Here is a 144179-nt window from a genome sequence, read left to right on the forward strand (position 1 = left end):
AGTATACACGTAGAAAGTAATGCAGAGTTTTAAAAAGAAAGATCCAAAAGGTGCTCTGCTGCCAACTTGCTTACCCCAGAACATTAGACACATCATTATTGCAAATTAAGTCACTTCTGGACCAGAACCTAGACTGTATACCCCTTTCTATCCATAACTAATGAAGGGCAGGAACAACAGCTTGTTTTGTTTCTAAGATGAGAATTATAGGAAATTGATTCCCAGAAAAATTATACATCAGTAATGCACGGTCTGAGGTAGGGGGGGGTGTTACATCCTTGGCTTGATTTTTTTCTTCTGTTAAGGTCTTAAGAATAATTTCAGTTTTAGAGCTTAACACTGAAACTTAACTTTTGCTGCTGAAAAAATACATGTTTAATCCTTACACCGACAACATTAGTTTTACATATTGAGGCCAACATCATGGGTAGTCAAAGAATATGTTTAATAAAAAATAATTAAACTTCCATTTGCTCTATAGAACATCATAGAAAGTAATTCAATAAATTACAAATGACTTTTTAAGACGCTTGTTCAACTACAGAAAGCAAATCCAGACTACACAGAACACAACTGGCAAATATTGCAAATGTCCAAAAAAACCTGGACTAAGACTTGGGTCATGAAGCTTGAAACAAGGGATAGAAATACAAGGCAATAACAGCTAAGGTTCTTTTAGTAACTACCAACACACACTTTATCATCACCTTGGATATCCTTTTAATTTTAACTTCAGTATTAGTGTAATTCTACTGAGGTTTCCTTATAACCCTTAACTTTATACAACCGTATTTGCATATAGTTTAGCTGACAGTGGGACATTTTTTCCCCTTCTGGTTCAAACTGATTAAAAATAAACCCAATATATTATGTTCAAGTCTACACCAGCCTTCATTACTTGAAACTGTAATTGCCTCATTACATAGAAAGAATCACTAGAATGCTAACCAAGCTCACTTGACCATAATTAGGAAAATACTTTATTTCATAAATCTGATAGAAATTAGGTTTTAGCCACAAGATTTAGGATTTGTTTTGTGGGGTAAGGGTGGGAAATGATGGTATTGTTGACATATTCCATCAGCAAACTAAGTTAATAACTGTTTGTAAAACTTTGGCTATTTCATAGATGCATCCTAGTTAAATAAAAGTGCTATATTACAAAGGGCAAAATATTAAACACTTTTTTTTCCCCCACAATGAAGAACTGCTACCCCCTTCTCTTGGCAGTTTTTAATTTTCACTATTGCTAAGACACTGCATGAAGGGCCAATAACCAGAATACTATTTGGGAAAATATGTAACCAGAACAATCCAAATGGTACGTGTATAATTGCGTAATTACATGTAATACTGCTTCTAATCATGGGGCTAGTTATTTTGCACATAGAAACTTATATTTCATTGGTAAAGTTCTTGATAAAAAACAACACAGTTGTTTTACTGTACAAGCAAGCAACAGAACTATATCAAAATATACAGTTTTTGTTTTTTTGTTTTTAAATTTATCCCTTTGTAAAGCTTTTTCAATTGCTTTTACTAGTACCTGTATCTATTTTCTCTCAACACTTGCCTATTCTTGGACTGCTAATGATCTAACCAAGGTCAACTGAAGTCTCAGTCAGTTCAGAACTTCTGTAAATGTTAATCTGGGCCTCGACTGTGTCAGAGTAATAGCAGCTTAAGAAGAAGGAGGAATCGTATCACACATCAAACATTAGACAGATTTTATATAGTAAAGGGTTCTAAGGATTTGGACTTAAACAGATGCCTTATGCCCTGTTGTTGTGGTTTCTAGGAATAATTTGTCTTCCTTACTATTCAAAGTGCTTTTTCTTTAGTGGGTAACTCAGCATAATATATGAAGTGATATGCCAATAATGATTTTAGGTAATATTTAATATTTAGTCAGATTTAAATCTGCAGAGAAGTCTAAACTCAAAAGGAGTTCAAAACTATATATATTTTATTTACCATTATTAACTGGTAACTCCAGGAGGCTTTATGACATAAAACACAAATAGAAATCTACACAAACAAAGCAAACAAACAATTTTTACATGAAGTATGCAGTGTTGAAAGGTCTTTTCAGTGGCACTTTATGACAGTTTGCCTCTTCTGAGTCTTGGGGAAACTACTCCTCGTTTTGGGACTTTTAATTCTGCAGAGGGAGCCCAAAACTTCGCAAGGTGTAAACTAAATAGATCTACATGGTGCCAAGTAGCATGAGATTAAGACAGTTTTTGCTTTAATTTCCCCTTACTGCTGTCAAAGGGAACAGCTGTAATAAGGGGCAAGAAAAACCCCAACAGTCTTATCCCAAATAACTCAGATTTTAACATGATATACAGGATGTCTTTAGAAAACAAAACAAAACCTGAAAACAAGTAATAGAAACCAATGTAAACTTCCTAAACTAACTCAGCTGAGGTAACAGGTAGCCAGTTTAATTGGCTGATTGGGAAAAATTTATCTTCTTTTAAACACACTTGTACCTGAATTGGAAACAGCAGTGCATCACAACACTAGAGCATTTTCATGTAATTAAAGCAATGGATAGTGATGTAGATTCTACAGCTTTCATGACATTCATTAGCTGCCCAAATTATTGCTGAGTTTTGATCTGTAAATTATAAGTGTCAAGGAGGCTGTAAAACTATATTCAAATTAAATCAATAATATGCATAAAGTATTCTGTGTTCACTGCAAATATATTAAATATACAGCTCTTACTTGAGCATTATTTTCATAAAATTAACCCCCCAACAAAATTATAATGCCTTTTGTTGTAATTTTACACCATTGTGTATTTGATAGTACATACAAGTTCAGAAACTTATGAACTTCCAAGAAATATTACATGCAAAACGTCTCTGAAAGCAGTTTGCACTTCTAAACAAATACTGAAATGTTCGGTCAGTAAATCATTGATGCACTCAACACTGGGTTATTTACAATCAAATAATTAAAGAATAAATTCAAAATCAGTTTATCATTTAAGTGCAGAGTCTGGGATCAGTCTTCATCACTAGAATCTGAATCCTCAGATGAAGACGATGTACTATCAGATCCAGATGAAGCATCTGCTTTCTCTGAACCCTCATCTGTGCTGTTTTCATTGTGAGAGCTTGGCTCTGTTCCCCCTCTTTCTTCCTGATCTCTAACCCTAGAATTTTCCTCCTTTTCTTCTGTGGGCTTGGCTGAGCCTGTGTCATTGCTTTCACTGTTCTGTACATCAAAAATATTAGACTGAGACAAAGCTGGGATATGAAGATTAAGGCCTGGAGTGAGAAGCATCCCTGGGTAAAGTATGTTGGACAGAAGTAATGGGTTAAGAGAGAGAGGATTGGCAGCTGCAGCAGCAGAGGATGTTGAAGGAGAACTTGAAACAGAGTTTTCACCACCAGTGTCTGTGTTTTGGTCTTCTGTCCTTTCTTTCTTTATATCTGCCTCCTTCGAATCGCTTCCCTTTTTTTCCTCTGAAATAGATTCTGTAGACTTTGTTAGAAGTCCTCCCATGCCCAGCAAGTTTGGTAATCCAGCCATCCCTGACAGCAGCATGGGGAACATGGCAGCCATGTTCTTCGCTTCTCCTCCAGCAGTTAAGCCAGCTGGCATTCCCATTAATCCTGCTGTTACTTGCAGTGACTGCAGGTTTTGCAGGTTTTGTTGTAAGGCCTGAAGACTAGGCAGATCGACTCCTGGAAGCAATCCGTTAGCTAGCAGGGGGTTAACTGATACACTTGCAGCGGTGGCAGCTGCTGCAGCTGCTGTTGCCTTTGCAATCTCGCTTTTGGGGCGCCTTCCTCTCCGGCTTACTTCTTCCCGCACAACAGGTCCAGTAAGAATACGGTCAAACATACCTTCTGGAAGAAATCCCTGCAAGAAACACATGGGTCATTTTTAGTATTTTGAGAGCTTAAAGATGGAAAAGTAAAAGCAAACAGAAGACCCAAGTGTACAGTAACAGTGTCAAAGATTATTCTGGTATGTTAGCACAGCAGCTTGATCTCCAGACAACTCACTAGAATTTGTGGTGACTTTGTGCTATCAAGTCTCAAATGTCTAAAGGCCCCATTTCAAGAGTGAGGTCTACACAGGTATTTTCTCAGACCCTCTGCTAACTCAGAGGCTTGTTTACAGATCAAGTCAAATATAGCTAATATACCAGCAATCTCAGTTTAAGATCTAAACCAGCACTGCTTTGCAATATTACATTCCAATCATTTGACAGTTTAATTAACTTTAAATTGAGCAACTAATTTTTTTAAATATAAATGCGTGACTGCACACAGACCAACAATCTCCAAGCCCTTTTTATTACTGCTACTGTCCGTTTAACATCCTCGTATTTCACCTCATCCATAAAACTCAAGAACAAACAAGTAAGTAAAAAGGCTCAAGTTCAATTAAAATGAAATTCAAAGCACTTAGGGCTTGCACAGTACTACTTCACCTCTGTAAGCCCTCCTACCTAATGATGAAGAAAGAATTGCAATGGACACTAATGTTGTTCTCTTTGAAACGCATGGTCTTGAAAATTCTTCTTAGAAATGGCAACCATAAGATCAACCATTACCCAGCCTTTTTTTCCCCAGAAAATCTCTCTGATTTAATCTAGCCTACTACAACTACAGGAAATCAGAACTCATGCTCTGTTGTTTTGTCCTGTGGATCACTACTAAATTCTAGAAGTAATTCTGCTATTATTTATACCTTTATTCAGTCTTTCATACCTTTACGCAGTCCAATCCTGTTCCTAGTTACCTGTTCTTCTACCAGAATGACTCACAGGGGTACTGGCATTTAGAACCTCACAGAAAGATTACCAGTTCTGTTGACAGTGAACTAGAAAAAGATTAACTTGGTAATTTCTTTGCCAGAGGCTGAAGGTGTAGCAGAAATATAATTCTGTCATGTTAGAGTAGGTGAGGAAATAGACTTCATAAGAATATTGACAGAACCGTCTTCACTTCTGTTAGACACATGGAACGGAAGAGTAACTGGGTTACCCAGAAACCATTCTTTATTATACAACACAACTTTCTGAAGTTCAAAATATGTCCTTATCTTCAAGGCAAACGGAATGAACTCAGAACCTTACACCATACTTGAAACAATGACACCTGAAAGGAGAGACCAGCCATATAACAGTTCCCATAATAATGCTTACTGCTGTTCTGTTGGAACTGTGGACAAAGTCTAACCAAACACTTTCTTTTTTTTTTTAAAGTTAACCAAGTACAAAAACCTCAACAAAATGAAACCTCAAACTCACTAAATTAATCTTGTTACTAGTAAGAAGGTGGCTCAGGACTATGAGGGAACGTAGTACTCATTTAACTTTTCTGGTAATCCATACAGAAGGAATACATGGGCAACACTGATGTTCTAGTGCAGACCGACTCCTAAAAATATATATTGATCACGTTCCCTCCACTGGAATCTCAACATTAGCTTTTAGCTAAAACAAAATCTCTAAGAAGTGAAAAAAACAAATTCTAAGTATTCTAAGTATTCTAAAATACCTACATTAATGCTTGATTTACACTCTGATTGAGGATAGTGATCTCTTAAAGGTACATACTGAAAGTAAATTAATTGAAAAATAAAATATTTAAAACTATATTTATCTTCCTAACCGCAACTTTAAGAATAAGAAAGTATTCTGTGGGCTAATACCTTTCCTAAAAGCCTTCAAGGCTACATTTATCAGATAAAAAAGCCACATATTACAGCACCTTCAACCAAAGGTCTAATTTGGGGTTGCCAGCCACTGTTCCTCCCTTCCTCTCACTCACAGCACTCAGCTGTGCCAGCTGTTCCCAGTTTAGGGAACCAAACTGGCAGGAAATAAAAAGCTATTATTGACTCATATTCTGCATTTAATATAATGACAGAAATGAAAAGCATACCTACCTCCCCTCCCCCCCACCCCGTTTGCCTTGTTTAAGATACATTTCATGTCACAGTTATCTCATCCTGCAAATACTCACAGACTGTTTTACAACTTCTCCCCATTCAGGAGCCACTCCATACTCTGGATTTTCTTTCAAGAACCTGCACAATTCCTTCAAAGGGGGAGCAAACGCACCCCCCACCTGAGAAGCAGAAGACAGAAGTCAGGAAATACTTCTCATTTGCTAAGACAAAGCAACATTCATACTGAGACTGTTTCATTTTTGCCTTTTATATAAAACAATACCAATAAAGTCTCACTTTCAATTATCAATGAGTATGATATAGCTTTTGACTGATTCCTGGTGGTATATGAGATACACTTGATTTATTCTGAATCTACTAAACTCAAACTCATCTGTTAAACTCTTACTTTGCAACTTCAATATCTGACATTCCTACTAGTGTTTAATAGCAGAGTTTATTTAGACATGCAACGGATGGAAGAACAACCACATGAATAGAGAATAATAGTGGTCCAAGTATTACCAACAAGGCTGTAACTACAATTTTGTTAAACTTTTCCTTTATCCACTAAATCAGGCCTATCATTTCAGTCAACTTCTAAAAATACTTCCATTAAGATGCTCTGCTCCTCCTATAAAATTATTTCTTGTATTTATTTCTTGTATTTCTTGTATTTTTTTTCATGCAAAAAAGGCCAAGATAAGAATGCTAAACAGCATGTCCTAATAAGATATAAGCAGGAAAATAAGCTTTCAAATTAATCAAAAGTACTATTCATATCCAGAAAGAAAGAAGAAATGGTAGAAAGGAGGAGAACAAATTCTAGTTTCTGCTCAACCTTCTCTACAAACTGCAACTTAAAACTCCTATTTTCTAGGCTACTTTTGGTCCCCCTACCCACTGCTATTAAAATGGGTAACTCAACTGAAAAAGAAAATGAGACAAAATGAGTTTAGTTTGGTGATGCAGAGAAGTTGGGGGCAGGTTATAAATAGGAAAAAACAAGGTTAACAAAGTAACAGAACAGTCTCAACTATGGCGTGGAAATTTATTGGAGAAAAAGGCCATCATGAAAATACAGGCTTTTACAGCAAGCACAGGTCAAATCTCTCACTCCTCAATCATCAACTTTGAAAAGATTCCTACAGTAAGCCGTGCCCTGAGAGCAGCCAACGGTCTGTTTTCAAGAGACTAGCAACCATATAGGTTCCTCTTTAGAGCTGCTGTCTAAATACACTGAAGAGATTAAAGACACTCAAATTCTGCCTCACTCTCCTCTACTGATGGAAAAAGCTTCTGACCTTAATAACGGCAGCCTAAAAAAAACCAAACCAAACCAGAACAAACTCCCCCCACAATCTTCCTTCTTTCCTTGCAGCTGCTCTCTAACAAAAAGAAAAGCTAGCAGTATCACAAGAGAAAATGCTCCATACATGGACGTAATACCTCAAAGACTCCCACCAGACTGCCACTCTGGTACTACACTGATATTCAAAGACACTATCCCACACATCTGTCCAAATTTGTTCAATAAACAACAGCAATGTTCTGCATGCTTTTCTGGAATATTGCCTTTCAGCCTTACCCAAACCCTATTCAAATGCATTATGCCTCTCCCAAACTTCCATTACCTGTCCAAAAACTTGAATTCAACACCTGGTCTCTCATCTTCCACTGTTGGGATTTTATACAAGACTCCCCCTTCTACTTTTGTTCCCCTGTTATGCTACTGTTTAACCTAGCAATGTGATTTACAACGGATATACACTGGTGAGCCACAGATGCTAAATGCCAGAGATAACTGAAAACAGAAAAAACCAAAATAATCCAGTACACAGGATTTAAGCTATTCCAATGGACAAGTTTCTATGGAGGATGCACTACCAATGTAATTGTAATCATGTCAAAAGTAGTAATGAGAAAATATAAACAAAATTTATAACTTGGGAGGAATGTTGCTACTTTGATCAGAACTACATATATTTCAGTGGCCATGCCTCTTTATTAGTCAATGGCATAAATACAGCAATATAGTGTTCAATTCTATTTGAACGTAAACCACAGGGTAAGTTTCTAGCCATATCTTACAGATTTTCATAGTTGCAAAACGTTTACTAGAAGATTGTCATTGACCTTCTTGCTCTGTGACAAATCCTTAAAACAAAAACCTTGCATTTGCACACAGTGTTTTAGCAAGTGTAATATTAGATTTCTTAGTTTCAGGTAACTGTTCATTTGGGGAACATCAGAATGGGAACAGTGATATGAATACCTTTCTTGCGTTTCTTCTATTTATGAGCTGAACGCGTTCTTCACCAGTCAAACTATTAACGTCCAGTTTATTAGGGTTTCGACAACGGTGTCTTTTTTGTTTGGGCCTCCCATCGTGCAGCTGCATCCTCTGTTACAAAGGAATTAAAGGCCAATTATCTTTCTGATATAACCACTTTAAAAATAGTAAGATATCTGTACATTGTGTGAGACATTGAATTAATCTTCCATTTCAGAAATATTTTTGTAACAATCACAATCATATAATAAGCAGCCCAGTAGACAGCACTAAATCCTCTCTCTGATGCCTCTAACCATTGCTTTTTTTTATTCATTGTTCAGTTTTCAACAGTGCCTTAACTGTCAGGAATGTTGTATTATGTATTGTAACATCTTTACGGACAAACAAGGTTGTTATTCCAGATGTCATAAATACGATTTTCTTACATTCTGTTCAACATTAACAAATCTCAAATTCAGAGGTAAAATGAGAACATCATACCCATACAAACATCACTACCATAGCACTGTAATGCGGGTATGAGATACAGCACACAGTAAAGGCTTCAATCCTCTTGCACATCACTAAATATGCTGTTACACATTTTCAGCTCCTATCATAAGTATCACTGTAATATGAGTTTTCTTAGATAATTTTTTTAATCCTACATAAAATGAGAAAGATCAAATGTCTTGTTTAGTATTGGTTTTCTCAGAATTTACATTTCTGAGGGTAAAAGAAGGCTTGTGGAGCTCAAATGACGTAAAAAGAAACAGACATTTTCCTTTTCCTGAACAAAAAAAACCACCAAGAAAGAATAATTCCATGTAAATTTCAAATACAAATTCAAATATGTTTTTGAGAAGTGTTTTACTGTTTAGCTAAAATAGAGCTGAAAATAATACTCACAGGAATACAAGCTCCTGAATCTTCAACATATCCAGGATGTTCTTTAAGCCACCTCTCTAAATCTTTTCTTTTGGGGGCATCATCACCTGCAAGCCTCGTTCCATCTTTTAGGTTAATAACAGGAACTGGACTCTCTGCATCAAGCATGCCTTGGGACTGCGTGTAACTGAGTGCTGCGTTTATTCCTGCAGTAACTTGACAGGAGTTAATACCTGGATTAACCTGGAGAAATTCAAAACACTTTACTAAGTTCTCCATAGAAAACAAACCGTCACAATTATTTCATGTATGATACAATAAACGCAGATCATTATGCACACACTCAAGGACTCAGTGAAATTACTCATGCCATAAAGACAGCTCCCTTTAAGTCACAGTACAATCAGGTTCTGTAACAGATGTTACAGGAAAGGATGCCAGAAAGTGTTGCTAGGTCAAACATCAAGTTTTTAATAAATCACTGTTAATTTCAGTTCATCAAAACTAGAATTAAACTTGCTTTTTAAAAAGTTATTTTGAATTAGTTTAATTTAATCTAATAACATACTGAATATATCTAATAATTAGTAAAACTACCAGTTCCCATTTGCGTAGCCATAAACCATCAGCAAACAATTTCAGAAAAAACCCCAGCCAGTTTTGAGTAATAAAGTTTTTCCTGTATGTTAACAGCTTGTTATGTTCAGTTACAGGATTAACAGTAATTTGGACCTTATTTTTTGATATAAAAATCAAGTTCACTTACATGATTAGGCTGTTTATTTCTATTTATAAAGAGGACATCAACTCCCTCCACATTCTTCCTTCTTCCTCTTCTCTTTTTGACTACAGGCTGACTGTCAATGACGACTCCATTGGCACTGGCTGTTAAATGACTGGAAGTACCTAATTAATGATGCAATAACATTAGCATCAGAAGCTTGAGCTGTTTATAACAAGAAACATGTCTGAATAAAAAAAGGAAATAAAATTACTTGAAATAGTGCAAGGGCATATAATTTCTGTGTGTAATATCTTACAGAAATTGCCTATTGTTTTATGACTGTTCAAAACACTTAATATCACGCTCTGAAAAGCCACTCTACTATGAAAGTTTCCTGTTACTGCCTCCTACCCCCTCCAAAAAAATTGTACAGGGAGGAGACCTGTTAAGAACTGCTGACATCACACACACTCAGAGGAAGACATTCCTAAATAAATGTTTATACAAGACCTTAATAGTATGTTTCAAAAGAACAAGAAACTGCAAAATGCAAGCAAAGGGTAGCATTTTTTAAACAAAACATTCTCATCTGCATCTGTATGCAATATCAATGAATTACAGTCATTTAATCAGAAGCTGGCCTAAATCAAGCACCCAATTCCAATAATTTCAAACATTTTAATCCAAATTCGCTCGCTTTAGGCTCATTTTTATTTGTCAGTGTACACCTACCATTATTTTTTAATGAAAATAAAGCTATACGTTTTTGGCTATAAACCAAGACATTGGTTCTAGACTATTGTCCTCCACCATTTCCTTACATGAGACACAGGAATGAACATGAAGAGTGCAAATTAACACAGGCATAAATCTGGAACACTTCGTCTTTACTTAGAAACTAGCCACAGTAAGTTCTGATTTAAACTGACACACACAGTCAGTGTAGAGTGATGCACTTTTGTAATTATTAAAATCTTCTTGTGGGAGTGTTTATAACTTATAATGGCATCCTTCCAATAAATGAAGGTTACAGTAACTCACCCTGTGAGACAGCTGAATACCGTGGTTCAACGTCATGCCTCAACTAGGTACCCAGTTTCCCTGTCACACTGGAGAGAATTTTTCCAGACTCCAGTTTAGAATAAATAACATCACAAACATCTCTCTCCACTGCCTATATACTGAGATCAACAGAAGAACCCAGAAGACAAGATTTATTACAAACTCTCATGCCCTCTAACATTTTACGTACCTGATTCAGGAAGTGATTTTGGGAAGTTGACAAGGCTGATTTCTGAAGCATTCTGGAGTTCACGTAGCCGAGCCAGGTATTGCTGCTGTCCAAGTGCACCTTCCTCGCTTTCAAATGGCCTTTTCTGAGACAGTCCCTGCTTCTGAAAAGTCAATTTCAAACCACCTTCCTGTTAAATAAATCCCAGGGTTAGAAGAGTCTCTGCTGAAGCAGAAATGACTACTTCATAATCAGGATTCTCAAAGACAAACATTTAGTCCAGAAGAGTTGAGGAAGAATGAAAGCATTGCACTAGACCTTAAAACAAGTCTTGCTTCTCTTCCATGTAACAAAATGTGAACAGAAATTTTATGGAATTGCTTCTTTGAATGTCAATTTTAAATTACTTACTACTTTAACTGAAAAATCCAGACACTGAACAGCTGTCTACCTCCCTAATCTCGTTCTAAAGAAATGCCAAGCCCAATTACAAGAGAAAGTTTTCATACATTTTTATGTGCTGCCAACAGGTCTCGAACTACAGATCAGGAAAATGTTTGAAGCTTCTAGCCTGCATTGAAACTGGGAAATTTACCTGTAACCCTCCAAAAGGCCATGAAATAATAAAGTGCTTGCTGGATAGGACATGCTGAAATGTTAAAAAAAAGCCAAATCACAGAATACCTTCTTTTACTGACCAGATTTCTTAGAAACAGCATAACACAGGCTGTCTGAGGAAGCACCAGAATGGTGAAATTTCAATTCAGAGACAGAAACAACAGTGATTCCTTCCAGTGGTTTATGGAAATTAAACAAACCCACCACTCCCTCCCCAAATCAAACCCAAAAACCAAACACTCCATGCCCAGAAGCAGCAGACCCAAATACCCACAAACAAGTGTGTGAAGAAAGTGAGAGTGAGAGCAGGCAGCCACTTGCAGGTAAAGCATGCCGCACACCGCAATCGCAATCAGGTCCTAGGGCAATAAAAATAAACATACGTCATTGATTTTCACTGTAAACTCCTTTTCTCGTACATGCTTCTTCACCTTTGACATCTGTGGTGATTGATCATATTCTTCTTTAACACCTGCAAGAGGGGGTGTTGGTGCGCTGGGCTCACTGTAATCTGCAGCTGCACCTGGGCTATCCAGAAGTTTGGTTGTGTAGAAAGATGCCACCGTATTGCTGTCATAGCTCCTTCTTGCTGAAGGCCATTTACCTTTCAACACTGTTTGACAAATACTATCAAGTCGATTAATCATAACTCGATCCTAAAAAACAGAGAAAATCGTTTTATAAGAGTAATGCTTACCAACACCGTACACATTACATTTATGTATTACCTTCTAATTCTAAAAAGAAGAGAAATGACAAAATTGTTAATCACTAGACTTGGACCTAAAAGGTTTCTAAGTTCCTAGATTTGTACAGATTTCCTGTAAATCTTTGTGAAAGCCACCTCTGTACTTAATTTCACCACCTGTGAACAAATATGCACTCTCATCTACCAGGGTCTGGGGCCTGCAAATGCCTGGAACACATTATCTCACTAATTTTTAAAGGAAAGATATGGTAGCTACCAAAGCAGTATTTGTGGGTCTGGCTTTGAGGCATTGGTAGCAGTGTCTGAACCTGTGGGCAGTACTATAATGTATCTGGCAAACAGCATTTAGAAATCTAAATCTACATGCTTTTATTCATGTCTCATTTTAGCTTTTGAAACCATATTATTCCTCATTCACATTCTCAGACACCAAACACAGGTTTAACTTCAAGCACCTGCATAATACACAGATATCGAGTCCCAATAAAATCAGCTAACTACCTGTAGACTCCTGAAACTACCAAGTTTTCTGATACTTTCAGAGTGTAGTTATTTGAAAATAAGGAGTGTGAACACTAAAATTACCTGTTCTGTAAGCAAACATTTTTTGCCAAGTTCAAGACCCTCCCCGTATTTAAAATAAGTCTGATTATGTATGCACTCAATGTCATTTTTCACAATATGCCAAGCACCTGTGATGTGAAAGCTATGCTCCTCTTCTCAAAATGAATGTTCAAAAATTATGAAAAGTAGTATTTAGATTTAAATGCATCTTCCAGGAGCAAATGTAACAATAACTAAAAGCTCCTCAAAGGTGAATCCTGTATCTGTTCTTCCTGTTCCATCGCTCTTTGTCTCCTGTGTCACCCTCCTTTCAGACTTTCCTCAACTGTCTCACCTTGAAACTTTTCCTTCATTACAAGCTTGTGATCTGGCTCTGAATTTTCAAGCTGATTTGCAACTCATGCCTGTTGCACAGGAGGAGATTTTGAAATGATGCTTTTTATTAAAACACCAGTGTATTTTTTAAATATAGCATATGTAGCAACACACCAGACATGCTAAAACATGCTAAAATTGCTTTAGAACTATTGAAAAATACAAGCATCAAAAAAATCTCTCACAAAAGCTAACAACACATGGGATTTCGTACACTTCAGAAAAAAGGTGACACTAAAACCTGTAAGTGTAATACTGACTATAAAAGTAAGTCAACTTTTCAAGACCTAGACTATGTCCAAGACAGTATGAATTTCTTTTTATGTCAGGAAAGAAACCTATCCAAAAATATTTCACAGTTAAAGTTTATGCATTTAACAGGCATTCCTGCAATTCACAATTTTTGCTTCATCTTCTTAGTAAGCTAGTAATTGAAAGTTTAAGAAACTTCTCTGCAATCTTCCAAGCTACGTCAGCCATAGAAAATCAGATATGACTGAAGAGCTTAAAAATATTCAGTCCTTATTTCAAACAAGATGAATTTCCAGTCACTTCGTGTTATTATATTTTCAAAGTAAACTTCAAAATTTCATGAATTTCACTAATTCCCATATGGAGTCACAGAGTTAAATTTTAACATAAGAGCTGTATGACACCAGTGCTTCAGCCAGTCTAACATGACTTAGGATTCTGCATCGTAGCTGAAGGAGTCCTACTACTATTGAAGTTATTTAGCTTAACTGATTTTTTGTTCTGTTTCATGTTTTACTTTCTTTTGGACTACTCTAAACAACTCTTACTGACTTAAGATCATCCAAATACCTGATAAATTATCTCATCTCCATCTTAAATATGCTTCCTTTGAAGGTTTGTTTCCTGTGTGAAAATTCTGTCATTTACAGATATAGCTATATAACTGACGTATGAAATGCTTGGTCATAATTTTAATATAATTCACCATGAACAAAAATCTGGGTTTTCTTCCAAGCTCTCCCCACAACTCAGTGCTCTGGTTTTAACATATTTAATTGAATACTAATGTCAGACCCCACCTTCCCCTACAACTCTGGTTTTCAAAGCAGTATTATAAACTTGCCTTTGGCCAGTAGGATGCAGCCAACATGTATCCACCTTGTAGGAGATAACTGGAATTTGGTGTCCCATTGTTCATCTGGAAACTGTCTTGTGTTTCATCTTGTGTTGTACTCAGAGAGGCTACACTCTCTTCATCATATGCTTTTATATGTGGGGTTCCTTCTGCTGAATAAAACCACTAATATCATTTGATGTTGTGAAGTTGAACACTCATTGTAAGAGGTTTAGTGAACAAAACACACAGAACAATGTTCAGAGAAAGTCCAAACACAACGTTAAACTGAAGAATTGACCTGTTAGGTTTTTCAGGATGATTGCTCATCTTTTTCTAGGCACGTAAATTCCACACATATTCCTGTTAATATTTCAAGAGCTTAACATGTCAAACATCAGCTATCTGAAAACAGCCATGCTTTAGAATAATCTGATAGACAGCCCTTACAAAGGAAATACGTTAAAATAAGTAAGCCAACATGCACTGAAATGCAGAATTAAATTGAAATGAAAGGTGTCTATCACGGGACCATGGCAAATCTATTATGATACTACTTAAAAAAACCAACACCATTTCATTTACAGGATGGAATGCTGGATGTTCCACGCCTTGAACGCGTGTGCCCACATAATTTAATTTTTAAAATTTTGATCACAGAGAGTTTTTTCCTAGTATCTTTGCAGTCTGTCCTCCAACCTTCTTATACTACTCTCATTATTATTTTATTTTTGCCTCCATCTAGACAACAATGTGAGATGCTGCCTGAAAAGGTAAATACTACAACACAATGATTAAGAGTATTGAGGGACAATTCTATAGAACTCAAATTTGTCCTTAATAATAGCTATTTAGCGAGACATCTGATACAATGCAGTTGTCCCTTAAAAGATGTTTCAAAATTGAAAAGTATGCCAAAGGTCCATGATCACTGTACAACATATGAAATAAAAACTGGGCTTAAAACTAAAATGCAGATGAAGTTAACAGAATTTTCCAGCATTTACTAATCTCTTCAACACCAATTTACAGCAAAATATCCACAAAAAGAAAGGCTGACTGGTTTACAAGATTTTGCAATCTACAAATCACACAATTACTTGCCTAAACAGACTGAGCCGGCAGAAAGCAGCCCTAGTATCTACACTTGTAGTATATGTTACAGCATGCAAAACCTAGACGTAAATATTTATGTCATTATAAGCATTCCCCTTCTCTGGCTGTTTTCATGGTTGCATACAACTTTTTCCTCTGAAAATATCCTTCCACTGCTACAGGTAGCAACAGCTTAATAATTTTAAGTGGCATGTCACTTGTCCCATAATCATTTTCCCAGTAAATTAACCCTATGATATCCATTTGTCATTTCCACAGACAAGAGGATCCCTCTGATTAACATAATGCCTTCTTCCCTGAGTATTGGAAAAAAAAAAATCTTATCTTCTTATGCTGTAATCCCACTGCCTAACTTCATCCTCTTCTTTTTTCTATTATCATTTGTTATCACGCAGTACAGAAATCTTGTCACATTCTGAGCTTCAATGGGGCAAGAGTAGAGGACATTTCATAGTATCAAAATAAGGAATTTATTAAGTAATGAGTGGCTTATTTATTAAAATTTTTCACTGATCAGAGGTTTTTGCTTCAAAAGTGTCTCTGTTATTTGGTTCCATGCTCTGTAATCACCTCAGTCTTCTCTAAGCATTTGAAAACTTTCAGTGCAAGTACACTGTTTGGCCACCTCTGGTTTACAAGAAAAAGCAGCTAACATTATAGCTTGGACAGAAAGAAGCTTGCAGATTTCACAAAAGCACAATGAGGAAGCTACAAAGACAGGTGAGCAAGAGTGGAAAATACAAATGGGGAAACCAAAAGAACCCCTATATTTAGGAAGAAAAAGAAACAGTAGTAGGAAATCCACACACAATATATATTTCCAGAAAATATCAGCCATTCAGCTCTCCTCCCACACATGAACCACATGCACAGTAAGCTTGGTTAGGGAATCAGTCAACAAATCCTAACTACCTCATCCAAGGCACTGATATGGAGCAAAGAAAATGCTGTATCCGTGAAATTCTTACAACTCACTTGAAGAATTAAACAGATACATTTATTTAAGTTTACTTTTGTGGGATTTAATATCCTTTTTTAGACATTTTTCCATTAAGAATAAACTTGTTCAGTGTAAGAGTTATACTGCAGAAATAAGACTACACACATACCACGTTTTTGTGCCTCCTCTTCATCACTATCACTCTCTTCAGACGATGATGATGATGACGATGATGATGAGGAGGAGGAGGATGATGAGGATGAAGATGCTGAAGAACAAGATGAGGATGATGAAGAGCTAGAACCTGATCGAGAGTGTGAACAAGATGAGGAAGACGAAGAGGATGAAGATGATGACCTGGAAGAACAGGATGATCTATCTGAGTCAGAGTCTGAGTCAGAGCTAGAGTCAGATCCCCTTTTGCTGACTCTCTGTTTTTTGGAAGCTGGGTTTGGAGTTAGAGGCTCTGTCCTTGCTGCCACCATGCGCCTGTCTGTTTCAGTCTTCGCGCTAGGTTTGTGGTCTATATTTTGTATTGGTGTGCCATTTTTTGGACTCAGAGGTTCAGATTTCATTATTGTTTGTGTCTCCTCTGTAGACATAGATTCCTCTTCAGAAGACTGAGGGTCCTCTTTCATATTTTCACTTTTAGCTTTTGCATCCTCAAAAGCATTCACTTTAGGATCTGACAATCTTGACTGAGGTGTAAGAGGAGAAGCAGATAATGCCATCTGGTACTGATGCAAGAGTGGAGTAGAAGTCCTTGAGAGTGCCACTTTATTTTGATTATAGTTCCTCTGGGCAGACATAAATGAGAGTTCAGGATCACGAAGAATATGATAATCTGTCCTGCTGACTCCATGTTTAGCAGCTCCAATAAGTAAATCCCTGTCATGAGTCCCACACTCCCACCAGACAGGTAAGTCTGGGTTTGGCTGGCATAGCTTTAGTCGTTCAAACAACTGTGGGTGTCTAAGAGCCTGTTCTCGCACTTTCCTTAGAAGTTCAATGCGATACAAAGTCCGAGAAGCACGCTCCTCTGTAATTGGTTGGATAAAAATGTTTGGGTCTACGAGTTCTGTATTAAAACAAAACAAAGATGAGAATTTGGCAAAAAAAACCCACAGCAAAGCAATACTAGAAGTTGATTGGTTAATATATGCTTCCCCATTATAAACTTTCAATTTTACACGTAACATGTTTCCTTATTTCCTTCTCCCCCATTTTTGTTTTGGAACATATGAAAGAAAAACCTTTTCAAGATAAGCACTGACAACAGAAATTACAGATAAAACTAAAAGTAAAACCACATACACCCACCTTCTTTTGAGGGGAGACGACAGACTCTCCGGCACATTGACATAAATGCATACAAGTACTTCTCTAAGCTCTCATCAGTTTTCTTATGTAGTCTAGCCATTGCTCTAAATTTGGTCCAATCAAATCGTCCCCTTTCAGGATCAAACACCACTCCAAATGTGGACACAACTCTGTAAAAGTCAGCTTCTTCTCTTCTTGTCCACCTTGATCAGCAAGGAAATAATTGGAAGTCCTATCACTTTCGTCATTGTTTCACGCAGCTAGCAATTATTATTTCCTCAATATTTTTAATGTAAGGATGTATTAAAAATGTGTGCTTGCATGCTGCACATACCTTTGCTGTCTTTCAATCTTAGCAGCCATCTTTGGATTTAGAGCAGCTTCTTCAAATGGAGGCTGCATCATACTAGTTTGTACTGGGAACGCTGGCTGGATCTGCTGGGCCTGCCTATTTTTGCTTGTTCGTTGATAAGCTGTTATTAGGCGGCGAAGACGTGTTGTTAAGGCAGACTGAGTTGGCCAATAGATTTTGTCTCCTTCCATCATTTGTCCATCTGTATTAAAACAAAGCACAGGAAAAATAATCATTGCTAGTGCATATGGTCCTATATTAGGCAATCTAAATATATTTTAGCTATGTCAGGAGAATTAAACAATTCGAAATAGATTGAATTGGCTCAGATTTGGAAGTTCAATGTATTTACCTCCATCTGCTATTACTAGATCACCTGGGGATGAAACATCATCCTGTAGAGAAACAGAAGTAAAGCAAAAATTTAAAAAGTAACCCTCTCCAGAGATTTAGCTTAAACTTATATCTTGCTAACAATTTCTGAATATGACAAAGAACAGGAGTAACATCCATTCTGGACAAATGGCTAACAAGGCGTACAACAGAATTACATGATTCCATCCCATTCCCCCTGCCCATACAACTGCAGGAACACAGAGAATAAGTTCCATCAGTTTAGAGAAATATAGAAAAATGTAGTAATTTACTCAACAAAAAGGTGGAAGTATATACATTCTATGTGCGTTAAGAGGAGCTATTAATAGGTGCCTACTATACCTCTATGTCATCTTTAAACATTGCTGGTGCTGGTTTATATTCTGGATCTTCTACATCCCTGTTAAAATTGCAACACAGAAGAACACATCTTAGTAAAATTTTGGAGGCCCTTACACTCTTTTCAATTAAGCAAAACTTATTTCAGTTAGACATATTGTATTTGATTTTCTATTTGAAGTGAGGAAAATATTTAATGGCTTCAATCCTGCGGCCCCACCCTCCCCCCAAATTCAATATCTCATTCAAAGATGTTCTTTACGACCACAGCTGCTAACCTCACTGATGAAGCAATGAATAAAAGCAGTTCTGCCTTTCAGCAGTTATCAGTGACACTCAAATAGATCTACTGGGGTCACTGGTTAGCTACACAAGACTAATACACCAAGCTGACTGACCTGAAATCAAGTTAAATAGGTCTGTAGTATTCTGCCTCTGAAGGCTTTTGCACTTCAGTGTCTAAGTAACATTTCTGATACAGCAACACAAGGTAGAGTCATTGTTAACAACAAGTTGCTGCATTGTTCCTTTAACTGTGAAATCCCAAACTTCAATGGTTCTGTTACACTGTTCTTAACTCTTTTCCACTCTGTGGGAGTAAAATCAAAGTAGTATTCTTCATAACAATGACATCAAACTAATACAAAACCAGTTAAGAAGAGGATAAAGTACAACATAAAAATTTCGTCTCATTTACTTTAAGGCCCTGAAACATTCATGCCCACTTTTAAGTGCTCATACCCATCAATATAATCATTTGCTCTCTGTTCAGCTGCAACTGCTTTTTCATCTGGCTTGCCAACCCTTTCCAAGAAGCACAGTGCTGGGTCTGCTCTAATAGTGTTGTATTTCTCATAACCTATAAAGAGGGGGGGGGAAAAGGAAGTGGCATAAAGTCACTTTTCAGAGTAAGCCGTAAAAAAAAAAAATTGTGTAGGGTGTTTATATTGAGGGTCAGGGAAGTACATACGTAGTCATCCATATCACTCACCATGTTTAAAAACTCCAATTAGAAGGGATTTATCTGCATCTGCATCCCACCACTCGGCAGGAACTTCAGAGTGATCTGGCTCAGGGACCCAAACATCAATTTCACTAAGGAGAATCACCAAGAGCACAGCAACATAAATAATATTCAGAGGTAGAAATGAATTTTTCTCTTTGTACATTTGTACTTTACGTGGGATTTTTAAACTTCTCTCTTCAAGCACACATATACAACATTCCACATCCAAACTAATTCAAATATTACTTTGAAGGTTGTAAAGAGTCCTAGGATTGAATTTTTTAATGTGCTTTGCTGTTTAACAGTAACAGTTAAAAAGTGGATGGTTACGCTACTAAATTACGTAAGCCACACATACAATATTAATTTATCATTAATAATAATTTGATAACCTAAAAACCTGAGACATACAAATTTGCAATACAAAACACCCAGACAGCTTGGTATTTTATATTTGACAGAGGAAGAATACAAAAGCAGAACGAGCATGCAATAGTGTTACTCTCTCAGTAAACTCTGCTGACTCCTAGCAGTTTGAGCTTGCAAAAACTTAGCAAACCAAGGATTATCTGCTTTTATGTTTAATAGCACGAGATGGACTGCGCTTCCACAAACATTTATAAAAGCTTTCTAGATCAAAATAAAACTTTCTATCCACCACAAGCTCCTGTAGCAGTGAGTTCAAGGGTTTCCAAACAGCAATACTTCTATTAAAAAAAAAAAAAGGGGGAATATGCGGCATATAACCAAAAATGTGCATAAAGAGGCAGGAAAACCTCACAATTGGAGTGTCGAGTATGTAATTCTATCTTTCACTCACTGTTTCAGTCTGACTTAATTTTACTTTATAGAGCTAGCCTCATAAATAGGAATCAGGACTTCCTCATGTCAAGTCAATACAAAGTGTTTCGCAAACAAAGAATAAGCAAAACATTTTCTCACAGCCTCAGGATACAATTATTTGGTTTTAACATTTCTTATTTAGGTCTAAGAAGATGTCTGAACGTTCATTTGATAGTTTACATTTAAAATAAACAAGCAAAAAACCTCTCTATAGTTCACCTGGCATCAATTCCATCAAACACCTTTTGGAATTCATTACCAATGACTTCTTGTTTTAAGTAATACAGCATTCTTACTCGAAGCAAGACCCTAAACAGAGAAAAAAAGTAAAATATTAGCACTCCAAAAGCTTTCCATAGTTGTGAGTGGTTGTTTAGTTTTTTCTGTTGTAATATCACAAAGCTTTCAAGTAATTTTCCTAAAACATACTTCCTTCAGTTTTAAGAGGACATAACCTCCAATTCAGGTCCCCTAACAGTTTTTATTGCAATCACCACTACACATCATTTCATCACAAAAATTCTTTCAAAGCCTAAACAAAGGCCAGGGCCAGCAGAACACTCCTCACTTGCTTCAGAAAATACTGCTAAGAACAAACTGCTGTCTCCCTTTTCCTGCTTAGAAGATTCCCTTCGAAAGAACTGAGCAGGCTGACAATGAACATCTTCCACATAACCTTCTCATTCCTCTCACTTTGAATTTGGTGCATGTCCCCAATGGCTTCTCCACGGTTTCTCTCAATTCTTGACTACAGCTGTATGAAGTTTTCAAGCAGAGTATGGCAAGTTTTGCTACAGAAAAATAATTTATCTAAAACAAGCTCATTCATGGCCACGTATAAGCTTTCCACAAGCTAGAGGCTCAGATTCACAGAAGCCCAGAAAACATGCCAGGTAAACAGCATTAAGATTGAGGGACAACAACTTTAGTGCTTTCTGTTTCATTGCCAAGCACTCTGAAACAGTTCAGTCCTTTGGCTGCTACAAGGCTCCCCAAACATGCTAGCAAGATGTCTCTCTCTTCTGTACAGACACATACAGTTTCTTTAGAAGTAACAGAATTACTTTCAGTGTCAAATACTCAGTTCACCTCCTAATATACTGCAACCTATTTATTTTTATCAAGCTAACACCATTAAAACTTGTTTCTTCATAGTGCCACAAGTATTTTCAAGTCTTCTAAGACAAAGAGGAATTAGGAGAAAAAAGAATCTTTACATAAATATTGGAAGACATTCACACTTCAGCTGCTTACTTGTTGCAGTGGTGTTTTATGTGCTTTTTGTATCCTTCATCTTGCAACAGATGTTCTGGATTGTATTTTCGAAGCCATTCTGCTTTGTGTATATCGAAAGTGCTAGCCTGGGTCTTCACTTTTTTTCCTTTTCTTCCTCTAGGCACAGGGGCTGATAAACCTATGCAATTTAAAATACAATGCAGTAACAGGTACATAGAGACCCTCATGACACTTGGAGTTCCTATATCCTATACCAGTATTGTGACCTGCAGTGCAGGAAAAAATACTAGCATCACAGCCTCTGGATAAGGTTTTTTTATTTTGTCTCTCAGAGCATCTCTGGAGTACATTTCACCAGCTAAGGAAAAAGCAGGGGAGAGGGAAAGAGAGGAGAGTGTGTTGTCACCTGCTATGAAACAGAACAGGCTCTTAGGAACTGAAATGAAAAGAAAGCTTACACAGAGTATACCAATCCATTTGTGTAATCCATCAAATACAAAGCAAAGCAGAAATGACACTTCTTTTCCCATCAATCGAATTGCGTATGTGGAATAAATTCCATTGATTTCAAGTAGGACACATTCAGGTTTTTTCTTTTTGCTGTTTTTATCCCAGTACCACAGGCATACGTATATGAAGCTATTTAACTGCAGGAACACATAAGTCCTTACCAAGGTGATTCTGTAACTCTCTTGTTTGGCCATCCTCTGTTGGGGTAATGAGATCCCATATAAAACTTTTTATTTTCTCATCCCCTCTGTAGTGAACAAGACAATAGGCTAATAGAGCTCGGCAAATTATCTCCACATCCTGTTCATTCAGCTGTCTCTTGAAGCGACCATGTGACAAAATTTCTCTCCATCGACCCCACCTAGTCCAAAGTGAAACACAAATCAGCATTTAAAAGTGAAACACTTGGGTAGCCTGTAGACTCCTGTTACAAAAGGGATTTTCTCTGTAAAGTATTTAGCCTTCCACTTTTTTCCTTCAGCTGAAGTTACTGAGTGGAAATATGAAAGTAACACTTGCAACAAAACTGCATCTGTTAAAACAGCATTTTAAACAAAACTTGCCTGTTTAGAAAAAAATATGGATCATTGTTTTACGCTTCCAAGACACAAAACTGATGGGAACTCATACTGATAAGCAAATACAGTCAACTATCTTACAAGATGGGTGAGAGAAGACCTAAGAGTTTACTTCAAATCAACATATTAAGTGCCTGCAGCACTTAATGTAATCATTTTTAGAGAGAAAACTGTAGTGCCCTTGCTAAATGTCATATTCTCCTTTGAAGAAATATTTTCTCCTCTCTAATGTTTCTTCAATTGCAAATTGTCAGAAAGATTTATACAGGGTGCATGACAAACTCACATAAATTCATATTATAAATAAATTATTTACATACACACCAGGTTACTGTCAATACAGCTGAAAGTTATTCAATAAATACAATTTAGTATATGGAAAAATACTATTTTTTTCAAACTTCCTAGAATGAAGCAAGATATATACAATACCCATAGACCAGCAAGTTTTTTTCCACCCGAAAGCACTCTGTTCTTCCATATCCATTGGAGCGGTCACAAGGCCTGCGGAGTTTTGGTTTATCATCACCCTCGCTCTCCACCTCAGACAACTCAGCCAGCTCATCTTTTGTAGCACTAAAGGGCCGTGTTTGTTTCCTAATTCTTGGGGTATCAATAACCAGGCTGTTCTGCAAAATTTCAAACAAACCTTGTCAGAGAAACAGCTGATAAGTTTTTATTGAGTAGATGGCTTCAGTTCAGAAACAACAATTTCTAATAACGTCATTACTGGTATTTTGTAGACATCACAGTAAACACTCATAAAGTAAAACACTTTCTGGTATTTAAGGCAAGAAAAAATGTGTGTCACACCATGATGCCAGTACAATGGTTATAAACAATACTGAGTACCTCATCTGAGCTGAACACTTACACCGACTATGCTGCAGTTTCTGTGAGTAAAAAAGGGGCACTGAAACCTTTTCAGAACTGACTGCACGGGAATGCCTTCAAGTGTAAGGCATAACTTCCAGTATTATAAAATTGATGTCATTCTTAAGCAGCTGTTTTGCAGATTCCAGCCAGGATTTACAGACCGAGAAACAGGGCAATCAGAATAACTACACACTTTCAACCATTTCCAGGTCTGTGACAAACATCAAAGAGTCCCCCAAGCTCTTTTGGGACAGAAGGAAGCTAGAAAATACTAAAGCTACCAGCAGGCTGATTACCCATGCACAAACCAACCAGGAGAAAAAAAAAAGTCTAATTTGTTGAAATATTAATGAAAAAAGCAGCAGAAATCCTACACCTGCTATTTCAGAATTCAACAGCAAGCACACACCACAAAAAACGTGCATTAAAAAAAAGAAATACTTACTCTACCACTGATAGCATCTATATCTATTTCTGCTTTTTTGGCCCATTTCTGCCAGAAGTTGGGATCATCTAGTGAAATATCAGTCCTGTTTCCAGATGCAACAAAACTAGCCTGCAATGAATAAAACTAAGTCTTACCAACATCACACATGAAAATTCTGTAGAGTTTGAATGTCTCAGTGCTGTGAAGACTGCATAACCTCATTTCATCAAAAGTCTCCCAAGCAAGACTTTAGAAGTCAGAGTGCAAAGCAACTCAAAAGTTCTTCTCCCCCTTAATTTTTTAAAATCAGATCCTTAATATATCAGAAAAATCTAATGAACTTTTATGCACTGTCAGGAGAGAGGAACATTAAGCAGCAAGATTCTTCTGCTTCTAAGTCTGAATCTAATTTACTTGAATAGAAGAAAATAGAATCTTTTTAGGAGGCTTATCAGCATTTGGGGATTTCATCTCATGCAAAAGTACTTGCTTGAGGGAAGTTTCAAAGGAGTGTTTAAACTACCAACAATCAAAGCTTGAGAACACAGAATAAGCTTAATTTCAGAGGTGTTAAAGAAATCCTGATACGCTGCTTTTGGGAAAAGAGTAAATATATATAAAAATTTCTAACTCTTCTGATAAAAAGACAGTGATGATGATGTTTCCCTAATTGGTTTCCTATCTCTTCATTGGAAGTCTTCCTTATTTAACCCACAATCAGCAAAATATAAGAGAGCCTAAATTAACGTGTATTTAGACATAATAAATATACATATATATCCTTAAATTTTCTCCTTTTGCTTTGCCTTTTCTTTTTCCGAATTGTCATAACTACATTGGTGAAGTACGCATGTTACGCACTCACTTATACTGCTTGGTATTTTTTAAAAATTATTTGTCTGTTTTTAATTTACCTGAATTTGTATTTATTCAGAGTCATATTTACATAGGCTTTGGATAATAAGGAGTCCAAATTTAATTTTTGTTCTGTTCATCCAATTTTTCAGCTCAGGCTTTTGGATGCTGTGGTATTACTGTTTTTCTCTTACCAACCAAAAATTAGAATGCATTGGTCCAATTTTTTTCTATACTATTACTCTAGACCTTAGATTCTCAGCCCCTCCCCCCATGTACCTATATATACTCTCCACCCCCTGCTATTTTAGGAGCTTTTATTTTGGTTTTCAAACTCTTATGAAAAAAGCTAAAGGTTCAAACTATATCGTATATGCAGGCATTTTTAGAATAAGCCTATTTTCAATCTTTTTAATTGTCTTATATACATTTCCCCCTGCTCTTAATATATCTGAATCCAAATGGATCTCTAAACAAAACTGGTTTAATATTCTTGGTTAACACAGTCCATTTTATCTCACACAAATCCTAGCCTTTTCTAAAGCAGCGCACATGTATTACTCATCTTTGCTCAAGTATGCTCTTTGCATCTGACATTTACTCAATCTGTATGTGCAAATCAGATTTTGCTATGGGCATGTTAATATAGAACCCCAAAATATACTTAACACACAGACATTAAATACAAGTAAACATTACTTTAAAAAAAACCAAAACCATAAGCTTTACAACATCCAATTACATTTACAGCTCTATACTGTCACAGAACAACTTGCTGCTTCTGCACCTTAGCAAACGTGGAGCCCCTTCCTTCTGATTCAATTGTGATAGTTTTAGTACGACGCTGCAAAATTTGGTCAATGTCTTCCTCACAGAATTTAGAGCCTTCATCTTCCTCATCCATAATGGCACCATATGCACCTCTTCGAAGCAAGTCTTCTATTTCTTTTTTTGAGAGTTGTTGAATCTAAGCAAATAAAATAGGTTGTAGACAGTCAAGGAAAAAAAAAAACACCACACAAAAACACCACCAAAAAACCGCCATCAAACCCTGCAGTCTTCGCAATTTCTCTTTCCCTTTCTGCAACCTAACTGTGCCTTACATTTTATAAACTTAAAATCTATATTACTGAAAGCTAAGAGTAAAGTCTAGCTGACAGCTGAAATAATTTGTTATGTGGGTTCCAGTACACAGTTTTACAAGCATGTGTCTTTTTTGTTTTGGCTATCCTCAACACTGTGATGAATGTAGTTTTAAAAAATTACCTGTTGATACAAGATTTAAATCTCATCTAACACTGAAGTAAAATATTATATTAATATGAAAGATACAGGAGACAAAGGGTAACTTTTCTCCTTGTTTTAACTTTGACATTATCTACCTTAGACCTTAAGAGATAAGAAATAGTGAAAGATTTATCACAGTAACTGACTACATTTAAAATTATGTCAACTATATTGTTAACCCACCTCAGAAAAAGTAAGAGATGGAAATGACAGAAAAATGGCAGCTTCTGTAAAATAGCTCCCACATGATTACAAAAAAAAACAACGTAAGTTACTTCAAGAAATAAGTGTACATACACCACCGACACTGTTTTCTCTTCCACTCATACTCTGTAAGACAGCCTTATCCAGTCCCAGTTTCAGACTTGCTCTGTCAAACATCTCTCTCTCATAGGAGTTACGCGTTATCAGTCTGTAGACCTTCACGGCTTTGTTCTGACCAATCCTGTGACAACGGGCTTGAGCCTTTTGAAGAAAGGGAGAATGGCAATAAGCATTTAGACTTAGCTAGGAATAAAATAAAATTCTTTTAACAAATTGCTTCTGCTGTAGCGCAATCTGAAAAACAATAGCATGAACTCAAAAGGAAGTCAATTCACATTGAAGTAAATAGAAGTGATCAGACATTTTTCACACTGTGAACAGTTTTCTAAAAACAGTGTATTAAGTAAAACGCAGTTGAATGATCTGCGCTGAATGCTACTGAATGGTATTCCTCTTGCAGTAACACTAGATAAAAAGGCATGCTAACTCTTAAGTTATCTGATCTCCATATACAAATCGTAAAAGATTTATGACTTGAGAACGGATCCAATTTCAGCATCCAATTCCTAGACTTGATTAACTCCCTGTTTCTTAATATATATTAATAATTTTCTATATATTATGTTTTAACTGAACAGCTCTATTTCCATAAACTGCATTAGTCAGCTTATGCAAGATCTAAACCCCCGTTCCATGTCATCAAAATCTTAGAGGTTTTATCAACTCACTTAGTTCACCAGTGTTGTGCTTTTGAAGAGCAATCAACTTGAAATAAAGAGTTAGAACCCAGCCAAACCCAGATGACGTCTCCTACCCAAGTAGAAAGTATTAATCAAAAAACATTAAACATATGCCTTAAAAAACCCTGAACATTTTAAGATGATGCAAGTTCAAAACAGAGACAATATTCAAAGTGACCAAATTTATATCAACCAGGTTGACTTCTTAGGCCTATTATGCTCAAAGGAATTTACCTGCAGATCATTTTGAGGATTCCAGTCAGAATCAAAAATTATACAGGTATCTGCTGCTGTCAAATTAATGCCCAAACCACCAGCTCTGGTGCACAGAAGGAAGACAAAGCGATCGGAATCTGGTTTGCTGAACCGGTCAATTGCAGCTTGTCTGAGATTCCCTCGTACTCGCCCATCAATTCGTTCATATAAGTATCTGGAAATTGCCACAGATACACACACACAAATAATTACAAAATTTTTCATAATTTAAAGGGAGATTAGAACATATCTCCTGCTTGTGTATTTATTCTTTACAGTGAAAAAAGTGATATAAACTAACTTTGATCATCAGTGGATAACTTAGACAGGAATCACAGCAGAACTCACATACCTACAATACTAATACACAGTGAGTCCAAACACTGAGCATTTTATAGCAAGTTCTTCTGAACTTTTTCCATTAAAGCAAGTACCTGCTTATACATACCAGGAAACATGTATTACCATGGCACTTCAATGCATTAAAACACACCATAACCTGAAGTCCCATGTGGACACTTACAAGTTTTTCACATGCTGTTATGCTTGGATCCCTGCCTAGGGTCACAGAAGCAGGACAGTTTACTTTTGTACTGTATACGAAATTGTAACATGTTAGGGGTAACTGAGTAATAAGCAAAAAGCAGTACTTGGTGAGCTGTCATTAGATAAACTACATATGGATTCTGTCAAGATTAAGAGAAATGGAACAAAAATGACATGACAGCACCTTTAACAGACTTTTATCAAGGCATCAATGAATCCAGGGCTTCCTAAAGTAAAACCAGCAAATTTAAAAGCCTAAAGTAAAACTGTCATTTCTGTTACCTTTGATAATTACTAAGCATCCTACAAAACTTGCGAAATAAAGTGAAATGCTTAAAAAGAGAGCAAATACTTTTGTACACTGTAAATGGAGTAAGATGCTGAGTGTGTATCTAGTAGTCAAAAAGCTTCACAAACATTTTTGTTCTAATCAACTATAAAATGGCATGGCAGATAATCCACAGGACCACAGGCATTTTGGCAGGCAGCTGTCTCCTGCAGTCATGAACCCTGTTAAGTATTAAATCTAATCACATGCGCACTTTAACATTCCTAATCAAATCGTAGCACAGAGCAAGTTTCAGCTTCTATGGATTTCAGAAGATTCCACTAGATGCACTAGTCTCAATTACTAGTTACTAGTTACATCATTAATAAAAAGCAATATTCTTCCATGCTAGATTTTAAGTACTACTGTGAAGTTAAAATTAGTCTATTAAAATAAAACCGTTGAGTGTACAGTTCGAATTGATAGTTTTATGAAACAAAAACCATAGAAGCATAGCAGTTACACAAAATTATGACAAGAGGAGGTATTAATATAATCAACTAATGATTTTTGATATACATTCCAGTAACCAGGGCAGAAAGGCTTGACATATTTACTTTTAAAAAACAAAACAAAACATTTTAATTCTATATTACTACGTAGTTCACTGACAAACATATACTTCAAAGTGGTATGTACATTCTAACAAATGGACTATTAAACCAAGCAGAACTATGCCTTTTTATAGTTTTTCAGGTTGATATAGCAACTACTGATTGTAACCAAGCTGAAGGTTAGATTTTATGTGCTAAGGCTTTATCCACAGTATTTAGTCACATGCTTAAATAAGCTCTCAGTTTCCGTGGAGTCAACAGTATGATCAAAGGGTGCTATTATAGTGACAGCAAAAGCCAATCTAAGGAGCTCTTTACAGCTGGCAGTTCAGTCCTGCCGCAAAATTCAAAGCAGTAACAATTCACAAAGGACAGGAAGCCTGTTTTTCTTTTTACATTACTAAAAAACAAACCTCCAGTTGTCTACCACTTTGTACTTATAGTCTGTTGGGGATTACCCCTGTCTGGTCCAAGTTCAACATGATGCAAGTAAAACCTGCTTCTGGGGTGTGGATGAGCAGCTCTGAGCTTGAACTGCCTTGGTTTCTGACTGGCAATGTATGAACAGTACATACATACCAGAATGTTTAATAGAAAAAGCAACAAACAGAAGGCCCATCGTTTGCTAACAACCTCTATTCAGTTGTTCTCTGAAGTTTTTCGTTTTCTGGTGAATAAATGATAAGCCATCACAGAACACAGCAAGTTACACAGCGGTTAGCAAAAAAAAATAATTCCTCTCTTTGGTATGCTGTAATTGTTAATCCTGTGCCAACATTCAAAGATATACCCACTGAAAACAATCTACTACAGAAGACAGAATATGCAGTATCTTACCTTTTATGTATAAGGTAATCCTCCAAAATATCAAGGCAGCGCACCATTTGAGAGAAGATAAGGACCTTGTGGCCTCCTGCTTTCATTTTTGGAAGAAGTTTATCAATAAGAACCAATTTACCAGCAGACTGGATCATTGCTTGCAGATGAAAGTCAGGAGCACTTGGGCTATAAGTTTCTTTAAACTCTCCAAGGATTTTCTCTTCAGCACCTATCAAAGAATATTTCTGTGTCTAAAGGTGTATCTGCAAAATCATCTCCCTATACATACAAGACTAAGTTACCAAAATTCGTGCCTGTACTCTAAATAGCCCCCTTTAGCCACTGCTGGAGACAGAACAAAGCTATGGATTGACTAAAGTCTAGCAAGAACATCTATTCCTATGCTCTTTGAAAACAAGTTTTTAAGCAGAACACCACAGAAAGAACACCTTGAATGAGGTGAAGACCCCAAATTGCAAAAACAAAAATACTTGTTCTCAAGTGTTGTGCGAAAAAACCCCAACCCCAATAATTAAAAATGCAAGTCCATTTGTTGCTGTGATATTTTAAATGGGACATGAGCCTTAAAAACAGTATTTTGACGACCTTTTCTGAAGTCCCACTATGACTGAAATAATAGCCAAAACTTTAAGAGCTTAAAGTGTATTTTCTTGCAAGCAGGAAAAACATCCAAGTTAGTTATAAAAGAGAAAAGCAATGAAGACTGACACAGACCGTATCACTTGCAAAAAGCGTTAATTTTAAAAGTTGGCTCTAGAAGTTCTTTTTCATACTGCTTTTGAAGAGATGTAACATTTTTATGAGGTAATTGCTTCTAATTGTTCTGTGAAATCCTACAAAACAACAAGTTCAGGCCTCATATACGCAACTGCCCCACAACTTTGCCTTACATCTATTAAAAAAATGCTTCCACCTAATCCAATCCTTGGCAAGTCTGGTGAAGACATCAAAGAATTACAACAAAAGTTCTTACATATTTTAAATGAAAGAAGAAATTAGTTAAAAAAGAATCTATGTTTATCATGCATTTACCTTTGATGAGATAAGGGTGATTACAACACTTTCTGAGTTCCATCATCGTGTTAACCAGATTGGGTACATTTGCTTGACCTGCGCCTTTGGATAAGAAAGCAAAATTTTTCTCCAAGATTGCTCGGTAATATTTCTTCTGAATATTAGTTAGTTCTACTTCAATTATAGTTTCCTCCTTGGGAGCCAGCTTTTTTTCTACATCTTCCTTTAATCGTCTGAGCATCATGGGTTTCAGGATAGCTTGTAGTTTCTGAACCTAAATGAAACACAACAGTTTGTTGGAACATGGAAAAGTAATAGTGTAGTTTAATTTAAAAATTTTTAATTCCGTATCACCAATTTTCTTTCCTAGACTTACGTAAGATGTTTTCCAGGGGGGACATATCCTTGTTTTTATCCCCAAATTACTGAAGAATTTTTTTAATGTACTCCAACTCCCCAAAAGTACCTTTTAAGCATTTGTCTGCAAAAACTTTGCCTACAAAGCCAGAAAGCCTCAATTTTTATTATTCTCACTATTTACTTGTCAAATTAAAAAACTAACCCCCAAAATTGAAAATACTTCTTTAACATAAAATATCATACTTGACTGATTTCTACTGCCTGCAGTTTAAAACATTTGCATGACAAAAGAACTCAGAGGTGATACGTGGGGAGGGAAGGTGAGGGTGGGGAGCAATAACAGTTACTATATAAAATGAAAGCTTTTCCTTCGAAGAAGTCACTCAAATACTGTAGCTGAAAATGAACTTATTCAACATGCAATACCTGTTCTTCCGTTTTAAGGTCTCCGAATTCTTGCATGAATGTACATTCAGCAGGAAAACGCAATGGTTCAAGAAAATGAAGAAGGCTAAATAATTCTTCTACTGTGTTCTGCAGTGGGGTACCCGTTAACAGTACTTTATGCTCCTAGAAAAGGAAACATAACTCACGTGACCTTAACGTGCACACATTTGCAAAAACTTGTGTTGAGTCAGAGTGTTATAACCTGAAAATACCAGTTCTGCATGTCACTAAGTGCACAGGTAATACAGATAAGCACGTTTATAAAAAAATAAGTATTTTCTACTAGCTTTTCTTTAAATCCTGTCTTCCTGCATCTGTAACAAAGAAATGACCGAACAGTTCAACTTTTGCCTGTAATATTCACAGATGTATAATCCTCTCCGTCTATAGTGCGGTAAGTACGCTCCAAGCATCTATCAGAAAGCAAGTAAGACGACTTCTGAGAACACGTAGCAACAAGTGTATCAAAGTAATAATGAAGTAAAAAATAACCACAATGCAAAACTAGTCATGGTGCATCTTGTAGTAATGGACCAAAAGCCTGAAGACTCATGGTAGTATCTGCTTTTTAAAACCTTACGCTATATGAAGTAAAAGCTTTAATATGGGACTAAACAATATTTCTGTTTTAAATTTTACTACTTGCTTGGTAGCATTATTACTTGCTTGCTTATATAGTTAAATACCTTGTTTAAAATACTTTCTATGTTTTTAAACATTTAATAATGAAACAGTCTTTGTGCAGTAATTAAAAGCCCATTTTGAATTAAATCGTCATAATCAAAACTAACTATAGAATAGTATAATCAGAAATAGATTCCGCTTACAGTTAGAACTTGCCACACTTTATTTAAAAAACATACCAGCATCAGCTATTAAAAATACATACATTTGAAGAGAGTATCAGGAATAGATATCTCCTGAGAAGGACTGCTTGACAAGTCTTTTTTGGCAGGTAAAACAAATTTGTGATGTATTATTGTACTGTACTTAACTAGAATCAAATCCCAGAAGTAAAATCTAGTTACTCACAAGGTTCATTAATTTTAGTCCTTCCAAGAGTTTGCAATTTTTGTTCTTCAGTCTGTGAGCTTCATCGATAATAACACACCGCCATTCAATTGCATTTAACTCTGGACACCCACCAAGAATCATTTCAAAAGTTGTGATAATGGCTTGGAATCTGTAGGTACCTCGAACAATGCGTCCCTAGAGATTCATCAACACATAAAATTTGTTAATTACCTTGAATCTACTTAAAGATTTTGTTGCTGAAATTATCAAGAGCCAGGCATCAGATTTTGCATTATAAATTGTTCTGTCATCCCATACACATTTATTACATCTCTATAACTCGGAATTAATACTAATGAGTAATTATCCATTGCCACAAATCCAGTATTGTCCAATCAATAGTAAAATTTTAACCACTTTTAAATTACAGATATAACCATCTAATAAAAATGTTTCGAAAGGTGCATGTAGATAATATCACATTTTTAACCCTGGGAAAATCTCAAAGAGACTGACAGGAAAAACCCTACAGTTGATCTATCAAAATATATGACGGTAATACATTTAGCACTCATAAAGTAAGAAATAAAAATACCACCTGAGAACTAAATGAACACTTGTTATCCAGCTTACTTTACTCCACTGGTCTGACAAAGAGAATATGTAAGGCAGTGCACAATAACTCACTAGAGAAACAACATGTCATTTCAATATTTAGCACTACTTTAAAAAAAGGTTTCAGCCTTGTCAGTTTTGGAGAAATACCATGATAGTTTTAAAAAAACTGTTTATTTATGCAGAATATACAGCAAAGGCAAAAAAACCCTTTTAAAATAGTCAGACTTCAAGGGTTTTTTTCGCATCAATGTGAAGGATTTCAGACAGAAAAGCAAACTGTACATAGACACATCAGGTTTATACTACAAAAAGGAAATCAACATCTACGTAAAGGTAACATAGAGCTTTATTGGCTCTATTTTTGTTCTCACTGCTCTTCAAATTCAGGACCCAACTACAACCATCTGTGTACACTTTAATCTCCACATGAATATCAATGTCACTGCTATTCAGTTGCAAAATTACTCTGCATACTGAAACAACATATATCCTGCTGCAACCCCTTTTAAAAATTTACTCAGTAAGCATACATTGAAGATTCTGATATGTAAAGAGCTTAAAAAACACATCATGGGATGTGAAACGACTTTCATGAAGACATATGTACAGATAATGTGAAATACACTTTTCATTACTACTACCTGCAACAGATTTTGGTGAAGTTATTGCATACAAGTGACATTACAATACCTGGGAGTCCCTGAAGTACATTTCATACTGCTGAATCATCTGCCTGCTGATCATACTTCCATGATACACTACAACATTAAGGTCAGTCCACGTGCGAAATTCTCTTTCCCAGTTCGTTATGGTGGAAAGCGGAGCTATGATGAGAAAAGGTCCTCTTATACCAGCCAGGAGGATTTCATAGAGGAATGTAATTGACTGAATGGTTTTGCCAAGACCCATTTCATCCGCTAAAATGCAATTTTGCCTAAAGTAAAATATATTTATTTGTTACTAGCATCAAAAGAAGTGCAGACACTGAAGCTATTACTCAAATGGACATTTTATAAAACAAAGCTCAAATATATCAGTTTAAATCAATGGCCAAAACTGAGGCACTGTAAAAGATGCCTACAAGTGTTCCCTGGTTATGATGAAAGAATGAACTCTGTATACAAAACCACAAGCTTTCAATCATGTTTAGCACTGGCAAAACCTGAAAATGGTATGTTCCATGAGGTTCTCCTAGAAAAATATTCCAAAAGTATTCTTTTGGGACTACATCTGCCCTAATTAAAGGAATTCAGATTAATCAGATTTCCTGTATGTACACTTGCCTTGAAAAAACTGCTAGAAATTAATGAAGATTCCCTAAAGGTCACAGATGGAAATCATCCCAGCTACACTCACGTGAAAGAAGTGAAAAATTTCCCCTCATTTCCAAAACTAAGACAGATGCATATAACCAAATTACTACATGAAGTACCACTAGGTGCTCACCCTCAGCCATACATTCCAGCCCTTCACTCTGCACAGATGCTCACACTGTAGTGTTTGACTGCAAATTAAATTTTCTTTTGCAGATCATGAAACTGTATGATAAAATGGTATGCTGGTATGCTCACTGACATAGTATCTATAAAGGACAGGCAACTGATATTTTGGAAATAAAGCAAGCAGGAAGATTCACAAATAGAAATCCAACTTAGATACAGAGAAAATACAACATTCTGGAAAAAATCTTGAAAGTTATTATATTCCCATTAATACATCATAGCATTAATGAACCAAGTTAACTTTAGTTTACAATGTAGAAAACTCAATTATTTACTAGCCTTTTCGAAGAGAGGTAACTTTATTTGAAATACATCCTAATTATAGAAATAATTTTGAAAGATGCAAGCATTTCCCAGTTGTTCCAAAAATTCTGAAAGCTTTCACTTCGGTGGAAGTTGCTTTTTGTTTTAATTTCCTCATAGCCATTGAAAATTTATTTTCAATTAGGTTAGTTTTACTCTTTTAAAATTTGTTATGTGTTGATAAAAACATGCTTGTACACCCAAAAGAAATCTGTTTTTTTTTTCCAGTTACACCCTTTTAGCAATAAGCAGAGAAGATAAATTTAGTTAAGCCAGTATTCATCCCCAGCAACAGTGATTCACTCCATATGGTCTAAAGTTTACATTAAAAAACATTCCATGCATATACCTGTTGTACCAGTTGAATAGGAGCCAGTTAAGTCCTTCCAGTTGATATTCCCTGAGCTGATTGCCATTTTTATATTCCCTGGACTGTTCTATCTTCTTCCAGGAGTTTGGAGGTGGTCGGTCCTTCAAGGGAGAGATTAATACATGTACAAGTTGGTACATACTTTATTTTTCCAAAACATTTTAACCCATTATTTCCTGAATGTAACCATTTAGATTTAGGATGTCATTATTCAACCTTAAATCTGGGAAGGTGTAATTGTTAACATTACTTACTAATTACTAGTCTGCAGAAACATAAAATTTGTATTTATTTGTCTCTAAGTTAATACTTTTAAAAATAATTTAAGAATATATTATTATTATGATATCAAGCAACTGATTTCTAAAACTAAGCATAAAAATAGCTTGGCACTGATAGTTTGAACTACTAATTCATTTATATGAGAAATTTCAGGAATATATGAAGTTTCACTTTGGAAGCTCTAAGAACAGCTGTCCTACAACCAGAGCCAACTAAGTATTTGGGACTATCAAAATCCCCAAAGTCTAAGTAACTCTGGATCCTGAAGCAGTTTGGGCAATCTACACTGAGTTACAGTGATCTTGCCCTTTTCTTTCAGCACCTGCCCTGGTCACTGCTCATCACTTGATCTCACAGACAGTTCAGGAAGCCAACACCAGGAATAAAAAAACTAGACTTTTGAGTGGCACAAAACAGACTGTAATAGTATCAAGGTATATCATCTTAATGTCCTGAGCAAGCTAAAGGAAAGCTAAGAGGCTACGTATAAGTGTGTGTGTGTGTGTGTGTGTGTGTGTGTGTGTGTGTGTGTGTATACATATATATATATATACACACACACACACATACTAGTTCCCAAGCCTGGAGACAAAACAGGCTGGCTATTAGCTTAGCAAGCAACTTAGTAGAGAAATAATGAAGTTTTTGACTGATACTAGGTATGATTCCAGCAGAAAACACTCTCTTTTAATAGCTTCTGGACCTCAAAGTGAACAAGCACACACTGAAGCAAAATATTTTTAGTAGGAGCTTTTCTGATCAGCTGTAAACTTCTTTTTTAATATATTTCTCAGTATTTATAAAAGCTTACATCCACTCGAGTCACGTGGCCTTATCTGGCAGCTCTGAATTTTAGATTTTTATTTTATATCTCTCTATTGCCACCATCAGCATCACCTGACACCAGGTCTCAGTGCAACAGTAGGTGTCCCTCCCCAGCAGCTGTGGCTTTCTCCCCTCACCCACAAGAAACCACCTGTCCGCTCCCCCACACCAGGAGCAGCCATGCTCTTGCTCAGAGAGCTGCAGTCAGGAAGTACTTCCTTGTACTTATTGGAGCCTGGAAGAAAAAAATTCTTGTGCTGATGCTAAGTTGACTGTCAGTTGTACAGCTGCACTTTAATCATCTTTTTCTCTCAAAGCCAAATATGGTAAACAGAGAGGTATAAAAGCCCTTCTACACACATGCCCAAATGGCAGGATTTTACATAAATGCTAAAAAAATGAACTAAATGTAATATGAAGATGTTCATCAGGACTAATGTCATTATCTGTAGATGGGAAAACCATTACAATAAAATCCAAAGCCTACAAATTAGAACACTGCATATCCGGTTATGTAAAATAAGTAAGTTAGAACAAGTGTTGTACTACACCACGCAGGTCACATGCCTTACTCTAACAATGACACACAGGGCTTTAAATAGAACTGTTTTGTTTTCTGCTGTTCTATGAGACAGAAGATTAATAATTTAAAGATAAAACACATTTCCTTATTACACATATTTTTCTTTCTTTCAGCTAGCCCTTTATGACAAGAAGAAAAATAAAATCAGGAAGTAATTACGGAATTAATTTGACAGATGTCATTTGCCAATTTCCTTCAGTGCTGAAGCACAAGACTTAATTCTGTTCCCTATAAAAGGATGTTTATATTTTCTGTTTTCTTCTTGTCTTAATGGTGTTCAGATTCTGTGATAGCCAGTTTCAATGTTTTGCTCATCACTCAGCTGGGAGCTCAGGAAGTCATAGCACTTCATGTTTTTATCCCTAAACAGTTGTGGGTTTTTTTTAAGCAGAGTACCAAATCAGATAAGAATATTTATCTATACCTACCTGAAAACATCATTATTCCTAGGTAACAAGACACACAGATCCTTTACACAGTATTTCAATAAGCCTTGTGTTTTAACATAGAAGTTTAAAGCTGGGAAAATCAAGTCCCATTTGCAAAGACAGAGAAGTAAATTAGGTATGATTTTACCAGTCTCCTTGAGTCAGGCCTGGAAGCTTGCAATTGTTCAAATTCTTCTATTTTTGCTTGATCTACATCTTCTTTCAGTTCCCACGTACTGTCTTCATATGGCAACGAACACCATTTTACTAAATAGTAAATAACAGGCTGCAGAAGAAAATTCTGAATGTTATCAGCTTTTAATTTAGTATACACACCGTTAATATGCCTTACTATTTGAGTAACTAGCTTACATGAGAGCTGGAAACAAAAGCACATTTCTCATACTTTTTAAAACATTTGGTGTTGATTCTTGTTATCTACCTACTTATCCTTGGCTTCTCATATTCTGCCACTTGTTGTAGACCCCTGTAGTACTTCTCAGTCCCATTTGCCACAAGTACATCTTAGTCTTAGGAAAGATAAATTACTACATTTGTGATGTTTGTGGAAACAGAGCGGGGGGGGGGGCATGACACATGCAGAATTAACTACTAAGGTGTTACCCAGAACATTTTCTCCACTCTCTGAATCAGGCTACCTAAGCCTAAAACAAAGAGCTTGAGAAAGTTCCTAAACAGATCTTCTCAACAAAATAGAAAGCTTTACAGGTCTGCTGGGCAACATATCTAAAAATTCAGGAAAAGTCTCAAAAGATGGAACCAAGGAACAGAATTTTATTTAGATTCAGTAAATAAATATTTAAAAACCAAATAAAAAGTAATCTTTCAGGAAGGTGTGGTCAAGTCTTACGACAACACCGTATTTTTTTTACGTGTAAAAAGTGTAAAAATGACATCTGCATACAATGAAAAGTAATTTTTAACCATCAACCCTGCTTTAGGAAGATTAATGCAGAAGTCACTGGGTCTGCTCATTTTGCTGTCTAGAACAGACTAAGTATCATAACTATTCCAACAGCCTTAATCAACAGTTTTGTCAGTCTTTGCTCTCTGCTTGCCTCAGACTTTCTGAATTTTGACAATTTACCTGCTTGATTTGCTTTTCTGTTTTCTTTTTTTTTTGTTTGTTTGTTCTTGTTAATTTTTCTAATCTTATGTTTTGGTTCTGTTACAGCTTTCTAGAAGTAGTACTTCAGGTTAAAAAAAAGAGTTTTGATAAATATAAAGTAAATGCCCACTGGTGGCTATCAGAACACCTCTCTATCACTGGTTGCCTAGGGACAGAGTTAGGAAGAGGGAACCACCACTGACCTGCCTTCTTGTGCTTTTTTCAGCAGTGACCCCTTGTCACTATCAGAGAGACAATGGGATCAGCCCTTTTGTTGGAATGCACACGGCAATTATCAAAGCTCACATTTATGTCAGTAACTACCTAAGCTTTGTTTACCATGAGCTATTAATACTAATAAAAATATAAGCCACTGAACTCCAATTTCTGTTCCAAAATACATGGCTAGCATAGCAAATGACAAGACTGTCATGTCTCATTAAAAATATTATTGACGCTTAAAATCTTTAGGGTGTTACTCTGAAATCTAATAAAATTACGATTATCAAACACGACTTGGAGGTGTATCTTCTTGATTTGCTTTAAGATATATTTACCTCACCAGTGTCCTTATCTTCACAAAGAGATACTTCTAATACCCGATCTACTTCAACATAGTCAGGATTAAAAGGTTCTTCTTCCATCTGCAACATAAGATTAATAAAATCTGTAGAGGGGCAAAAAAAGCTGGTATATGCTAAGACTTGGTCTCATCATACGCAAAATGAATTTGGCAGTTGGAAACTACTGAGGCTTTTGCACACACCTTAAAATTCACACACCCCCACCCTTTTTTTTTTTTCTTGGCAGCTGGCACTGAAAAGGGATCTGACATTAGAGTAAAAAATGCAGTCATTTAGGGATGAAGGGCTGTCTTGGGAAAGTCATATAGTAGAGAAACTAGCCATCCTAACATAATGTTTCCCTCCTTACCACTTTTAAGTAGCTACCCAAACAATTCCAATTTTAAACCATGCAGGTCAGGTTAGTTCAGTGACTCCAGAAAACTTGCTCTTAAAATTACGTTACACAACCCCCTGCTACAACCAAAAACCCAACCAAAGACAAGGCTAATTTTTACTTCTCAACATTCAGCTGTTCCATTTAAAAGCAAGCTATTAATAACAATTTTACAAGAGGGAAAAAAAACCACCTTATTCAATTGTATGTTTCATACTCACATCTGCAAAAAAGTGAGCTCTTTGTGCTTGCCTTAATTTGAATCGTTTTATTTTCTGCTGTATTCTTTTATCCTTTAAAAGCTGTTGTTCTGTGGCCCACTCACAGTGGAGATAAGAGCTAAAATTACAGAGATTAACATGAACTTATTAGTGAAAGCAAAAGCTTACTATTTTTAATATACAGATAAAATGTATTTTATAAACAAGAATTTCACTCAAAAAACATTGTATCATTTAAAACAGAATTCACTGTAAAGATCAAAGATTTATTCTCCTCCAATTAATCGTCTTACAGCATCTAGTTAAGGCAGTGTTTTTGGGCTAGTATCCACAGAACACTATGGATTCACAAATTTCTGTCATGCGTCCTAAGAAGAGAAACAAGTATTTAAAATGAGCTTAAATAAATCAAGTTTAAAATCTGACACCTCTATCAGAAAACACCCAGAGATATAAAGGACTCAATATGTTGGACCTAGCTTTTTCATGTATTCCACGTGAACATCTCTTCACAGCTACTGCTGAACTATATAGCTAAGCCCATTAAAAGGTCATTGAAGAACATAAGAGCCCTTGGCAAAAAGGTACATGCCATCAGATTGGGTTGGGAGAGAAGGATAGAGTAAAAATCAAGGGAAGGAGGAAGCATGAGCACCAATACCTACACCATCTAACTGCACCCCAAGTGAGCCTTTCTGAAGTTAGACTGGTTTGGCAGAGGTACATATACTTCTTCCTCTCCCCCTTTTTAATATATTTTCATCACTCTCTAAGCTTTCTTAAGATATGCTACGAATAAAAAAACAAAGCTATTGCTGGAAATTACTCATTCTTGGATGAAAAGACAGACTTCACCCTTTCAGAAAACAAAAGCTAAATGGTCTCCAGGAACATGTGAATCCAGAGCCTCAAGAAAATTACATTTATTAGCAAGAATCTAATGAAATTACTCACATATGTAAAATTAAAAATGTGCTTGCACTTTCAACGTCAGGAAGTCAGTGCTGACAGGAAGATAGGTATTAAATTTATACTAGGAAAATATGGAAAAAGTTCTTTTTCTTCTTCTATTTCCTGCTTCTGATGTAAAATAATTTCTATTGCTAGTTGTTTTCTTTTTAAAACAGTAAGACCAACTCCTACATCAACCTCTACTAGATGTGTGACACTGAAAACCTAATCTAGGTTCACAAAATAGCTCTGATTTGAATTAATGAAAATAGAATTAGCCTCAGGCATGTAGCCCCTGATGAATTTACTAAATATATATTCTTTAAAAACTCTTTTCTTTTGGCCATAATGGCTGTCAGCTTATTGGTCAGTGCAGGTTTCACAATGCTGGTAATTTTACAATTATTACTAACAATATAATGCAAATTCTTCGCAATTTTAACATTAAATTTGTAAACAAAAATCTCAAAAGGTAATACATCTGATTATAAGTGATCTTCAAACAATACAAAACCTTAGTACGTGAATATGGTACTTATAATTTCAGTCAACACCTCCAGTGAAACAACTTTTTAATACTTACTAGTTCTTGTATTTTACAAAAAACTCTTCTGTTTCTACTGTCATCCCAGAAGATATCTAGAAAAGGAAATTCAAAGGAAATGTAAAATCACAGATACAAAACCCTTTTTCAAATAAGCAACTTTATCCCATGATAATCACTTACTTCTTTCTTTATTAACCTGGAGGATAAGATTTTGTCTACAATTGCTGCATCTTCTTCACTTGGATTTTCCTATAGGTGCAAGAAAACAATGACATAATTTGCAGTAAATGCTCTCTCTTCAAACTGATCAGGCTTAAAACCTTCAAACACAAGTGGCTTGTTAAAAGATCAACAATTAAGGCAAATTTGACCTCTACCAGTAGCATTCTCTTTAACATCCTGGGAGTAAAATTTAAAAACCAGGTCTATCCAGAGAGAAATACATACAAAAGTACAGCACTTCCAAAAAGCATCAGATGCAATGCTCACCTAACCAAACACACTTATAGTGAAAGCAATGGTGATTCTGATGCTTTCCAGACACAGACTATCTGTGAATGCCCTGTTCAGTTGATCTGATGCAGAGGTCATACCCAGAATTTCATTATACAGATATGGAGAAATAACAACTCTGGCAGACACATTAAAAAAAATTAATGAAACAAAACTACCACGTGTCAAACTCAGTTTAATAGATTTACTCTGAACATAGGTAACAAACATGCTATGCCATCAGGCAGACAAGGTCGTGCCTGGGAATTCCAGCAGGGCTTAGGTGTGAGACAGATATGGGATTACTTAGCTCTGCCAAGACTGGGCTGCAGTTCCAGAGATAAGGAGCCAATCTTTACAGGTTGCTTCCAATAAAAAGTCACCTTCCCTTTTGTCTGATTTGTTTCCCATCATATTACCTTTCTCCTTCCCTTAAAACTTTGGCACTCTTTCAAACATCTCACAAATGCTTTTTCCCCCATTTCTTTCCTGCCACTTTATTTATCTAGAATGGCTCAACAGTAGATTTGAGTACCGGAGCTGGCACAAATTAAACAGTGAAGTGTAAACCTGAAAGCACGGGGGGAAGGAAAGATCTTTATAAAACTCTCTGTAAGCAGAAAGCAGAGATCCCCATAGGCTCAGTTAATTTTATATTTAATTTTCTGCTTTTGAAAGTCATGGTAATACCAGCATACAGCTTTTTCATATGCCTACACACCATAATACGCCATTTGAGATATACCTAGCCTTAGTCTTATCCTTAACTTCAGTTAAGTCCATGACTGTTTATAACAGAAAAGAAAAAATTGTAATTAGCCACTTCTTCCAGTTTTCAAGATCTTAGCAAGATGTCACATTAAATAACTTGGAAGGAATACATTATTATTCCTGAGCCATAGTTTATGAGCTTTATTCACTGAACTACTTGAGGCAAATGGAAAGCTCCCATTACAGACCAAGCCAGTTTTTACTTACCACAAATAACTGTAAAGGCTGTTCAGCAGGCAATGGTGCAGAGTTCTTTCTGATTTTCACAGAAACTTTAGCTTCTTCTTCTGATTGTTTTCCTTCTCCTTCTTCAGCATATTTTTTCCTTTTAACTTGACGATTTGATCTTCTCTTCTGCATGCAGGACAATAAAAATAGAGGTTTTACCAAATACTTCCTCTAACGTGAATTGCAAGGTTTGGGACATTCTGAGCAATAGTTCAGATGTAGCTAAAACCAAAGGCCAACATTTGATAGAAAACATGAAGCCTGTGAATCACAGAAGGTCAGAAACAGCCACCTACTACCTTCAGTCAATTAATTCTTTTTTTCATGTTTCATATAAACCTTTGATGTGTTCATTTCTAGAGTTCAAAAGCAAACATGGAACAGTATTTTCAGGGTATGGAAACAAAGCTGATATATAACAGATCTCCCAGAAGAATTAGTATTTCAACAGCAATTTCATAACGCAGTATAACAGCAGTGTGTCACTGTCCAATTCAACAGTCTGAGTGAAAGATACAAAATATGCTCAAGTGTCTCTACTAAACAACAGTGCTATACAAAAAGTTACAAAGATTTTTCATTAGATCATATTGGTCAGATTGCTGATGAAGTCTGATCTGATGGCTAGTAAAGTTCACTGCTTTATTAATGTATTTGTTTTCTCCTCCACCTTAATCAAGCTTGTTTAACAGAAGCATTTGGCTTACTTTGCAATTTATCTCTCTAATCTTCCACTCATTTCAGCAAGAACCTGAGAGCAACAAGTTCCATTTGGAGCAATAATGTTCAGTCTAAGAAAGTAATTCCTTCTCACTAACTGTTTAAGTTTCAAATACTTAGATTATATTGCATATCCTTTCCACCCCTCAGTACCAATACATGAGACACACCACATTCAACCTTAACTCGTAAATGCATTAGATAAAAATAGCAGAATCAAACTACTCGGCTAACATTTGAAAGCATTGCAATCTGCGTTAGAAGACTGATCACCACAAAAATAAAGTCAGCAAAGTAGAACAGCCTCTATAAAATAACTATACTAAGCTATACACCAAAGTGTATTTTTGTTTTGGAAAAGCAATTTCTGTTTGCAATACACTGTAGAAATCAGCTGGGAGAAGAACAAGTTGAGAGTAGCACAAAACCCCAAATCCTGTGGTCATATTGGCTTCTGCAGAGCAGATATTAAAGAACAGTAAGATTACAGCCCAGGAACTTTCTTCCTGACTGTTAAATTCAGCCCTAGGTCTGGCTGGTATCTAGTAAAAGTCCTAGCTATACTTAAATATTTAAACAAAGTATTTTAGTAAGGTAGAGTACTAACACTACATATACAACAGAAATCAAAGAATGGGCATCATCATTCTTCTGGAGAAGCTGAGACAGTGCATGTATGAAACTACTCAATCAGCTTTCCATAATCAAGTAGCCAGATTAGCTATTCTTCAAGAAAAAGTGAATGTGCGTGTGATGTTTGCATAAAAAGAAACTTCAGATTTAAACAGACACATTAACGTGAAATAAAATGTCACGTTATAGCTAAATCAACAGTAGTTTGCTGACAGAAGCAGAAATTTTTTGGGGGGAGGGACGGGGAGGGACAGGACAGGACGGGGGGACGGGACAGGGGGATGGATGACGACACACAACATGGGACGGGACCAACAAAACCAACTCAACCCAACCCCACCACACCAGCTAATAGGAGCAGTGTTAAATGATGTATGAATTAGGAAAAGAAGGATTAAGAACCAGGTTCAAGATTTACTCAGTGTTTGTTGAATTTTTCAAAACCTAATGAGGCATTAACTGACATTTTCAATCCTTCTCACTATGTCTTTTCTTGAAGTATGAAGTGACTAACAAAACATCAATAGACATATGTTCTGCAACATATTAATATATAACCTGAGTTGTTTAAACATAACTTTGTATTTCCGTGAGCTGAGAAGCATGGTCATAAACAAATGCTCTAAGGCACAAAATAAAGTAGCACCACACATTTTTCCAAGAAATAAATCAACATATTTGAGGGAAACACTGTGAAACTAAGCATACAAAATGAATTAAGGAAAAAAGAAGACCTAAAACTGCCCTCCAAGCTTAGAAATAGACAGCTATTTGCTATAGGAAGAGAAAATAATGAATATGTTCAAAAACTACATAGAATGAAGTAACAAAGTAAAGCAAGTTATGTCTTTCCTGTTATGCTTCTCCCCAAACCCTTCAAAGATACCTGGGCCAGTACTGTGACATTCTGCAGTATAATCTTTTTCTATCCCATGCTACCCCTTATTATCTCTACCCTCTTCCTTTCGTGCCAGGCTCATGAGATTTGATGATACTCCCTGTCTATCCACACTAGAATTGAATATGACCATTGTCATGCTAAAAATCAAATATCCAAAAATCCAAGAGCAATGAGAAAAAAGAAATTATCTTCAGTTTTTTGTAGTATACTCTTTAGCCTACAAATTTATATCTGATAACAGAACACTATTGATAAGTTACAGTACTTGAGAACCACCAAACCTGCTTTCACCACCTTCAAAATACCAAATGGGCTTCCTATACCAAGACAAATTCCCTGAGAAATAAGTAATTTCATGTTTCCTTCCAGGTAACCTTTACCTAAGACAAGCTATCACTTAAATTAACAAAAAGTCATTCTGGGAAATGGCTTCTGATCCTGATCCTTCCCCTCCCCCTCCCCAGCATTATCATCTGTGAAATACTGCAGGTCAACTCAGTATCTCATAATTGTTTTCTGACACTGTCATCAAATAATGCAATTAATTTTTACTCACCACCTTATTTTGAATATTGATTTCATTTCTGTGGGTGAAATTGCCACAGGATAAAAGCCTGTGCCTGTCCAGCACATAACCTTACTTTTAATCAGATTCAACACTGCAAGAAACTATTTCAGTTTCTACAGAAGCAGAGCTCAGAAAAAACAGTGAAGTTTGAAACAAGCCTTATAAGAGTTCTCAAACAGCAAGTTTCACTGATAAATGTCCCTTCTATTAGGCAATCTCTGCATCTTCCCCACAAAGTCAGCCAAAGTAAGGATCAGGTCTAACTGCCAGCTCAATAAACGAGTACTTACAGCCTCAAATCTATGGATTTCTGTACTGAAATGAAACAGACATAAGCAGGGCATTGATGTCACATTACAGAAAGGGGACTGTAACCTGTAGAATTTTCAACTGGGAAAAACAGCTGATAATGTAAGGTTCTACCTATGAGAGAGAACAGTGAGAGAGAAACTGTCACTGGGTCAAAAAGGAGTATAACTTTTTGGAGAGAAGGGAAAAAGATCTGTATAAATAACACCACATACAAATTTAAACGGGAAAAATTCTGACTACTCACCTGTGAGTCATCATCTTTCAATGGCCGCTGCGGAGTCTGCTTCGCGTCAGACAATTCATCTGAAGATTCATTTTTTCTTTTCTGCTTCTTCCCTAGTGTGATGATTAGCTTTCTGTTAGGAAAAAGACCCAACATGTAAGTGAATGCCATGTACTAGTCTACTTAACTTCAAGATTTAAAATAACACAACATCCACTAGCAAATCCCATGTTATTCTTAACAGAAAACCCAGGAAGCACCACTGTCTGAAAAATGAAAAATATGTCTCAAAACAAAAAGCTACAATTCGGCAGTAGATGGTAATTTCTACTACTGTTGCTGAGTTTCTCTACAGGCAAGCAGTTACCTTACTATTGCAAACACCTCTGTATCATACCTATTTTATATGTATAAATAAGAGATGCAAATTCCAACATTTAAACTAATTGACAATGATAAACTACACAACATTAGCATAAATACCATCTGCAGATGATGACAGTAAATGATTTATCATAATTTATCATTACAAAATATATCATCTCTTTTTTACTAGAAAAATTAGCTATGGACAGCAATCTAAAATCATTCAAAGCTGTCTGACATGCAGAACTTGTATGTTTAAATAAGTCATTTGATCATGACAATGACAGAATTGCATTAATCCTTTTTGCCCTTTAAAAAAAAAAAGTAAAAAACAAGAAGCTGTATTGAAAACCCAGTAGTTTTACCGGTATGAAATCTTAGAACCTCTCAGAATACGTTAAGAACCAACACTGTGCTGAATAAATCAGTTAATTTCTAATTAAAAAGCACCAATTATTTCTTTGTTCAGATTTTAAGGGTACACTGTAAATTACAATACCAATTAAACTGATTTGTTTTTAACTAAGGTTGTCAAAACATTTATTTTTTCATATTTGAAATATGCCATATACTCCTCTCTGTTTTCAGTGGCATCATTGCAGAATGATGACAAACTATCCAATAAAATCACAGATAAAGAGCTATCCTAAAATATCTTTTTTTATATATTCTCTAATAATCAGATCTGTATAAGAGAAAATGAGGTAACTGTTCCAGCACACAAGCCTCTTCTGCCATTTTATGGAACAAATTAAGCACAAGACTTTACTCTTTATACAAGTTATTTTACACCAAAGTAGCATCAAATAAGTTGGTCACCTGAAAAAACATTGATGAGAACATAGTAGCTGAAACACTTGTATCTCATGTGCTTGTCTTTGCAAGTGTCCAAACCAGAGAACTATATATACCGTGTCCAAACTAACAGTCCACACAGAAAATAAAAATCTTACATCACCAAAACACTATGGATAGCTTAATCGACATGGCTTACAGAAGATTATAGGCATATTTTAAGAAGTAATGAACAGTTTCATTGGTTTTCAATATTTAACCACTACGTATGTTCAGTGGAAAGGTTAAAGAAAAAAAAAAGAAAACCAAACCCAAAACCACTTTCCACTCCCGTATTTTTTTACTTCTCCTATGAAGTGAATAGCGCTGGTGAATGCATGTTGAAATTGAGCTGCAGTAAGCATAATCACGGAGCTGCTTGTTCAAAAGTAACTTCTGATCCTCAAGTCTGCTTTTCATCACGTGTTCTCACTTTAATTATTACTCAGAACACATGTTTCATAATTGCAGGAAATAATTTCAACAATGAACACGTTGCTTTTCCTGCTGTCTTTGAGAGGTAGTTAAGGGGTTTTCCGCCCCCCACTTTTCAATCTCTAATTCAGTGGTAGGTTTTTTGTTAGTTTTGTTTGTTGTTGTTCTGGTTTTTTTGTGGTTTGGTTTTTTTTTTTGTGCATGGGTTTTCTTTGGTTTTGTTTGGTGGGTTTTTTTTAAAGACAGTTGGATTCTCAGGTATTTGTCCAATATGACTCTTTCTGGTGATAGACTTTGGACTTGGGTAAACCACTTTCTCAATTTTTATTTCACTTTGTCTCATAGAATTTTCGTGTCATATTAGCACTTGTCAGCTAATATGTCAAACTAGCTAATATATTCCAAACTAATGCAGACACGGCACACTGATTGAACTTCTGAGCTTGTTAAATGGAATTGTGGATGCTAAAATTTGACATGGATTTAAAGGGAAACCTCAAAAAACTTATGAGCGAGAATTTCTTGGAAGACCATTAAATTCATGAAATGATACCTATCCAGCAAAGCTCCTCGTTTGCATCTTTGGCCTTTGGGAAAATATTAAGAAGTATCACATATGTTTTCCCTGCTCTTAAATTCTTCCTGTTGCAACTGCTTCTGGACATTGCTGCAGAGCGGATACTAGGCTAGTTGAAACTCTGGTCTCAACCGGGTATGCACTCTCCTCAATTTTGCCCATATGTTAAGTGCAACAAGCTGCGCTGATCTGTACCTGTCCCTTGCTGATCTTTTCATTGAAATAACTGGACATAGAGCATATTCAATCCAGTGCACTCACATGATATCATTCGTAAACTATTATTTTTTGATCTATAAATAAGATCCCAAGCCTTCTCTTTGATTTTGAGCAAAGATATTAAAGGCCTGATGTGTCTATAGCATGTAGAGATGATTGTGAACATTATACATATTTTGATTTTTAAATAAATGACAAGACCAACAATGAATAAAAAGGATAATAATGTTCTTTCATCAATTAAGTGTTGAGATATAAGTCAAGCTGGAAGGGGTCTCTAGAAAACATCTGGTCCCTACTCAGAGCCAACTTCAGAGTCCTTCTATGCTGCTCAGCCCAGTCAAATTCTGCTTATCCTTAGGCTGATACCTCCCTGGGCAACCTATTCCAAATTTTGATCCTCTTTTGTGAAATGGTAGATTAAAATGCTTTTATAAATACACACTGCTGTGTTAAGCATTTGTATCTGTGCAACCACAGTTCATCCTCATTTCATGCACTACTGCTTAATATTTTAGGCTCAGGTTCCTTTTGGATTCAAGAAGCACAATACTAAGAAAGGCCATGACTGTTTTACTATGGGTCATAGCAGTATCATTGAAGAGCAGAGGATTTTAAAGGCCTTTTTTAGGCCATGGGCTCCTTTTGTCATTAGACTGCTCTAGCTACATCTTTCCTTGCACATTTTTTCCTCCTCTTTTCTGTAGCTATAGTCTCCCCTTGCATCCACCTCTTGTGTCCCTGCAGCCTTACACACAACATTCCCTTTCTCTGTCAGCTTTTGTGCCTCATCTTGATCTTGTCTTCCCTATCCCCAGTACTTCACAAGCATTTTCCTGAAATTTTCTTAACAGTTTCTCTACATGTTGCAGATCAGAATGTTTCCTCCTCTATATGGATATAGCGTCAACGAGAAGAATAAATGCAGTTTCACTTCTTTCTGATCCAGTGCCCAGAACCACAATGCTCCTTGCTATCAAAAATTGCTGAACAACAGTATGGTGCTGAAGTCACGCATTTCTATTAGTAAAAATGCAATCTGTTCATATTTTGGCCAAGGACTTCTAAAAAATCTGCTATATGAAAACAATGATTTTTCAGGAGCTTGTAAACTGGATCAATTCTGTGAAAATTCTTCACTGAGAGAGCAAGTTCTCTTGCCAGTTTACAGATTTCTGCATGAAAGCATAAAGATCCTTGGCTAAAATCCTTTTCTACACCGAAACAAACTGTTCTGAACAGAAACTACCTATTCTATTTCTATGAAAAGGAAATAGCACTAGATGCCATCCCAATTTCACTTTCTCTTGCCTTTTTAAATTTAAAATGTATCTTGTTACATAGCATGTAGAAATACTTGAACAATGAGCGTAGATTCCTTCAACATACATTTCCTTCTTCTGTAACTACAAACTGAAGATGCCAAGAAACTCATACCAATGGAAAAGTTTAAGAAGCAGCCATCTCATGAGCCATTATTACTTCTGATGCTTAGCACAAGACTCCTAACATGGTTTAGATCCACAAACCCAAGACTTAAAATATCAGCAAGACCACCAGGAACCTTTTGAGGGACACTGCAACTTCTTTCTTACAAATTAAGAACCAGTGAGAATCTGCTCCATTCCCCTTCTGTTTGATAGCACAGGATGCAATGAAAGAGTTGTCAGCACTTAGAACAGCTTTAAAATTATAAAGAATAGTTTTCAAAGCCTTCCAAATAGTGAACACAAGGAAGTATTAAAGAGGAAAGAAAAGAAAAACAGCAATTATGTATTAGGCATGTAAGTAATACTAAGCGTTGCTGGCCTTCAATGCATGCCTTTAATACATCATTTTACTTCAATTTTCCCAAAGCAGAGAAACACCAAGTAACTAACTATTAGCATCCAAAGCCACCTCCCAAATATTCTAATCTGTGTCATATTACTAGCAATACAACTCCTGTGTTATCAACAATATTAGTATTTCTTTTTCACTAAAAACTTAGCTAAAAATCTTATCTATTAGCAAAATACAAAGCAGACATTTCCTTGACAAGATAGCATATCCTCTTGGAATGAGAGTTAAATTGGTGGTACAAAACCAGTTGCTCTTCTTTTAACGTATGTTTATTAAATACTACTAACACACTCATATTAGCCTCTGTGTCCCTCTCCAATTATATTTCAAATTAGTAACTTCTGGATTGTGTACAGATTTTTAAATCACCCCTATAGTCTTACTGGAACCAACAGCCATTTCAAGCTCACACAACATTGCAATAATAACGCAAGAGACCAAGCATTTAGTTATTTGTTCAGTAAGACCACACTGTTATGCATTCATATATTTTGCAGTAGAAGCATAAGATTGTGTCACTTAGACCCAACTTAAGCATCAAAACTAGAATCTGGGAGCAGAGAAAACTTCACCAAGGAGTCACAGCTCAGTGCATGCAAACACACCCCAGAAGGATGATCAAATTTCAAATTTGTGTGCCATTTCTAATCATGACAGAAGTAGTATATTACCTACCAGATCTAACAGAACAAAGATTCAGCGAGATCTCTTCCCTCTGAGCATAGATTTATTAGACAACATTTGTCCGACTTACACGAAATGCAAAAGACAACCCACAATGGCCTCCTGCTAGGAAAGTCACTTCAAGTTCTCTGCATTTAAACTTAAACGATACAGGATCAGTGTAATAAGCAAATTGCTTCCCTTTCACTCCCTTCCCCATGTCTCTTGTTGCTAACTGAATTTACAAAGGTTTCAAACCACTTTAACTACTTTCATACCAACAAGCAATCATATAAAGGAATTTTCTGTCAGGGTCTTGGGACCCAAAAATGCTGTCTTATCAACAGCACATGTGAGATCTACTTCAAGGCAACAAGGATATTAAATCATTTGAGCAGTGAGCAGGATCATGTAAGACTTGCTGGATTCATGACTAGACAATTAAGGGTTAATAAAAACATACCCACCATTGTTCTTTCAGCACATGAAACAATACAGCTATTTCTGATAACAGGAAACAGTTTTGCGCTTAAGGACTACCACCCTGAAGTGAACGTCCGTAAATCAAATTCTTAGGATTTAGGGGATTTATTTATTTCAACTATGCAGTGATAAAAAAACATCCTAAATGTAGTCTACTGATATTGTCCTCTACATTACCAACGGAGAGCTGCTGCTTTTCATCAGGGCCACGATATTTAATTTCATGTTTGCGTAGGTGGGAATACATTGAAAGCTATTAAACCTAAATGCCAATCTACATTTTGAACAACAGAATGTTCACAAATTCATAATTCTTCTATCCTTCATATCCAGTAATAACAAAGTAGATCTTTTAGTTTAAATATGTATCACCTTAAATGGAAGAGCTAGAATTATAATCAGTTAGAAAAAGTTTAAAAATGGAAATAAGTTCTATGCAAAAATATTAAGGGTTTAAATAGACTCCTAAATATCAACGCACCTTGGTAAATAGCCAGGATATGAAAAGTGGTTCTGTAGTACTCACAAAAATTGCAAAGGAAGGTAATTTTAAAGAATTAACTTTAGCAGCAATCAATGCATAAAGCAAACTGGTTACTTAATTCGGTAACACTAAATGTATTATGTGTGTGTTCTTCTAATAATTTCTGTCATATACTTACAATGTTGCTGGTAATGAAAGAATTTAGTCATTTGTCTTCAACGCTTATGGCACAAAAACTTTACTAATTACTGAATCCAGTTCTTCACTATTTGACTGAAATTAACAGGCATTATTTCTATGACTTCAACATGTCAGGGGATTAAAAACCTTAATCCTCACCTTTAGAAAGAAACTACAGCCTGCCTAGAAAGTAACTGCTAGTGATTAATACCAGCAATGATAAATTGAAAAGAATCATGCTATATATTTTTTTCTGTACATGTATATCTCATAGGAATCACTTAAGGAAAATGTAACTGGTTAACATGAAGCCCTCAAAGACATCCCAACGATGTTTAATTAGCAAGAAAGAAAAAATCCACTGTTTAAAAATCATCCTGCCCCCTAAATTCCCTAAATTAAGACACAGTATTTAAAACTTGATCCTAGATGAGGGCTACTCAATTTCAGTAAAAGCTGTATTGCATTACATTCAAAAGCACACTTTAACTGATGACCACCAGGCAATCTTACCACGGTCTGTTCAGCAAGCAGCTAGTGTTCCAGCTCTGCCAGATCAGCAAGGCAGAGTATCTAATTTTCACAGCGGGACAACTGTGTACCTCCACAAATCCTCCTCAGGAGCAATACAGGACATGCTACATGGGATATGCTACACAAACAGGACTCCTGTAAGATCCCAGAAAAGTTTAGGATCACAATCTAAATAAGAGTTTGCTGTTTGAGTGCTAGACTAGAGAAGGTACACTTGTGCCCATATTGCATAGGCTATGTTTGAGGCTAGCAGAGATGTGAAAGATCAGATTAAAACCATTCTCCAAACATTTCTCAAAAAAAAAAAAAAAAAGACAAAACAAAACAACCTCAGACCAAAACCCAATCAATGTATTTGTTAGTAGTTTCTGCTCTTTCAGCTCTATACTAGCTTGCAAATCAAACAGGAGTCACCTGCACAAGTCTGACTTCAGATGTTCTCAAGCACACAAAACTCCACACTACCTCCTGCTCCCGTCTGGCGCTCTGAATTCAAACTGAATCAGCATATTTATCAGTTACTGCAAGTTAAGTATGTTTGCTATAGAAAACACTGAATGAAAAGAAAGATACTCATCTGGATGGACATATCACAGCAGAACTTCTAAAAAGCAAAGCCAGATGCTCGGAAACAAGTGTTCCACTAGTTAAAAATGTATACTTAGCATTCTTTTTTTACTGTAGATCTTTGTTGTGTAGATCTTTATTGGTTGTAAGGTTCCACTCGTGATTTTATTGCTTGTGGAAGAACTACAGTTGATAACAGTTTGTAACAGTTGGAAATTGTTTATTTATCTTCTCAATCATGAGGGGACTTTTTCCTATCTCCAGGTTTTCTTTCCTGCTTAAATGGCAAGCAACATTATATACAACTTTGCCTTTTTCAAATGGTTCTTCTCCTTTATTTCCAAGACAAAACAAAAACTTTTCATAGAATTGAGGTCCTCCCTTCCCCTTCTTGCCCAAAAAAGCACGTCTTCTAAAGGTATTATTTTAGCATGGTAAAATTTTCTCCCAAGATTCAGTCAGAGTTTACTTTATTTTAAGCTAAATGAAAAAAACAGTGTAACAACCCACACATTTAACACCCCAATCCTATTCTGACATACCAACAATTTCCAGGATGTGTTTAAAATACCTTAGGAGATATTTTCTTAAGAATGTAAGATAGGAATATACCTTTATAAGAGTTGTTTAGCCTTCTAGAACCTTTATTAGTTATTGAATTTAGTTTTGTTCTTCTCTAAAAAAACCCAAATTTTATTAATCACACAATTTTTAAAATCACCTTTGAAAGCAAAAGTATAGCCATTCTGCAGTAAATATTCTTCTTAGATAGGACCAATAATTACGTTTGCATAGCAAACAAAGTCTGGTAAAATCAAGGCCTTCTTGCAACTACTGCTCTTCAAAACCACTGTAGTATATTCTTTGCTAAACAGTTAATATTTTATATATTTATATAAATAAAAAACCAGTGCTAACACAACATAACACATGAAGCTGTTTAGATACAAAAATGAAGTATGCGGATGCCTCAAAGCATTTGATTTACTGCTCTCCTTCAAAATACACAGGAGTTCTGTAAAATCTGTAATATGTGGCTCTAGAAGACTCTCTTTACTGCTCTTTAACAGGATCTGACTGCTAACTGTTACCGCAGAAAGAGCATGGATTTTAAAAAATAATTTAGAAAAATCAGATTGTAGCTAAGATTTCCATTTCACTTCCTGACTGACATACTTAACATCAGAAATTACAGTTCCCTTTAAAAGTACACAGGAGAACTAGGTTAGCTCTAAGAGTCAGAAGACATGCCACCTACTGAATGCCTTGGAGTATTCTAACATGTAACATCTTTCGAAAGCTCCTTACCCCAAGGTATACACCCAGCTTGACCCAGCTGAGTCCACAAAAATCTTTAAGAGAACAGATTAAACTAGTATGACTGAAGACTACAAAGGGCTTTGAACACAAATATTCCAATATGCACTTTACTTCTGATACACGTGGTATCTACAAGAACATTCACTTGCTAACAAGTTCATTAAGCTTCCAGTTTCTTCCTATGCACTTTATCATGCACTCTGCAAGACACATACCAAAACTGACAAAGACAGCATTTATAATATCACATAAACTTAATTTGGAGTCAGAACTGATTACAACACTAGATGAAAGATACTTTGGTATTGTCTATGCTTCAAAGTAAGTATAGAATAGTTTAGGATATGAATTTAAAATAACTCCTTTCAAAAGGACAGTCCTACAATGATATTATCTGAAGAGAAACAGAGCATTCTTGTTCCTGAATGAAAGAGTCCACACATGGACTTAATCAGGAAGAATTTTCTGTAGGCAGTAGAGGAGAACATTTTATTATCAGTAAGCAGTTTTCATTTTAATCAAGGATTTACAGTCTGATGAGAAGACAGATTACATTTTAATCTACTTACCCAATTTTTGTTTTCTCTTTAATTTTGGACGAGGAACCAGTTTTCGGTTTTTTGCTCTCCTTGTCCTTTGGTTTGGATTTAACTTTTCTACCCTTCTTTTCTTCTTTTCCTTCGGCTGACGCACTGGGGAAGTTTTCAGGACTCATTACTCGTGGAATGTTTCTCTCTCCTCTCTCTTTTGCTTTTGCAATCGCTTCAGATATTATGCGATTTGCCTTCTCTTGTTTACTTTCTGAGTCTGCTTTTTTCTTCTGCTTCTTTTCAGACATTGCTCTCACCTGGGTATTCTGCAACTTAGTATATGATCCTGAACCATCAGTCTTCTTGGAGGAAGGAGGCTGTAGCACGAGAAAAGTAGTAGATAAAATCACCTTACTTTAAGAATACAAAAAATTATTGAAAGAAAACGTGCAAATGGCTTTGATCCGGATATGCATTTAAAAAAAATTAAACTGGCAGGGACTTGTGCAGACACAAGAACAAATTCTCTTTATACCATGGAATGGCGTGGGTTTCAGAATAACTACATCAATTGTGGGTTTTACACAACCAATCCACGTACTGAATATCAGTAGAAGATATCTTTCTAAAATTCTCTCAGCCTTATTTCCACCTCTGTAGTTAGACACCAATCCTTAACCTTTCAAGCATTCTCATACATTTGACACACACCTCCAACATCTCCAGTAAATGTTCTCATAAAATCTGAAAAAGCAAAGAACTCCCAAAGGTAACAGCATCACAGTATTTAACCTTCGGGAAGATACCAGGACCACAGATACCTTAAAGCAGACGAAAGGTCTACAAGACTAACTCAGTGCTAAACAGAACAGATGCTTGAACAAAATCCAGATTAAAAAACAGACAAAAGATAAAACCAAACCTAAATTTACACAGCTCGATATTCATCAAAAGATCAGAAAGCAGTATCTCTCTTATTTAGATCAACATAAGGTCAGTGCCTTACTTAGTGTAACTGGTTTTCATTTTCAGGGTTTTAATCACCATTTCATAGACGCAGAATCGTTTGCACTAATAATGCAATATTCAGATTATCAGCTTCCCTTCAAACAGGCTAGAAGACATGTTTTTGCTTTCCTCCCCTCCCCCCTTCCCCTTTAGGAATGGAAAGAATTTCCTATTCAAACAGACAAAAATCCAGCAGATAACAGTTATGTTACGTTCTCACCCGTAAATGCGCCTCTGCCTACAGCACGAAGAAAAGCCACCAGGAATTTCCAAACACATTTTCTGGCCAAATCCAGTGCACTTCACTGGATACATTTTCTATAGGTGCCTCATTAAAGGCTCAGCAGCAGCGCTGCAGCAGCGGCAAGGAGGCAGGGTTCAGGATCACTCTCTAAAATGCCACCTTAAGGCCTACAGGCTTAACAAATAACCAAGGCTCGAGAACAGCAACAAGCTCAAGATGGCGATGCAGCCCGGCTCCCGCAGCAGCCAGTAATAAGGAAGGTTATTCAATCCCATTAGCCTTTTAGCCCAAAGAACCCCTCCTCCTCCCACTCATTCAGGCTTTCACTTACCCTTCCTCTTGGCCTCTTCACTGAAGACATTTTTGGCGTCAGACAAAGGCTTGCCCTCTGCTTTTTCAGCACCCCAGGCAGTGCTCAAGAGAAAAGCATTGAAAGAAGATTGCTAAATGGCCTATTTAGCGAGCTGTGGCCACGATATGCACAACCCTCCACAAACACACATTGCGATTTATCAACATATTCCTCCCTTGGCAAGTGGACATCCACTGCTCCTCCAGCCCAGGTATGGCAGGGCTGCCTGCCTCCCCGCCAGAGCCGGGTTTCTACAACAGCTGTAAGCAGATAGCCAGATTCCAACAAAGCACAGAAAGAAATGAATGCACAAAGCATCAAAATGCATCAGCATGAATATTAGAGATGTCGTTAAAAATACTGACTCCTTCTGCGGAAGTAGGCCAGCAGATGGTGCTACCCGTTATTATTCCATTAGACTCTGCAGTTTAACCCCCAACGGACTGCTCTTCCCTACGTGTGGTACGGGCATTAACTCTTGCTTTTCCCCCTCCTGCAGTATTGCCGGCCAGGTTTCTTCGCTTGCATGGAAAAGCGTGGGAACTAGGCGGTTTTCTGTCTTAGACTCCAATTTATGGCAACTTTGCGGTTCCGTTTCTCTCATCGGAAGGGGGCTGGGGGACAGCACGGGGGGGGCAGAGGAGTCTGTGTCCTCAAAGGTATTTTGCTCTCCAATATACTTCTTGGCTGGTGGTTGTTTTTTTTTTAAAAAAAAAAAACAAACAACAAAAAACAACAACACTGAATTCATTACCATAAGCTAGCAACAGCGATTGTATAAGCATTTGCTTACAGAGCTCCCTGCTTCCTACAGAAAATGGAAGAACTCCTTAATTTTCTCTCTCTACTCCCTGCCCAGACCTGCGGGACATTTTGCAGTGAAAATCAACTCGATTATGTGGGACACAGCTACATGGTAAGCTCCTCTTCATTCCAAGGTTGGTTTAAATTGCTATTTTAAAAGATGAGACAATTTTTAAAATATGTTTTTTTAAAGATTAAAAAAACACACCCCAAAGAAAAAAGCTTTTGACAGCATTGCTCTATTCTAGTAATACCCTTCCTTCTCAGAAGCCCATTAAAAATTAAAAAAGATCATTTGATTTCCATTTTGCTTAATTAGATTTATACTTTTATTTTGTGATACATATGTGCTTTTCCATAGAAAATTGAAAATACTGCAGGGATTTTGAGATCGTTAAGATTAGGCCTTACACTTAATCAGGATTTCACTACTATGTAACGTTCATTTCAAAATGAAGTTCATTGTCCATTGAAAAGACTATTAATACTAATGTACCAATACATTAAATTGATTCTTTTCTCAACCATATCACTTAAATTCAAGATATATCTGTAAACATGCAGCTTAATCACAAGGACAATTATTAAATTTTTATTTTACTTTTCAGAACTCTAACCAAGATGCTTCTACATTATAGTTACAGTATCTATAGCAAACTGCAGTGATTTATCTTTTAGGGTTATTTCATAACTTAGTAAAAATGTACTATTTTGCATTTTGAGATCAGCTAAATAATAAAATATTCCTAATGTACTCTTGGTATAATTTCAGCTTGAAGCCAAATGCTACTAAAGCCAGTATGGTTAGAGGATTTTTAAATGAAATTGGTATGTTCTTGAAAATTCCTGGGCCACAAACAAACAAAGAATGCCTAATAATTAAATGGGCAATATAGAAATGGTGGCTTTCATAATTCTTTCACAATAATCTTCCTAGATACAGTACAACTTTTAAAACAAAGTTTCTTAAGCTACATTTCCTCAGAGCTCAAAGCTGCTTCAAGTTATTCCTCAACAGCTTTTACTACTTTCTTACTGTAGAATTGTGAGTATGCTGGATGAGGCTACTGTATGGTTTAATTCCTCAGGCTGACCCTCTGCTTCTTGCTCTGTACTATTGCATCTGTTTCTAAGTTATGTCTCCTGCACTGCACAAACAGTAAGCTATCTGTTAGAAAACTGAGAACTTTTTTTTTAAATTTTGCTATGATATTCCTAACCATATGGAAATGACATTCATGAAGATGCAGGAAGGCACCAGGCCAGCCATTCTAAGCTAAATAAAGCTGTAATGAAACCTTTGTCAAGGAAGTCACCATTGTCACCAAAACCAAAACTGGAAAGCAACACAAGTGTTTTGAGATTAGAAGAACCCAAAACATGCTCACACTACACAGAAGAGGATATCTGTGTGTACTTAGTGACTAAAGCAGCAAAAATCTAATTCAGCAGGTCTTTTATTCTGATAATCATTGCATGCGTCCAAAAAATGTGTGGCTATAAATAGTTAACAGTTGTAAGTCATCATGCACACCAAAAACAATTTCAAAAGCTACATAGCATCTACAACAAAAAGGACAAAGCGTTTTGCCAAGCCAAAAATACCCATCCCCCTTACTGAGAGGGCACGCAGATCAAACATCCTAAAGGAGCATATCCTTTTGCCGATAGCTTACAAACCTATTCCATGTATCAGTATTAAGAAATAAATGCTTAACTGAGAAACGAATACAAGATGGAAACGAAGACCCTGAGGCAGCCGCGTATCTAAAAACTGAAAATTTTATTTGGAAAAATATGTTTTTTCTTTTCATGGTTGCAAAGACAATCATCCAAATATAACTGAATGTAAGCCAATGCAATGTTGCCTTGAGTCTGCACAGAGAGAGCTCCAGGGTATCTGCTGCTGCTAATAGCTTTGCCAAGCCACAGCCGAGTGCAATGAACAAGCCTCCTGTCAGTTCCCCACTGCTCCCCGCAATCCTGTGGGCAGCAGGGAAATTGGCAGGAATCACATCAATTCCATGCTACTGCTGCTGCCCTACTGCTGTTCACACAGAAGAGCTAGCCCTAAAGAAATACTAAGGGTGGAACAGATAAAACAACAGCTGTAGGCTTCTCTACATATGCCCTGATTCACAGCAGCCAGGGGAGCATCTACTCTTTGGCAGCATTTGAAAGAACCTGACATGCTGTCTTGCAGGAGTAAAAGGTACACTGAACATCTGAATGTTATCTTAATTAAATTAATGTAAAATCAATCAAGTTACCAGACAATATCGAGACAGCATCATGACAGCAGTCTTCCCAACAGCTAGCAGTACTCTACTGAGTAGGCTTTTCATAGACAGGCATTTCTCCAACATTTTGTTGTGGGCATAGGGCATGCATCTGAAGGTCTTCACTGGTGTACCAGTACTTCCCCCAGCAAGAACAAATCACTGTCCTCAGTGCTTACAGACATTAGGTTTTTCCCCTTGAAGGTTTAAACCCATTTTAATATGCTCCAGAACAACTGATAGTTTCTTCATATCCTCTTGCATATCACTACAAAGGACGCCCCATGAAGAAAGTAAGTTTAACATAGAAAAAACTTTTGTATCCCAGAAAACCCTCCCAAATCCTGCCTGATCTGTTCCATAAATGAAAGATTGCTTCAACTGTAAGAACACCTTTCTTACAGTAGGTATGGCCATTCATGGCAGAGGAGTATTACCTTCAATTCTTTGCGCGCACAGAGAATTTTTAAATATCCCTTGAAGTTGCATCCATTCTTGATATACTCCAAGGACTGGTAATGCCTCTCCCTGAAATTCTAATGACCCACACATTCCTGATTTAATTATATAAAGCACTTTTTTTTTTTATATAATAATGCTTTTCACTTGTGGTTCTACTCACCTCAACACTAGCCACCACTAAGAACTAAATTATGACCCTAGTCTAACAACAGAAAGCTACAGTTTACATTTGCAATGCCTTGGATGATTCTTCTACTTCCCCTGGTAGTAGCATACACTGCAGGAAGATGCTCATACTAAGTATCATACACCCTGAGAGCCTATCAATTTCTTGCTAGTCTACCAGGTCCTTAGGAAAAATCACGATGACCTTGACATCAACTGCACTGAAAGCAGCTAAAATTAGCCACCTGGAAACCTGATCTTCATGCATTACCACATCCATCTTTGTCCATGTTTATTACTAAACAACAAATCCTTTTGTGCATGTCAACTCACCACAATAGTACCAATATCATGACCATAATACTAACAAGTGAATCACATAACTAACGATAATCAGTAGTTCAGGTTTTTTGGTCCCAATTAGCTTCTCATTTTTTCACATTATAATCACATCAAAATTTGAAAACTGCAGTTGCTTTTAAGCTGCTACAGTGAAAAATCTTAAAGGAATGTCCATTCATCATTTGAATTATAAAATTGTATGTAGGAATGCCACTTTGAAAAAATAAAATGCATGAACTCAACTCAGTGACTTCCGAATTCCATTCTAGTACTCCGAACATTCTTCCTCTAGAACAGTCTGCCTAAGTAACTCTTTTAGTGATTTTTTTTTTAATGGCGGTTTATAGTCAAAGAGTGTATCTGTTAAAGAAAAGATATGAGCTCATACCCTTGAGAGTCAATATGTAGAAGAATCCTCACAGTATGGATGTGTGTCACCCCACATGCATGCAGCAAGGACTCTCCTTTGTTGAATGGCAATCCTAGCAAAAGAAGCGGTTTTCTTTAGATATACTGAAATAAGATTTCCATGGTTAATCGGGCTACTTCTGCACAACTGATAGGAAGATGACCTAAACATGCAACAGGCTTTCTTTTTTCCAGGAATGCCTTTTTTCTTTTTCCTTCCCTTCAGTGTTACTTCTGGGTTGCCTTTTTTTTCTCTTGTTCAACAGTTGCCCCACACCATCTGTGTGGTTCCAAACTGTGGTTCTTTCAATATGCTCATCATACTCTTTGTTCTTTTTCTTATTATCATCGCTAATGAATGTCTCAGTGTTTAAGGGATACAGAATCTCCAGGCATACATATATGAAACCTAACCCAAATTAAAACAGACATGTTACATACAGATTAAAAAAAAGGAAAAAGATACAGGGGGAAAAAAACCCCTATATTTTCCACCTTCCATATTTGTTATCTGTAATGTTGATAAATTAATGGCTAACAACTACAGCAACATAGCTGGGCAACAGTTTTCAGCTGTGTAATAGTCACTTCAGAATGTAAATTTGGTTACTGGGTTTTGTACCTCACAAGGCATTTAACACCAAGCTTATGACCAAATTTTAGATTTACACGGAAATGAAAACATTACTGTAAAGGTCAGCAACATTAAGCTAGTCATGTTTCTAAGACAAAACAAGCACCTGCTTCACAGGTCACGCATTCTCTATATAGGGCGTTGTTTCTTACCTAAATGCTACAAAACCCAGTAACACATATCACTAATCATGCTTCACCATGTCGATAGCTAAGATACTGTAGTTGTGATTAGTAGCAGCTTCTTAACCAGTAAGTCTCTGATATACCATATCATTCATTGGGATAAAATCAAGCCACTGTCCAATGTAACCAGATGCTGTTAACCTGGGCATGCTGCAAAGGCAGCAACGGATATTAGAGACTGAGTCTACAACACATATTAGCTTCCATTTGGGAGATTTTGTTTGAAGATAGTTTTTTGGGGCTCAGTGCCTAATATAGTTGGATTATTTTTTCCTTAATATTTAGTAGTGGTATAAGAACCTTGTGCGACTTTCACTGTAATTCTTAAAGAGGTTATATGTAATGAAGCATATTAAATTGCCAGGAAATGAAAGAAACAGAGAACTTCATCCTGCTTGTTCTGCCAGGCTACAGCAGCGGACTTGTGTCAGTTTTCAGTGCCTTGGTGTTCAGTACCCACCATGTACCCACTTCTCTTCAGTTCTAGTCTGTACTGATGAACACAGCTATTTGGAAAATGGCATGCAATACTAATAAAGCCTACTGCTTCAGCGAAGTTTCTCAGGTGCTGTTTTTCACATGAGAACTAGTAACACTAAGTACTTGCACTGATGTAAGTCAGATGCAGCATGTATCTTTTGTTCCACCCATGGGGTGGGGTCCCCACTAGAAGTACTGCTATACTTAATATGAGAAAACTGTGGGCTCTGATATATGAAAACAATGTAAAGATCATATTCAAGTCAGCTGGCACTGTGGATGCACAATAGATTTGAACTACTAGGCTCAGATCAACTTCAGTCATGCCATACCTCTACCTCTACAGATTTTCTAAAGCCTAAGGTTAAAATCTTTTAGAAAAAAGCTCCACTACTGTTTTTCTTGCACTCTTGACCCACTTTACCTGACATTTTTCAAATTTATTTGACTCCTAAAATACACACACACACAAAAGAAGTTGACTTAATTCAATACTCCATAAAAGGAAAGTCAGGTTTCAGTTCACTGTTTGAAACAAGTCCTGAGCAGGCACCTGGAAATCAAGCTGTAAGATACTTGGCCAAATACTTATGGGCAAGAAAATAACACAGATCTTTCTGATTTGAAAAGACTAGTTGTTGAGTTCAAAACCCCCAGATAAAGCCCTACAAATACATAGATCCACTGAAATCTCACATCATCAAAGACATTCTTAGAAGGTGCAGGAAAAAGTTAGGTTCTTCGGGATCATACCTCTGTTTTTACAATAGGAAAACTTTTATTTAACAGGTAAAGCCAGATAGCTTCTATCACCGTGGGAAGTGGAATGCTCCAAAGCAGCAGAAGAGAACAGCTCTCCGACGTTTTTTTAATGACCTTTTATACTCCACAAAAATGTAATATTAACTGAAACTGCACTAATTTCTAGCCTTTCGTCAGTGAACAATGTCGGTTAAAGTAGTCTCTCTCACCAGGAAGTGGTGCTTCAAGAACCTGCTGAGTAATACTGGAGAAAATCAGAATAAGCTGTTAACTTTGTTCTTTTGATAGGAAACCTTGCATTACCTCACAAGATGAAATTCAGTTTATTTTTGCATTATATTTTAAATCCAAAGTAAGGGGACTTCCTGAACAGATATTAAATGTAAAGTGCAGTGAGGGATGCTAAAAATAATTTTTACTGTACTTAAAGATCTAAGCTTTTCTTCAGACCAAACTACTGAAACAACTCTTTTTTTAAAAATGCCTCTCCGATTTCAAAAAGGAAGAAAGCTTATTAAACTCGTTATCTCCCTTCAAAAAATATAATACAATAAGAAGATACAATACTTTGTTTCCTAACTTTAAGATGGATAAAGGGAAAACGAAAGCACCTCACAAAATAGAAGCACACGACAGAAAAATCCCTAAATTACTTTTGGCTGAAGTAAACTTGGGCTTTGTTCTCCCTCTCCCCAGGGTCAGCCCTTGTTTCAGACATTTTCCTGGGGTAATTTTTTGAGGCTTTGTCAAAAAGGACACACTATACAAATCATAGAATGTACTGAGTTGGAAGGGACCCACAAGGACCATCAAGTCCAACTCCTGTCCCTGCAGAAGACAACCCTGAATTCACACCATGTCTCTGAGGGCATTGTCCAAGTGCTTCTTGAATACCATCAGGCTCGGTGCCGTGACTGCCTCCCTGGGGAGCCTGTTCCAGTGCTCCACCACCCGCTGGGTGAACAACCTTTTCCTAATATCCAACCTAAACCTCCCTTGGCACATCTTCCTGCCATTCCCTTGGGTCCTGTCCATTGGTCACCAGAGTGAAGAGATCAGCGCCTGCCCCTCCTCCTCCCCTTGTGAGGAATCTGTAAAACCGCAATGAGGTCTGCCCTCAGTCTCCTCTTGTCCAGGCTGAACAAACCAAGTGACTTTAGCTACTCCTCATACAGTTTCTCCTTTAAACCTTTCACTAACTTCATGGCCCTTCTCTGGACACTCTCTGGTAGCTTTATATCCTTAATGTACTGTGGCACCCAAACCGGCACACAGCACTCGAAGTGAGGCCACACCAGTGCAGAGCCTTGACCAGCTGCAATGCAGTGCTTGATGCACCCCAGGACATGGTTGGCCCTTTTGGCTGCCAGGGCACATAGCTGGCTCATGTTCAACTTGCTCTCAACCAGAACCCCCAGGTCCCTCTCCCGCAGAGCTGCTCTCCAGCCTCTCGTTCCCCAGCCTTCTCTTCCCCAGGGTTGCCGTGTCCCAGGTGCAAAATCTGGCACTTGCCCTTGTTAAACTTCATACAGTTGGTGATTGCCCAGCTCTCCAGTTTGTCCAGAATATTTTATTATTATAAAACCACAAGAACAAGCACCAGCAAAAAAATTAATACACACATGAAAAATTAGGTATTCTGTAACAGAACAATTCAGTACTCCATCTTTCCAGTGTGCAAACATCAGGTATTTTGAAAATATAACACAAAATGTAACAAGTATAAGCTTACTGTGGTCATGATTTTCTAGTCCTCCTGCTACTATCTGCTGAATTTTTAAAAAGCAGATGTAGCAGTGGTATGAATAAAGAGGGCAGACAAATGCCAACATCAGTATTGTGAACCATGTCATTACTCTTTCACTGTCTACAGAGCTCTAAACGGTAAAGTAGCAAAAAGAATTCCAGACACCCGTGGACTTTTTCCTAATGCTCCTCCAATCTAAACCAAGAGCCAAGTTTGTTCACAACTTCATCAAACCTCACTGGCTGTCCCAAAGAAACATGTTATTAGTACCTTCACCTGACTGGCCTCCTGCCCAAGTTGCCTGACCTAAAATGAAACAGTAAGCTGCACTAAATGCACCCCCAACCCCCTAAGTGACGGAAGAGCTGTCCCTCAGAACAAGGAACACTTCTGTCCTTTATTACAAAGCCAGTCCTTGATAGTGATACATTCAACTAAAGACTTACAAGAAAGATTTAGCTTTAAAATATTCAGCTAGGCTGTTTTTCAGCTCTCAGGTTACAGTTATATATGCACATTAAACTACAAGTGACGGTTGTTTCATTTTTATGCAGCTTGCTTTAAAAAAGGCTACTGAACCATGCAACACAAGTTTGTGCATTTATACTTTCAAGCTCCTAGTAATTTCTAACACATTGATCAAATTTAGTCAAATTAGAAGAACAGAAATCTCAAGAGATGTCCCTACCACTTATGTGAGGCAAACAGGTAGAGAAGAGAGATCTTAGTGAGTGAAATGAAACATGAGCTCAATCCTTGGACCTCTGAGAGTCCACATAAGACATTACAATTATAGTAACTGCAAGCTCCTAAATCCAACCCTTTGGCACCGCATAATCTACTCATTCTTTCTTTTCTCCCTACTTCCATATAGATTCCCATCTGACGAAAGAAAACCTGAACAGAAGTTCTGCTAAGCAATGCCAAAATGGCCTTCCTGTTACCTACCTCCTCACTCCCCTTCCCTGAAGGCATTCAAATGCACCAAAACCAAAGAACTGTGGGAATGCTATAGGGAACCATATTTCTTCAGAAGATATTTTGACTAGGTGACCAAAATATCAGTCTTTTACACCTCCTGTTTTGTTATTCTTGTTTTCAATTCATGCTTAGTAGTATCTAACATTGCCTTCTGTTTTTTTTCCCCTTCCTACCTGTGCACCTGAGCCTCTTAAATGTGCACCTACTAACAGAACTCCCATGGCAAATTATTACATTATAAAGATGGAAGAAATGGCTGAATACTTTCAGAAAGGCAAATGCTGTAGCATATACTTGTCCATGTATCACAATATTTAAACTGTTGTTACTCTACTGAAGTATTGATTCTCTAATGTTAATTATAATGATTCTCTAGCGTTAAATTATGATTGAAAAGGATCTTTTCAATGCATAAAGTGTATTAATTTTGAAGTTTTGAGGAAATTGTTCAGCACTCTTCCCTTTTCCAAAAAGTTTAATGTAGGAAATTTAAAATTTAGGACAATATACCCTGAAAAGATTGCACTTACTGTACTTCTATTCAGATTACTCAAGCCTGTTTCAATTCTCCATTCATAATAAAAACAAAATAGAAGAACAGACTGCTGTAATATTTTATATTTCTAACCATCAATTTCAGACACTGTTGCTTACTTTCTACACTTCCTTTTCTTTTGATATTCTAAAGCTCCTGTTTATAAAGAAAGACAAATTTACATGGGTTGTCTGAAGTCACTAAGACAATTCACACACTCAGGGTTAAATGCAGAAACAAGTCTTGCACAATATGATGGCCCAAGTAAAGCTTCTGAAATGTAATCCTTTTTACTGACACAAAAGTAGCTAACCCCTAATGGGAAAGATTCTTTCAGAAACTGCCTGTCTGGAAAGGAACAAGATCTATAATAATACAGCAGCTCACTTTAAGGCCTTATGAGTCACAATAGGAAGTTAAGTGTTAGCACTTTTCCAAAACTGCAAGCATGATAAAAAATCAAAACAAGGGGCCAAATGAAATCTGAGCTTGTATTTGCTTGGAAATATAGAACATTGGAATTCTGTAATCAGAGTGCTAAGAATTATGAATCCAAATCTGTAATAGAAGAGGTGAAAAAATACCTGAAATGAAATATACTCTATCCACAAAATAAGGCAAAAGAAAGATGTTGCACATAGAATACATCGAACTTTTAAAGTTTCCCTTCTCACAGCAACTTTTCTTGCTGTTTTCTTAAAATACGTATTTTATCATTGCAACTCTCATAAACTCACAATAATCCACTGCAACTCTGTTGCTAACAACTTCAGCTTAGTACACAAATATTATCCACTGAAACTATCAAGCAGACGCAGTCTAGGAGTTCAATAATCCAACTTTAAGGCATACCAGCTATGAAAGAAACATATCTGACCTGCATATACAATGGAATGCCAATACTGTCCCAAAGTGTCCAAGTGCTATTGTCATCCAGATAGCAAAGTAATAACATCTATGTCAATGACCTGATACCAAAATAAATACAAACTTCCATGCATACTGTGAAATACTGTGAAAACTGAAGATACAGTTGTGTTTGACCATTAGAAACATATGCAGTTGAAAACATACCATACCTACCATTTGCATGTATAAAATTACCTCACATTAAAAATTAGAAAGGGGGAAGGAGGTAGAAAGAGGTGCAACAACTCAATCTAAATAAATCAAAATTTTAAAAGCTACATTCCTTCTACGTTACTAGCAAGTATTTCACACAGAGGAAAACCTGAAAACTGGTGAAAGCAAGGGTGTGGCTTTTTCACCTGCCACTGTAAACTGAGGTTTGAACTCACTGGGAAATATCAAGATACAGGACAATTGTTTCAACACAGTAGATACAGAGAGAAGATTCTAAATAAAGGTTTTCTTTTAGAAGTTGAACAAAACTTTTAATTGTAAATAGCAGCTGAAATTTTGATTTATTTTTAAGGGAAAAAGAACATTTGAGTAACTTATACGTGCCGTACCAAGTAGAGGGCATGAAGTGGAATGTGCCGAGACAGCTTTTATCCAATCTCTTCACTACACACCCAACAATTGAAATAACATAGGCACTATTCAGATTTACAGTCTGCAGTAAACTTACATATTACTTTAAAAGTATTCAAGTTTTAGCTACTGTTTTCTTTTCTAGTAGTCTTAATTGTTTACCTCTAGACAAAAAATTATTATTTATACAAGATTATGAAATCCTTAAAAATGCTGATTTTAGTGTAAACCAAAGAATTGGCTGCAAAAGTGTGCAGAGCAGAAAACAAAATTACAAAAAACTCCAAATTAAATGGAAAAAGGAGCTTTTTCTCTTTCCATTTCCCCATATTGCTACCTACCTACTAATGTTCTAAATGGCGACCACTTTTGTGTACCATCAAGAGAGTAATTTTCTCATGTTTTTCATTATCAACCAGTGAGGAAGACCAGGAGACAAAAACCTACCCAAACTACCTCCAAAAAGAACAACACAGAAGCAGCTTTTGATTCACTTTATCCAAACACCTAAGATGAGCTTCAGCATGCCTATCCCAAGCGCACTAAGAAACCAGCAAGGCATACAACTCCTACTTAGCAAGAAAGAGCCACGGGACCTTAGCAGTAGCTGGTTCCTGTCAAAACTTAATTTCACTTCAAGTGTTCCTTCTACACCTCTCATGGGAGTGGCCTTGTAAGAAAACATTTTTATAATTTGAAACAAAAACCCTTTCATCCTCATGAAGTTTACTACTGCCACTATTTCCTTACTCTCTCTCCCCCTCCAAACCTCTGTTTGTTTGTTTTCCCAGAGTCAGAAATCACTACAGTCATGAAGGGTTGTCAACTGCAGAATGATACATGTCTATTTTTTTTTACTCTTCTCCTACTTAAAGGAGTCATTTAACTTACTGAAGCGATGAAAGCGAAGGGCAAGTAGGCAAGAACTATGCAGAACTAGCATGAACCTGCCCACCTTTTGTCTCACACCTCACTTCCACAATTACCTACAGAAGGGAAAGCTGGGCTAGGTCAGAGAAACAACCACAGATTTCTCTTCTACAACATGTTTTAATAGCATAATTTACTAAACTCTCCCCAAATTCTGCAGTACATTGAGTGCAATGGTAAAATGAAATTCATTTACAAGTTAAGCGAAGCAGCTTATTCGGAGTATGAAGGCTCCTGGAACAACATGCTGCAACTCATCATTGTCTTGGTCAGTACCAGGGAATGATTCTATAATATTGGCAACCTCCTTTTTAAATTTTTTTATTAAAAAAAAAGTATGCATTTTCACTGCTCCTTCATGGCAGAACAATTAAGTATTATGAAAGATGACAGACGTGAAAAAAAAAATTAGTTGATTCTGTAGGAATAGGGAAATATTGATCATGAACTATCTTTAAATCAAAACAGATTGCATATTCAGAAAGGCTAGCATGTAAGATACCAATTTACAACAGTTTTATTCACTAGAAGCAATTATGTTTAGAATGTTAGAAGATACTACTGTGGACCAACAGGATCCAATTTCAGGCAACGGAAAGAAAAAACCCAAAGCAAAGAAAAACCCAAACCATTTTTCCCCAGAAGTCTCCTAAAAAATTTCTAGAGAAAAAACATAGCATCTAAGAATTTCACAGGGATAACCGTTATAAAAAGCAAAACTAAACAAAACAGCAGGGAGCATGAACTTCTGGTACAGATGAAATAGAAAAAGTTGCAAGACAGATCTCAAAAAATTACTGCTATGCTTATGTTCCTAATCTCAACCGAGTTGGGCTGTTAGCAGAAGAGGCAGGTCTAGACCCAGTGTAAAGCTCAAGACGAGATTCTTATCAATTTTCATGGAGTTAAACTGCTGTCAACATACAGCAAAATGACAGCCTGGTTAGAGATGGCAGTGTCCTGCCAGGGACATCCCCAGGCACAGCCATGAGCATGAGCACCTTCACATCTCAGTCCACAAAAAGCAAGGTTGGGTCACCATTTCTGAAAATCTCCTGAAATCAGTTAAAGCCTGTACACATTTGCAATTAACTATATTAAGCCAAAAAGCACACCGGGCTGGCACCATAAAACATGCCTCTTGTGTAGTATGTGGAGTTGATCAGATTTCATAATACCGCCTGATTACAGGTCAGAATCCTCCATGGGATGATATAAATAGGAGCTACGACACAAAGTAAATTAATCTTTTTAAAAAGTTGTTCTTACTGAACTCAAAGACAGTAAGACATGTCTGATTTTTTTGCTCATGTCCCTTAAATTAATTTACCTGCCTTCCCTGTGACAACTTACGTTCTGTAGCCGCTAGCTGCTGCTTTTAAGACTTGCAAGAACTGAAGTTCCTGCTGCAGCAAAATTCACACATCAAGCTGAGCCATACCTGGGCCTCATGAGCAGCTGCTACAAAGATTTAGTGAAGAAAAACAAACCAAATGTACTGAATCTTCTAGCACTATTTCTTATCCTTCTGAAGTATAAAAACACATACTGGATGCCATAGCAGGTTGCCCATAGCAAAAGCACAATAGCTATGCTCTTCTAGCTATATTCTTTGCTCAAAATACTATTAAAGAACTCTCCTCCTATGTATGTGTGGTATTCAGTAAAAAAGATGGTACAGTGAAACAATTGTTTAAGATTACTTTTAAGATTATTTTTAAAATTATATTTAAAACCTAGCAGTCAGAAGTCTCTTTCTGAAACAATGTTTCAAACTATAACAAAAAAGTGCTCAGAACCAAAATATTTGCAGTCGTCTTTAACACTAAGGCCAACTGTTCTTTTCTTTCCAACATAGAAACTAAAACTAGATTGTGAAGTCATTAATATATCTTAAAAGAGGCCTTCCTATCAATCTATGAAACTAGCTCTGGTTTGCAATTCAATATGCTACTGAATAGCTTTATGTGCACATAGACAATACACTACTAACACTGAAATTACTTTCAAATACAGACCAACCTCTGAAAAGATGGGAACATTTTCCTAAGATATACATTAAAATGCTAGCCTTCACAGTAAGACATCATGGGAGAAAAAAACCCAAGTAAGTGCAAACACAAGCCAAATAACCCACACAAAAGAAAACCTGCCACATTTATGAAATAAAAAAGAAAAAAATCAATCCTGACTACAAATTACACAGCTTTCAGAAACATAAGACTTGTCAACTGCTCCTAGCCTAAAGCTACATTTCTAGATTCATTTATCAAACTTACTCAAATCAACATAGGAATTCTCAGTCTCATCATCCTAGAAATCCACTCACTTATATTTATTAGCCTTAAGAATTCCAAAATTCAATCCACTCAACACCTGAAGATAGACACCATCTCGGAAATCCATGTAACAAAGACCTCGTGCAATTTTTTAACCTGATAATGAACAAAGAAAACAACACCTCTCCAAATGTAGTAGGCTGCTAGGTGGACCAACTGCTGGAAATTAATTTGATCTCTCTATATATTTAGAATTAATGCAACAGCTGAAAGAAGTTGTAAAACCTGAGTGCACAAAGCACATGGACACCTGGACAAAAGCCACATGAATTCCAAATGTATTTCAGATTCTTTGCCTTCAAAAACCATACTACTGGTTAACATCTTTACAAGTTCTGCTTCTCTTTCAGCAATAATGCTTCACTAACACTGTAAAGTATTGATCTTCTACAAAATATCTCAAGATGAAGTGCTGTTCTAGAAGATTTAGAGGCAACGGAATGTTTGAAACCACTCAGAAATTCAGACTTTAGATAACAGAGTTAAACAAAACAGGCTAGTGGCTACCGGTGCAAATGGATGGTCCCACAATGAGCTCACTCGCACCCTCTGCATTTGAGGCTGTGGCTCCATGTACAATTATTTTGCCTTCACTGCAGAAAATGATGCTTCCCACCCCTTCCTCCCTCCCCACCACTGTTTCTGTGGTACACAATTCTGTACAACTAAGAGGAGAACTAAATCAGGAACTTATTCCTGAAAAACACCCCCCAAAAACGTGAAAAGTTTTTCTGCACCTGAAGGAGTTACCCAGTTTAGTTCACAGCACAAATAGTTGTACGAACACAATACGAAGTGGAAGAATAGCATTTTTCCAAAAATTGCTTTTCGCTTTAATTATACTTCAGGCGTACACTGAACTACAGCTTTAACAGTCTATCATATGGGTTGCTGTCTTTAGAAGACAATTTAAGGTGGGTTTTGTTTTCTGTTTTGTCTGTAACTAGGTACCACTTCTTCCAGACACAAAGCCTGCACAATTATATCAGTACTCTCACATTACTGATTTGCTTTATAGTTCTTCAGCGTTAACAAGACATCTGCTTGCAAATAATTATTTGCAATATAATTTATCCTGCAATATAATTTAAAAAATAACATATATTTCACTTATTTTTGTCAATGAGTCTCGCCTTGATATCTGGAGGATTACTGCTTTAAGTTGAGCTAGCCAGAAGCTTCCTTCCTATGCTTACCATCTGCTAACTACTTTTTACAAAAATGCTTCTGTTTTGGCACATTTTAAAGACAATGATTGCAGTCATTTAATGAGTGTGCAATTATCTCAAGAAAAATTATATTCTTAAATTATAATAATTGTTACAACAGCAAGCACTTCGTTTGAAGAGGAAGCATACACAAAGAATTGGACAGCCTAATTATTTGACAAGTGACAAAGGTTGAGAGAGACTTAAAGCATTAGTGAGGCAAAAGAGATACAAAGAATAATGATGAAAACAGTAAAGCAGACACTCTAGCACATTTTCCCAGTTCTTAGAAGTCCAGAAATTTGTCTTTCCCTTACTATAGAGCTGTATTTTGAAAAGAAAAACAAGGCAAATGAAAAAAGGAGAAATAAAAAATTATAACAAATATAATCAGTAAATGTGTTACAAACTAATCTCAAACACGTATTTCCTGTTCCCAACCTATGCAATTTGTCATTTTAAAAAGAAATAAAACATATAAAAATGCTCATATAAAACTTAGATAAAATATATTCAAAAGGAAATGCTTTATACACATTCAACTATAAAGCAAGCTATCAAAATATTGCTATCTTCAATGATTAATACATCATTGGCAAAAAGCCATAGATTAGTAATGAAAACACATTATATACAGCTACAGTTTAAAAGACTTGGTTCACTCCAGGGACTGCGCTACTCAAGCTCAGAGATGTTGCTCTACTCTTCTCATTAACTCTGTGCATCTGACACAGCTTTGCCACTTTCATTCACCCCTATTTGTACAGGCCTTTCTGAAAGTAATAGAAAGAAAGCAAAAAATCTGGAAAACATGGTACAGTGTAGGGATTACTTTCATTTCTTGTACATACACGATAAACCTATTAGGTGCTGGGCAATGACAGCTGAATTCTGCTGCCTCGCTGTGGTAGAGACAATTTATTAAGCTCCTACAAGGAAGGTGAAAATTGTTCTTTAAGCAGAGAACTAAATGCAGAGAATGAAACTGCCGGAAGTGTTTAAAAGGAAGGTTCAGACACAGATTTACATTTCTTAATGATTATACTACCCATAAAATTAACCATAATTGAAGAAACAAGAACAATATAAATACATTGGATATGCTTAATGGGACCTATACCAGCACTATGAAGCATTTTAGGAAAAAGAACAAGGTTTTAGGGCTCTTTTGGTTTGGGTTTTGGTGGGTGGTTTTTTTTTTGTTTGGTTAGGTTTTTTTTTGGGGTGGGGTGGTTTTTTATATTTCAAGATTACAAAAGATGATTTTTAATGGCCTCCCTCCCCCCCAACACTGAAACAGATGTCTAGATTTCAGTTTTCTGATGATGCAAAGTAGAACAAATTTTGAGATGTGTATTTTATTATGCTCAGCCCCACTGAAAATTGTCACCCATTGCTTCACAAGCAATGTAACAGCATCATAATTTTACAATCTTGTATTGTAATATCACTTAGGAGCCATAACCTGTAAACTTACTATGCAAAAGAGCCAGTCTCTTCTACAAAGAATTTATATATAATGTGATCAGTTCATTACTTCAAAATATTTCTCATTAAAGGGTCACTTGAAATTAAGCTATACAGAATGTAGGGAATACACTCTGACAATTACTATATTATTGACTTTTATACATCTTCCATAACTGCATCTATCAAGAAATTGGCTTGTTGTACCTACCATACTAGCTTACTATGTTACTTCTCTCATAAGAAACTTTACAGAGCAAGATTTCATATACAAGCAGAACACCAACCAACAGCAGAGTAAGAGGTTTACGAGTGGAATAATCCAAGGGATACTTGCCTACAATCAATTTAGAACTGATGTTAAAGGGAGGCATCTCCTAACACAGTCAGCGGTGAAATGCCCCTGGCTATTCAGGACATGCATCTCAGCGGCACATAAGCCTGGACTTTGATCAGGTGAAACCTAGTTCCATCTCTGATGATACACTCATATATATGAGGTTATGCCATTCTGATATATACAGATGTCCCAGGGTATGACACCAACCAATCATCTACAGTGCCAAGACTTTCTTTCCTAAACTTTCAACAAGGGCAAGACAAACTGTCTCCAAAAATACAGTGTCATCTGTTGCTATAAACCAAGTGGTAGGAAAGCTCACACCTGCAAGCACAAAAGCACCTGCATGTTTCAAGTTAGTTTAAAAAAAAAAGTCAGATCTGAGATACTGGAATTCATTAATATACTGAATTATCAAGTTAAGTGCCAAACTTTTAGCCACAAAAGGGGAAAAAAAGATTCACCTGACTTAAGAACCGAGACCACCACCTTGTCCTATAGCACTTAAATTATTAATGGCATACTATTTTCCAGTTTCATCTCAATTATTCTGCTTTCATGTATGTAGCCAGAAGAGATTAAAATTCTTATTACAAAATAACATACACAGATCATTGCAAACTTGTCTTAGGACAGTTTATACTTAGATTATCTTTCCAACTTCCTTTTTCTTCTAAGCATGCAGAACTGAATGTTGAAGCCTGTATTTTGGTTGTCTTTTTCTCAACTTTATGAAAAATGAATAGATTATTTAGCTTTAGCAAACTCAAAGCAGTTTGAGAGTGGAGTTAAAAAGATCAGAAGTGTTACATTAGTCAAAGCTGAGGCTACACAAATCTTCAGTGCTTCTTCACTTTCTGTTCTCTAACTCTGATGAAAAATGCATGATGTAAAATTGAGGCACAGTTTATTTACAATTATAATCTAATTACAGCAGGCATAAAAGTGTAATAGCAGCATAACACATTCTAGATTGTTTTTAATTCTGTATTATTATTACACTGAACAGATTGTACTTATTTTTTAATTAATTTCTATCAAAAGAATAGCTGTACAAGCAAAATATGAGTACGCTTGCTCTCAAATAACAGAAAAGTATTTTATGTTCTTCCTTATAATTAAACAACCTCAGCGTAACTGTAAGTAAAGATCTTTGGATGTCTAATGTTGGGTCCATTCCAATAGCTACAGTTCATTAACCATTTCATAAAACGAAAGTTTCCCTTTCTGAAAAAAATCAATTATCAAACTGATGAAAATAATTAAATTCACTACTAATTGTTTCCTCAATGTGTACAAAAGCCAGTATTGTCTTGTTAAACAATAAACATTTGACCTGAAGTATTATATATGAAAGTGATCAAAATCCCTTTGCATCTAACTCCTAGCCTAAAAACAACCAGTTTAAGACCAATATTCCCTCCACATCCCTTACCCCACCTTTTTCCTCTCTGGTTAACAGACATATCTGTAAAAAGCTCAAACAGAACAAACTCATGCTGAACTTTAAGTTTTACAAAGCAATCAAAGAACAGAAGTGAGAATTAGAACGAAAACCCATCTTAGAATTGTAATCAGGCAAAAGACAGATCTAAAACACTTCTTAACTTCAGTAATTGCCATATTTTTCTACTACTATTCATATTACATATACTGCTGATTTAAAGAAGCTTCTGCATTGTTTACTTCTGTCACTCCCCCATCACCTCATTCCTCATAATAGGTCGACAGCTACCACTTCACAATCAGTTTCTGAAGGAAACATTAAACATCTGTCCGATCACACAAACACAAGGTCAGAATCCAATTTATATTATTTATTGCATAGCCTTGAAATAGTAAAAGCTAAACAAAGCAGTTTTACAGCTATCTGCTTTCTGTCCATTTCATGTCAAAGTTCCAGGGGAAAAAAATGTAAAAAAAGTTTAAGTCCAGTAAAGTTGCTTTGTCTTCACACCACAATAAAAACCAAACCCAAGCCCCCAAGAACTTAAAACACTGTCCACAGGCCTTAGAACTTTCCCTCTATTGCTAGTTAAAAATCAAAGCGTTAAAACTGATGTCAGCGAGATCAAAGTAAGTCTTGAATGGTTCTGATGTATACAGCAGAGAAGTCACAGCACCAGAAAGTTTTATTAGACCTACTTCTCGCAGCCTGGCTTGTATCCCAAATGCTCCTCACAAATGACACTAACCCCTGGATTTCTCACCACCCCCACTTCTCCTGGAACCCGCTTCCTTTTCACCCTTAACCCCAAGTATGCTCATAGGAGACCAATAGCCTCAACGCCACTGTTCACAGCTCTGGGCTCCACTGCTCCGCTTCCTGGCAGGGAACTTGGGTGCTGCTCCCTCTGCAGTACTGTACACTAAACAGGATCATGTTTCACTAGTAGCTGCTATACCACATGTCTCTAGGTTACTGAGATAACTGACGAGAGTAGCTACTTGGGCTGTGCTCTCTTCTTCCCCCTCCCTGACTAAAAAATAAGAAATGTTTATCGAAACCAACAGAATGCATCTACTGCATCATTGTTAATGAAGCTTATCTCAAATACACAGCCATATACATGTTCTGTTAACATCACACCACAACTTCACAGAAAAGGTTTCACTAGTAGGAATTGAAAATTACACGCTACACAAACATAAGGAGAAGTTGTAATGGAGAAGCAATCTACTGAATCAAGACCAAAGATTAAATGTTTAAACCCTTATCTCTGCACTAATGACGAAATTAAAAGGGGGGGGGAGAGGGAGGGGGGCCAGGAGGTGTTACATTGCCTCCTTCACAGGCCTGTGTCCTGCAAACTAAGTAGAAGCAAGAGTCAGTAAATAAGTTCTTTTCCTTCCTAACAAATTTCATTCCAATAAGACAGCATTCTATATTCTCAGGCAGAGAGAATATTGGTAGCAAGAATACAGAGAAGTAATACTGTTATTACAACTTTTTTAAAGCTGTCTGCATGTATCTATTTGATACTAAGAGTTGCCTCTATTTTGAAATGCACAGATTGAAAATTATAAAACATTTATATTCCCTCTCCTTTCCCACATACAAGTTAAATTCCTACTAGAATTTAAAACAAGAGTTTAAAATAAAAATTCCTGCATTCACTGTTCACACGTACATGGATTTCAGAATCTCACAATTTTGCAAACCCTAGATAACCAGCAATGGCAGCTGAATATGTGCGTTTCTCACACAGAAGCTACAGCTCCTTCTGCCAAACCATCTAACTGAATAAGTTTCAGTCATTCCTATCAAATCAAATTTGGGCTAGAAGTTACCAAGGAGTGCCAAACTGTGATAATATTAAGGTATTAACTTACAGGTAACGCAGTCACTGATAACACTCAAGCATTAAAACAGAAAGCCACCAAACCAATCTCCAAAACCATAGAAATAGCATTAAAGATCGATATATTTTAAAAGCTGAGAGAATAATTATTTGTGCCTTTGGTTAGTAAGTCTCTCCTATATTCAAGACGGTTTTTTCTTTGGATTTTGGAATGTTTTGAGCTGAAAGATCAGCAAGAATCTCACATATACTGAGGTAGAAACCTCAGTAGCTGTAATAAAAACATGCTTTTGCTGGTTTCAGTGTTGTGAAAAAATAAACTTTGCTTGCCCTATTTTGTTTGGTTTTGAAAAGCTTAACTACTTTCCTAAGAGTCCACAGCAATCCAGAAGCACCAGTCTATATTTCAATTTACTGACACACACTTCCTATAAAAGAGGACATGATGATACAGGTGAAAATAAAGGCCACTGTTTAAAGAAAAAAGTGGACTTAGTATGTCAGAACTCTTAGTATCTCAAAACTCTCTGAAAAATCAATATGCTATGTATGTTACGAGAAAGCACTTGCAAGAAACAGGTTGAAGGACTGAAGGATTGTCTTTCTGAACTCTTCAGCGCCCCCACAATTTTCTCAGATAATCTGAAAAACGCTGTCTGCCAAGTTTCTCTTTATGCCATTAAAAAAAGTACAATATAATTTTTATGCTATCTTATCCTCCATGCGGAGGGCTTTACTACTCGTAATAGATGTGCACATTACACTACAACAATGGCAGTTTTTTGGTTTAGCCGAAAGTTACAAAATCAAACGCAGGCATAGCCTTTTATATGTTTTCTATTATTACATGTCAACACCAAAACCTAGTTTGTCTTTTTAGCCAATGAGCACGAGCACAAAGATGCCAAGCAAAGGACCAAGTAACAACAAAACCAGTGCAATTCTTGCAGGAAATCAGCCAAACAAACCTTATTAAAGCTCTTAAAAATATGTTATTATTAGTACTTTAACAGACAATAAGCCATTTTATTTGCACTAAAATCATAAAACAGCCCATTTTCTCTGCCGTACTTGGGAAATAAAAGCAGCAGAAGGACTGACACCATTTTCTCCAAATAAATATTTCAGGTCATGTAAGTCTTGTTTTCTACAATGGTAAGAAAACAACAGGAGAAAGCAAAATCTTCATCAACAGGTTTTGGGGTTTTTAATTCCCTAAACTAGCAGTCATTTAGATTTCTTCAGGGTCAAATAACAACAGCTCAGAGAATTCAGGCATCATGCTTTGGCACAAGCACCAATCACTGTTATTCATTTCACCAGATCAACCAAATCAAACAGCTCAAACCCCCGTCCCCCAAATCCCTACATACCTGTCCTTGTAAGGTTAGACGACTTCTGTCTTGCAAATGCTGATTAGAAACTGTAGAATGCCAAGGATGGATCTGACTTTGAGACTGTGCCCGAACAAGATTGGATGACTGGGTTACTTGCTGTGGGGTTATATGGTGTTCTTCTAGGTCATGCTCCAAAACATGAGTTGTGCTATCCTGAACAAATGCAGAATCATCAAACTGTGGCAGAAGGTCTTCCTGAAGGAGGTCATCCGGGTCAAGCCCTGTAAATGGTTCATTATGAGTATCAACCTGATGAAGTAAGTTCTCATCTAAGGATGTAAAACCGTTGCTTTCGATAGGGTCAGTGAAATGGCTTATCTGAGAAGCAGAACCAGCAGAAGCTGGAAAATTAATATTCACAGGAGAGAGTTTTGAACTACTAAAGTTGCCCTGAGGATGCGCAGAATGCAACATTTGAAAACTATTTGAATTCAAAGGTGTATTAGGATTCAACATGTGCTCGGTTGCTTCTTGCTTGGTCCCTGTTTGAGATGTAAAGGCATCGCTTCCAGTGAAGTCAGAAATAGAGTGCGTCTGCTGGCTAGTAGAAAGAGCTGTTGTAGACTGAAGAAGGCTGGTAGTAGAAATGTGGTTATTAGAGTACGAATAAGGAGACGAAAATTGTTGGCTATTATTGACAGAACATGGAGTAATAGTTGGGGACTGTCCATCAAAATTTCCTTCTTGATTCCCACAAAAATGTACTGAAGCACTTGCAGTTTGAGAAAACTGTTGAACAGACATAGGCTGCTGTGAAGTTGATGTATTAGAAACTGGAGGTGGGTGGTTAACACTGACTCTGTGAGAAGTAGAAACGTTAACTTCCATGAAGTCTTTTGGCTCACTCAGAGCATCTTGCCCTGTGTTGTTTCTGCTTTCCTGCGACCGTAGCGAGGCACACTGATGCTGCGGTTCATTAGCCTGAAATAAGGCAAAGTCATGGTGTGCTACAAATCTTTTGTTTTGCTGCATAGACTGAGAATGTCCTTGTTGAAAGGGTGACCCATTTTGATTTGAAACAGTTGTGGCAGTTTGATGGCCCCACATAGGACTACCATCAGCCACATCTGGAAACATCCCATTAGACTGGTTTTGCGGATGAATTGGTGAACAACTGAATTGAGAGTGTGGTGATAAGACATTGCCAGCTGAGCTATTAAAAGACTGATTTACTGAGTGAAGTTTCAGTGAATCATACTGATTCAGCTGATCAAACTCACTCATCTTTTGTTGACTTTGAGAATCTTGCACATGGTTCAATGAGTCTATGTGCAAAGGTTCAAATTCTGCACCCAAATTCAATTCATCAACAAGTGAAACAGGTCCAGATTGAACAAAGGCATCATCTGACAAACCTTCTAAGGTCTCACTAAAAAGATTGGCATCATCAAAAAAATCCATCATAGGATCAGTCATCTTGATAGCTCTGTACTGCTTTTCTTCTCAACTCCAAATGGAGTGAATTTTGGCTCTCTGCAGTCACCACCTTATCCACTGCATGCCAACATCCATTGGTGCTTCTGATGAAACATTCGTCTTAAAGTGTTAAAGCATCCTATGGGAGGGGAAAAAAAAGGGGGGGAGAAAAAAGAGAAAAATTACTTTCATGATTCTCCTTATTGCTTCTTTCCCTCCCCAACACTTTTACAGATTTTTCATCATTTGTTCATAACTTTACAGAGAAGTTAAACCACAAACCAATTAAGTTATTTTTGCTTATACTCAATGCCCTGTGCAGCATTTATTGTTTGGGGTTTTTGTGGGTTTTTTTTTTATTATTATTTTTTGTACCTTACGTAATTGAAGTAATATTTGATGTTTTACATGTAATGGCTTTTTTTTTTTTTTCCCCATTTGCTTTGCTCTATTACCTAAGCACACTTTTAGGTTCTCATTTGCCATTTTCATTAAAACTATCAAATTGTAACAGAATGGTGTTTTTTTAGTAGTCCAGAATTAAAATTTCTTTCTACAAAGAAATCATATAATGCATAAAATTATGTATTATACAATTCTGTACACAATAATTCTGTATGTTTTAAGAAGGAACTTGAGAGGTTATAAGCTACTTTTAAAAACAGGAAAAGCTGAGATACTCTTTTTCATAAGTTGCATTAAGTAAGATTGTGAAAAGCTGTATTTTATCTCACTTCAAGACAAGAGGATGAATACAGTGATACAGTCATAGACAAACACAGGGAAAGAACTACCTTCAGATCAACAACAGAGTTTACACACAGAGTTTTGAAACACAAGTTGTTTTTCTTTTTTATTTATTCATAGTTCACTGAGTGATCATCAACAAATTAGTCTGCAATCAGGGATTTTAGGGAAGAGGAGCTGAGGATGGCGGCTAGTTTAACTTCAGCCTAAAAACTTGCACATTCGTAGTGTAATCACAGAATGGGAAATGAATGATCTCCGATCATTCACCTCCCAAGATAACTAGGAAACCTCTAGAATAGAGAAGCAATCAATTTAAATGAGCATCTTCATGGAATACCATTCCTTTTTCCTGCCAATACATATTTCTAATTACTAGAAAGAAAGAAGGAAAGAAAACAGCCACAGTTTTTAATTCCTGACCCTACTACTAAAGCTCACTTTCATGCTCTCCTCCTCCATTTCAATTGCAATTCTTCACAAATGAATTCTCCTAAGAATAAAACGAGTATACAATCCTTACAGAATTGGACACCCTGGAAATCTGGAATATTCTCTGATGGACAAGGTTCATGCTGAACCTATTAAGTACAACATAATCTTCAACAAGCGGATGAAAACCTGTTTACTTATACTCCTAGTTCACTGGAAGCCCTAGTTCACTGAAAGCATTGTGACCATAGTCAGAACAAAGCCTTAATGAACCTTGTTGAGGGTTTGGGTATATCAAAGTTCTGGCGTACACACAAGGAGGACAGATCGATCCTGTATCACACTGAAAGACGCCAATTGGTGACATCTATCAAGTATGGATTGGTATGAGTGTTAATTACTATAAGTATAGAGACAAGCATGCTATAAAAAAGGCACAGAAGCTTAGGAAGGTGACAGCTTAGCAAGGCAAAGTAGCTGTGGATTCCAGATGACACATGCACAACTTATTGCTTAAAGTTAGGACTTCCTCAGGTCCCAAGTTAAAGGAAGCGCTAACATCAATTAGACCCCAATATCTTCTAACACGGTTAAGTTGTCTGCCTATGATTAAAAGCAACAGAATGATGAAGAAGTATGACTTTCCTAGTATCAAACACCTTCCAATAGATGATAAACCAACATCAGGATCCAGGTAGATCATGTGGCATCGTTTTAGGTTTTTGTAACATTTCTATCACAAAATCACAGAATCCCAGGTTGGAAGAGACCTCAGGGATCATCTAGTCCAACCTTTCTAGGACAAGCACAGTCTAGACAAGATTTGTGCTAATTTGAAGGAAAAAACCAAACCAAACCAACAACCAAACACCCCAATGAGATTTCTTCCATCTTTAGTGATATAGATACAATAGGATGTACAATTTATTTTTTTTTTTAAACATAGGGTGACATATGGGCCAGCTACTCTATTGTAATTAACAACTAGAGCTACATACTGGCCTAGAACAATCAAATAGGACTACAACAACCCCGTATTGGAAAAAAAGTACCAGACAATCTCTTCATGTTTTATTGACTACTGTGTGTACCTTTATAGTGAAAAATGGGGAAAAAAAAATGTGTAACATTTGGCATCACTGTAGTTGCAACACTAACCCTGAGCTTGCCTCAAAGAAATCTGCTTCTTCGCTCAAAACCCAAGAAACACTTTTCATCTTAGTTTTTCCTACTTTCTTTCAGCATAAGGAAAAAAGGGATGAAATGAGACAAATACAAACTCTCTTTAAAATGCAAAGGCTTTATGAAGCAAATAAATCTTAGTATGTATAAAAAGGAAACATAACTTGAAGATGTCAGCTTCACTCCAAGGATCCAAGCAAGATGGATAGCACAGATAAACTTCCAAACTGAGAAATCTGAAGGCTAGATATTTGAGAAACCTCTCCAACGCTTATTAGACTAACGTACATTATCAAGAAAGCTTCTCTGTAAAGGAGATCATGCAGTTTAAAAAAAAAAAAAACCCAAACCACAAAACAAAACCCACAAAAAACCAACACAAAAACCTCTTTTGGAGAGGATACCTCTGTAGATAGCCTGAATGAAACTCTGTCGCAAAGACACCTTGTTTTTTGACCACAGAAGTATTTTTACCCCTAGCCTTTTTCTTCAGTGTCTATAAAAATCTATCACTCTTTTCTCAGCCCAAATAAAAGCCTAACTTGGAAATTCAAGGGTATTGATTTGGAGAATTGTAGCCCTTCACACAAAGCTGTCTTCCAAATTTATTGAGCAATTGTCCTTTTTCTCTGCTATACCTGAATATAAAAACATTAGATGCTCAGTTTGCAAATTGTGAAGGCATATAAAAGCAAATTGTGATTATTTCTGAACTTAACTGGCACACAAGTACTATTTTTCTGTCCCTTCCTTAATAAAAACCCCTACCTCCTCACATCCAACTTAGTGAAACACAAAAGTTCTGAGATGAAAGCTTTTTACATCCCTTCTGTAAGTGATTCTCTCCTCCATGTCCTTATTTCCTTTTACATAGAAAATGAGGGCAGCTACAATTACTTTGGTAAATTTAGAATTTTCTGCATTGGGTTTTGTTTTTGTTTTTAAAGATAATGGAACTCAGAGGCATTCAGCAATATTTCTTACTAGTATTTAGTTTCTCCTTTTGTATTTTAAACTCTCAACTCTGTACCAACCAAGCTGATTTTATGTATGAACCTAATCAACAGGAACTACTACTATTACTACAGGGTAAGTACTATCTAATGGTTATCTAACAATATCATACATTAGTCTCGCTATTCTGAAAAAAAGTGTTTGGGTTTGGTTTGGGGTTTTTTTTGGTTTTTTGTTTGTTTGTTTTGTTTTGTTTTGTTTTTTAAATAGCACAAAGTTTCCTAAAATTAATTACCAGGAAACATCAATAGTATCCCCCAAGTTAAGATGAAACACATTTCAAGGTTTGCCATCTTCGGATATGTTAAAGCATCTAGAATTTAAACAGTAAATTTCTGACTGCCAACTGTATCATTTGATGTCTCACACAAAACATAGCATTTGCTCCACGAAGCATTAAGTTATTCTGCAAACATTTGAATCAGAATAGAAACATCTCCCAGCTCTTGTTTTTTTTCATCTGGTCACTATTCATTGAAGTGAACACCTATACTTTCTTTAACCTACTAGTTCTCAACACTAAGAGATGTATTTTAAATTAAATATTTAAACCATAGTATTAGAACAGGAGAAGTGGTACTAGAATAGATCTTATGAGTCCAACGCCTGTTTTTGATTTAAAAACAATGTTTTATTCTGTATGGTCTAAAACTGCCTGTTTGATTACAAACAATATAAATCAATGAAGTGTTATTGTTCCTCTTAATCTGCAAAAGCAGCTCTCATTATTACTACGGTAATTCTAACTTTTTTTTTTAAACTAAGTTTTTCAAATTTTACTTAATATATTCCAAACCACTTAGAAATGAAACTGGCTACACTCAGCCCAATTTGATTCCTTTCCCTAAGTGTGCATGAAAGAAGAATGAATCAATACAAGAGCTAGGTTTGGAAACTGAGGCTTCAAGCTAACACAGTTAATGCAACAACTTGCAAAGGGGGGAGGGAGGAAAAAAAACCAAAACAACAAACTTCCTCCATTTCGGTTGCCCGTGAAGGTTTAAGAAGACGCAACACCAAGAAGAGATAGATAGCCTGAAAGTTTTGAAGAGTTTATCCCCTTTTATACCACATTACCATGTGGCAGATCTGAGCTGTAAAAAGACAAGCTGTAGTTACAGACACAAGCAAGAGCAGAAACGAATGGAATGGCACAAGATTGAAAGACCAGAAGGGAAGAAAGATTTACTTTACAGAATACATAAAAAAAGAATGAACACATAAGAAAACAATGCAACAAGGAAATAAAATTTTGCTTTCAAAAAAATTAAGTGGAAGACCAGTAAAATATAAGATAATAACTACTGATGTGTCTTATTTCATTTATGGCACTGTTGATTACTTTTGATGAAGTGACGATAGAAAACAAGCTACTCTAGTTAAAAGGAAGTAAATCAGGTAAAGATTCAGCACATTACCATGACATCCACACTTTTATAGCTTGATAAGCTTAAGTATCACTGCTTCACATGACTGATGTGTGACAGTTCCATAGATAAGAGGAAGTCAGGACTTTGATGGCCTTTTTTCACATAAGAATTTAAAACAACAGCTGTCCAGACAAATAACAGAAGCTATCTCAGAAAGAGCTACGGACAAGTTATTAGACGAAAGGAATTAAAACTCAAGTCATAAAACCATTGCATGACAACAGAAATCCAGACTACAGGTAACGGACAGAGAAGGAGTAAACACAGTCATAACTAAGGAAGAGTTTTACAATATACACATGCAAAGCAGTCTGGGTGGGTGGGTGTGGAGGGGTGTATGTGTGTATTCTGTTTTGGGTTTGTTTTTTTTTTAACAGACTTCCTTCCAACCACAACGTCTGCCGGAGAGACTGAGAAAATCACTATATTGGCTAAGTTCTACATAGCATACAACAGCGTGACAGGTTTGTGGCTTTGCATGATTTGCCCATTTATTAGCAGATGGAACACTGTCAAATGAGGTAGACAACACAGCACGTTAAGAAACAGATATTAAAAAAATGATCACTTCTGCATAATGTTTGGAAACAATTGAGAAATTCCCTCATCAATATTAAAAATAAAAGACAACTATACTGCCATTACTTGTCAGATTTAATTATAACTAAAGCTTTGGCCAAGTTCAAAAAGCTGCAGTAAATTAAATAATACAGATGTTACTTCCCACTGATGCACCACTATAAATGATATTCTATTACACACTTAAGGATCAATGTACATCTTAAATTTAAAATGCACAAAGGGACAGCACAATTTCCTCAAAATCCCAGAAATTTAGAAGATTGAAAGAAAAGAACATTTAGGCATTTAGTAGAGATGAACTCTCTTATTCCCTAACAGAAAGGAAGAAGTAAGTCTGTACAAGAGTGCCATGCTATCTGTAGCTAAATATGGATGGAAAAGATGCATTTGCTCTTATTGTTACCACTAAAATTAGGAAAAAACTTGTTTGGGTAGCCTGCTTCATTAAATAAAAGAATATACATCCAACTAAATATATGTAAATAGGCATTATTTTATTTTAAAATTGCTTTAATTGGTATGCATTTATAACTCTATTCGAGTCATGAGCCATCCCTTTAGTAAAATCATACCCTCAGCTTACCGGTTTTGATTAGAATTCTGTTCTCCTACAGAGTCCACAGACATTATGCTAAATACTCAAAAGATAACTCAATACCTTGTATTTTGATTTGAAGACTAGGAAGAAAAGGATTTGAAGTTGACAGTCCTAAATTAAATTCCCAGGACTCGCTTCCAGTACATGGCTACAGTTCCAACTTCGAGTAAAAGCATAAAACTGGAACAAACTAGCTTGTGTGCGCTTGCCGTATTAATTCAGAGTAGCCTGATCTCATACCTACACTTGTTTTGCTCGCACCAAACATGTCACGTCACTGTTTCCCCCTCTACTCCCCAGACATGCACAAACTCCCTTCTACCACCTCTTCTCCTTTCTCCTGAAGCAGGTAGCCTCTGGGAAATAAATATTAAATAACTATAGAAAAAAAATATTTAGTAACTGTTAATTGTTACGGTCATTCATGGAAGTTCAAATCACCAAACGTGACAAATGACATTTCACTTGGAAAGAAAATCCATCTTCCAATGCAGCTAAGGACAAATTTCTACCATTCTCAAAGATGTTTGCCTTCACTGTGAATGGGACAGCTTCTTTACTGAGAGCAGTTTTGCTTAAGCTGAACAGAGCAAAACCACACCAAAGAGAAAGTATATCACAAAAAACTCTGTTTAAAACAGCATGATACCAGAAAGTCCCACAGCATGTTTGGACCACTTACTATACTTCAAGAGATATACTTTAACATTAATTTTTAACTCAAGTTAAATATATGAAGTCTCAAAGTGATATTTCAGCAAGTAGTGCTCAATATATGGAAAGAACACATTATAACAACTTCTGTAATATGTGAAGTAATCTTAGCTGTTTTAGAGACCTACAAAAATTAAAAATACTAGTAGCGTTTAGAAAAAATCTTATTTTCTAGTGAGATTTGTGTGGTTGTTTTGTTTCTATTGTTTTAAAGTGGGGGTGTGTAAGACCACAAAGTTTCTTCAGATGAAATTTCATTTATATCATAAAAAAAAGTGTTGTTCTTTTAAATTGCACAAAATTCACATCCTTTCCTTTTGTTGCTTTCCAAGACGGAGTTTCTTTCTTCCCAAAACTCCAAAGTTGGATGGTGAGAGACGCCCAATTAAAGCCTGTAGAACTGTTGAATATATCAGAAAAGGAATCTCAAATCACAGATGAATTTTTAAATTATGCACCTATATACCAACATGCTGTTTATCTGCAATACTAAGTTGGAGTGATTTAGTTAACGTACTGATATTTAGATATATGAATTCCAAAGTTCAATAATTAGCTTCAGTCAAAATTAAGAGCTAGCACAGGCACCTAAAGAACCCTATACTAAGTATCTGATTAACCTATAAGACATAAAAATAAGTTGCTGAAGTCTTCTGAATTAAAAATGTATCACAATATATTTAAGAAAGGGCCCAAGTCAAGATAAAAAATATCCTTACGCATGAATATAGAACACATCTCTTTAATGAAGAAGCTCAGAAAGGTGCTTTAAATCCAGATGGATACCTCATCATTAGAGACCTGAAAATTAAACATGGTAAACAAGTCACACAATAACCAACTTCAGGAGTATATATCCAAATGCAATTCTTTAAACACAGAAATTTAATAGATACAGTAAAAACAAGAACACCAGAATCAATACACAATCGCTAGTAGCTATCATTTTATGTCTGATAAATAGACAAGTAAAGTGCCCATTTTGTCGGGCCACTGAAAAAAAACCCAACCCTACAGACCTCTAAGGTTGCAGGCCAGTCTGTGCCAGAATACTAAAAGTTTTAGGGCAACTTTAAGACACAATATAAGAACCAAACAATAAGGTTTTGCGGTTAGGTTTTAAACCTGTCAATGCAAAAAGCCCTGTACATATTATCTTTTAACAGCAGTATGCTATTACATACTGAAATGTGTACTTGCTGAGAGGAACTGACACTGTCTTTCTAGGGGATCATACTTGCATGACAGTTTTATCCTATTCCTTGCCTTGACAGTGGGCAGAAGAGCTCAACTTCGAGAGGCTCTATTCTAATCTGAAAGAGGCTTGAAAACATTACAGTTTATGAGGAAGGTGTGCATGGGGTGAAACTGAAGGCTTTTGCTCCTGCAGTAGAAGACTCAAAGCAAACAAAAACACCCTCTAACATTAAAACACAGTCAAAAAGTTAGTATATAAACTCATATTCTAGACCAGTGTGTTTTTACATAAACAATGCTACCCTTTCAAAAATGTAATGATTCTCTCCAAGGCACAGAGCATCCTCCAATTTCAATAAATATAGATTTCCCTCTCTAAATATAGTTTCTTGATGACAAGCTCTTAAACACCTTTGCAAGAATATTAATACAGTTCAACCTTTAATCTTTATTAAAGGATAATATAGCATATATCACTGCATTAATAACCAGATTTTTAACACAAAAATTATTTCTTCTCCCCACATCTTTGAGACAATGTTGTAACATGTCAAAGATATAAATTGGTTATAACTGCTATCAAAAGCCTGCAATGTTCTAATAAAAAATTTATTTGGTACTAATTTGGTACATAAATGATTACATTTATCCTTTTATTATTCAGTAACTTCAAGACTTATTCCAAGATTGCTAAACTAAAATGTCTCTACTGTACATTAACAGGGACACTTAAATAATATGCAGAAATTTTAATAGAATTCATAAAAAATAAGCATGTGCCCAAACACATACTTAGGTGAAGGTTACTTCCACATCTTTGCTGTCTATGTGAAATGATAAGAATTTTGTATCAGGACAGCCAGGAAACTTCCTCTAGTGGTTCTCTTTTTCTATACTGGAACTCCCATCATGCAAATAGAGGTCCCATCATGCAAAAGTCCTCTTCACATCGAGAGAGTAGATCCAAGTTTGAAATTATTTAACTATCAGGTTTCATGCAGCATTTCAATATATTTTTACTTCCTAAACTTTTGTTCTTTTTGACTAAACAATAGTAGTATGGTTTTACAATACATAAATGAACTGGATAGAGGCATTCAAAAATTTATTTTTAATTGAAAAAAAGAAAAATCCAATATTTGCAATCAAGTAATTTCTCTTAGCTGTAAGAGTTCAACAGTAAAAAAAGAAACCTAATCTACCTGTAACTACCAGATTGTACAAACACTACCTTAAGTTCTTGATGATCCAAATAATTTTGGATCCTTCCTCAACTGGATTCTTTGTGAATCCTCAAAATAAAGAGAAAAAAGATGTTTCTTACTCTTTAGGACAGTGTCCACTTGCTTGAACAGCTTCCAATATGGAGACAACTGTGGAGTACTTAAAAGTTTGAAAAATCCTATGTTGAAAAGAAGAAAAAAACCATACATAACTAAATATACATTCTCCAGATCTATTATTCTAAGTATAAAATACAAGAAATACTTCAGAGAGTGGAAGAATCACTGATGCTTATACGAAGTGCCAAAAAGAGTACACACACAAAAGAAACTCAAAGCTTTCTTAAGAAGCAAAATGGGATCTAGCTCCACAGATTCTCAAATAAGCTATACTGCATGTGAACTTTTGATTATCTATATCTAAAAATATATATGTATGTATATCTGTTAAGTGACATGGTAAAAAAATATTCTCTCAGTTTCCTTCTTTGGAAGAGAGTTTTAATGCCTTCTTTCAAATCTTGAATTGGGAAAATCTACTTCTAGACGACAAAGCTTACACTGTATTAAATAGAACCAGAACTAAATTTGTTATTAGCATGCCTAGATACACACTAAGCTATCTTAGAAAGTTTTTCAAATATTACCTTTCACAGCCCAACTAATACAGTTTCTTCGTAAAATACCGAAAGAAAAATACACATTTCCCTAAGTGCATATGGATTTCCTTACATTCTTGATGGAATCCTAAAGCATTTCTATTACTAATAAAAATTTTGAACAGTAGTAATCTTTCTCATTTTGGACACTAAAACACAGGCTTTTATACACGTTAGTGTAACAGGAAATAAACTATTCATTTCAGTTAGTTTAGAATAACCACTTTATCCCAATTTCTAGTTTTTAAAACATCACAAATTAATAATTTTGTTTTGTACAAAATCCTTGCGTGCTTTTAGACCTTCAGTCTTTGCAAATACACTTAGAAAATTTAACAGCAGCAGTTTAACAAGTTATTATTTTCAACTACCTTTTTCACCCCTCTGCCAAAGGTTACTGCCCTCAAAGCACAGACTGCAGAACAAAGCATGCACATGTGCATCAGCTGCTTCAGTGTATAGTCTTCCAATTTAGTTTTAACCCTTCATCTTGTTAGTTTAAACAAACCCATTAAACTTTGCATTTAAACAGCTAAGGTGTATACATATATTCTATTTTGTCATTTTTATTTTGTGAGCATTAATTGCAATAAAGGGACAATAATAATAGAGAATGGCAACATCTTCATTTGCTACAACTGATTGTGAGCCAGAAAGATACCAAAAGTTTGGAGAAACTTCTTGAAAACAAAGTGCATCTCCCAGTCAGTTTATTTTAGTGACAATAACTGTTGCGAAGTTTAGTGGTTTGGCCAAAAGACTACTGAAGGAAGAAATATACTAGTCACTAGTTCCGTGCTTTAAACATTATTGCCATTTTGCTTCTCCAAAATGTACCTGTAAAGACTTCCATAAATTTCAGGACTTCAGTGAGTTCCTGCTTATTTTTGTAATAGCAAAATTTCCCAGTGTTCTTTTCTTCAGGTTTGAATACCACTGGAACCAACTTTTTTCTTTAAGAGATCTGCCAACAAATCTTTGTGTATCTGCACAGAATATGTCTCCTTTTACCCTCTTTAGTTGTCAAAAGAATTAGAACCTATTCAGTGTAATATATTTGTAATTTACAGTTTATTTCTGGTCACTAGGAAGACGGTTACACATGCTTCCTTGAAAGTTTAAAAAGAAAATCCTCTTGGTGCTGTTCAGATTTCTGATGTAAGCATTACAGGGTTTCTATAGTGTTGTCATAAATTTCAGCACTACACCTTAAATTAGACCTACAAAATATGTTTCTGAATTCCAGTATCTTTCCTGAGGAACTACACTGCCATCTTAAAATATGTAGAGAAACATCTGCTTTGAAAACCAGAAAAAAAGCCTTCTCATTTTCACATGTGGCCTAAACCAAGGTTTCATTACAAACCATCAGAGACAAGAGACTTCACAGCATAATCCTCTTTCAATTCACAATCTGATTATACACTAACTTCCAACAATTCTCATGTTCTAGCCTGACAAGCATCTTTGTGAACCTCTGCAAGTTTATAATCTGGAAGTACCAGCTAGAACAATGCAAAGGATCATGTCTATTTTACAGATGCCTATGGATTGTAACCTAGGAGTACAGAGCAACAGTTATGAAGACTTGACATGGACAGAGAGAAGTGTTCTCTGTGAAGATTTGGAAAAAAGAGCAGAGTTTCAAGTCTTTACACAACCAGATTAGGATACTACCACAGTACTCTACTGAACAGAACAGGTTCAGACTTCCCACTCCATACTATGTTAGTTGACATAAGGAATTCCATCTGCAACAGAGATCTATAGATTTCAGAGAAGGGCTGCATACAATTTTTCAATTTAAAAAAAAACTATTTCTAAGGGGACTTGATATGAAAGTTTTTCAAAAAAGCCCCTCCCAAGCATATTAAGCAAGACATTCCAAGTTTGTGAGTTGTTCAATATACTATTCTTGAATTAAGAAATCAATTAAAACTGATAACCCAAGCAAAGCAATATTTTCCATCTTGTTTCATGGCTTCCAGCACACTCAGACCATGTTACTGAATTCACTTGCAATAGAGAGAGTCTCCAGACTTCTTCTATTATGACATCAATATTCTGCCCCAAGAGCCTGACAAAGTGGAATTTTAAAAAACGCCTCCCAGTGAAATGGGACAATACTCATCTGCCCCTCAAGGGTATCAATGAATTAATTCCTAAACACCAAAAAATCTGGCTCTGGAAGCTCATTTTAGTTTAGCTTCTGAAAATCAGCAAAAGATATTTTCAAAAACTACATGCTGAAACCAGCAACACTATATTATATGGAATCAGTCCCATTGTCTTACCTAACACAGCTTTTAATGTTGGTAGAAGCCACTAACTACAATGGATTTACTACAGAGTAACGGGAAACAAAAGTATATCCTATTTAATTCTAAGATTTCTTCTAACAAATGGAATATCAGATGGGTAGATTTTCATGCCATTATACAGATGTAAACTTTCTGAAGCTTAAAAGTTTCTTCATTAGGGTGTTAAGTATCAATTGTAATAATATCATTTACTCTTCAAAAGCCATTTGCAGAATAAATTCTGGAGGAATTTGAGCAACAAACAGAAAAGAGTAAACCAACCTTTTAATACTGCTCATGCAACACAAGGAAGAGTGCCCAAGAATGCACTGCAGAAGGAAATAATTTGGTAACCAGAGTTACTACATTTTCTAATATGACTCAGGTAAAGAACAAAGTCAAAATTATTATTTGTCTTCCAAAAAAGGATGGGAACATTTTTCATCTTCCTGCAAATTGCAACTGTTGATTTAAAATTAAAACAAAAACATATATCTTGAAGAAAGATGCATGCACATCGGTGGCCTAAAGACATTAGTATTTGATATCTCTTTGGTAATTTGCATGGATGAAGTTTAAGATCCTTACACATTCGCTCACTGACAGATGCGCTATCATACCAATGTATTTCTGCTGAACTCTGCGTTTTTTTAAAAAATGCTTCCTCCCTTGTAACTTGTTTCTTGCAGCTTACTAAGTGAACATAATGTAAAGGCAGCACTGAAAGGGGAACTCAGTTCCAAGGTGCTGCCAAAAGTAGCCTTTTACTTGATCACTGAAGCTCTTTAAGAGGCAGCTCTGTATCCATCTGAATAGTATTATATACACGTTTTGAAAGTACTACGAAGATGACAATGCTTCTGAAGTCAAGCTATAGCTTCACTAACCACATGGTTAAGAAGTGTTTGATTTAGAGCTGGTCTTCTGCAAGTTTTCAACACTTACTCAAAACCATGGCATTGTAAACCATATTATATTTCTTTCTAGTACTACTTCAGAAAAAAACACTGCTTAAGAAAAGGTCTCCTATTTACAATAGTGCAGGCAGGCGAAAATCGCATGTTCAGCCTGTTTGACTTTTGGCCAGCTCTCTCTCACATTTATGAACTGGCCAGACGGATAAAATATGAGAACCCTGCTATTCCTTCAGCCAAAGACAGAGCTGCAAACTCTTTCCGGTTGCTGTGGTATCAGCAAAAGAATTACTTGTTAGCATCATAGTTTCTTTTGCTGAAGGGGAAAGAGAATACTTCAGTAATATTCTCAAATATTTCCAGTAATGCTAACTATTGATTCTTCAAGGCTTGACAAAGTAAACAGACTGTTTCTCCATCACCCATTTTTATGTATGCAGATACCCAGCATTCCTGAAGCACCATTTCTAACTACAGGAAGAGCACTAGAAAATAAAATGAGAGTACACTACACGAGCTCGAGTGACTGGGAGATTTCTAAGTGTTCATTAAGCTCAAAGCTCCATAGTTTGATAGAACCAAGGCCATTAAAAGGACAAATAAAGGTAGGTCAGTGGAAGAACAGAAAGTATCTACAAAACTAGTTTGGTTAGAAAAGACACCGAGTGCTAAGGGTTACTGGATTTCAGTTAAACACAGAAAAATATTTCAACTGGATGATTTATGAACATCAGTACCAAACACTGCTGAGAATTTAGTTCATGTACAGGGGTAGAAAGAAGTAGAATACTGCAATCCAATGATGAATAGGATCACGCCATTCATCTCCACCAGATCCAGCTTCTCCTCATCCTAAATTGCATGAAAAGCATCAAAGACAGACAACAATGCAGTGTTTGGACACTTATTTCTACAAGACTGATATAGAATTTAAAAATGCACTGTAAGGAACCCTGACCCATTAAACACTTGATTGTCCAGCTTACCTGTATTTCTGAAGTGTTTGAAGGATATATATACTTTGATTATAGGGAAAAACTGTATTGCAAAATTGTAATATATACGAAAAGCATAATCTTACAATTAACCATATAAAGCAAGTAAGAACAAAAGTGCTTCTATTTACTTTACGGGCTGCATGAATCAAACCAGCGTGTCAGTCTCTTTGTTTTTACCTGCCCACATCACTACCTTGTCTCTCATAAGAGGGAACAAATGAACAATGCCTGTTTCAGGGCCTCTACAGTCTCTCAGTAGTGGTTCATGTCATACCTCTTTTAGATAACATCACTAAAAGTACTTTTTAAAAATCACAGTGTGCTTTCATCAACATTTCTCCACGACTGAATTCTTGGACTTATCTTCAGGAGCATTTAGCATCAGCAGCTCATGTTAAACGAGTAGGTGCTGAGATTCCTCCAAATTCATGAAAAATTGTGAGACTGAAAATTCCAGTTCTTTGTACAGTAAAAATGACAGCTTTACTCTCAATGAAATAAGTTAAAACACCATCATAATGAAAAGCAGCATAAATTCTTGTAAACTGAACTACCTGGTTAAACACAAACAAGCTAGCACAAACTAAACCAGCACAGAGGCATTGTAACTACCTATGTGCCCGCCCTTATTGTCTTATAAATGCAAAGTAAATTGATGCAGCTTATCCACCAATGGGGGTGTGGGGGGGAGACGACAGACGAGGGACGACAGACACAAAGCCACTTCACATTTACTTTAAGGTCAGAGAGTTCACAAACTGGCAGTATCCACAGAGTTGTTGATACCTGACATCCTATCACATCCTACCTTACTTCCCACTAACTTCTCTGTGTACCCCTATGTACACATAGGGCCTGGCACATGGATCCCTGAACTGGTGAACTTTCAAGAACATGTATATTAATTTTTGCTCTTTGGTTTACAAAAATTGGGCATTGAAGTCCACAGTGTTTTGGAAGCCTCATCTGCCAGACACAGGAAAAATTTAAAAGTCATTCTTAGTTTTGGGGGTGTGTAGAAACTGTGAGTAGATAAAACCAAAAAATACTAATTGCTACTAATTCTTTAACAGTTAACAAAGTATAAAATAGGAGTAATTATTAATTTTGAAATATTTATCTTGCAAAAGAAACTAGCAAAAAGTTGACCTATGTACCAATAAATTAAAACTCAGAGCCAGGCTAAAAATCCAGATATTGCTCAAAAATAGCTGAATGCTAATATTCTGCCTTGAATGCTAAACATACTTATATTTGCATACAAATGATTACATGTAAATCATGGTGAAATAATTACTTTACCTCACAATTGCCCAATGGGAACTTGATGGTGTCAAATGATACAGGTTTAAAAAGAGATGCAGAGCTCTTAAGACTGATGGGCCCAGTTTACCTCAGAGAGGAGGATTACTTTTTAGGGCTACTTCTTACAAAGTCTCAGAAAAGACACAAGAGAAGAACTAGAAACCTTAACCCTTTACACAGATTGTTATTTTGTCCCCCATGAGCACACATTATTAACACTAAAGGGTTCAGATCTCTTCTATGTAAGGGAAGGAGACCAAGCGGTATTTTCTTGCACTAATGAAGTTAAACAATTTTCACAAACTGAAGGAAGTCTTTAGTTGCCAAAGATTCAACACAGCTGTGATGCAAAGACAGTGAGGAGTGCAAACCATTTTGACAAACTGAAAGTACATGCATCAACCTAGATGTCAAGCCAAATGAGAATTATGGACTCTCTTCACCTGGTTTTTATCCCCGTTCACAAAAATTTGTGCATGAAGAAGGAATGAAGAGGTTTTAACAGTTCAGTGCTTTAAGCCTCATTAGGAAGTAGCATGATTTCTCCACTAAAGATGCATGCCACCTATCCACCCAGTGCTACATACATACAGTACCGAGCTAGCCTCAAAATTCTCTCGTCATCTCTGAAGGAAGTCAGCTCATGGCCCCTACCTGAAAAATGCTAGTCCAAAAATTCCAACCTTGCACTTTCACAGCCAAGTCCCTTTTTAAGCCTCCGCCCATGCAGCGGGAACCTGCAGCCATGCGCCACCGGTCCTCCTCACCCCAGAAGTGTTCCAGCCCAGAAGGACAGCAGACTGCATGCCCACCTCCATCTCTCCCAGACACACCTCACCCAATGCCAACCCTCCCCTTCCATATTCCCTTCCCCAGCTCCCACGTTTTCTGCTGTCGTGGATCCAAGCCAGCAGGCTGCCAAACTCAGCTCCTCTTTTTTCCTACTGCTTCACTTGCCCTGGGAAATTATTTTCATTCCTCCCTCTGCCCAGCTCTATTACCTTGCATAGCAACAAACCTGGTCCAACATTCCCACTTTTCTGCCTGGGAGGGTGCCACATCCCTTCCCTGCCACGCAGCCCCCCTCCTGTACGGTGGCTGGAGATATTCTTGCTCTGCCTTCCTCCACCCACCCCTTTCCTCGCACCGCCACCTTCTCGCTGGGGGAGACAGGGACACTCAGCCTGTTCCTCCGACTACCCCGAGAAGACAAGGCCTCTTCCCATCACCCTGCCGTCTTCTTACCTGCAGGAAGCCAGGGACAGGACATTCAGCCTCTCCCCAGCCCCACTACCTGGGGAAGGCCCAATTTCTCCCCTCCAAACTTTGCCCCCCACCGCGGGCCCGGCGGGGCCGGGAGGACGGGGGCAGAGGGGACCGCATCCCTGGAAGCGGCCCCCCCCGCCCCGCCGCCGCCACCACCGCCACCACCACCATCCTGCCCCGCTCCACCCCCGCCGCCCAGAGGAAACGCTCGCCTCGCCGCCACCCCCCGCCCTCCTCCCACCTCCGCCGGAGAGGTGCGAGGGACCGCCGAGGAGCCCCGCGCCCGCCGCCGCTGGCGGCGCGGGGCGGAAGCAGGTCAAGGCGCGGCGGCGGGGAGAGCCCGAGCAGGCCGCGCCGCGCCGTTCCCCAGCGGGAGATGGGACTGACAGGACGCCGGGGCCAGCCGGTGTCTCCGGCACCTGGTGCGCGGCCTGCTCCGGAGGTGGCGGGGGAGCAGCCCGTCCCCTTCGCACGTACTCACCGCCGGGTTCGCCATTACACGGCGGCGGTGGCAGCGCCTGGAACCGCCGCCGCTGCCCGGCAGGAGGCACACACGCGCGGGGAGGAGGAGGCGGAGGAGATGCCCCGCGCCTGACAGCTCCCCGCCGGGGCGGCCTCAGGCAGACGCGGCAGCTCAGAGGCGGCGGCGGGAGCGGCGGCGGCTTCCCCTCCCCCCATGGGGATTCCCCCCGGGGAGCCGCTGGCCGAGGGCGGCACTTACCGGGCGGCAGGGCGGCTGGCGCAGGCCGGGAAAGGGGCGGCGGAGCGGGCGGCGCGGCCTGGCTGGCTCTCCTCCCCCCGCCGCCCACCGCGCAAGCAGGGCAGGCGGGAGGGGCGGCCGGGAGGGAGGGGCGGCCGGGCGGGCGCTGCGGGACAAGTTTCACTCGCTCCGCGCCGCGACCCCACCGGCCCCAGCGAACCCGCGGGGACGGGCTGGGGGGTACATTTGCATATTTGTCACCCCCGCGCTGATTGGCCGCCCGCGCGGGGGCCGCCGCCGCTCGCTGACACGGCGCCTCGGGAAGGGAGAGAGAAGGAGGGAGAGAACAGGGTGTGAGAGGCGGCGGCGGCGGGCGGAGGGGGCCCGGCGGCGGGGAGAAGGAAGAGGAGGGCGGAGCCAGGACGCGAGCAGGGGAAGGGGTGTACGGAGGGAAGGAGTGTGCGCGGGACGTGGAGAGGGGAAACGGGAGCGTGCGAATTTCCTTCCCGAGACACCTTCGTCTCACGCCGCAGCCCCCACGAGAGGGGGCAGCCATGAGCGGGCGGGCGGGGGCGGGGAGGCGGGAGAATCCGCCGCGGAGCCGATAAAATGGTGTGTGAGTGGCGGGGCGAGCCGATCCAATATGGCCCCCTTCGCTAGCAGAAACCAATTGCGGGCGCGTTTACTCTGGAGGCTCCGGCAGAGGCCGGGCCGCGCTGCCGGCGGCGCCTCCGTTGAGGAGTGGCCGCGGCAGCAAGCGGCGCCCGCCCGCCCGGAATGCTGGCCCCCGGCCGCGGGGGGAGCGGGGATTTTCCCTGGGAAAGGCAATCTTAGGCGTCCGGCACGTTTCCGGGAGGGGAGTACGCAGTCGCTGTCGACGGTTTCCTCGTGACGAGCGCGGCGGGCGGCCGAGCGCCTGAGGGCAGAACTGGGCTCGCCTCGCCGGCGGGCCTCCTGCTGCGGCGTTACCTCACGGGAGCGGGGCCCCCGCCGCGTACGCGTCCCTGCGCTTCATTGCGACATTTGGCGTTCGTTTGATACCTCCACTCGAGATACGGCTTGTAGGCAGCCAAGGCGCTCTCCCTGTCTGTAGGGAGAGCCTGTGTGACCAGGATTTTGGTTAATTTGACCTATTGATGACCCCGAGATTTTGCACTGAAGCCCCAGTACTAGCAGGGAGAGCAAGAATTCCCGCCTTTCAGAGGTGGATAAAGGTGGACACCGGACAGGGCGAGCATAACCTCAGGCACTCCGCATCGAGCCATTCTCGAATGAATCACTTGAATATGCTAATAAGGCACATAAGTTCCTACAAAGTTACCGATAAGCCTTTCCCTCTGAGTTTGCTTTCCATGATTGAAAAAATATTATGTAAAGTGCATTGAATGCCAAGCATTAATTTCAAGATCAGAATTTAGAAGTAGCAGTTAACAAAGAAAACATTTTACATTCATATTGTCTGAAGGAAGAGTCCTTTAAAAGTTTAAGGGACTTCTAAGAATTTAAAGGACTTTAAAATACTTAAAAGACAAAACAACAAAGTTGTTACAGGACCCGTTTCCCTGTAGCAGGAGGGAAGAGCAAAAAGCTGGATGAGGGCGCGTCTAGCGTGGTTGAAAGGCAAATCACGGAAGGGGCTTGCTTGCAGTTTTATCTAGAGTGGTATATAAATAGGAAAAGCTCTTTAGGTGAGCAGTTGCATAACTCTTGTTGAGCTGACCTAAGGACTAAAAATAAGAATTCCAGGAATACAAGAGAATTCCCAGTCAGTTACCTACACTTGGATATTGTGCCTAGGAGGACTATACACACAGAGGCAAGAAGAAATCTCATTCTAAGTCTTCCTTCTGTAGTTTGCTTGCAGAGAACTAGAGATAAACTTCCAGTTCTTCCAACCTGTTGCTTCTATATTAGGATATAATTTAAGATAAGAGTTCGTCATTATACTCAATGTCAGACTTCTTGTGATCTTATATGCTTAATTATAATACATTAATTGATTTCAGGGTTTCTAAATAGCTCAGCTGAACTGTAGATGCAGACATAAGGTAGGTTCTTATTCAACATCGGTTCAGAAGACAAAACTTTAAGCAAGTTACTTCAGTGTTTTAGCTTAACAGCTAAACATAAAGCTAAATTTAAGCTTTATTACCCTACCTCTCAGTTTCTGCATGGCTAAAACTTTAATCTTTCTCTCAAACTGTTCAGAAAGACTAATGTTAACAGTTATGCTAAAGTTTCCGTACTAACTTTATTCTTTTGGCCAGCCCTATAGTTTTTCCTTCTTTCTAATTTCCCTTGCTTTTACTAAAATTTGATAACAACTTTGAAAAAAAGTTAACATATTCATTTTCATCCTAGTTGTTTCTAAAAGCAAATGATTTGGGGGAGAGGGAAGGGGGGAGAAGGAAGGGGGAGAGAGGGGGCAGAGGAGTGGGGGGAGAAGGAAGGGGGAGAGAGGGGGCAGAGGAGTGGGGGGAGGGGAAGGCATCCCTTACCCTTTTATTAGAATTAGCCGGCCAATTGTAGTACTTCCTTAATAAAGCTATCAACACTATTGTAACATTGTGAAGGGCTCTCAGCTGTAGATAGTGTGAATGGTAATGTCATAAGTTGAGAGCATAGGCTTAGAATGATAAATCACATGAATGACTGAAAATGCGGCTGGTTATTCTGTTGCTCAAAAGGACACTGAATCTCATGAACACTTAACATCTGGATGGATCCTCTTAGAATTTAGCAAAGAACAGGTTGCTTAAATGTACAGAATTAAATGTTGATTTTTTGGTTTGGGCTTCATTTTCTTAAACATGTCTTATCTTGTCAGTTTTGGAGATTGCTTTTGCACAGTGTTAAATTTTCTTTCCATCAAAACTTCTGCCACTTCATATTACCACCCCAAAATTCTACTATTGTTTCAAACAACCACAATTTTCACAGGTTTTATACATTTTATGAGATCTTTGTTTTCTCAGCACCACTACTTCGCAATGTAATTATATCGTCTTGATCCATCATAGCATCTAGATGACTGTTCTAAAATGGTGGGTTTGGTAACAGTGGAATAATACTGTGTCCCTCCCCTCCTTTTTTTTTTCCATAAATATTTTCCTTCAGATGTCTCATGTACAACAGAGTGAGAACACATGCTTTTTTTATGTTCTTGACTCCCACAGAAGTATAGCAGTTTATTCTGCTTTAGGATTTACCATGTGTGTGCCTTGTAACATGTTGTAGTCTGTAGAGGGAGAAGTCCTGTGTACTCAATAGAAGGGAACTCATCCTTTACCCTTCTGTGAGTGTGGGATAAAGTTTTCTAAGGAAAAAAAAAAAGAGGAAATCAGTTGCTGCACTTGCCTGGTTTCTTGCACTTTGATTATGCATGGAAGTTGCTGCAGGGGTATTGAGGTCAGAGCTGGAATGAAGTTCACATGCACTGAATCAGCTGCTGAGATTCCACTGTTGCCACAGTGACTGCTTTGATCCTTCTCAGTAGCAATTCTGTGTGACTTGGGAAAGAAAAGAGCAGCTGTCTGCACAGATTGCTGCTATTAGAGCAACTCTTTATATGTCTGTGTAGACATGCTCTAAAAGCCTGGTAGGAAGCTGTAATGCAGGTGAAGACTTGTAGCGCCATGCAAACCAGGCCCCTGCTGAGGTGTTTTGGCTGTTTGGTGCATTGCCTCTGCAATCTGCAGCATGAATAGGGAACAAAACATTTTCTCTATATGACTGTTGGAGCCAGTAACAAGTCTGCAAGGTGAGGGTAAGCTCATGTCATTTTACTTCTGAATATATTCCGTCATAGGTTCCCTTACAGTTCAAACTGGGGAGCTCTGCTTGGTTTTGTTGTGCTGTTGGCTAGTGGTTTGTATGTTTGTTTGATCTGGAATATACACTGCAGCTCCTGCGAGGAGCAGCTACGCTGTACACCTGTAGATGTGAAACACTGCAGATGCAAAGTAACTATGTGGAAGCAGATGGTTTCTCTCATGATCTTGCAGAGGCAGATGCAAACCAGGGCGTGGTTATGAATCTTCTTAGATTAGGACAAAATTTAATTCTTTTGACTGTCTTTGTGGGAACAATTGTGTCCAAGGGTATGGATCAGAAAGAGAAGCTGGAATTCTGAATATAAACCTTTCATATTGTGATAAACAACTACAAATAAATCTGATTGCTAATTAAATTTGCAAGTTATCTACTTTGTAAGATGGAAATCTCTTGGCAGCTAGAATGTTTTACCCTCAGGATGATATGTCTTGAAAGTTTACTTGGCAGCTGGAAACCACTGATGTAAATTGAGTACACCTGCAGTTAGGGTATCAAAATGCTGATTTCTAAAACTGCTTCCATTGCTGTTTCCTCAAACACCTACACCTGTACTTTGATTGTCTGCTTGCTACAATGACAGCCACAAGTACACTGTTAATTGAAAAAGCCATGATGATAGTACTAAAATGAAGTCTGTTGTGAAATAGGCAGTGTGAAAGGAGAACATCTTGAATCTGGACTTACTGAAAAAGTTCTTACTAAATCATGTTTTCATTAAGAAATTTAGGAGGTGTATTTTTTTAGGGGATCACTGGCAGTAGCCAATTTTAGGTTTTGAGAGAGGTTTGCTGTACTGTCTTGGGAGAACAGAAGTTAATATCTTGATAAGCGGAGGCCAGTTTGTGAATCTGAGTGCTGAACTTACGAGATTTTTGAATTAGGGTTTAAAGTGTTGTTATTGCCAAAGAAGAAAGGTGATACAGGATGTCTTCTAGGCACTTGTGCTAGGAAGAAAGTAGCCCTTTAAGACCAGAATTGCAGGTTTTGATGACAAGGTGGAGCACAGGGCTGAAGGGCACCTGACTCTCTTTGGGCTACACAAGACAACACTGAAGTCTTGTTGTAGTTTTTCTGTAGAATGGGTGAATGTGAAGAAGCTTTCAAGAGAGAAGGAAGATAGTAATAGCGGTTAAAATAGCAGTTGAGAATTTTTATGAAAGTAGAAATATGTAGGAGAATTTATGCTGTTTCAAAAGTCTAGAGGAAGCCTGCAAGTAAAGTGATTTGATAATGGGGTGACCATTTTGAGTTGTGTTAATAAGTAAGATACTGAAAGTGAATGTGGTAGTTAGAGCTTTTAGAAAATGTATTTTTCCTGGTTTTATCTTAAATTTTCTTTGGTTTTATCTATAGAGCTTGAATTGATAAGCTATTACTTGATTTTGAGTGTAGTATTCTCTTGAAGTTTTGTGTTATTAAATACTTCTTATTAGGGTTTATTTACTGTAGGACTAACTATTTGTGTGTATTGTTCCTGGGCTGGCTTTAAAAGTTGTTGGAGTAGGGAACTGCTTCTTAACTTTAAGAAAACTTCTAGGTTTTTATTAAGTAAGGACTAAACAGCTTTTATATGGAGGAGAAAGGAGAGGAATGCTATATGAGGGATTTGAAGTAGAAGTGTACTTTTATTTTTCGAGAGGAAAAAGGTTTTCTGGAGGTGCATGGTTCCTGGCCATGAGATAGTAACAGGTCTCCTGCTATAGCTGAATTCTGTTCTTTGCTGTTTTCCTTTGCTTTTTTTCTTTGATAGCAGGACATGCAAAGAGCTGTTTTTAGGTGTTGTGAGATAAGACTGTCTACTGGAAGGGAGATTTGAGTAGTTATAGCCATAGGGTTGTCTTTTTTTGTTTGTTTTTGGTAAAGATGGATGGAGAACTAGTGGTAACTTCTACTCCCTGTTGAAGGCTTTTGGTGCTCTTACTCATGTGAAAGTGGTAAGCACATACTATGGGAAAATCAGATATATGTTAAACACTCAAAGCTTCTGGGAAAAGTTTGGTTAAGGAGTGGGTAGAAAGGGCAGTATCAGTGTGGAGCTTTGTTTAATTCAGAATACTGGATAGGGAAACACTTCAGCCTAGTTGTAAAGGTGATTTAGGAACTCTGCAAGTAGTTTGAATGTACAAAAAAAAAAAAAGGAAGAAAAAGTTACTAGTTTATCAGCCACTGTTTTCTGAGACTCTAGTAGGGAAGGAACCTGGCGGGGTGGGGGGTGGAGGAGGGGAATGGAACATGGACAGGACACACCAACCCCCCACCCCCCAAATTATAGTCAAGAACAGTTGCACTATAAGTAGGGTAGCTAATCGTAATCAGTAGGTGTGTGGGACTTGCCTATGTAGGTCTACTAAACTTGTTAGGGTTCTAGCTTCAGAACTGTTTTGCAGTCTAAAACTAGCTGTAAAATCAGATAGCAGTGTTGTGGCCCCTTAAACTTCTCAGAAAACAATAACTCAGGAGTACTGGTATGATCTATGTACTGGGTTCTCTTCGGCATCTCCAACAATTCAGCTGGAAATACTATTTTATGTAATGTGGGTGTCTGTATTAGCATGCATGGTCTCATCAGCATATGAAGTAAATCCCTAAAATGTTAAGTTTTAATGTAGTACTTTGGTGTAAAATGCTGTTTGTGTCCTGACTTTATATGCTGTGTACTACAACAAAACATGCAACAAACTGTTAATATTAATTGTATTAGGCTTTACTCTTAATTCCCTTTTACTGTTTATGTAATACTAAGCCAGTGAAAGAAACCCTGGAAATTGATTTGTTTCCTATAGTGCAGCATGTGTGTATTGCCTCATGCAAATCCTATTATCACAGATAGGTGTTTGAAGAGGGTGGGTTTGATATCTTAGTTTTGTGTGAGGTATCCATTTATCTGATGTGATTTGATGAAGCAGAGCATGACTGAGCAGTAAGAACGGGTGCTCAAAAAACATCCGTGCAAGACAGAACGTTTTGTTAATAAGTGTAGAAAGCTTTTGCTGCCCTCTTGTGGTTTTTGTGTAGATAATATTTTTGCTCTGAGGCTGTTAAAATATTAATTTTCCTTTAAAGCAGAACTTTTAGCTGCCAGTGTAGTTAAATATGTCCTTATTCTGTAGGCAAGCGCTAATGTTACAGATTGCGGAATACTTTTTCATGATCAAACTACTAGCTCTGTGGATGACAGGAGGGCAGTGGATGTCATTTATCTCAACTTTTGCAAAGCTTTTTGCACTATCTCCTACAATATTCGTATGTCCAAGTTAGGACTTTATGTTCCAAATGGGCATGTAACCAGATGAGTGGAAAACTGATGAGATGATTTGGTGTGGAGGGTGTTTAATACTCCATGGAAATGCTGGTAACAGATAGAATGCCACAGGGATCCATACTGAGACTAGTTCTATTTAACATCTTTATCAATTGCTCAGAGGAGTTTGCAGGTGACATGAAAACAAGGGAGGATGAGCTGATGTGTGCAGTGTCAAGACTGCCATTCAGGGATCTAGACAGGCTGAAGGACTGGCAGGAACTTGCTTCCCTGAAGCTTGTTTTTTAATACCAGATCCCTAGAATATCTTTAGAAATCTTCTGAAATTTGTTTTGTAAATCTAAATAATGTAACATGCCAAAATGACTAGTCAGCTTTTAGTTGGATGAGAAATGTGGATTATCATTAGTTGCTTTATAGAAGTTGTAATGAAGCTATGAAGCAGTGATTCAATCCCTTGTCAGTGTTGGCTTCAGTAAGTAAAATGAAATTTGCACTGAGCCAGTAATCATGAGCAAAGTAATCATAAACCTGAAAATGAGGATGTTCTTTATAATTCTGTACTGTTAACTTAGTCTAAAACTCATCTGCTTTTGGACAAATCTTTAAAAATATTTTTTGTTAGTCATGCATTGCATTTATAAAGTGAACTATCTTCCCTTTGCTGTTAACTTGAAATAGGTAGAAGCAGGACCTGCATTTCAAGACCTGTGTAAAATAAATTTGCTACTATGTAAACTTTATCAGTACTATATAGCTTGTGCAGATTGTTGTCTTGTGAGTTCCTAAGGTACAGTAGAGTAACTGCTAATACTACTGAAGTCTGTAAACTGTGTAGCTGAGCACTTAAAATATATGCACTGCGGTAATCAACTTGGATCATCTGCTCTAGGCCAGAAATCTTGTTGGTCTGTAAAGTATACTTCCAGAGCGGCTCTGTGTGACTGCTGTGCCTGCCGTTCAATATTCAGCAGTAAATCTTCTAAACCAAAGAAGTTTTACATCTATGTGACCCAAGGTATCTTCTCTTGAGGACTGATTCAAGGTGAACTATGTGGGATTCAGCTGGCATTTGGCTGAAGCGATTTAGGCAATCCCTAGTAAAGCCTGTGTACTGTAAGAGCCACACAAGCAGGCTGCAGCCATTCTGCTTGTCTGCGGTGTTGAAATTGTCCAAGAGGGTGCTGAAGGCAGAACAGAGATGTGGCTGTCTGCCAGTGATTTTAGAGTCACAGGAGAGAGGTTTCGTTCTGCAGCAGTGTGGACCTGTGTGCCTAAATTCAGTTGAAATAATTCTTTGGATTGAGGCCTAAACAAAGTTTCTTTGGACATTGACTCTCTGGTAAGCAGATATTAAATATCTGCTTACAAGTGATTAGTTAATGTGGTAAGATGAACTTTTAAAGGCTTGTGAATGTTCTGGCTTGCATTTCTTGTGTAAGCTGCGTTTCTGTGAAACTTCTTTACCAGTCGAGAACTGCAGGAATATGGCAGAATTTAACTTAAAGGCCTTTTTAAATGTTCCCTGTGGAAACCTTACTGAAACAGTATTGTGCAGCTTAGCCTATTGGTGATTGTCTTTGTTCAACGGTTGACTATTAGTCTATAGAAAAATAAGATCTATGCAAGGGAAATGAGGAATTAGAGTCTTTTAGCAAAGTACTTATTGGTGGATAACACACTGTCACTTTTCGGAGAGTTAATGCTAACATGTATTTCCTAGGCAACAGAATCAACTGTGTGGTACTGTTTCTGGTCCTCCTGTGTCACTTGTTTAGTTTTTTTATTGATGCCATAAAACTTCAGTAAATTTTCAGGTACTTTTAACTGGTACTGTATTATGTAATGCTGTGGAATATTAAAATTGACCTTTGCACAACTGAATTAAACTGCTGCCTTTTAGCAAACTTCTAACCGTAGTTCACTAAAAATGAAATCTTAAATATTTGTTCTATCCAACTAGCCATGCATTGTCTGTACAGACTTTTATCACCATCTTCTAATTGTTCCCTGTGGACATCTCGGAATTAGGATTGCATTTTGGCTATACTGGCTTTAATTGTTCAACTGCTTTATGACTTTTACTTGCTATTACAAACTGTTTTCCTTCCTCTTTTTTAAACTTGCACCACTAGTTACTTTTCCCTCCGGTCCTTGTCAGTCTAGTTATTTAATGCATAACGGTAGGAAGGTTTCTTGTGTGTGTGCTTGCATGCACGTATGATTTTGTGTTTTTTTTTTTTCAATAGCATGTAGTAAAAGAAGATTGTGATCCATGATAATGGCTCCAAGAAACTGATTTTTGGTTTCTCTGACTTGGAAGTTAGGATTAAAAAAGTAGCCTATTTCCCTTCTTACTGGGTTCAGTGGAATTTAAATATTAGTTCATTTTATATATGAGCATCTTTATCAGTTTCAGAACGGCTAGTTGGAGGAGGGAAATGTGTGTGTATACATGTGTTGAGTGCCATGCTTTTACTTTTAAGGAAAGGCAGTTTGTAGCACAAATGCTGCCCAACCCTCACAATATCAATGCCTGAAACTATTTCTTCAAAAATGAGATTTGACTGCTCACAAGAGGGCACTGCAACTTTACTTTTGTGCACACTACTGTAAGACATAAGCCTTGCCATGAGATAGGTCTAGCAACAGAAAAACAAATAATATTGTCACTCTTCAGCATAATTCATTTTAAAACCAAGTTCTTAGAAAGATTGCCAACTGTTGTTTTTTTTTTTAAACAGAAATGAAATTATTCAAAGTAATGCAGAAATTTGTGTAGATAGTTTTGAAATGGAATATTCTTTTGTCAGCATCAGGGTCAAGCTGTTGTAGCTGGTGATGACCGAGTAAGGCAAGCTACGTAAAGAAATCTGTGATTGCATTTAAAAAGAAAAAAGGAAAGACTGTCTGACCATAATGAACTATTTTATTTACTTATCAAAGCCTTGAGTGTCATTAGACAGCTCAGCAGGCAAGTCATCGTAAGAGAAGTGTTCATTTAGTAAAGATTAATTATAGCCTCCAGCATATCAAGTTTATTATGTCCAATAAGTATGGCAAACAGCTGGAGGAACATGTTTGTTTTACACTTGATAGTGTTCTTGTGCCTCAAGGTCTAACTCATGAAAGAATAATTAGTTGTTATGAGTGAATTGTTCCTAATTCTGTAGACTGGGTTTTGGTGTATATTTAATTCTGTGTTTTAAGTAAAACAAAATGAAGGTATTGGGCCTGACACTGAAGTTGTCATTATATAACTTTTGAAATAGTGTCTGAACTCTACAGCAGAGTCCTTTTCTTTGTATTAGTTACCTTAAATCCATGCATTCATTGCATTTAAACTCTTGGTCTAGAATTGTTTTTATCAGTGGAAATATGAAAGACTGGCAACCCACAAGTGGTTGGACTTTCAGGGTCTACCTGCTGAAGAAATTCATTATGGTAGGTGGGTTTTATTATTTTCCATAATGGCTTTTTCACTTCTGGAATTACTTTCCATCGAATGACATAGAAACTCATGAACTTGAAGTTATGAAAAAGCATGTATTACTGAATGGACAAGGCAGGTTTGGAACCAAATTATGTGAACAGCTAAAGGATCATAAAAATCTACTGAGGAAGAACTACTTTATATTGTTTTATTATATGCTTTTCAAAAGCATATATGCTATAGGATTATGACCCAAGCTGGAAGTGGCAGAGGGCCTGGTAAAAGCTAATAGAGAAATGCAAATATACAATGAGAAGAAAGATTACTGAAGAAGTAAACAAGAAATGGTGTATAAGGTACTTCAGCAGAATAAGGAAGGCTTCTGATAGCAAAAAGAATTTAGGATCTCTAGAACAGGATTTAGCTGAAGACCTTAATTTTGCTTTTTATGCAGTGCTCTCAAGATACTGTCAAAAAGGAAGAATCTTTGGTTTAAACAATAAGATCTTAATGTTGGTGAGAGGCAGGGACAATTATTTTGAGTTTTGGAAGTTATGAAGACTAAGCTGTCAGGATGGACTTGTTACAGTGCAGTTTTGAAATAGGGAAGAACAATTTTTCTTAAAAAAAGTCTAGATAAATAATGCATTGAGAACAGCTAACAGTCACTGGGTGCCAAGGTGAGTCTTTTTTAAAATGTTGTATAACTGGTCCATTGCACATGAGTGTGACTTACTAAATTTGATGTGAACCTATGTGGGAAGGGATAAATCACAGCAGTGTATTGCAGTACACTTGCAAATCTACATGGTGATGCTGCTGTGATCTAACTTGGAAATATTAACCAGCTGGAATACCTTACTCCTTATGAAGAGCTACTAACTCATGATTAACAGTCAGTTGTGTTAGAACTGGACTCTTAATTCCAGCTATCGAGCCTAGTTTGCAAACAGAGGCTCATGCTCTAGATTTTGAAGTTCTGCTTCAGCAGCTTGTGTAATGGTGCTGTTAAGCTCGGACTCTGCCACTGTTCTGACCTGTGTTGAAATGGAGTGTTTCAAGGTGGAGCTAGAAAGAATTTTAAACAACAAATTGTGCTGGTTTTGGCTGAGAAGGGGTTAATTCTCCTCACCGTGGGGGGTTGGCTACCTTTCCAGCTTCCCAAGCTCTGCCGCGTGGCGGGGGGCTGGGAGGGGCGGGGCCACGGTGGGGGCGGCTGACCCCGACTGGCCAATGGCAGGTTCATTCCATACCACGTGACACCATGATCAGTATATTAAGGGGGGGGGCAGTTGCGGCTTGGGGGTGGCGCGGCGTCGGGTCGGCGGGCGGTGAGCGGCTGTGGTTTGTTTTAGCGGCTCGTTCCCCTCTTCCCTCCTCCCCCGGGGCTTTGCGCCTCTCGTTGTTCTCCTTTACATTGCATTTCTGTTGTTGTTTCTTTTAATTTTAATTATTACAGTTCTTATCCCAACCCACGAGCGTTACCCTCCTGATTCTCTCCCCCATCTACCGGTGGGGGAGTGAGCGAGCGACTGTGTGGGACTGAGCTGCCGGCTAAACCACGACACAAATTAATCCAGGAGTCCTTCACTTCGGGTTTTTGGCTCTTAAACCCTTCCACTTAGTGGAAGAATCTCTGAACCCTGTTAGTGAAAGCATTTTTTTCTTAACTGGAGCTGAGAGGCAACCTTTTCAGTGCTTATGAAAAGTGGTCTTTAAAGCTGAAATAGAAAATCCTGAAGTATTTTATGTACCCCACATTCTTGTTAATGATAATATTAGGAAGATACTATTGGAACACAACGAAGAACACACTTCCCCTCTGAGACTATGCCCCAAAAGATAATCCAACTGCAGGAAGTATTTAATAAAATACTAGAATGCCTTACTTTGACTGCATTAATACGAAAGCCTCAGAAATAAAAAACCCAAACCTATTGTCAGTACATTTTTCTTTAATTCAGTTTGTCTTTAGGATTAAAACATCTGTCCAAAGCTCTGTGTTGACAATATATTGTTGAGATTTGTGGTTTTTCTATTTCAAGCCATAAATGGCCCTACGGAGCTCAGGAATAGCTCTATTTGACAAGCTTGGTGGGAGAAATGTCTAAACTTGTTTATATATGTTTAAATATTTCTGTATTCATTTGATGAATTCAGCTTCTGAGGTGACGGGTTAACATACGTTTCATGCCCCCATATACTCTACATGCCTCTCCTTGGCAGTCGCTACTCCAGTTTGTGTACTGCTTTCAATTCTGTCTCTAAAGATAATCTTATGTGGGTTTTTTCTGCTGAGAAATGATCACTAAGGGTGCATCTCTGTTACCATATGGAACAGCTCAGTGTTGAAGGGGGAGGCCTTAAAGGATAGAGGAGGCTCTACTTATCTGGGATGCAGACAGATTCATTTTGTAATCCTGAGGGATGGGTTGTGTTGTGTTTCAGTGCAAATTAACTCTCAGGCATGCTTTGTCTCCTGGTGTCTGATTACTTTCTTCAATACCTATTCCACTGAAACTTCCCCTTTACCTGGCTCAGTGGCTACTCTTACCAGCTTACCTGTTTTCTCCGTCTTCAGAAGCTTTGCCTGTTTTCCATTTTGAGTTCTTTATTCACCTCTGTTTCGGGAGCATCTCCCCACATCTTAAAAATGAATCAAAATGAATTGTGAAGTGAATTTTGCTTGGATCAAAGAGCCAATAGCCATGAACAGTGTGTCTGACAAAAATCACGTTTCAGTGCCTTTTGGGAAGAGCATTTTAGTCATGGTATATTTTCTTGGCATGTGTAGCAGTTTCTACAGAATTATCAGGCCACCCTTCCTCATGTGTTAGGTGGCCTTTTTGGTCTCTAGTAGCTTCTAACTAAATGCTAGAGAAAAAGATCAAGGACTTTCCCAAAGGTGTTTCATTAAGTGAGGGCTGTGTACTGGGACTTAAATCTTTTGGTTTCTGTTGACAGAATTGAGTAACTGGACTCTCCAACTCTTCAGGAAATGAGTGAATTTGAGTGCAGCCGATGGAGTTTATTTTGAATCTGAATTTTTTCTGCAAAGGTAAGGTCTGGTTCTGCACAGCTGAAACGATTGATTCACTCCCAACAGTCTACTGTAAAGTCTATCAGTCACATTATGTAAAAACTTGCTATGAGATAAAAAATAACAAAGCTAATTCTCAATTGCCTGTGTCCTCTCTGGTTAAAGGAAAACTCTCTAACTTTCTGGTAGTGCTGTGAAATCACTACTTCTGAAGCTTTTTAGGTCAACGGGACCTTTCTTACCCCAAATTGTTTCTGATTAAAGTGCTATAATCTCTGAAGTAATTATCACTGTGGTGATAGAGCTTTCAGGTATTGTTGAAAAGTCAAAAAGTTACTGTGGCCATATTGGTTTGGAACTAGCAGTTGAAATGCCTAATTTGATTCATTTTTAAGGATTACTGATGCTTCATAGTAAGTGAAGACCCTTCCATCCTGCAATACACTGTTTGTTACAGCTGTGACCTGTCACACTGATGGAGGGCTTGGCAGGGGCAGCACACTATTTTTCTGACACCTGGAACATGCCATGAAAGCACTGATTTCTCCCCTAACTTGACATGGTCTCAGAGTGAAAGCACTTCTTATGTGACCTTTGCTCTCCAAATCACAGACCTGTTTCAGTATCTTTATTTGCAAAATTCTATGTTGTCTATGGCTAGAAAGGAGGCAGAATGACAGGACAGTTTTTTGAAACTTTGACAAGATATGCTTAGATGCTGTTACAAAAAGAAAACTTCAGAATGTAGTAAACCAGCACTGGCTTGTGGTCTGGCTTTCTACTTTTTCTTTGCGGTTTCTGACTCTACAGGTACTGGGTCAGGCTGTTGCTCTCTGTTTTATCTTCCTGGCGTGTGTAGAAATTGTATTCTCTGGTATCAGAATGGGATTCTCATAAGATTAGAACTGATAGATTCTGTTTAATCTTCAAGAAAATGATTTAATAAGTACAAACTGACCAAGTGTGTATGTGTGTATATAGCAACAACTAATACCAATTAAGTAAAATCTGATTATTTGCACAATGTTGAGCAGGCTGTCACATACAAAGAAAAGCACAGGGTAGGCCGGCAGGGGCCACCGGGGGCGAGGCTGCTGGCAAGCAGGGAGCAGTGGGGTCAATGGTGCCAGGTGGGGGAATGGAGGGGAAATGCTGTTGACAGAGGCTGGCAGGTGATGGCATGGGAGATGAGGGCAGGGGGGCTGGTGGGTGAAGGGCCCTTGGCATGCCAGGGGCTGGTGGTGGCAATGCTGCTGGCAGGGGGAAGTGACACTACCGGAGCAATGCCATCAGCAGGCTGGAGGGTGCCAGGGGAAACATGGCCACCAGGGACAGTGCCGCCAGCAGGCAGGGGTTGCAGGTGCTTGGTGTGCTTTTTGTTCTTTTAAGTTACCTTAGTAGTTTAAGTACATAAACATGTTTTATAGCTACTCTAAATCTTCACACCTTAAAGTCTTGTAGAATTTGTCGTGTAAGGATTCGCTATCAATAGGTAGAGCACTCACGGGCAGTTGAAGCCTTTGAGCATGAAAGAACAGGAGGTGGAATATGGTTGTTATAAAAATAGCTGCGCTGGACAAAGCAGTGGAGTGTTCTGTGAGGAAAAAGCAGTGGACAGGAGATATGATTGGATAAACTAAATGGATGTTCAGCCTCTCCTTTCTGTTATTTACGAAGGGATAAAAGAAAATAACCCTCTATTCAGAAGGGTACTGCTGACTATATTGACTTCAATTTATTTTTTAACCTACAGCTTTTTTATGAGTGTACTGAACTAACAGCTCTTTTCTAAAAGCTTAATGTATATCTAATCAACATATATTTTTTAGAAGTCTCACTGTCTAGTTTAAACCTGCTTGTTTTTTTTTTCTAGCTACACAAGTTGACTCTTAATTCAAAAGTTGCTGCTCTTAGAATAAATTGAATTGAATACCACTCTGTTCTAGCTTTCCTATGAAAAGAAAAACTTGAAAAAAAGAATGTTAAGGTGTTGGTCTTGGAGTTCACTTATGAATATTTATAATCTTGATATTTTCATATGCCTCATTTCATCTTGAAATGAGGACAAAGATACTAATTATGTTGTTCTTTGTGCTTTCAGCTCCTTAAATGTGCCAAAATTTGACTTTGCCATTTTGTTTTTGAAGTGTAGCTAAATCATGGCCCCATTGAGTTCATGACAAGTCTTCTGATCTTGACAAAATTAGAGTTTTAATTACTATGTAGAAACCTTCGTTAAGTGAATGAATACATGATTCTGGATCTCAGCGAAGACTCATAATACAGGTGATGCCCTTGATATGAAGGGTGTATGGATGGCCTTGGCATTTGGATAAGAGATTGCAGTGGCTTGAAATAACAAACTGAAAGAGCTGATCTGGACTCTCAGTTTTTTTAATGTCGGGAGTGGCTGATGTAGAATGGAATCGTAGAATGGTTTAGGTTGGAAGGGACCTTTAGAGGTCATCTAGTCCAACCCCCCTGCAGTGAGCAGAGACATCTTCAGCTAGATCAGGTTGCTCAGAGCCCTGTCCGACCTGACCTTGAATGCCTCTCAGGGCAACCTGTTCCACTGTTTCACCACCCTCATTGTAAAAAAATTTTTTCCTTATATCCAGTCTAAATCTACCATCCTTTAGCTTCAAACAATTACCCCTTGTCCCGTCACAACATGCCTTGCGAAAGACATTGCTCCCATCTTTCCTATAGTTTCCCTTTATGTACTGGAAGGCTGCAGCAAGGTCTCCTGACAACCTTCTCTTCTCCAGGCTGAAAAACCCCAACTCTTTGTCTGTCTCCATAGCAGAGGTGCTCTAGCCCTCTGATCATCTTCATGGCCTTCTTCTGGACCCACTCCAACAGTTCCCTGTCCTTCCTGTACTGAGAGCTTGTCCTGGCTGTGTCCCCTCCCAGCTTCTTCTGCACCCGGCAGAGCACAGGGAGCTGAAAGAGTCCTTGACCAGTGTAAGTGCTACTTAGCAACTTAGCTGCGGAAGAAGGAGGGGGGGACATTTTTGAGTAATGGCGTTTTACTTGGGAAGACACCGTTACGTGTGATGGAGCCCTGCTTTCCTGGAGGTGGCTGAACACCTGCCTGGCCATGGGAAGTGGTGAATGAATTCCTTGTTTTGCTTTGCTTCCATGCGCAGTTTCTGCTTTACCTATTAAACTGTCTTTATCTCAAACCATGAGTTACCTCACTTTTACTCTTCTGATTCTCTCCCCTGTCCCACCAGGGGGGAGTGGGCGAGTGGCTGCATGCTGCTTGGTTGCTGACTGGGACTAAACCACGACAGTCCATTTTGGTGCCCAACGTGGGGCACGAAAGGCTTGAGATAATGACAGGTTTGATTGGAATGTGTTAGATGGAATTTATAGCGGTTATTGCTGTTTAGCTATTATATGGCAGGCTTCTGTGCTTGCTATGGGGCTTGCCTGACTTACTGTATGCCTTAAAATCTAGTGCTCATTAGTGGCACTTTTTGCTGTCACTGCTTGCTGTACTGCTTATCACCTTACCATGCCGGGCCTGGGAACACTCTGATAACAGCCATGGCGATGCACCTGGGCTGGCAGATGGCCAGGGCCCAGCTGCTGTTTCTGTGCTGCTGTACTGGACAGGCTGGAACTCCAGTGTGAACTCAAGTCAAAGGGACTGTGACCTGTGGATGAGTCCATGTGGGAGCAGGACACCCCAAAGCATCTGTGTCTGCGTATAAGCCCGTGCCAGAGCAGGTATCTCTCGAAGCATCTGTGGCCTTGGTTATGTCTGTGCCACAGCAAGTGTACCTCTGAGGCAATTGTGGCCCAAGGATATATCCATCTTGGAGAAGGTACACCTCGAAGTGTCTGTGGCTGTAGATAAGTCTGTGCTGCAGCAGGTACACCTTGAAGCATCAGTGGCTGTGCATGAGGTCATGCCAGAGCACCTCAAAGTGCGTGGCCATGGCATGGATAAGCCCACAACGGAGCATGCTTACTTCTGGAGGGACTGAAGCCATGGGAAAAGCCATGTTGGAGCAGCTTTGGAGGGACTACAGCCATGGGCAAGGCTGTGTTAGAGCAGGTTTACTTCTGGAGGGACTGCAGCTGTGGGTAAGGCCATGTTGGAGCAGCTTTGGAGGGACTACAGCCATGGGCAAGGCTGTGTTAGAGCAGGTTTACTTCTGGAGGGACTGTAGCTGTGGGTAAGGCCGTGTTAGAGCAGGTATATCTCTGAAAGCAGTGAGGCCCATGCAGAAGGCCACACTGGAACAGGCGCACCTCAAAGTGACTGTGGATCTGGATAAGTCTGTGCTGCAGCAGGTGTGCCCTGGGGAGACTGTGGCTCCTGGGTAAGGCTCTACTTGGAGCAGGTACAACCGTAAAGGACTACAGTCTGTGGATAAGTCCAAACCAGAGCAGGGTCAAGGGGAGGAGTTCATTACAATGTTAAACCTGATGGTCTGATCCAAATGGACCAGGGGTGGAGATTGTAATGGAAATACCTTTAAATTGTTCTAACCCGGGATTTGAGTTACGTATTATGGAAATTACTATAGCAGAAACCCCTTGTTGCTAGCCAGGCTGGGAGCAAGGGGAGGAGTTCACTGCAATGTTAAAACCTATAACCTGGCCCAAAGGGGCCAGGGGTGGAGACTGTAATGGATATACCTTTACATTGTTGTAACCTGTGATTTGAGTTGCATGTTATAGGAATTACTACAGCAGGAACCACCTGAACCAATGGAGGACAAGCCTTTCAAGAAGCAGTGCAAGTGCAGCAGTGACCCGACCTGAGCTGGCTTTGGTGCCCAGTAACTCCACGCAACACACCACCTCTCCTGTCTGCGTGACCACAAGAACAGATGGAGACCAAAGCCATGGACTAAATTATATCCGTGTATTTTATCAAAGGATGGGAAGGAGGAGGTGGAGGTTAATGAGGTTGTATTGGATAGTGTGGAACCTGAGCATGATGTAAATGGTATGGAATAAGGGGTGGATACTGTCCTGGTTTCAGCTGGGATAGAGTTAAATTTCATTGTAGTAGCTAGTATGGGGCTATGTTTTGGGTTTTTGCTGGAAACAGTGGTGATAATGTGGAGGTGTTTTAGTTGTTGCTGAGTAGCACTTACACAGGTCAAGGACTTTTTCAGCTCCCCGTGCTCTGCCGGGTGCCCAAGAAGCTGGGAGGGGACACAGCCGGGACAGCTGACCCAAACTGACCAACGGGATATTCCATACCGTATGACGTCATGCTCAGTATATAAAGCTGGGGAAGAAGAAGGAAGGGGGGACATTTTGGAGTGATGGCGGTTGTCTTCCCAAGTAACCGTTACGTGTGATGGAGCCCTGCTTTCCTGGAGGTGGCTGAACACCTGCCTGGCCATGGGAAGTGGTGAATGAATTCCTTGTTTTGCTTTGCTTCCATGCGCAGTTTCTGCTTTACCTATTAAACTGTCTTTATCTCAAACCATGAGTTACCTCACTTTTACTCTTCTGATTCTCTCCCCTGTCCCACCAGGGGGGAGTGGGCGAGTGGCTGCATGCTGCTTGGTTGCTGACTGGGGCTAAACCATGACAGAGCTCCAGACCTGCACGCAGCACTCCAGGTGGGGTCTCACCAGAGCAGAGTAGAGGGGCAGAATCACCTCGCTTGACCTGCTGGCCATGCTTCTTTTGATGTAGCTCATGATACAGTTGGCTTTCTGGGCTGCAAGCCCACTTGTTGGCTCATGTCCAGCTTTTCATCCACTGCAGTTGATCATGAACTATCTAACTTTAATACCCTTGGTAATTGGAAGACAGAGAACAGCAAGATTTTCAAAATAATACTTAAATCTTTGGTTCACAGTGTTGCAGTAGGTGTAACATCTTGGCTGGTGTCAAATTTGGTGGCCTCAAGTTGTGATAGAATAGTGTTGTTACCTTTTTTTATTAGTACTTAAAGTTTTTAATCTGGTATTGGGCATCTGGCTGTTGAGGAACACTGCTTCCAAACTATAAATAGTATGTTTGATGTAGCTGCTTATATTAATGAGTAAGGCTCAATCTCTGTTGTGACTTGGGATAATGGAGCAACTGGAGCCACAAATAAGCTTAACTAGATAAGGTACTATGAAAAATATATCAAGACCAAATTTTAAAAGCTCTGAATAGGCCAGACTTGTGGAATTGATCAGTTGTTGAACCTGTCTCTATGCAGGTTCTATTGCAGGTAAAACTGCAATTTTTACATTAATGACTTGGAACAAAGACCATGATTTCAGTTTATAAATCTAAGATGTTTGCTTTCTGCTTCGTTGTTAAAGGAAGGTATACTATTTAATTAACTAATAAAACAGTCTGAAGTGCAAGTGATCTCAACGTAAAAGTGTGTGTCTTGTAACGTCTCAACAGGTACAACTATTCACTTACAAAATGTTTGTCCTTCTGTCCCTTTCCGTGCACTGATTTTATGTTCATTTTTTGACGCATTATTGTAGACATTGAGTGTTAAGGCAGTGTTTGAACATCCAGGTATTTTTTTAGACTATTTTGCAACACTGAACTGTGTAATGGACTGTTGATGCTCTGCTCTAATGCAGATTTTGGAATTAGGCCACTTATGTTCTAAGTTTCAGGATTTCTGAAAAATTTTGGTTGCAAAGCAAGGCATCTAGGGTACAGAAGGGGAAGCTGGAAAAATAGCCTCCTTTTCAAATAAGTTTTATACTTTTTCTGGGGTGTGTGTGATAATGGAATACTCTAAGTGAATAATTCTGTAATTGGGCAGGAGGGCTGGGGAAGAGGACCGGGTAAAGTAGCTTGATATGCCCTGTAATAATAGCAAGAATAGCATTGTTTTCTGTGTCTTGTTGTTTTGTGGGTTTCCCGCCCCGGTCTACAGGACCTTGTTAGGTGGTAAGCTTTTTGGTAGCTAGCAGTAGTTGCTAAGAGGATACTGTGATTTCTTGTGGCAAAGCATGCAACTTAAGGTCTAATGCTGTCTCTGATACTCAAGGACACAGAAGAATCTTTCTGCTAGTAAATCTAGAAGGAGGCTGTATATCATCTGGCTAATAGAGACTACCTGTCAGATCATTAATGGAAATTATTTTCAGTTTGCAGTTCAGGCTAGGTAACAAGACCTCCAATGAAATAGAAAACAAGTTATGATAGATAATAATTTAACATGGGAAACTTGTAGTGCGTGTCTTTGCAGAGTTAACCTTGCCTTCTGGCAAAAGAGACAAAAGCTTAGAATCTCAGTGTCCTTATGTCTTTCATGTCATATTGTAGGCTTGCTGTTTCTCTGTCTTCTCCCTCTTTTCACCTGGAAGAAGGCAGAAATTTGCCATTTAACAATGTGGTGAGATCCATTTCTGACTGATGTTCAAAAAGCATGCATGCAAGGCTTAGAGTGATGTAGCTGACTTAGGATTTTAAGAGCTCAGTTCTTAAACTTAGTTCAGTGAAAATGGTAAGCACTATAGCATTTACTAGTTTGACAGACTTTTTTTCAGCCGTCCAAACACAGCTTGTGTTTCTAAAGAGAGAACAGATTGTTGTTGCGGTTCTTTCTCCTTCATGTACAGAAACACAGGCATGTTTGACAGCAATAGAACAGCACATTAGGATTGAGACACAAAGCTAGGCATATATGGATGAGTTTTCTGTTGAGCTATTTACCATCTTACTCTTTTAGGTTAATAAATAGCAAGTAGTCCTTCCTTTGAGAATATACTGCTAAATTAATCCTGGATGTCTACTAATCAAAAATAATCAGAATATAGTCGCTTTTCATATTGCTGTTTGGAGCTTAAACAAGACTGACTTTACGTGAATTTCATGGCAAAATCTATTAAGGTTCCTTATCTGAGGTAGGCAGACCACTTCTCAAAGAACCATAATTAATATGAGTACAAAATGTCACCAGTCTAGTTCAGCCATTCAGATTAAAAATCTCTGGTAAATAAATAGGATGACAGTAGGTACTTTATGTGCCACTGAAAGTTTTAGCACTTCCTTTTGTATTTTCACTGGAAATGCATAACACAGGACTGGGGAAAGAAGTTATATACTATAGTACCCACACAATTTAAGTATCTTGCTTGTGTACCTGCAAAGTAATTGCAGTTCATTATTCTTGCTTGGAAGTGCTTGACCAGGTGGGTCTGGCGGCTGGTGATCAAAAACTGCTACTCACTAGGAAAAAAAATTATCCAAGTACTAGCTAAATGCGTGACAGAAGGCAATTCTTAGAGGAATAATGGAAGGAAGGTCGGTCAACCCAATGTCGTGTCTCCTAAACCATGTCCCTAAGTCCCATGTTTACACATTTCTTGAACACCTCTAGGGATAGTGATGCCACCACCTCTCTAGGCAGCCTGTTCCAATGCCTGAACACTCTTTCAGTAATATCCAATCTAAGCCGCCCCGACGCAGCTTGAGGCCATTTCCTCTTGTCCTATCGCTTGTTACTAGGGAGAAGAGACCAACCCCCGCCTCACTACAACCTCCTTTCAGGTAGTTGTGGAGAGTGATAAGGTCTCCCCTCAGCCACCTCTTCTCCAGGATAAACCACCCCAGTTCCCTCAGCCGCTCCTCATAAGATTTGTTCTCCAGACACTTCACCAACTTTGTTGCCCTTCTCAGGATGTGATCCAGCAACTCGATGTCCCTCTTGTACTGAGGGGCCCTAAACTGAACACAGGATTTGAGGTGCGGCCTCACCAGTGCCGAGGACAGGGACGCAATAACTTCCCTGCTCCTGCTGGCCACGCTGTTCCTGATCTAAGCCAGGATGCTGTTGGCCGCCTTGGCCACCTGGGCACGCTGCCAACTCATGTTCAGCTGGCTGTCAACCCGCATCCCCAGGCCCTTCTCCACCAGGCAGCTTTCCAGCCAATCTTCCTCAAGCCTGTAGCATTGCATAGTGTATGCCAATGGACCTTGTCATTAGGGCGCAGTGCTGAGCCAACATTATCACTAGAGGAGTTTACAGCTATATTTCATATTATGGAAACAGATTCCAGTCATACTCAAGAAACAGTGTGCTGAGCCTGCTTGCTGTGGAAAGATACAACTGTTTCTGATACAGAATTAGTCCATGAAGGGATTCAAATTGAGGATTGCTGGCTTTCCTTTAAGAAGCTGAGTCTTCTTGCCCAAAACCAGCTGTAGGCCTAATATCTTATTGTGTACTGTAGGTGTGGTGTGAAATAAAGCCATAATGTATTCCTGAACAATTCATTTAACTAGCATGAAATATTGTAATACCAGACTTTGCTTTCCAATAGACCTGTATTTTTAGGGCTCAAAAACTTTTAGGCTGCAAAACCTTCTCATTCATTACCTGTAGTGATGAGCAAGAACTTTTTCAGTTTAGCTGTTTGATTAGATGGTGTAGGGGCTTGGCTTGTATATTGCATAATTCAGTTTTGAACAAGCATGTTTATCATTTCACTTACTGTAATTGCTAAGGCAACACAGTGTTTGAGCTAGACGCAACACTAAATACCAGAATGAGGACTTTGTATTATATGTGAACAAATTCCCCACTTTTTTTAGAAATACTTTGGGGGATGCTCCTATGGTACTCAAATGTGTACTCATTAAATGGTGAGACATGAGGATATCTTTAAAAGTCTTACAGTGTGTGTTTCATTTTTCATTAGAGACTTGTAAAAAAGATACGATTAATTAGAAAAAAATTCAATTGAGAAAAATTGGGATGAAGATGAAAGCAATCCTTTTGCTCCAGAGAAAGCATGACCAGGGTCATATAGGTCACTGTAGGGTCTTTAAGAAATGGAATCTAGCTAAAGCTGTTAAGAGTTGTGGAAGACGTGCTAGCTGAATGGGGATGCTCACGTTCATGTGTGTTATGTGAGTTCTGAGGCTGGTCTGTCTTGCTTTGTCTAACTTTCTTAGTCTATCCTAGGTAAATTGGCACCCCAAAATCTTTTCCTTTTTGTCTTAATAAAATTTTTCGGCTAGTTTGAGACATTGGTTGTACAATTATCACTTCAACATTTAAATTATCATTTAATCAAATGTTCGATAATTTTCAAAGGTTGTGCCAGAAATCCACCCTTCAAGAGCTTGGAATGTTTCTTCTGTTACTGGTTTGTATATCCATAATTCATATACCTGACTCTTTTCATAGTGACCTGGATTACTAGTCTCTATCCCTAGACTTCTTAAAACATTGGAATTTTAACACAGGGGTTCTTAAAATAAGTCAGGAACTGCCTAAAGAGCATGTATCTTAAAATGTAGTTTAAGTGATTTAAAACAATGTTCCCAGAAGTCAGTTAATTGCTTCCTAGTGCTTGGTCACTAGGTTCATCTGCCATGCTTATGGCCCACATTGCTTGTGATTGCATGTTGGCTGCTACCTTTAGACTTGGTAAGTGGCTTTCTACAAGAACTTTGATATGTTTTCTTCTGTTTTTTAGGGGAGATAGATGGAAGCTGCTCAACTCAAATTTTCCAGAAGCACAATAGAACTGAGACTGCTTTGTAAATGAGGTCTACTAGGCAGCCTTTAAACCTGGGAGATGATGGGCTAGTTTTGAGATAAATCAGGTGATCTTCCTTACTGTCATGGGAAACGAAGGGTACAAATATACTCAATTAAGATAGCACAACATGTTCAGTAATGTATTTCCATATGGAGTTTTTCCTGCTGCTTTCAGCGTGCATCTATAAAAGTAATTGGCAAGTAATAGTACGTCTAATAAGTAGACAAAAGAAAGAAGTTGTCTTTTAGTTCATTTATAGAAAGTGTCTTTTGGGTCACTTATTCAAACGTACTGAAGTAGTATTCTGAACTTAACCATGCAGTAGACCACCTAATTTGTCTGGCTATTATGCGCTTCCAGTTTTAAAAAAGAGATATGGGATGGAAAACCACTGTTGTTGCTATGGGAACAATAATTTGCTGCAATTGAATAGAAGCTAGTTGTTGTTGTTGAAGTTTGTAGCACATCAGTACACTGACTGCTGCCCAGACAGTAAAACAGTGTGCGGCCAGGCTGTTGTAGAGAGAGGTCAGAAACTTCGAGAATGGGGTGTAAGTATAATCAATAACACCTTAAGCCTTTTTCAAATACTCTTATATAAAGTGCTTCTGCATTTCATGTCCAGGTCTAATATGACATTTACTGTCTGAATTGCACTGAATTAGTAAATACTAATGCCCTGCTTGTGTTTAGCTGAAGGATTTATCATTTTAAAGAGAGCTGTTCTAGAATTTTTCAGTATTTGCAGGGATGTAATCAAGAGCCTTACAGAAAAAGCATTCTCTTTCAACAGAGCAAAGAAGTAAATGTGTTAAATCAAGAAATGTTCCAAAGAAATACCTGACTGTAAAAGCTGGCAAATGTGTTTGCCCACTATTGCAAACAAAACTGAATTAACAAAGTGGAATTCAATTACACCAAAGTAGTCTTAAGCAGCAGGATACTGTAATTATCTAGGTACCTCTTACACTTAAGATGGTGTCATCTCTGAGCAAATATTATTATTAAAAGATGCTGTGATAAGTCCTCTAAAATTGTAATAATCAGGTGCAGCTGTTGTGGCTACCATAGACTGTATAATATTGCACAATCAACATAGTATTCAGCTACCATCTAGTGGGGAATTTGAGATAGTGTTCTGCAAATGCAGACTACTAAACACTCCAGAATCATTACTACCTATACAGGTACTATACTTTGCAGAACTGCTGAGGTTTTTGCCTGATCATAGTCCTTAAAGGGAAAACCATTCTGCCTCTTAAGACCTATCTGAATTAAAAGGAAGAATTATACTAAAGTGGATGAAGCATACAAATTGTGAAATGCAGAAACATAGAATTGTATTCCTGGGTTTTCCTTAGAAAACCAAAACCTACTCGTGTCCCTTTAGAGTCTGAGTGTCTCTATCTCCTTCTCTTATTTTTAAAACAGGTATGTTGGGTTAAGTCAGTCTGGCAGATACAAATTCCAAAGTTCAGTAACTAGATTACACTTGCTTTGGCATCTAGACTGTGCGTACAATTAAATGCAAGAGTAAAACAGTAGGAATTAATTTCCAAAACAGGTATGTTACATAGACTTTTACGTTCCTTAAGTATTTCTTAATGAAATACTTTTTTCCTGCTCTGTTTGCTTACTAATGCTTGTAGAGGTAAGTGGTTGACTGGGTGTTCCTAATGTTAGTTGAATAAAATGGAGGGTAGTAATGATGTAAATAAAAATAACTCTTGCTTAATGGCAGTTACTGAAACAAAGAGAACAACCAATGTGAACCTCAAAGCAGAAAGTGATGTTGCCTGTTGTGTTGACTGGGCAGAGGCAGTAATCTGAGAAGCATTTGGAGTCATGGAGTCAAACACAGTGCGGTGCTGTTCTGACTTGTTTAAGATGCACAAATCGCTAATTCTTCCTAAATTGGGGCAAAAAGAGCACTTCCTCCAGAACCTTAAGTTCAATAGTCTCTCCCTCAAAAGAACTGAATTAGTTTCTCTCTTTATTTTCACTGAACATCTTTGAGGTACCTGTTTACTTGTTCTTCCGTATTAACTTCAGTCTCTTTCACACTAAGACAGTTCACCTTGGTGCACCTTTAATAAAGTTTTGAAAGGGCCTACTTAGTCACATACAGCTAAACTGTGCTTGTCAGATTAAATGAGTAGCTAATCATTAAAGAAGTAGTGCATGTGTATGGCTCCGTTTGCGATTGTGTGGATTTCAGTCTGATAAACTACATGTAACTTTAAGCCAAGCTAACTCCCAAAAGCCACTTACTGGCAATTCTGGGACATCCAGTGTAATAGCTAAGATTGCTAAACTGAAATGAAAAACAGCCTGGTTGAGAGGGTTTGGTTATAATGCACTGATTTTGTACTGGAAAGAGAAATGTGGTCCTGGGCTGTGTTGAAAAACAGTAAGGGTATGATTGCAAAAGATTCCAGCACAGCCTTTTTTTTTCCCCCCATACTTCTATTCAGCTCCTTTTTTTTTTTTTTTTTTTTTTGTTACCCGAGCTTAAACTAGCTCTAGCCTTGGAATGTAAATGATTCTGGAACTTCCCTCCTAAATTCTTTCTTTTCTGACTTGGTGGATAGGTCCCCTACAATTATAAAAGTTCTTTAGAGGTGGTCCTCTCTTGACTGCAAACTATATTACGGAGGATCACTGCTCAACTTCAATGCATTGCTGATTGAGTGCTGCGCAGGAGTGAGGATCTTCCTGATGTCAAATATGTATTTGTAGAAGCTCCTAGGATACATGTATGACTATAAGATCTAGTACTCTTGAGCTTTTCTCTACTATATAGTTCTGTAAAATACTGGTATATTTTGTTTAGCTAAATAAGCCTCTGCAGTGGACTCATTAAAAAATTAAGAAGGCAGTTTTTTCATGGGGGAACAAACAATTGAGGTCTGTCTGTACATGAGGGTGCTACTGGCTTACTGTGTGGTGTCTAGGTGATAGTATGAGCCAGACACTGTGAACTTATTGTATACCACTTGTTAGAAAATTTTGGCTGCTAGCTTAGAATATGAATTGGTTTGTTGGTTTAGAATCTGGTAGAGGTGTGCTATTTGACATGCTTGAGTTCTGAGTGTATGCTTGCAGTCTCGCTTTTCAACTAAAAACTCCAGGCTACTCCAGTGATGAGAGATTTTTGGGGGTATTTTTTGTTTTGTATGTAAGTCTAAGATTCCAGTTTATATTTTAAGAGGCTTTGGGCATATGGACTTCTGTCACTTCCAAGAGACTAGTATCTTGAGCAAAGTATCTCCCTACTCTACGGGCTTTTTTTCTTGTGGCTGGTAGTGACAAAACAAACATTTCTGAGTAAGCTTGAGAAAAGCAAAAGTTGTTGCATGGTGCTAAAACATAAGCTCTATAAAATCACCTGCTTAGTGATGGGTTTAGTAATCACTCTGCTACTGTTGCTTCACAGCTGTGTTGAAATGGAAGCCTAATTTGTCAACAGGAAAGACATTAGGGCGTGCCAATAGCCTGATATTTTTTATTACAGAAGTAGTCATGTTTAATGTGAAACGATAATTTCATGACTGAAATGAGGAAACTGGATTATATAAATGAATTGAGCAAAACATTTATCCCTCAAGGATGGATCAGGGAGTTGTATTAAAACTAGCACTGGAACTTGAAAGCTGCGGACTCAAAGCCATTAAAGCAACAGGAACAGAACTATAGACATGTTACTACTTATTTAAAATACCCGAAATATAGTAGTATAGATTAATATCCTGAAGACATTTACAAGATTGTACAGACTTGCTACTTTGACAACATAGATTTTCCCTGTAGCTGGACACTGTTTCTTAGTACTGAGTTTTAGGATGTTCAGAAGCTAAAGAAAGCAGACTTCCTTAGGCAAGGCAATTGTGAGCTACTTTGTTAGGAAAAAATACTAATGAAGAACAGTTTCCTAGTCTGAAAACTTGCTTTCTGCTGGCTGCAGTAAACCATAGCTCTTTATTAGCAAGTGCTTGACTGGCAGAATCAGTGGGTTGTCGCAGAAACCAAACATACTTGATCTTAACAATACAATAGGGAAGGCTATTTAGCTTGGAGTTCCTTCTTCATTCCTGCAATGCAGGGAGCCTTCTATAGACATCTACAAAAAAAGAGAAAAATCCTTTTAGTGACTGTTTAAGACCAAACTGGGTTGCAATACCAGTAAGAGCACAACAGTTGTGGAATCTGTCCAGAAGCCTGGAGGACTGCCTGAGGAAGAAGAAAATAATGAAGACCCTGGCACAGAAAAAACTGGCAATGCTATTCAGAACTTACTGATAAGGGACAGTGCATGTGGCAGAACAAGCTGGAATTGGATATTGATGTGCTCCAAATGCAGTCCGTAACTATGAAGCAAGCAACTTGTTTATTGGCATTTCGTGCTTGAAGGGATTGATCTTTGTGTTACTGACAGACTGTGGAGTTAAAGGCAAGTTTCATATTGGATCTTAAGGAAATCTGTGTTTACAGACACTGTTGTGAGATTGCCATCTGAGCTGATGAAATCCCTGCATGAATACTCAAGAAAAACCATGCGTGTTGCATGAGAAGCCCTGCCATCAACGTTGCCTCCTGGAAATCTGTACTGAATCTAAAGTAATCTTACAGAAATCAATGAAGCCCTATATCTTGGGCATTAACTAATTTTAAAACCCAAAACATGTGTATGTATCTGTTTAAATTCTCTGACTCTGAAACAATTTCTATTGCAATGACTTCTAAGTATAATAATTATGTTTGTTGAATAATCTTTAAGTGTTATCTAAAACATCTCATAGAAACTCAGTGTGGTATTCAAGAACTGAAGTACATATCAAATTCTGTATTCTCAACTGTACAAGTTGATCCATTGACCTAGCTTAATATTTACTCTGCAGCTCCAATGTATCTGATTGTAGTGAACTCTGTTGTAGCAGTTTAAAAATCTGGGTTCTAATCCATCTTGATTCCTCTTGATGTGAAGACTTGCAACAATTTCTATACATTCTGTTCTTAAACACATAATTAAGGAAATCACTGTTCTAACAAGGCCTATACCACTTGTATTTTAGGTTGATGGGGATCTGGCTAAAACCTGTTAATAATGGAAGGAACCAAGTATCTAATATTTGTGCTAGAAGATGTACGTACACCAAGATACACATTGCTAGGTGTAGATTTCTGGGGACTAGCCTATACTTTTGTTTTTTCTATTAAAAGTCTGACAGTTTTCAATGTTTGTTCATTAAGTGCTTGTAATAATGCTTGTAGATACTCCTTTTGAGAAGGTGAAATTTTAATTTTATGTCCATTAAAAATGTTGAATGGTGTGTATTTCTTTAATGGAGATATAAAACAAGCACGTATGAACAGAGCTTGTAACTCTAGACAACTGATGTATTTATAGAGCTGAATGATTGTACTATGGTGGCATTGAACTTGGGAGTGAATAGCGCTCCCAAATATATTTGGGAACCCTGTTTTTGTAAATATTGCAGCTTTTAAATTTATTTGGTTAGCCTATTAATAATCTGATCCTGATGTCTAGTAGTTTTACCTCATTCTGGCATACCTATCTTAATTGCTTTGAACTAAGGTAGCAAACCTGCAAAGGAGTTGGTTCAGAAAAAATACAGTGAGCTGGGAAGGAACTTCTAGCTGATTCTGAATTCTGAACAAGTTCATCCAAGGGACTGCACATGGCTCTAACTCCAAAACAGGCATATACACAATATCCTTGGTTACCTGCTTAAATATCTGATGATGACCTGTTTCTGAGGGGTGGTGGTATATTACCTCAAACTGTGTAGAGAACAAAGTTTGGTTATTAAAAGACAGGTTAATTTGGCTAGGGAGGGGGGAGCCTTAAAACTCACTAATGCGGAGTTTTAAGTTCAATAAGCAGTCTGAGTTCAGTAAAAGGCATTTTCTTCAGTACCCCTATTGGACCTACCCCAATTTGTGTTGAGGGAGGGATGAGTAGGAAAGAGAGATCATGCCTGCTACTACTTGCTGTGATTTTTTTTTTATTATCCCCTCAAGAGCCAGGGGAGAAAAGCAGAAGTTAAAGGTGGCACTTCCAAATAAATTTCAACACTTGTCAGAATTAAGCAGATTTAGAGCTTCTCTTCAGCCAAATACATGTTGGTTGGTGATTTTGTATATCTGCATTTAACATTTCTTGGTTTAAATGCTGGCAACATTCACTTGGGAGTATGAAATACAGCTCCTATCTCTGTAAACTGAGAGGTTAACTCAAGCAACCTAGGCATAATTTTACTGCCAGTGAATAGGTAAACAGATAGGGTAGCCATGTTTGTACTTCTGTACACTTAGCAACCTGAAGCTCATGGGAGTCAAACCCAAATGTTTATAAGAGGAATTACTCTGTCACTGAATAGCTGTCTAACTTAGATTTGGTGGGGTGGCTGTTATCTTATTTTAGATTAATGTTGGACAATTAGCTCAAGATGTTAAACGAGTGGTGCAGGTGTTCCTCATCCAAGTGACTGGCATCACCCAGACTTTCAGTTGTGTACAGCCTGGCTGACAACTCAAAGCGGCCACTGCTAACAGAGCTGCTTCTTGCTACTGATAGCATATGTGGTATGTATGCATTCTTTCTTTTATGAACTGGATCCTGAGTTCTTAGTGGTAGTTTGGGAACTGAGGTATCCCTGTTTGGTCATATAAAAAAAAACTTGGTGTGCCTATCTCTCTGGAGACCTAGTGTGGGATTTCTTAGTGTATTTACAGCTCCACTCCCTTGTGGGAGGAGAAAGTTGCAGTTCAGGAAAAATTGTACTACTTGCAATTTCAACTACCAGTTTAGCTCCTGTACTTCACAGCTGGCAGTTCTAACATGATTTTTGAAAATGGCACTTGATCCTCAGGGACTTAGCTTAGGGCACAGTTATTTAACACTTTTTGATGCAGACTTGAAGTCACTGAACTTACTAGTAGTTTACGAATGCCATGTAGTTTCTTTTAGACATTGCACACAAGTCCCATGTTCCTCTGTTTCCACTAAGAGATAATCCTGTGAGTTGCCTCTTGGCTTCCTTTAACTCAAAGATTTCTGCCATCTTCAACAGTCTCTTCCTTCTCCCACAAAAAAGGGTTATCTAGCATTCTGTCCTGCCGCACTCTTCATGACATATTCCTCTGTGGCACAGCTAATCTGTGCACATATCGGAGGTACTGCTCTCACCCTTCAGAGCTAAGAGTTTTAGGTTTAGGCTTTTTTAACGTATTAACTACAATAAGTTATTGCTACAGAGGGAGATGGAGATGCACATCAGTTTGTTCATATTTAAAGCAATTTTTAAAATACAGCTTTGCTGCATCACATGTAGCAGTAGTGTTGTGGATCCCTGGAAAGGGCTAGTGAGCTGTGTCTTACTAGCTAGTAATGTGTAGAGCTAGCTCAGAAGGTTGTACATTGTACTATGATGCATCACAAATGCTGCAGGAATGGAAAATGATGTGGTAGGCACACACTGGATTGTAGTCTGGTGTGAGAGTATTTGACCTCCAAACATGAGGGATTTTATTGGAGTTTTTTTGCTTGCACTCTTCCTTTCCCCTCCCCCTGTTCTGTAACTTTATGTTTGTATTCTGGGAGCTGTTATATGCCCTTATCTTCAGCTTTCTTCTTTTCTTCTTTCTTCTTTATTACCTCTGTGTATCTCTTTGGAAGGAAAAACAGTTGCTGTGTTATCTTTTATTCAAAGAAAGAGGAAAACTGTTGCCTGAGCAAGAGTTGCTATGTAACTGTTGAATAAATAAATATTGGTAGTGCTGATTTTGTGTTTATAAAACACCCCAAGCAAACAACAACAAAAGAAGTAACACCTTTTGAAATGTATTGGGTTTTTTTCCTTATCTACATCCAGTCATCCTTAATGGAATGCCCTAGGGGCTTGGAAAGCATTAGGCCGATGACTGAACTACTTGAGGGTAGTGGGTTTATGACTGTCAAATGTAGTGAGACATGTTTGTGGGCACTCCCCTAAATTGCTTTTGATAACTACTAACATTTCTCAAGAAATTATGTCTATCTTGAATGCTTAAGAGAATGTGTGTCTGTCTGTATGTATGAAATTACACACAGATAAAGAAAAACATTACTTTTTAAATCAAAAGTGCTCTTTTCCATAGCAAAATTAAATGCAACTTTTCAGATAAGTTGCCAGCAAAATTTCACGGATGTGCTATGTGTTTTTTTCTCTACTTTGGCAAAAATATGGACTGACAGCAGTAAATCAGTTGTCTGGACTGGAATTTGTGGTAATGTGTGTACACTAGGCTTTTTTGGAATTAACAGTCCTTCCCATCTGCAACTTTTAAAATAATTTTTATAATTAACTGAAATGCCAAGAAGGTTGGGTTAGATGAAGCGAGACCTTATCTGCATACCCTTCTCCTCCTGTCCCAGCTGTAGAACACTTACTGCATACAAAAATACTTGGTAACACCTGTTAAATTTTCTTCAGAAGTACTAAATCACTGAAGCAAAGGAATTGAGCTAGTGTTTCAGAAAACACCTGCATGAAAAGCCCACTAGAGGGCAATGTTGTAAAAGGGATTGCAAGACCGAAAGCTGTATAAGGAGTGTGGGTACACAGTCTTCGCTGATGAGCAGTAGGGAAGAATGCAACACATTCATCCTGCTTAGATTTCTTAAATCTACCAATCGGAAAAGCTATATGTTTTTAACTATCAAGGCTTTGATCTAAATTTTTGTCGTCGTTATGAATTGAATGCTTAACATATTTTTTTTTTACCGTGAGCTTATTTTCTAAAGTATTTTCTGGTGCCATTACTGCTGTTGTGTAACCAGTGCCTATTGGCCACATCTGGGCATCCGTGGTACTAAGTTACAGAGGGTGTTTGGAAATCTTCAAGGAAATAAATGCTGCCCCTAAACTATGGTTACTTTGAAACTTACCTTTTTTCTTGTTTGTTTGCTTTTTTGTTCTTTAGTGGCTGAAAAACATACTTTTGCTCTGCTTTACAGAAATGTGATGGCAGCACTCTGGGGAGGGTTTAGAATAATGCTGGAGATGTGAGATTTATATCAAAGTGAATGCTTTGAACTGCTGTGTGTTCCTCCTCAAATGTGAGAAGAAAATATTCTTGAATTACAGTTAATCATCATGAGTTTAGGCTTGCTATCTTTAGATGATTCTTAAATTGGAAACAAACAACTTTAGGTCTTCCATTGAAAGCAGTAGATTTTAAATCTATTTTAATTTAAATATTTCACTGGTTTACAGTGCAGTGAGAAAATGAAGCACTTATCAACGTATGGAGGTATAGTATGGCTAGATGATACCATTAAGAAGCTAAATTCTTCAAGTAAAATACTTATTATAGCAGGTGCACCCGCCCTGATAGAGCCTGGGGGTTTCTGACTGTTGAAGCAGAGCAGCCACTGATACTTTTTGTGCCCTTACTGCCTTGCTGTGGCTTTTGTCCCATACACAGTTGCTGATAGAGCCCTCAGCTGATAGGAAATGGGCGTGACCATATATGACCACAGGTCAGACTTCGCTGGAGTATAAGTGGGCTCCCACTGCAGGGCAAATGGAGCCTGTCCTCCTGGGAGCAGCGGGTCTGCAGTCAGGGACTCCCCCTTGGGTTGGGACACCACCCAAGGTAACTCCTTGAGGCTGAGAGCCCTTGTCTTATGAGGTGAGTGATTGTTGCATCCTGAGTCATGGTTCTAAAGCTTAAGAATTCTTAAGTCGGTTGTGCAATATTAATTCCCTTAGGCATCCTGCACCTGTGGTTTCCAAATGTTTGTTGTAGTATCAAAGTACTTTTGGTTAGAATAAATCTTATTTTGGGTTACATTACCTGTCTAATTGAACTTTGTGCACCTCTGTGACACTTAAATCAGAGGAAAATTAATTATGTTTTATTCATGAGGCTATGCATGTAGCTCTAGAAAACTCCAAAAGTAATGAATCTTTGAAAGCAGACTTTGACTGAAAGCTATTTCTTGAATTTGTCATGCAGTTCTGCAGTAAGTAGAAGTAATCTCAAAATAAAAGAAAAATTTGTCATCTACAAAGTATATGAAAGAGTCTACTTAAAGGCTGTCATAGTAAATGCCACTTTCTTACACCCTTGATTCTTTCATCCATTTAACTTCTGTAGCTTCTGTCAGGACAAAATTGCAGCTTTCTGATGAGTTTATTCTAGATTATCTCCCAAAGATGTCTTAAATAAATGCTACAAATATGTGCTGTTTATCTGGTTAAATTCCTAGGGCATGCTGTGATGGGAAATTATTGTTCTAAACACATCCTTCAAGAGAAGCCCATATAAGACTTTGAGTAATACTATTCAGCTGCACATTTGTGCTTCACTAAAACTGTGCTTTGCTATCTGAACTCCTGAGTCTTTGCATCACCTTTGTCTCTCTAGCTGTCTACTCTGGGTTCCTGGTCTGTCCTGGAGTCAGCTTCCTAGCTCTGGTCCATTTTACTCAAACTTTCCAGAGCATGTGTTGACTCTCCCTCCTCAGCTGTCAGCCTCTGTCTTACTGTATGTATATCGAAACAATGCAATCTCTTGGGCTGTATGTTTTTTGACTTTGGCTTGTACTGGGATGGCTGCTCTCTGCAGTGCTGGCATCCATCTGGATAGGCTTAAATCCTCTGGGAAAATAAATGCTATAACTGAGCATTGTTTGCTTGTTTGTTTTTAATGCTTCTACTCAAGCTGGTCCTGTGTTAAACATGTGTTTTGATAACAGATAGTCTTTTTGGGATGACAGTCACTTGCAGATCCATAGTTTATATCTAGGACTATTCTGGTGTCTAAAATGTATGGATACTGGGTGATTCTTTAAATGCAGTCTTTACTGCTCTGAAAAATTCTGTAAGTTTGCAGTAGAGTTTATAGTCACTTCCAAATTCAACAGTAGTTAGTGGTGTTTAGCCTACTAAGAACGTTGAAGGTTATCCTTGGTTTTGGCTTCTCATTCAGCTAAGAGAACATAGCTGCCTCCTGCCTATTTGAGATCACAGAATCACAGGTTGGAAGGGACCTCAGGGATCATCTAGTCCAACCTGTCTAGGAAGAGCACAGGCTACACAAGATGGCCCAGCACCCTGTCCAGACGACTCTTAAAGGTGTCCAACGTGGCCGAGTCAACCACTTCCCTGGGGAGATTATTCCAATGGTTGACTGTCCTCACTGTGAAAAATTCCCCCCTGGTGTCCAAACGGAATCTCCCCAAGAGCAACTTGTGTCCATTCCCCTTTGTCCTCTCCATGTGACTCCGTGTAAAAAGGGAGTCTCCATCTTCTTTGTAGCTACCCCTTAAGTACTGGTACATGGTGATGAGATCCCCTCTGAGCCTCCTTTTCTCAAGGCTGAACAAACCCAGTTCTCCCAGCCTATCCCCATATGGCAGGCTTCCCGGTCCTTTGATCATCTTGGTGGCCCTTCTCTGGACCCCTTCCAGCCTGTCCACATCCTTTTTCTATAGTGGGGACCAGAATTGTACACAGTACTCCAGGTGTGGCTTGACAAGCGCTGAGTAGAGTGGGATGATGACTTCATTCTCTCTGATGGCGATGCCCTTTTTGATGCAACCCAGCATCCTGTTGGCCGCCTTGGCCGCAGCAGCACACTGTTCGCTCATGGTGAGCTTCCTGTCCACCAGGACCCCCAGGTCCCTTTCCACAGAGCTGCTCTCCAGCCAGGTGGATCCCAGTCTGTGCTGCACTCCTGGGTTATGTTTTCCCAGGTGCATGATCTTACACTTCTCATTATTCATAATCCACAACACTATGTTCTACAAATACTAGTATATTAAACAATGATTTTAATTTTTTTAATCAAGTACCATTGTGTTTTGCATGTATTGTGTGTGCCAACTTGGTTAGACACCTGTGCTCAGTAAGGTACCAGACCTCTAGAGCTCATAGGAGTTGGGGCCAAACTTCTGTCCTCAGTTTCTCAAAGTATATAGCAATATTTATACCTATTTTACCCCACATCACGTATTTTAATTCTCCTTGTATTTTCTTGGTTCTGAAGCAAACAATCGTACCCAATTTTCGTGGTCCCTACACAGAGTCTGGTATTTGAACTCATGTTCAGAATAAGTATTCTTTTCAGTGTTCCTTAATTATTATCACTTGAAAGACAACTTTGAAGTGAAATCTAATTGCTCTGTTAGTTCAAACATCTGCTAGAAGATCTGAATAGATAATGGTACTGTGAATTGCTGCAAGCTGGATTTTGTTACTGGTGGCTGGTAAGTCATTAATATGTTAACCTTGGAGCTACACTGATTACCAGTAATAATAAAGAGTTTGTTCAAATGGAGAAGTCCAAGAGAAAGACTTACTTAAAAATTGAGGTACTTTTTTTGCCTTTAAAAAGGTTCATTCTGGAAATTTTAAAATTTATTACAACTTAGAAATTCTTTGGTGGTTTTTTAATTTGGCGAAGCCATATTAAATCTAATCATCAATTGGAGCCAAATTAAATTGGAAAATCATTCCTATGCAAACAAAAACTATCACAATTTAAAAAGGTGCAAGTGAAACCATACTTATTCAGAAGGAGATCAATGAAAAGCACTTTATTAGAAAATATAAATCACTTTTTAATTCTAGATGCAGTAGGGAAAAATACTTCCGTTTCATTGAAATTGATTGGTACAGCTGCAGAGAAAAGCAGCTTTATCATCTCATTATCAGTCAATTAATATTCAGCTCTAAATGTGAATACTGTTGCAGTTAACTGTAAATGAATAATTTTATTGAAGTCTTAATAGATGAGGAAAAGCAGGCTTCTGCTGTGCTAAATGAGGTCAGGTGGGGAAAAAAATAAAAATGAGTAATTCTGTTAGTGATTTAAAAATCTTTTAGTGTTTCCAGAGCTTTAAATGGACACTTTTTTGAAGCAAACTTCCATTTTGATAATTTTGAAGTTTCCTTATAAGGGGTGCTACTGCTTGTATTGGTAAGCTTCCACATTTAGGCTTTCTGATTTTTCAAAACATAGAATGACTTCTTCAAGTCAGAAAAATAGATTTACATATAAAAGAGCACTATCCAAATGTTTATCAAACTCCAGTACTTGAAATTAATCTTGGAAAGTTCTGCTTTCTCCTTCATATGCCTTGAAGGTGTTTTTCTGGAATACAGGAGGGACTTCTGAAAGGGAAGGAAGAGTGGGAATCATAAATTTTTGTTTTACAGCAGGAGTAAACTTTCTGCACACTTACAAACAGGGAAGGCCATAGCTTGCTTCAGTTACTCCTTGAAAGTTGTTAGGGTATAAAAAGACAGAAAAGTCAGCTGATCACAGCTGAGGTTTATGTATTTCCCTCTAATGCAATTATCTTGGCTTGGACATGAGTCAGGCTTTAAGTTAGTGCTTTGGATTGGGTTGGAGTGTGATAAGATCCCTTTTTTATATTTTTGCACAAAAAAGGGGTAAAGAGCATAATGCTTTATAATGGGATTCTTACACAGAGAAGTTGTTGTTAGAAATTGGTTGAGGTTGAACTTTTTGGTGGATCCAATTCTTGATTGGATTTTCTTTTTATAAACTAGTGTAGTGCTTCTATGATACTAAATACTGTGTATATGTAAGACAAAAAGTGTTACCCTATAGGAATAATGGGGTTGCTTTGAATTTCAGTAACTTCTGCCATACTTGGAAGTTAACTACAATAAATATGTAGCCAAGGAAGAAAAGATTCTGTTTAGGATGGAAAACTGCAGTAGCACTCAACTTTTGTAACTTGTAGTGTTCTCTGTTCACTTAAATGTCTCCAAAAAGAAAAAAGTTACAATAAGCATTTGATTCAAAACTTGTACTTCTCTTTCAGTACTGCGTGATGATATTGTTTGGACGATGTTGCTCAATAAAATCTTCTGTAACCAAAAAGGAACTTATGAAAGATGAGTAGTAAGCTCCTCCGTGTACTGGAAAGCTCTTCCATTAAGTGCTAAGGGGGAGAAAATAATCTACTTGGTACCACATTTGATGCCAGAAAGAGATCCTCAGACACAAATGACTGGAATTGGTATAAATTTTTTTCAGGGATCTTCCTCATCTGGATAACTTCAAGGGGTGAGTGGGTACCTGCTTTTCAGTTGTGTTTTGATTTCTGTTGTTGTTCTTTGCGTTGTGTTTTTAAAATAATAACAATGAAAAAACAAAATGGCTTCCAAACCAAACTCAGGATGAACGGTAAAATTTCTAACATGAAGATGTGATAAAAATGAAAGGAAAAGCACTGGAGCAAACAGATGCTTCACGTGATAACTCTAAGTTAACTTGCAATGTTTTTAAATAAAAAGCTGCTTTGAAGCACCAAATATGTTCTCTTCGCTTAGAAAATGTAGAACTATTTAAAAACTTTAATTTCAAAATCAATGTATTTAAGGTTTTTTTCGGAACAAAAAGGTTCCATTGGAGAATTGCCAATTATGTCCATGTTTTATAGTTTTCCTCCTCACTTCCCATCTGATTTAAAGCTTCTATGATCAATCTATTCCTCCTCCCCACCCACCCCCCCCGCAAAATCCAAAGAACCCCCCAACTGAAGCTGGTATCAAGATTATTTCAGCTGAAGCATTTGTGATCACTGTTTCAAAGTATAATCAGGAGGAGCCTAATATGTGAATGTTAACTTCCTAAACCTTTTCTAGTTCAATACTTTCAAGTGGCTAATGAGGTGGAAAGCCTGCACAGATACTGTTGTTATGAAGTTGTCACCCAACTTCATACATTCTGCCCAGAGAACAAAACATCCTGACCATATGCTCAAAAGCCATAGTCTTAAATTTCATGTATAGAAGAAACTCATCCACAGTTTTAGTTAACAAAAAGAATTTAGAAGGGTGGACTTCTGTGACCCTGTAAGCAACTTACTGTCTTAAGGGGAATATGTTTTACTGCATGATGCTTTTGAGCCATTACAATTTATAAGTGTGTGTGTCAGTATGACTAGCTGTTTGTTTCTCTAGGGTGGTCTTATATTTCAGAAATAGATATGCTTCTGTTGAAACATCAGTTTTACTGTCTGTTATTTGAGCAGATACCTGATATATGCCAAGCAGTGTATGCTGGCATTAGTAACATTTCTCATATATGAAAAATGTTAAAAGTGAAGAGAAGGCAAATTGCTCATTGATATATGATGATTTGCAAACATTCATCTGCAGGTGTAAGTCAGGTAGAACTGAAATGTATGGAAGGGGAATAAGTAGAAAGCTGGTTCAGTGTCTGCTTTAACCATGAGCAAGCTTTTCCCCATGATCCTTAATTATCTCATTTATCTAATCTAGTGAGGCATAAGACACTAACTGCTGCAAAAGGATCAAACAATCATTAGTAGCCTACCCCTATGGATAGGATAGGTGGAGTAAGAGTGTAAACTCATTACAATCCTTTCTAGGCACAACCTCTGCGGGCATCTGCTTAAGGAGACTATTACTGCTGATAGTTTCCCCAGCTTCTTTATCTTTAAATTGCTATAGCAAATCCAGTTATTGATCTTAAGTTCCCCACACTCTGTAACTCTACTGAATGTTCATCAGAGGGAACTAAATCTGCAAAAGATTTGTCATCCTCTCTTCTTCATTTGAAGCTGAGGCTTCATTATCTTTGTACTGCATTTGATCTGACTTTCAATACCTGAATTCTTTCACATGAGACTGAAAAAAAGCATCCTATAGCTGATTCTGACGCTTGTATAGAAATTTTATGCCTCTCTTGGATTTCATTTTCCTGCCATGTGACTTAATGGTACATGACTAGATCAAGTGACTATGTCTCATTCTTGTAATTGAATACTGAAAATTACTGTTAAGTATTCCAAATTACTCCACAATTATGAAAGCAAGCTGAGCAGGATATTCTGTACAGGGTACTGTTCTTTTACATAAGAATGTGAAATGTTTGAACTATTAGTATTAGATGTTAGTATCTGATACTATTTAGTTTTGAAAAATAGAGTGTATGGGCTTATTTCTCTGTTCTGTGCTATTCTTCCTTTTGGTAAAAAAAAAATCAGTTCTAAATTTGCCTTAAGTACATCAATATGAGTTTATTGGTGTAATTCTATGGAATCTGACACAATAAAAACAAGAGGAGGAAGGCAGACATTATTATTATTATTGTGTGCTAATTACAAGCTCTCTTTAATGAGACATCAGTGAATGAGATCTTTGTATTTATTTGATTCTAGAGTTCTTGAGTTAGTTTATATTTTGACTTACAATGATGAAATTTCCTTTGCATTTGTTACTGAGTATATATTTGTAATTCATATGTAGTGATGTTCGAATAATTTCATAACTGATACCTGTGGAACTAAGTAAACAGTTAAGAGTTTCTGAAATACCTTACTCCTCCTGTCCTGTTCCATGCTGCCCCTGCCCCTTTCAGTTCTTGCTGCTGTCTGGAGCCAGTCTTTCAGACCACTTCTGCAAAAGTACCTTGTTAGATGTAGTAGTTGACAGTTTGTGTTGTGACACATCATACCAGGGTCCATAAGTTACATCATGCTACGTTGTATAATGGTTAGTTTGTCAAAATCAACATGGCATGTTAAAGAAAATATTTAAAAGGTGCAACGTTATTAAAGTTAGCCAGAGAAGAGATTTCTGTGGTAAAGAATATCTACTTTCCTGTCTCTAGCTATTTTTTGTAAGCAAATCCTAGAGAAAGCCAATGTGCATAAACTCCTTCTTAGCTTTGTATTAAATGCTGTGCATTTACAGTGTTTCAGAATCAGATTGGGTATAAAAACTACTGCAGAATCAAGCTGTAGTGAATATTGCAGCTAGCCACTGACCCACTGCAACCCAATAAACATTATCCTAGCTTTGACAAATTAGCTAATGTGTCCATGGAATTGTAACTAATACAGAAAATATCTCTTGCAGTTAACACAGTTAAATTGGCATGTACAACATTTGTCGCAATTCCTCTCATGTTTTCATAGGAATAAAACCAGTGGCAGGGATGAATTGAAGCCTGAATTTTGTGAACCAGGACCTGAAACTATCTTGAGCTTATTTAAAAAAAAAAAAAAAAAGGAGGCATAAAGGTTTGGTTTTAAGATCCTGCTTTTATGCATAAGATGTTTTATGTATAACATATAGAATATATACTGTACACAATTATAAACATGTCCATATATATAAGATCTCTCCTCTGTTGATCCTTTAAAATAGGAAGAAGGGGGAGATGGAAAATAATACCATAAGCAGCACTTCTTCTCTTGTTCAAGTTTCTACCAACTCACTCTCTCCTCAAAGTGCCACCAGCAGGAATTTCTCTTTTTCAATTCACCTCAGTTGAAATGAACGTTTGGTATAGGGTAGATGCTAGGTATGGAAGAGTGACAGCTGTCACAAATTCAGTCCCCCCTCTCCAGTACTTGAGTATTGTGTTGATGCTTCAGGTGGGCTGTAACAATCAGGAGAGCAAAGATAGCAACTACTACTCACTTTCATATGTGAAAGTTGAAAGACAATTTTGGGGAAAGCTTGTAAAGATGGTCACTTTAAGTTGTGATAATGAACTTATCATAATGTCACAATCTAAGTTAAATTTACCTCTTTGCTCTAGGTGTTTCCCTTGTACGGCTAATGTGCTTCTTAATTCTCTCCCTCCTTTTTCTCCCCATCTCTGCAGCTTCTGTTATTTGTCTCTATACTCAACTTACACAAATACGTGTTCTGGTCATTATATGAGACTTTAAAGCTACTGTAGATGCAATAAAGTAATTTCTACTTGCATTATGGAACAACTAAAGCGTTAGGGAGCTACTTTGAAGCATGGAAAGAAGTGTCACAACTGTGATCTTCTAACCCTCAATTTCCCTAGTATTTATTACCTATAATTCTATTCTGGTTTTCTCCCTCTGCCTGCAAAATACTTTTTTCTTTTTCTTTTCTTTTTTTTTTTTTTTTCTTTAGGATAACCTAAACTACAGTTTGGTTTTTTTTCAAAGTTGGTCCCCATTTTTTCCCCTCTCTCCAAGTGAAATAAGTGGACTATATTCCTCTGAGCTTAGTAGGATGCAGAAAATTTATTCCTTAATGACAGCTAGGATTCTCAATTGCTTTTCCCTTTTTTTTAATGATTTTGATATTGCAGATGGTGCATACCTATCCTATACATAAGACTAGAATACTAAGGAAATACATATCATGGTAAATTTACCATTTTTGTGGTGGGGGTTTGCTTTTAAACAGCTGAAAACTTGCAGATTACTCTTTATAGCTGTGTGTAGGTGTCTGACCATATCAGGGTCCAGAATTCAGGTTTTTAATGTGAACAGATCAGCAACTAGTTTAGCTGAAAAATAGATTAAGGTGATGCTGTCTTAGTTGATGACAAAGATTGGGAGCTTTTACCCTTTAAAATGCTCTTTATTTCTTGCTTTTAAGAGTGTATCTGTGAGGGAACAAAATAAGCAGTGCTCTAGCTCAATGAATATAAGAAATGAGTATGAAGTATAATACAGCAAATCTTCATTGTTCCTTTCTCATTTCATGTGAACTATAGTAGAATAATGTGTGAAGGTTACCTAGTTTATCCTTCATAGTTTAGCTGAATGTTTTCATCCAACAATACTGCTGTTTGTATTACTACAGAATGTAAACAAATGTAACAAACCCAGTGTTCTTCTGGTATGTGTCACACATATGCATGCATGTGTGTACTTTTGCTGAAATATAAACCAAATACAATATTTATTTCCTGCTTGAAAAGAACAGCTGGTAAATCTTGGCAACTGCCAAAGAATAAACTGACAAAATAGGTAGTAACTTCCATCCTCTGATTATATGGCAATATCTGTATCTACAACACAAAGCAACTGATCAGCTGTCTGTAGTTGCATCTGACACTAGGATATGACAGACATCCCAAACAAGGTTTGTTATATTGATCTTGTTGTTTTGCGTTAGAGTAGCAACATATATGATCATAAGGAATGTGATAGTGCTCCTTTTTATCCAGTAAAATCTAGTAGGACTCATGTTTTTCAAGGAATAGGCATATGTTTTCTAAATGGTATAGAAGCCGAGATGATAATGCAGGAGCACCAGTTATGTAAAAGCAGTTACTGGGACAACTATGCCACTTTTTTTTTTAAGTAAAATTATTATGTCTCCTATTTTTTTTCTTAACTAGAAATTTAGGGTGAAACAAGATGGATACAGCTGATGTGAAAATGATCACTTGGTCATAAGAAAGGATGGTTGTCAAACATCTGAGAAGGAAACAAAATATTTAAGACTACAGAATTTTCCCAAGCGTTAGCACAGTAGTATGAGAGGAGCATGCAGGATACATTTTTGGACTTCTTGAGGAGAACCCTGATATATAGGAAGAGAAGTTTGGCAATTGCATCAATGTTAGAGGCAGCTAGCCATCTCAGTGTGGTTGTGTGTGTGTTTCTAGGGGTGTTTTTTGGTGGATTTTTTTTTGGTGGATGTTTTTGTTTGGGGTTCCCCTCCCAACCTTGTGATGAGATAACCACTTACGTTTTGTTTGGCTTATAGTTTATATGAGGATAGCCACTGCAGGGTTTCCTGGTGCTTTATGGGTAAGGTGGTCTTGCTGAGGATCTTGATTTAGAAGGGGGACAAGTGGAAAAAAATGTTTCATACAAGGTGCTGCAACAGAGCAGGGAACTGTAAAGAATAATATTCTGGTCAGATATTCTCTAGTTCTGATAGTAAAATTATTAGTCTTTGGAGTTTTGGGGTTTTTTTTGAGAAAGAAAATATCTCTTTTTGTCACCAGATTAGCTTGTGCAAAATTGTTTTCTATTATAGCTACTTTAAATTAATTCTACTTGAACTGTACTTACACTGAACTCTGACCAAGGGAAACATGGGTTAGGTGCCTATTTGGAACTGGATCTACTGACAGTGAAGAAAAATAAAAGATAAACTAGAGATTATGTCTGTCTTATATCTGGTGTTCTCCCTAAGGTGTAACTGTCTTTAGGGAAATTATGTCCAACGATAATATTAATCTGGCAATTTGAGTATGACTAGCATTTAAAGAATCTTGGTCATGTTGCATGAATGTAGACTATAGCACTGTGACACTGTGCTATCCTTCTAGGTTACCTTTCTTCAATTAAGGAGTAGGAAATAATTAGAAAAAAAGGCAACAAAAAGCAATAACCCAAAAAAACCCAAAACAAACCCAAGACACCCTCAACACAGAACAACCCTTAAAGTAAACAGATCAAAAAACCCACCACCAAATCAACCTCAGCCTGTATTAGTAACCCCATGAATCTGCTCTCCAGGTAAACTAGAATAGTAGATATCATCTTCCTAGAATCTTCAGGTACTAAATTAAATATGTTCAAGCCAGTATTTTGCAAATAGGTACATTCAGACAACTCTGAATTTGGACCCTGGTAGGAGAACTCCATTTATATGAAATTGATGAATTCAAAGGTTAGATGTGTATGTTGGGGTAGGTTTTGATATATTTCAATATAATTTCCCTTTTATTTCCCTCACCTTTCATATTCTATAATACTAGCTGGATCTTCCTGATGGTGTATAAACCCTAGTTGGAAAATAGATCCCAAAGATCCAAACCCACATTGTTCTAAAATAGCAGGAATTTATTTGTCCCAGATGTTAATGTAATGTTTTAACTGTACATTATTTACCTCTAAGGGTTATGTCAAACCACGACAGGTAGTGTTTGAAATTCCTGTGAAACAGGAATGAAAATTACCAAATTGCTGTGTATAGTACAAATACCTGTCTCATCACAGGGCACTGAATGTCAGACAAGATGCTGTCTCTGGAGTTTTTTCTGTTTTATTTAATATTTTGCGGGCAAGTGAGATGTAGGGTAAAAGAACTTGAATCCAGTTATTTGTCTTCCCTGTGGATAAGACATCCACCGTTAAGCAATCTTAATTTTTTCATCCCACACCTAACACTCCAACATAATTCTGTGGCACTGATCTTTCTTGACTTGAATGGAAGTTGAAGGTGCTCAAACCTTACAACATCAGGCTGTTCTGGAGCAAAGTTGTTATTGACAGTTTTCAGCTTGAGTTTTGTGAGGCTGTACGTGGTCTGTTTTGGTCTAAATCGAGATTTTTAGAAAAGCAGAAATCTTACTTTTCTGGTGATGGTATACTACTGTTCACAGGTGATTTAGGAGAAGTCAGGGATAATTTGTTTTAGTACATAAGAGATGAAGCAAGTATGTAACAGGCAGGCTGTCTGCAGCGGTTACATTTATCTGAAACACACGTATAGGAAATGTCTTTCAAATTTTTTATTTTGTTGAAGTTGATTATTTACTTCAGACAACTTGACCTGTTAATAGATCTAACACACATTTCACAGGAGACTTCAGATCACATTTTTTCAATTTTAAAAGTAGAGTTTAGGTGACAAAATCATTCTGCTTCTGTCTCATTTAATTTTGATGGCTTCAGAAAAATCTTTTTATTCCCCCTCTCTCATACAACAGATGATGTGGTGATAGGAATGGAATTTTTCTGTGCAAGGTATAGATTTACCTAATAACTCTAAAAGCTCATAATTGTTAACTATTTTTTCCCAGAAGCAAGACATCTCACTTTTTTTTTTTTGTAAAATGCTGCCTTAGTTTGCATCAACTTGGTAAATTTTACTTTAGTATCAAGCTAAAACAATAGGAAAGGGGTGAGACTTGGAAGAATGGTATTTTTGAGGTGTATGATGGATTAAGACCAGTGAAAAATGTAGCATGAATGTTTACAGATTTATCAACTACATAAGGCATCCATCTCTTATTTTCATGCCTGAAAGCAAGGTATCAAAATGATGTGACTTCAGTCATGAAGTGAAATGAAATGAAATGAAGTGTACTTCAGTACACTTAAACTGTAAGACAGCTTTAGCTAAACGGCATAATATTAGACTCCATTTAAACAATGTGAAAATAATGCTATTTTATAGGACTTGGGGCTGTACTCATGCTGAGGAAGAAAGCATCAATTTCAGTGCTGTATGGTTTTATGTGAACCTAAGTAGTGTGAAGCTTGGCTCTGATCTTTACTTTTGCTAGAATATAAAATTAATCTTAACAGCTGAGTTAACTGGAAAGAAAAATGACATTAAACCCAGAAATA

General features: G+C 37.7%; 1 protein-coding gene across 10 annotated transcripts; it reads right to left on the minus strand.

Moving 5' to 3' along the window:
* Positions 1–426: 426 nt before the first annotated feature.
* CHD9 (chromodomain helicase DNA binding protein 9) lies at positions 427–98298 on the minus strand. Of its 10 annotated transcripts, none has more exons than XM_064459396.1 (41): positions 97980–98298; positions 89918–89995; positions 88116–88197; positions 79258–80836; positions 55456–55793; positions 46404–46515; positions 43005–43151; positions 41715–41783; positions 41571–41626; positions 40037–40154; positions 39413–39499; positions 37875–38012; positions 35588–35709; positions 34124–34367; positions 32834–33010; positions 31781–31924; positions 31013–31268; positions 29978–30188; positions 27692–27887; positions 26751–26918; positions 25954–26133; positions 24330–24440; positions 23441–23637; positions 22592–22791; positions 21939–22098; positions 20904–20993; positions 19827–19930; positions 19577–19694; positions 18839–18896; positions 18474–18516; positions 18104–18323; positions 17770–17972; positions 16619–17527; positions 14403–14566; positions 12042–12314; positions 11062–11203; positions 9852–9991; positions 9107–9328; positions 8198–8326; positions 5997–6101; positions 427–3879 (listed from the first exon to the last, which is right to left on the minus strand). In XM_064459396.1, exons 4-41 carry the CDS (start codon positions 80695–80697, stop codon positions 3016–3018), a joined length of 8655 nt encoding a protein of 2884 aa, XP_064315466.1. In that variant the 5' UTR covers positions 80698–80836; positions 88116–88197; positions 89918–89995; positions 97980–98298; the 3' UTR covers positions 427–3015. The 10 variants fall into 10 exon arrangements, with proteins under 10 accessions (XP_064315466.1, XP_064315465.1, XP_064315459.1 ...); XM_064459395.1 differs by having other exon boundaries at positions 11062–11230; positions 14403–14563; positions 97980–98297; XM_064459389.1 differs by having other exon boundaries at positions 11062–11230; positions 97980–98297.
* Between the last annotated feature and the right edge of the window lie 45881 nt (positions 98299–144179).

This window comes from Phalacrocorax carbo, chromosome 8, assembly GCF_963921805.1.
Source record: "Phalacrocorax carbo chromosome 8, bPhaCar2.1, whole genome shotgun sequence".
NCBI lineage: Eukaryota > Metazoa > Chordata > Aves > Suliformes > Phalacrocoracidae > Phalacrocorax > Phalacrocorax carbo.

Coding starts and splice junctions, on each gene's coding strand:
- CHD9 (XM_064459392.1), bottom strand. CDS start 80,697: ATGACTGATCCTATGATGGATTTTTTTGATGATGCCAATCTTTTTAGT. Junction 26,134..26,750: donor GAGAAAACAGTGTCGGTGGT/GTATGTACACTT, acceptor TTATTTGCTTAG/ATTCAACAACTCTCAAAAAA. Junction 22,792..23,440: donor AAAAACTTGCTGGTCTATGG/GTATTGTATATA, acceptor ACTTTGGACTAG/GTGGGGTCGATGGAGAGAAA.